A 129,731-nucleotide genomic window follows, 5' to 3' on the forward strand; every position below is an offset into this window, starting at 1 on the left:
CCGGGCGTTAAATCTACTGACTTCATTTTGAGGCCATTACCACCTGATTTAATGCCGATTTCAGCAAGTTAAATTGGATATTTATTCACATCCACCAGGAACTAAGTTGAGCCTACACAAATTAATTTCATATAGGATCATAATGGCTGGAAGAAAGAAGAAGCGTTCATCAAATTAATCTGCATGGACTGGATTTGAACTCAGCCGCAGAGTGACAGGACAGCGTGCTTCTCCTTTGAGAATGCATTTTATAGTGTTGTACTTTCACCTTACTTTATTATAAAAATTCACAAAGATAAGCAAACTATATCAATGAAAATGTTGTAATACTCAAGGAATTAAAGTTCTTTTCATTTTTTTGCGGTTTATTATACAGTGATCTTTCTGGCAATAGGGTAACAATGCTACTCGATGGAACATTCAAATCCTGGCATGGATTACGTTTCTTTAGGCAATTGTAAGTGTAAAAATCAGAGTTTCCAACCATTTCTCCAGCAATAAGGCATTCTGTTTAAAAAGTGTATATTGTATCACAGTCGCCACAGTCCTGAATGCAATATTCACAATTTTTAAAAAAATTACTGTATTAGTTAGTGGCAAAGAACCTAAATATTGTTCTGTATTTGAATTATTTCAGGCACTACTTCTTGCATTTTTCCTTTTGTTTAACAGGAACTTGAAGTCCAACCCACTAGAAGTAATAGAGAATGATGCATTTGATAAATTGCCCTCAATGCAGTACCTGTGAGTATCCAGAATTGAAATAGCTGTGAATAGCAAGAAACCTAAAACAATCTCTGTGGCTTCAGCAGAAGGATTTTCCTGGAAAATGTAATTTATATCTTTCACCCAACTCTGTGTTTACTCTAAAGCTGTAATAGAGCAGGCTTGCAAAGCCCTGCCAGATGATTTGCAATGCAAATTGTAAATGTCATGCCTCAAATCCACTTCTTTCTAAACGCAGACTGGATTTTTGGAAACTTTTTGAGGAAATTTTTATCATTATTTTGGGCACTTTGGCACAGTTACAGGACCACAGGGGAGTCCTTCAGTACCAAATATTGCCGAAATAATTTATAAAAGTAAATTGTATTAATAAAGTTAATGGGACTAAAAGTAGAAAAATCAACAGACCCAAATGGTATGCATCTCAGAATGTTAGAGGAGGTTGTGGAAAACATAGTGGAGTCACTAACCATAAATTTCTGAAAAATCTTTGGAATTGGAAGTCATGCCAAGAACTGAAGGGTGGCAAATTTACACCCCTGCTCAAGAAAGGGGAAAGGAATAAGTCAAAGTTAAAATTCAAAATTATGAAGGGTTTTGATAAGGTAAAAAGGTAAAAAAATATTTACACTGGTCAGTGAGTCAGTAATTAGAGGGCATAAATTTATCATCACCAAAAGAATGAAGGAAGAGGCTGGGAACATTTTTATTGGACTATGGAATACTGTACCAGAAATGGTGGTGTAAACAGAATCCATAATAGCTTTTAGAAAGAAAGTGGATAAATATTTGAAAATGAAAAAAATTCAAAGTGTATGGTGAAATTAGTGAACATTTAGAACAATGTTGTCCAGTAGAAATTGCTGATTAGCCACAGATGTGGCTACGGTGAAACAGTCTTAGCCACATGCACTGATTTTAGTAGAAATCGCCTTACACACAATACAGGTATATTTACTAAACAAACATCTACCATCATTCAGTGTGAAATTTTGCAGTCTTTCTCTTTCACCAAAGTTTGGAATTCTGGTATGAATTTATCAGACACAGCACATCTTAGTGCAGCTTCCAGGTTTGTTTTTCAGCAGTATCGAGCAGTACTTTGATCGCTGAGAATGTTGGCTCGCACATCGAGACGCAACAGACCCACCCCTGCTTTCCATCTAGAACGGGGTTGGATGCTGCTTGCCCTTTGCCATGATGTGCCCTGTTGGTGCTGCTCATTATTAAGAACATAAGAAATAGGAGCAGGAGTAGGCCACACGGCCCCTTGAGCTTGCTTCGCCATTTAATATGATCATGGCTGATCTTCGACCTCGACTTCACTTTCCACCTGATCTCCATATCCCTTGATTCCTTAGAGTCCAAAAATCTATCGATCTCAGTCTTGAATATACTCAACGACTGAGCATCCACAGCCCTCTGGGGGAGAGAGTTCCAAAGATTCACAAGCCTCTGAGTGAAGAAATTACTCCTCATCTCAGTCCTAAATCAGCCACCCTTATCCTGAGACTATGCCCCTCTAGTTCTAGACTGTCCAGCCAGGGGATCAGCTTCTCTACATCTACCCTATCAAGCCCTCTAAGAATTTTATACGTTTCAATGAGGGTGATTCTTCTAAACTCCAGAGAATATAGGCCATTCTTCTCAATCGCTCCTCATAGGACAACCTTCTCATCCCAGGAATCTAGTGAACCTTCATTGCACCGCCTCTAAGGCAAGTATATCTTTCCTTGGGTAAGGAGAACAAAACTGTACACAGTACTCCAGGTGTGGTCTCACCAAAGCCCTGTACAATTGTAGCAAGGGTTCCTTACACTTGTACTCCAACCCACTTGCAATAGAGGCCAACATACCATTAGCCTTCCTAATTGCCTCCTGTACCGGCATGTTAACTTTATGTTTCATGGACAAGGACACCCAAATCTCTTTGAACACCAACATTTAATAGTTTCTCACCATTTAAAAATATTCTGTTTTTCTATTCTTCCTACTAAAGTGAATAACCTCACATTTCCCCATATTATACTCCATCTGCCACCTTCTTGCCCACTCACTTAACCTGTATATATCCCTTTGCAGACTCTTTTCGTATCCTCCTCACAGTTTACTTTCCCACCTAGCTTTGTATTGTCAGCAAACTTGGATACATCACACTGGACAATTAAACAACTAACGGGTGAAGGAGGCTCTGTGAACATCCCCATCCCCATCCTCAATGATGGCAGAGTCCAGCACGTGAGTGCAAAAGACAAGGCTGAAGCGTTTGCAACCATTTTCAGCCAGAAGTGCCGAGTAGATGATCCATCTCGGCCACCTCCTGATATCCCCGCCATCATAGAAGCCAGTCTTCAGCCAATTCGATTCACTCCACGTGATATCAAGAAACTGCTGAATGCACTGGATACAACAAAGGCTGTGGGCCCTGACAACATCCCGGTTGTAGTGCTGAAGACTTGTGCTCCAGAACTAGCCGCGCTTCTAGCCAAACTGTTCCAGTACAGCTATAACACTGGCATGTACCCGACAATGTGGAAAATTACCCAGGTATGTGCTGTCAACATAAAGCAGAACAAATCCAATCCGGCCAATTACCGCCCGATCAGTCTACTCTCAATCATCAGCAAAGTGATGGACGGTGTCATCGACAGTGCTATTAGGTGGCACCAATAATCTGCTCACCGATGCCCAGTTTGGGTTCCAACAAGACCACTCAGCTCCAGACCTCATTACAGCCTTGGTCCAAACATGGACAAAAGAGCTGAATTCCAGAGTTGAGGTGAGAGTGATTGCCCTTGATTTCAAGGCAGCATTTGACCGAGTGTGGCACCAAGGAGCCCTAGTAAAATTGAAGTCAATGGGAAGCAGGGGGAAAACTCTCCAGTGGCTGGAGTCATACCTAGCACAAAGGAAGATGGTAGTGGTTGTTGGAGGCCAATCATCTCAGCCTCAGGACATTGCTGCAGGAGTTCCTCAGGGCAGTGTCCTAGGCCCAACCATCTTCAGCTGCTTCATCAATGACCTCCCCTCCATCATAAGGTCAGAAATGGGGATGTTCGCTGATGATTGCACAGTGTTCAGTTCCACTCGCAACCCCTCAAATAATGAAGCAGTCCATACCCGCATGCAGCAAGACCTGGACAACATCCATGCTTGGGCTGAAAAGTGGCAAGTAACATTCGCGCCAGACAAGTGTCAGGCAATGACCATCTCCAACAAGAGAGAGTCTAACCACCTCCCTTGACATTCAACGGCATTACCATCGCCGAATCCCCCACCATCAACATCCTGGGGGTCACCATTGACCAGAATGTTAATTGGACCAGCCACATAAATACTGTGGCTACAAGAGCAGGTCAGAGGCTGGGTATTCTGCGGCGAGTGACTCACCTCCTGACTCCCCAAAGCCTTTCCACCATCTACAAGGCACAAGTCAGGAGTGTGATGGAATATTCTCCACTTGCCTGGATGAGTGCAGCTCCAACAACACTCAAGAAGCTCAACACCATCCAGGATAAAGCAACCCACTTGATTGGTACCCCGTCCACCATCCTAAACATTCACTCCCTTCACCACCGGCGCACCGTGGCTGCAGTGTGTATCATATACAAGATGCACTGCAGCAACTCGCCAAGGTTTCTTCGACAGTACCTCCCAAACCCGCAACCTCTACCACCTAGAAGAACAAGGGCAACAGGCACATGGGAACAACACCAGCTGCACATTCCCCGCCAAGTCACACACCATCCCGACTTGGACATCATCGTCGCTGGGTCAAAATCCTGGAACTCCCTACCTAACAGCACTGTGGGAGAACCTTCACCACACGGACTGCAGTGGTTCAAGAAGGCAGCTCACCACCACCTTCTCAAGGGCAATTGGGGATGGGCAATAAATGCTGGTCTTGCCAGCAAAGCCCACATCCCATGAACAAATTAAAAAAAAAACTTGGTCCCCTCATCTAATTCATTAAAATAGATTGTAAATAGCTGAGGCCCAAGTACTGATCCTTGCGGCACCCCCTAGTTACAGCCTGCCAACCTAAAAATGACCCGTTTATTCCTACTCTCTGTTTTCTATCCGTTAACCAATCTTCTGTCCATCCTAATATATTACCCCCAACCCCATGAGCCCTTATCTTGTGTAACAACCTTTTGTCTTTTTTATTCGTTCATGGGATGTGGGTGTCGCTGGCGAGGCCAGCATTTATTGCCCATCCTTAATTGCCTTTGAGAATGTGGTGGTGAGCCGCCTTCTTGAACCGCTGCAGTCCGTGTGGTGAAGGTTCTTCCACAGTGCTGTTAGGAAGGGAGTTCCAGGATTTTGACCCAGCGACGATGAAGGAACGGCGATATATTTCCAAGTCGGGATGGTGTGTGACTTGGAGGGGAATGTGCAGGTGGTGGGGAACGTGGGACCTTATCGAATGCCTTTTGAAAATCCAAATACACTACATCCACTGGTTCCCCTTTATCTAGCCTGCTAGTTACATCCTCAAAAAACTCTAATAGATTTGTCAAATACGATTTCCCTTTCATAAAACCATGTTGACTCTGCCTAATCAATTTTATGATTTCCTAAGTGCCCTGTTAACACTTCCTTAATAATGGATTCCAGCATTTTCCCGACGACTGATGTCAGGCAAACTGGCCTTTAGTTCCCTGTTTTCTCTCTCCCTCCTTTCTTTTCATTTACTACCTTCCAATTCACTGGGACCATTCTAGAATCTAGGGAATTTTGGAAGACCACAACCAATGCATCCACTATCTCTGCAGCCACCTCCTTTAGAACCCTAGGATGTAGGCCATCAGGTCCAGAGGATTTGTCGGCTTTTAGTCCCCTTAATTTCTCCAGTACTTTTTCTTTACTAACATTAATTACTTTAAGTTCCTCATTCTCATTAGACCTTTGGTTCCCCACTATTCCTGGTATGCTTTTTGTGTCTTCTGCTGTGAAGACAGATACAAAATACTTGTTTAACTTTTCTGCCATTTCCTTATTCCCCATTAGAATTTATCCTGTATCAGCCTCTAAGGGACCCACGTTTACTTTTGCTACTCTCTTCCTTTTTACATACTTGTAGAAGCTCTTACAATCTATTTTTATATTTCTTGCTAGTTTGCTAGCTGAGCTTGCTTTCTTCTGCTGGCCTGACGCGGTTATTCCGATTGGTCGAGCTGATCATGATGATAGCTGCCGTCTCTATACAATGTTGCTGGTTTTTCTATGGTGCTGAAGTCGGATGCTTTCACCCATGTGACACACCATTTTTCGTAGCTAACCAATAAGCAATAACCAAGGAAGTAAAGCACACAACAATCGAAAAACACTCACGCTGCTCTTCTCATCATTTTACCAACAAACTCATAATGAGGTTAGAGTACACGTGCAAATGCAGTGCGAATATGAGTATTGCGATCACATGCCCAACGGCTGTGTCTGTTCATTTTTTATTTGCTAATCGAAAATGCAATTAGCCACATTTGGGTTCTTAATTAGCCACATATGGCTAGTGGCTGATGTACTGGATAACACTGACTTAGAAAGGCATGGGCTTCTTAGAGATAGTCAGCAGGAATTGCAAAGTGCTAGACATGCTTGGCCAATTTAATTGAATTTGTTGAGGAAATTTATTGTGTATAGATAATAGGAATGGGGTGGATGTTGTATATATGGATTTTTAGAAGGAGTGACTTGAGACTTATAGAAATAATATCACAGGGTAGTAGTTTGCCTCAGGGATTTGTGCTGGGGCATCTTTTGTTTTTACATTTATATAAAAGCACAAGAGAAATTTGCTGGTGATACCAAATGAGGGAACATGGCTGATTAAATTGTCAGATTGGCTTAGTTAGTAACCCTGTCATTTCTGAGTCAGAATGTTGTAGGTTCAAATCCTATTCCAGGACTTGAGCACCATAACCTAAAATGGCACTTGAGTGCAATACCGAGGGAGTGCTGCATTATCATGGGTGCTGTCTTTTGGGTAAGTCTGTCTGTCTTGGTGGACGTTAACGCTCCCATAGCGTTGTTTGTATAGAGCAAGGAGTTATCTCAGTGTTTTGGCCAATATTGATCATTCAACCAACTCGTATCAAAACAGGTTAACTGGTCATTGCTACTTATGGATTTTGATATGTGCAATTTTGCTATCACATTTACTTACATAACAGCATAGACTTCTACTATTACTACTATTACTACTACTACTACTACAACAGAACAACCAAACCACAACAACAACTTCACTTCAAAAGTAATTTGTGTGAAGTACTTTAAGATGTTTCACAAGGGATGTGATATGGTTCCATATAAATGCAAATCTCTTTCTTTCTATGGCAAATTGAGGATGATTACAGGAGATTGTAGGAGGACATAGACAAATTATCAGAATGGGCAGATAGGTGACAGAGTTCAGTGCAGAGACATGTAAAGTAGTACACTTTGGGAGAAAAAGCACTGAAATTACATATACCCAAATGGTTAGGTTCTTAAAAGTGGAGGAACACGGTGATCTAGGGTGCAAGTGCATAGATTTTTAAAGGTGGGTTTGCAGGTTAAAAAAAAGACAAATGGGGTGCTATTTTTAACAGAAAGCATTGAATGTAAAAACAAAGAAATGATCTAGAATTTATATAAGGCATTGGTTAGGCAACAGATGGAGTTTTGTGTGCTGTTCTGGGAGCCCCATTATATGAAGGACATTAAAGACATGGGAAGAGTACAGCAAAGATTCACTAGAATAATATCAAGAATAAAAGTTTACAGTCATGAAGGAAAGTTCGAAAAGTTGCTGCTTTTTTTATATTTAACTATTGAAAGATTGCTTCCACTAGGCGATGAATCAGTAACAAGGGGGCATAGACTCAGAATTGTCACTAAAATAATGAAGGAAGAGGTTAGAAGAAATTTCTCATGCAATGTTTTTAGACTACGGAATACTTTATCACGTGGCTATTGGGACAGAAAGTGTAACATAATTTAAAAGGGATTTGGATAAGTATTTGAAAAGAAAGTGTATAAACAACAACAACTTGCATTTATATAGCGCCTTTAACGTAGTAAAATGCCCCAAGGCACTACGCAGGAGTGTAATCAGACAAAAGATGTACAAGGATATGAGGAAAGGATGGGGAAGTGTAATTAGAGTTGATAGCTCTACTTGAAGAGCTAGTACCAGCATAGGCCCAGTGGACCAAATGGGCTTCTTCTGTGCTGTAATATCTATGACGTTAAAATAAAAAATAAACTGGAAGGGAGAATTTGATGGAATACAATGTGTGATTTGTATTAAAAGCAGAAAATGCCCTGCAGTATTTTCTTTTTGTGTGATTTGTGTTGTTGAGTTTGTTGGTTTTCAAGACAGTGTTGTATGAATTGTATCATATTTTGTGGGTAAAGGAACCCATAAAAAATTTACTTTCAGGATGTTGTGACAAACTCGATAACACATTGCACACCCAGCTGGAAGTTGGAAAATCATAAGTACTCTTTTCAACTCTTATTTCTGGTGAAACAGCACTGTTTCTGGAGCTCATGGTACTCAGTTTGGTAATAAAGCCAGATCCCTCTGGATTAATTTGCTGTAAAATTATATTCAAATATCTTAAAAATTCAAGGTTTACACAAGAGGTAAGTGAAAAAGAAATCTTCCTCCCATGTTCTCCTGGGGTACAGCTCTGTGGTCTGTGGCAGTCCTCTGGTATATCGTCAAAGTAGCCATTCTTCATATGTGAACCTGGGCAATAAGCACTAGCAGACTATTGACCATGGTGGATATCACAGACCAGCCTATTGCTGCCCTCAACTGATATTGACCAGTGTACACTTTCTACACTTAGGCCCCAGCTTGAGTACTGTGTACAGTTCTGGTCACCACATTACAGGAAAGATGTGATTGCACTAGAGAGGATACAGAGGAGATTTATGAGGATATTGCCAGGGCTGGAGAATTTTAGCTGTGAGAAAAGATTGGATAGGCTGGGGTTGTTTTCTTTGGAACAAAGGAGGCTGGGGGGAGATTTAATTGAGGTGTATAAAATTATGAGGGGCCTAGATAGAGTGGATAGGGAGGACCTATTTCCCTTAGCAGAGGGGTCAGTGATCGGGGGCGTAGATTTAAAGTAATTGGTAGAAGGATCAGAGGAGAGCTGAGGAGAATTTTTTTCACCCAGATGGGTGGGGATCTGGAACTCACTGCCTGAAAGGGTGGTAGAGGCAGAAATCCTCAACTCATTTAAAAAGTACCTGGATGTGCACTTGAAGTGCCATAAACTACAGGGCTATGGACCAAGTGCTAGAAAGTGAGATTGAGCTGGATAGCTCTTTCTCAGCCGGCACGGACATGATGGGCTGAATGGCCTCCTTCTGTGCTGAAACTTTCTATGATTCCATGATTCTAGAAGGAGCCATTAATTTGCGATTAAGAGGGAGAATCCCTGATTGATTCTTTCCCCTGGCTGTTTCAAGGATGCTAATCCCAACTGATGTCACCCATTATAGTCTAAACTGAAATAAAGTAACCCAGCGTAAATCAGGCCTGCAAATAAATATTTTAAAATCATATTTTCTTACCTCATTTTAATCAATTCTGCCATCTTTATCAAATCAATTGAAACTACAATGTTGCCATATAGAGTGGTGCAAATGTAGAAGTCACTACCACATGGAGTGGTTGAGGTAAATAACATAGATGCATTTAAGGGAAACTAGATAAGTACATGAGGGAGAAAGGAATAGAAGGATATGTTAATAGGGTGGGATGAAGTAAGGTGGAAGGAGGCTCATGTGCAGCATAAACACCGGCATAGACCTGTTGGACGGAATGGCCTGGTTCCGTGCTGTAAAATTCTGTGTAATTCTCTGAAACGTTCACTACCCACCACAATTAAAATGTTGTATTTTATTCCTGGATCTCATTTAATTCTGTAGCGTGTATTGTAATTTAATTATGAATTATGGGAGATAATTAAAATAATCATTAGAAAAGCTTATGGTTTACAATCTGGATAGTAGGCAGTTAAGAGGGTTCCTTATCAAAGTGTATCAAATTCTAAATGTTACTGATAAGGTGAACGATTATTACTTCAAACTACTGCAAGAAAGTAGTACCAAGAACATAAATAAAAATTGGTGAAAAACAAATTTTGAACAGATAGCAGGAAAAATCTCTACTCAAAAGCATTACATTTTTGGAATAATCCACCAAGCAAAGTAATATAGTGGAATCCTGTTGTGATCATCAATTGTAATAATCAGTTGCTTATAACGATCAAAATCTCTTTTCCAAACCACAACCCATCTGATACTATGTTATTGTAGTTGTTCATGTTAATCAGTGCTGACTAGTTCCAGTGATCAGTTTGCTAATGTTAAAAGAAATTAATTATGACATTGTTAATCTGCATGGTCTAGCCTTTGAATATATAAGAGGTGGCTAATTGACCTTAGCTGACTTTACTCAGTTTACTGTAAGTGATTCTGAGGATGAGTCAGTGACTGTACTAAAACAGAAAATTCTGGAAACACTCAGCAGGCCAGACTTAATGTTTTGGATTGGTCCCTTCACCAATGACTGCTATGCTGAGCGCTTACTAGCACTTTAAACATCTGAGCAGTGTTTCACGCAGAGAACCAGTCTTGGGTTGAGAGCAATGAATGGATCAAGCGTAAAGCACTGACCTGCATATCGGTGATAGAGTTGGCAGTACTCCCAGACTGTCCGGGAATCTCCCGGAATCAGTGATTGATCTCCCGGGCACTACTGCTGGCAACCCAGAAGAAAATGTGGAAGTAGAGTTCGTGGTTTGCGTGCATGGGATTTCTCATGTGACAGCTTCAAGTTCTGGCACCAAACCCTTCCTGCCCCCAGTGTCGTGAAGGAGAACTCACGAAAGGCTGCAGTCAGAGGTGCGGAGCGGTCAACACTGGAGAAACAGCATGGGCGGCACGAGTGAAGTGTCAAGGTTGGATCAACTCCAAAACCGGACTGGAGGTGAGATGGATTCACAAAATATGTTAAGCCATGAATAAAGGACTGGTTTAAACAAATTTTCAAAACATAATTAACACAAACTATGGGGTAGTGATTCGTGTAGGCCCATTTTTGGGCCAAGAATCGGCACGATGCCAACAGCGCGTGCCTAATCGTATGGATGGGACAAGACGGGTAAATTGGTCGAGGGCCCTCATTATAATTAAATAGGCATGCTCCCAGCGTTAGTACCGCTGTTGATTGGCAGCTCGCCTAATTGGGGCCTTCAATTTCTTAAAGGGGAGGTGCACTTTGGTTGCATCTCCTGAAGGTAGTTCAGGAGATGCAACCATAGTGTTTTTCCAACACTGCAATGGAGATTCTGGTGGAGGAGCTCGGCAGAAGGAGGGACATGCTGTTCCCACCAAGTGGCAGGAAGGTATCCTACCAAGCTGCTCGACAGCAATGGGCACAGGTGACAAGAGTGTGTCATCACCAGGAGCATCGCCCATGACCTGGCTCCAATGAAGGAAGACGTTTAATGGCCTGACCAGGATTGCTAAGGTAAGACTCCTAACTGATCTCACATCATTCTCTGCATAACCCTGCACTACTTGAAGTCCCAGCACTTACCACCCTTCTCTCCTCCATTACCAGCACTCTCCTCCATTCACTACAGCATACTTCACTCCAACTCCTTCTGCTCCTAATGTCACACTCTGCACCACCTACTCTTCTCTAGTACTGCCTTCACCTCCTCACACCCCTGCCACCCTTCACATAACAGCACCACTATTTGACTTTGACGTGCGCATCCACAAAGCATCTCACTAGGCGACCACAAACACTCTCCCTTCTTTCTTGCAGGCAAAGCTGGTGAACAATAGTAGAGAGGATGTGAGGATAGGAGGAGCCAGAGTATCGATTCAAGTCCGCTCCCCACTCGAGGAGCAAATTATAGAGATCATGAGGATGGGTCACACCAGGGGCATCACAAGTGGTGAGGATGGAGGACTTATCTTGCAGGGTTCTTGGCTATCTTTCACTCTGTTGCTTCTCACTAAAATCTCACCCTTACACACTAAGCGTGACAAAGCGCAGCTGCTTCCAGTAGTCACTCATCTGTCTCTGTTTATCCTTCACACTAAAACCTAATCCTTGTCCCTCTCTTCCCTTTCAGGGCAACAAAATGTAGAGCGTCCAGAGGATGAGGAACTGACCGAAAGCATCACAGAAGATAGCACTGCATCACTTGATCTTACTTAAGCAAGCAACAGCTCAGAGTCTGGCACTACGCATACGTTAGAGGATAGGTTAGAGGGGTCTGCACTGGAAGACTCACTGAGCGCTAGTGCGTAAGAGCATGGGCAGGTGGATGGGATGGTCCAGGAAGCTAGCTGGAGGGAGTGCTCTCATCCTACCCCTGCAGATGAAGATCTCAAGGGCACAGCCTACAGTCAAAGACTTATCCCTATACACCAGGACATTTCAAATGCATTGGGCAGCCTGCCAGAGAGCTTGCACTCAATGACGCAGAGCATGGAGAAGTCCAGCTCGCGCTTGTGTGGGGTCATCCAACAAGGCATTGAGATCATGCAGGCAAACATGGAGCGAATAGTCAGCTCAGAACACTGCAGTGGGACCCACAATGATGGAGTCTCTGGTAACAGCTCTGATATAACTTCACTGGGAGCTCTGAGTGCTGCCGTCATGGCTCTGGGGTGTAGCATCTCCTCAGCCTTTTAATTCATAAAGGAGAGCATGAATAGGAGTGTGGAGACCATCACTACACTCCTTCACTATGTTCTCTCACAGAGCAGAGGCAGTGTAGAGGCGCAGCCCCATGACTGCTATTGGCTCCATGGGAGAGGCTAATGCTGTCCTTTCTCAGGATGACAGCATGCCTGCTTCCCCCTGCTCCCCTGCCAGCCTCTGACCCAGTGCTTTTATTGGTCCCACGCAAGTAGCTGTCCCAGACTGCCCCGGCCAACGCAGAAACACAACAGTCTGCAGCCGGGCCCTTAAGGCCCAGACCTGCTTGAGGTCCCCCACCACAGCCATCTCAAGTGCCCTCAGTACCTCAGGCCTCCGACCTCTAAGGCTTCTGCAACAGGGGAAACACTTCGTAGGAGCACTAGAATAGGTCAATTAGCACAGAGGTCAGGCACTAAGGGATTGCATTAAGGTAATTTAATTTCAATATAAAGAGGAGGGAAAAGTTGCAAAATATGCAAAGTGCACAATGTGAAGTAAACAATTTTTATTTGCTTGGCTTTGCTGTTAGAATCATAGAATCATAGGAAGGTTACACCACGGAAGGAGGCCATTCAGCCCATCGAGTCCGCGCCAGCTCAATGCAAAGCAATTCAGCTAGTCCTTTCCCTGTAGTCCTGCAAATTTTTTTTCTTTTAGGTACTTATCCAGTTCCCCTTTGAAGGCCATGATTGAATCTGCCTCCACCACCCCCTCAGGCAGTGCATTCCAGATCCTAACCACTCGATGTGTAAAAAGGTTTTTCCTCATGTCAGCTTTGGTTCTTTTGCCAATGACCTTAAATCTATGTCCTCTGGTTCTTGACGCTTCCGCAAATGGGAACAGTTTCTCTCTATGTACTTTGACTAGACCCTTCATGATTTTGAATACCTCTATCAAATCTCCTTGCAACCGTCTCTGTTCCAAGGAGAACAACCCCAGCTTCTCCATTCTATCCACGTAACTGAAGTCCCTCATCCCTGGAATCATTCTAGTAAATCTCTTCTGCACCCTTTCTAAGGCCTTCGCATCTTTCCTGAAGTGCGGTGCCCAGAACTGGACATAATACTCCAGTTGTGGCCGAACCAGTGTTTTATAAAGGTTCATCATGACTTCCATACTTTTGTACTCTATGCCTCTATTTATAAAGCCCAGGATCCTGTATACTTTTTTAACCACTTTCTCAACCTGCCCTGCCACCTTCAACGAATTGTGCACATATACCCCCAGATCTCTCTGTTCCTGTACTCCTTTTAGAGTTGTGCTCTCTAGTTTATATTGCATCTCCTTGTTCTTACATTTTGGTAGGAAAAAGGATCATTTCGCATTTTTCCGCATTAAATTTCATCTGCCACCTGTCCGCCCATGCCACCAGCCTGCCTATATCCTCTTGAAGTCTATCACTATCCTCCTCGCTGTTTACTACCCTTCCAAGTTTTGTGTCATCTGCAAATTTTGAAATTGTGCTATGTACACCCAAGTCCAAATCATTAATATATATCAAGAAAAGTACTGACCCCTGGGGAACACCACTGTACACCTTCAGTCCGAAAAACAACTGTTCACCACTACTCTCTGTTTCCTGTCACTTAGCCAATTCTGTATTCATGTTGCTACTGCCCCCATTATTCCATGGGCCGCAATCTTGATGATAAGCCTACCATGCGGCACTTTATCAAATGCCTTTTGAAAATCCATATACACCACATCAACTGCATTGCCCTCATCTACCCTGTCTGTTACCTCATCAAAAAACTCTATCAGGTCAGTTAAACACCTAACTAATTTGCCTTAAACAAATCCGTGCTGGCTTACCTTAATCAATCCACCCTCATCCAAGTGACTGTTAATTCTGTCCTGGATTATCGTTTCTAAAAGTTTCCCCACCCCTGAGATTAAACTGACACTCCTTTGGTTCCTGGATTTATCCTTACAACCTTTTGTTGGTCTTTATATTTGTAGTTATGTAGGAGGAAGACCATTGAGGTACTAGTGTTGGAGGCCATTTAGAACGTGGGTAGGAGGAGTGGGGCAATTATAGTTCTGTTGGTGTGCTGGGAGACGCTTTGCTTAGGAGAATCTCCTCCATAATTTTTGTCTCACAGCTCTGGCAGCTGACAGCACTGTAGTCTGCTTTATCATCTTCTTCTTCCTCGTTCCCTTCTTCATCTTGCTCCTGCAGTTCTTCCTCCTGTGGCAGCTGCAAGGCTTGGCCCCTCCAAATGGCAAAAGAACATAAGAAATAGGAGCAGGAGTAGGCCATATGGCCCCTCGAGCCTGTTCCACCATTCAATAAGATCATGACTGATCTTCTACCTCAACTCCACTTTCTTGCCCCATCCCCATATCCCTTGATTCCCTTAGAGTCCAAAAATCTATCGCTCTCAATCTTGAATATACTCAAAGATTGAGCAGCCACAGCCCTCTAGGATAGAGAATTCCAAAGATTCACAACCCTCTGAGTGAAGAAATTTTTCCTGCTCTTGGTCTTGAGGATATGACCCCTAGTTCTAGACTCTCCAGCCAGGGGAAACAGCCTCTCAGCATCTACCCTGTCAAGCCCTCTAAGAATTTTATACGTTTCAATGAGGTCACCTCTCATTTGTCTAAACTCCAGAGAATATAGGCCCATTTTACTCGATCTCTCCTCATAAGACAACCTTCTCATTCCAGGAATCAGTCCAGTGAACCTCCTTTGCACTCCCTTCTAAGGCAATATATCTTTCCTTAGGCATAATTGTGTAGCATACAGCACAACAAATCTGGAGACTTACTCAAGGTGATACTGCAGGACTCCACTGGATCTGTCCATGCACTGGAATCTTTGTTTGAGGACGCCTATGGTTTGCTCAATTAGAGCTCTTATATTTGTGTGGCTGTCATAATATCGGTGCTCCGCGTCTGTGCCCATGTTCCTAACAGGAGTCATGAGCCAGATGGAGAGGCGATACCCACTGACTCCAAGGAGCTAGCCTGGGACACCCGCTAATCTGGGATGAAGACAGGGTCGATAGAGGACTGGTGCAGTATGATGGCGTCATGACTACTGCCAGGATACCGAGAACAGACCTGCATTATTCACTTTCTGCGGTCACACACCAGTTGAACATTCAAGGAGTGGAACCCCTTCCTGTCGTAAAACATGGCTGGTTTGTGATGGGAGCATGTAGGACAACGTGTGTGCAGTCAATGAGACCTTGCACCTGGGGAAATCCAAGAGCTCTCCTGCCCTGATCAGCGGCCTGCATTGGGAGGTGATGTATTGCTGTCCCCTTGCAAAGAGGGCATCCGTCACCTGCTTGACGGCTGTATGGACAGAAAACTGACTGATATTGTTGATGTCGCCTGTTGCAGCCTGGAGTGAGCCTGTGATGTAGAAGTTGAGAGCCACTGTTACCTTCACAGTAATAGGCAGTGCTGTGTGTGCTCTGTTGTTTGGCTCCAATTCCTGCTGCAACAGGTGACATAGTTCAGTGACTGCCTGCCTGTTGAACCTCAGCCTCCTCTCACACTGCTTCTCTGACTTGTTAAGGTGCGACATCCTGTTGTGGAAGACCCGCGTGCTGTAATGCCTCCTTGCCCCTTGCCTCCTTCGCTGTCTTTTTTGACCCTCCACAGGTCTTTGCTGCCGTGCTTGCTGCTGTTGCCACTACTGTGGCAGCCTCAATGGTAATCCCAGCAACATTCCTATCTTTTCTGGTACTCTTGCAGCCAATGAAGTCAAACTGCAGCTACAGCCAAATGTCAGCAGTCTGACTGTGAAATTTGTATGTCCAATACAATACAAAAAACACATGCATAACTACTAGACTGCACTACTCTATTATTTTCTATTTAAAGCATGTGATAAAAATAGGAATCTTCAACAAGTTTTTGTTTAGCTTAAACAAGCTTCATTTGAAATAAGATTCAGTCGACGTGACACCTTTATATTACAATAACTACAAAGATCAACGTATAAAAATGAATCAAAGTGCTTAGGAGATAAAACTGGACAAATTCTGATTTCTTTTGCTAAATAAACTGCTATAAAATCTAGTGCATAACTCATTTCTTCTAAATTTAGTAAAATGAATTGGACTGAAACACCTTCTAGGTTTTCCAAAAGAACATGCCTAAAAATGTGGGTGTGCCTTACAAATCTTGCCTTTACAGTATTTAAGATGGTTACAAAAAAATCCAGAATACATGACAGTCTACTTGTATACGTTTCTGAAAATACTTTTTATGTGCAAATAAAGACACTCAACGACAGGGACCCAACTTTTATAAAGTAAATGCAATAACATTTGCAAATTGCAGTCAAATGTTACATGATCAAACCTCCAGGAATACGCCCAACCAGAGTTGGTAACCCTAATCAATGAGGATAGGCTGAGCAGCTGGTAAATGCTGAGCAGTGCTCCTCAGTAGTACAGGACTCACTGGGGAAGATGGGATCAGCAGTCATTTCCATTGAGTAGCAATAGTTGTTGTGTTTGACCCTGGGCAATGCTACATTACCAAATCCTGTGTGTATAAGGTCACCTCAGATCATAGGGAATGGACCTTGCTCATGGGAATGGTCCATAGTTTGAGCATGAGAGACATTGCTGATAAGAGCCTGGAAATTGTAACAGTCACATCCTGTACACATGGTTAGACTGGGGTAACTGGGAAAAATCACAAATGACAATGCAGTAAGTGTTATGATTTAGTGCTCCGTTCAGTTACATTAAACTACAGCTGGTTTAATGTAATGTACTGGAGCAGTCATTCCTGTAAAAGCCACTAGAAGCAGCCAGAATAGTGATCTCAATAGATCTGTTAATACTTAGAAAATAAGAAATATCTCGAAGTACTTCAGGTACAGTGAATTACTGATCACTGCCATTTTTGTGCACAGCAAGATTTCACAACCAGCAATGTGATGAATGACTAGTTTTTTTATGGTGTAGGTTACACTTAGAATCATGGAGAGCTTTATGATTGTGAAGGAAAGCTTATTTTTTGTGGATGACTGGTGATTTCTGCTTTTGTTTAGGATAATTATTGGCATTCGTTTCTAGTTTGCAAGATAATAGAAATTGGAGATAAACATTTTCAAAATTAGTATTCATATCTGAACTATTGTAACTATTTGTAATGCTAACACTGTACAGAAGTAACAAAAGCATATGAAGAAAAGATGCTAATTTTTTATCTTTTTCATATAATTAATCTTTTTACTGTACATTGTTTGAAAATCAAAAATCAATGTGGCATTTGTATGCTGTACTGTAGAATTGATAGGCCAGAGGTCTATACCTGTGCATGAAATCACAACCTTTGCCGCATTTTCAGGGGGTGGTACTGAATAGAGGGTAGACATTTATCTAGTTATCTGACCAACCCTCAAGCATCTTTGTGTAGCTAATTTTAAAGTGGCATTAAAGGGGGTTCAGTCTCAGATACAGAATGGAATTTATGCAGGAAATCTAAAGAAAAATATTTTTAATTTACTTGTTACTATATTCTTCTTAACAGTCATGTAATCTTTTCTGCTTAACTAATTTCATTTTTAGAGACTTACGTGGAACAAAGCTCACTGTTCAAATGATGTACCCAGCTTTTATGGCAGTTCCAAACATTGTACAGCTGTGAGTGTTTTTCCATTCTATACAAAGGTACTTTATTTACATTATTTCCCTTATTATTTGATTACTACCTTGTGTTACTTCATTACTTTTACAGTGATGTGCCTGATGCAGTGAGGTGCTGCCTTTGCTATGTTGCTCGAACTGTTGAAATTCTCTTCAATACTGTGAAGATACAGTGTTCAGATCCGTGTGCTAATGACACCTCATGTGGTAGGTCATGTCTGCATATATACATAAATTGCAACTGTAAAGTGTTTAGATGTACAAGCACCATTTGAATCGTAAAGCAATCGTGCCATCTAGTGAACATTAGTTACTACTACAGTCAGTATATCTATTTAAGCAAAGATTCCTCTAGCTGTTGCTTTTCTGATTTGTCTAAAGTCAAAAGTGAAGCTCTGTTTCCTGCTAGTTAATTGATCAGTCAACTGAAACCGACAATGAAGCCCATTTTTTTAATACATCAAATTGGTTTATTAGTTGAAGCATATGCTGAAGTCATAGTTGGTGTTTTAAATATCTTTTAAAGAGATGGTTCTTAAAAGCACACCCTTTGGAGATTACTAACGCCAAATTAAAAAAAGAAGTAATTTTGCTCCCAGCAAATAATCTGAATATAATTCTCTCATTCCATTAACTCAGGGTTCCAAAGGGTTTTGTTTGCTCTCCCATTCAGTTCCCTCTTTATGTCAATGACCTCTACTTATCATCCAACCTCATCTACCCTTCAACTTCCTTCAAATTGCACACTCTGTTGCTGTCCTCTGTTGCTCTTGCAGTGCAGGAATGAATCATTGCATTGTGGCATCTTCCATTCTCTTCAGTGGGGTAATGAAAATATTTTATTTTCTTCCAGCCTTAGTCTTTTTTTCAGTACTCTAGGCCTCACTTTCCCTTCTGCCCTCAAATGGAACTCTTGTATCTCCATTGCTAAGGCTGCCTCAAAAAGCTCAGATTCTTCTTTTGTTCCTTTTGTTCTTTTGTTGTTCTTTTCTGCGCAGGTGAAACTTCTGTGCACCCATCTGTCCTTGTCATGACTGTGTCTCAAATCCTATGGACAGGATCATATATGTATTAGAAGTGGGTACCCGTATCAGTATCAGGCTACTGGGCTGCCCACCTCGCGGAATGAATGGGATTTTGGAGCAGCACCTTGCCGCTTTGCTGGGGTGGGGGATGGGTGGTGGGGGAACACCACAGGCCAAAGATTCCAAGGCTACAAACTTACTCTTTTGCTGCACCCTCGCTGCTAAGCCCCCAATTCATGCGGCAATCCCTCTGGGATCGGTTGCTGTTCAAAAAATGGCTTTATGGGTCCTGCATGTAGCCCTGTACGGCAAGTATGCCTGCTTTCCGTCAGTTGTATAAGAGGCAGGATTACAAGACAAACCCAGAATCCTACAAGGCACACCCCCAAAAGTGATGTTGGAATGGAGGGGTTCGGTCAGAATAAATGGCTTCTATTTTTCAGCCAAACTACCATGGGGTATGAGACCAATTTAAAGAGGTAGCCTCACATTACTTCAGCTTTGCATAGCCTACTTTTGAACTTCACGGCAAAGATTTTAAAAGAACCCTGGCTTGCATTTAAGTTTCTAAGTTTAGAAAAGAATTGACTGTCCCATCAGCTTTTTTGTAATACAGTAACTCAGGGTGGTAGTTGGAGGTCAGTGAGCAGAGTCCTGGACATACCTTTTTAAATGAACTTGTGCAGAAATCACTCAGAAATCCAGTTACATTTCTTCAGATGATTGCAACTGCTGCTTAGGCTTACAGTTGAGTCTTCATGACCGAGAATATACAAGCACCAGAAACAACAATATTCTAAACCTGGTGGAGTTAACCTCAATTCAGACACTTCTAGAATTTCAGCTTTCTCCTCTGTTGTCCATGACCAAAATAGCCACTGTCACCTTGAAATCAGACTATGTAGAGTTCCCACGGCCTGTAGTAGAGTGTCAGCGATTGTTTTTGTACAGACCAAATAAAAAAATTTCCATTCCTGAGGAAAATCACCAATTTTTCCTGACGGATGTAAAATGGAATCAAAAAGAGGTGAATAATTGGGGCAAATAATAGAACCTGAATGCATTCTGCCCTTTTAGCTCTTTCCAGCCTGTGGAATAGTACAGCAGTAGTAAAGGACGCTGCCATATATGCTGTGCAAGAGTTCTAGAACATAGAAATGGGAGTAGGCCATTCAGCTCCTCAAGCTTGTTCCACCACCCAATTAGATTTTGTACCTGAACTCCATTTACCCGCCTTTGATCCATATCCATTGATACCCTTACCTAATACAAATCTGTCGATCTCAATCTTGAAAATTTAAATTGACCCAGCATCCACAGCCTTTTAGGGGAGAGCATTCCAGATGCCCACTACCCTTTGTGTGAAAAAGTGCTTCCTGATTTCCCTCCTGAATGGCCGAGTTCTAATTTTAAGATCGTGTCCCCTTGTTCTGGATTCCAGCACCTGAGGAAATAGTTTCTCTGTATCTACCCTATCGAATCCTTTTATCATTTTATACACCTCAATTAGAACAGCCCTCAATCTTCGAAACTCAAGAAAATATAACTCAAGGTTATGCACCTGGCCCCTTTAAGCCCTGGTATCATACTGATGAATCTGCGCTGCACCTCATCCAAGGCCAGTATATCCTCCTTGAGGTGCGGTGCGCAAAACTAAACGCAGTACTCCAGATGGGGTCTGACTAAGGCTCTGTACAACAGATGCATCATTTAGAAACATAAGAAATGTGAGGTGAGGTGAGAGTGACTGCCCTTGACGTCAAGGCAGCATTTGACCGAGTGTGGCACCAAGGAGCTCTAGTAAAATTGAAGTTAATGGGAATCATGGGGAAAACTCTCCAGTGGCTGGAGTCATACCTAGCATAAAGGAAGATGGTAATGGTTGTTGGAGGCCAATCATCTCAGCCCCAGGACATTGCTGCAGGAGTTCCTCAGGGCAGTGTCCTAGGCCCAACCATCTTCAGCTGCTTCATCAATGACCTTCCCTCCATCATAAGGTCAGAAATGGGGATGTTCGCTGACGATTGCACAGTGTTCAGTTCCATTCGCAACTCCTCAGATAATGAAGCAGTCCATGCCCGCATGCAGCAAAACCTGGACAACATCCAGGCTTGGGCTGATAAGTGGCAAGTAACATTCACGCCAGACAAGTGTCAGGCAATGAACATCTGCAACAAGAGGGAGTCTAACCACCTCCCCTTGACATTTAACGGCATTACCATCGCTGAATCCCCCACAATCAACATCCTGGGGGTCACCATTGACCAGAAACTTAACTGGACCAGCCACATAAATACTGTGGCTACAAGAGCAGGTCAGAGGCTGGGTATTCTGCAGCGAGTGACTCACCTCCTGACTCCCCAAAGCCTTTCCACCATCTACAAGGCACAAGTCAGGAGTGTGATGGAATACTCTCCACTTGCCTGGATGAGTGCAGCTCCAACAACACTCAAGAAGCTCGACACTATCAAGGACAAAGCTGCCCGCTTGATTGGCACCCCATCCACCACCCTAAACATTCACTCCCTTCACCACCGGTGCACCGTAGCTGCAGTCCAGCAACTCGCCAAGGCTTCTTCGACAGCACCTCCCAAACCTGCGATCTCTACCACCTGGAAGGACAAGGGCAGCAGGCACATGGGAACAACACCACCTGCACGCTCCCCTCCAAGTCACACACCATCCCGACTTGGAAATATATCACCGTTCCTTCATCGTCGCTGGAATTCCCTACCTAACAGCACTGGGAGTACCTTCACCACACAGACTGCAGCGGTTCAAGAATGCGCCTCACCACCACCCTCTCAAGGGCAATTGGGGATGGGCAATAAATGCTGGCCTTGCCAGCGACGCCCACATCCCATGAATGAATAAAAAAAGGAGCAGGAGTAGGCCATACGGCTCTTTGAGCCTGCTCCGTCATTCAATAAGATCATGGCTGATTTTAGACCTCAACTCCACTTTCCCGCCCGATCCCTATATCCCTTGATTCCCTTCGAGTCAAAAAATCTATCGATCTCGGCCTTGAGTATACTCAACGACTGAGCATCCACAGCCCTCTGGGGCAGAGAATTCCAAATATTCACGACCCTCTGAGTGAAGAAATTCCTCCTCATCTCAGTCCTAAATGTCCAACCCCTTATCCTGAGACTATGTCCCTTCGTTCTGGACTCTTTAGCCAGGGAAAACATCCTTCTCAGCATCTACCCTGTCAAGCCCTCTTCAAATCTTATATGTTTCAATGAGATCACCTCTCATTCTTCGAAAATCCAGAGAGTATAGGCCCATTCTACTCAATCTTTCTTCATAGGACAACCCTCTCATGCCAGGAATCAAACTAGTGAACCTTCATTGCACCGCCTCTAAGGCAAGTATATCCTTCCTTAGGTAAGGAGACCAAAATTGCACAACCAAAATTCCTCCCCTTTGTATTCCAGCTCCCTTGACATAAAGGTCTTTAATTGGCTCACATTCCCCCTTACCACTCTTTTGTTTTGATATATTTATGAACACTTTTACTGTTAGCTTTGATATCCCTTGCATGTTCTTTTCATACTCCCTTTTTGCACCTTGTTACTTTCTTTGTATCCCTTTGTTGTTTTTTATAGCTCTCCCAGTCTGCTAGATTTCCACTTTTCCTTGCATTTATGCTTGATACTGTCTCTTATTTCATTTGTTGACCATGGTTGCTTTATTGCTCAAGTGGAGCTTTTGCCTTTTAGGGGTAGGTACTGATTTTGTATTGTACCAGAAACTTCTTTGAATACTTCCCACTGTTTGTCTGTATGATTATCCATTAACAGCTCAGCCTAGTTTACTGTGGTCAATTTATTTCTCATCCCTTTGAAATTTGCCTTACTTAAATTTAAAACCTTGGTTTGTGAATCTTGCTTCTCCCTCTCAAACCTAATATATTATGGTCACTATTCACAAGATGTTCCCTTACAGTCAGATTGTTAATTAATTTTGGTTCGTTACTCACCATTAAATCTAGAATGGCCTTATCCTTTGTCAGTTCTAAAACATATTGTTCCAGAAAACTGCCCCGAATACATTCTAGAAACTCGTTGGTGGTTAAATTTGGGAGCACCAACTTTTGGGCGCCTTCCCCAGCCCACGTTATTCCTCCGTGCACAAATAGTGAGATTCAAGGAGCCCTGGATATTGTACCTTGAGCCTCATCATAATGAAGACGACGATGCAGGAGGAGGCAGAATAAGATAAGTGGTCCAAGTTCGCCTGTCGGGCACGGAGATCGGGAGGGCCTGGAGGTTGGGATCGTGGGGGAAGGAAGGAGACCGAGGGCGTGAAGGTCTGGTCCAGGGAGGAGGGAGGGAGATCAGGGGTGGGGATGGTGGGGGGAGGGGGTGTTGGAGGTTGGGTATCTCGGGACTGGGAGCGGTGGTGATTGGGATGCTAATTGTAGTGAGTACCTACCTTTTTTTTAATTTTGGCGATGCTTAGGGTTGGTTTTCCATGGCGCTGGCTGCCTCAGGGCAAACCAAAGTTGCAGCAGGGACCTGAAGCAGGCGTTATGCCCTTTATTTGCATATGCAAAGGGTCTAACACCTGCTTCCAGCATGGGTAAAAGACGCCTCTTGTTTGTCCTTACCCAATATGGCAGGCAGTCGTCAGTGTGCGCAGGCTTCCTGCCCGCCCGCCATTTTGGGTCCTTAGGAGGCCCGGTGATGCCTGAAAAATGGGTAATATGCTGCCAAATTTAACCCCCATCGCCTTTACTATTTGAGCTGTTCTGCTTCTCCCAGTCTATGTGAAAATTAAAATTTCATTATAACCATGTTGATTCTGCTACACGCTTCCCTTATCTCCGTATTTATTCATCGCCCCCACTACATCACTGCTGTCAGGAAGTCTGTAGACAACTCCCACCAGAATCTTGCATCCTTTACTGTTTCTTAGTTCTACCTATACTGTTTCCACTGCCTGTCATTCTATGTCATTCTTCCACATAGAGGTACAATGACTCCCTGCTGTCATTGCTCAGCAACCAGTGATGGCACTGTACTTAGATGGTCATTAGAATAAAAACACGAAAGTCAATTAATCAAAAGAACATAAATGCTGAATTACTGTCACTTTTTAGCCATGTACTTTAACTCACCAGAAACTAGGTAAGTAGAATGGACTTTTATTTCATCAAATAAACTCAATTAAAAAATAAACTGGATTAAAACTCAATTCCTATATACAGAGGGACAATGCTTTAACCCACAATTTTAGACAGTCCCCAAAACAGTATGTTTCAATATTTTGTAAACAATTTTACAACACCAAGTTATAGTCCAGCAATTTTATTTGAAATTCACAAGCTTTCGGAGGCTTCCTCCTTCCTCAGGTGAATGGTGTTGTAAAATTGTTTACAATTGTCAACCCCAGTCCATCACCGGCATCTCCACATCAATATTTTGTCACAGTATTAGTTCAAATTCCTACTACTTTGTGTCATTATAATTGTAAATACTGTAATAGTATTAATAATAACATTTAAAATGAGTAGGTTAGGCGATGCAATTTAAGGGCAGGGCATGACTTTTGCCAACACTTGGTGGTGAGGCCAAAAACTGGTATAATATGTATCGATTCTTGTGATATTTAGAGTACCAATAGGGGAGAAATTCAAGCCATGGCTGTCTGTTTTACTGGCGTAAAAATCGGCGTTACATTACTGAATTTCATGTCGTGATCTACGGTACCAGAAGTGTACTGGGCATCACATTGACACGGGCAACATTTAATCGTCCAGGCAGCCGCCTGAAAGTAGAGTGGGCCTAATGAATATATGTAAATTAGGGGCCTGCGCCTGGTTAAGGACCCTTCTGCCAAATTGAATTTTGTGAGCGCTGCATTCGTTCATTCTAAAATCCTTGGCGGCAACAGTTAGGAAAGTGGCTACACCAGCGTTATTTCTAGGGATCTTCAGCTGCAGTCAGGAAAGTCTCAGGTTAGTCATTTTAGACTGCTTGTGTACTTTTAAGCCTATTTTTGGCTGTGTTGGCTGTTCTAGCTGAGTTCAAAAATTTTGAAGAGTCATTTTTTGCAACTGCAGGACAGTCTCTACCCGTGGACTCGTGCACAAAGTTACTCTGCCAATATGGGAGTGCTGCCCGGTATGTTATTGGGGCTGGAAGACGATGAGGAGGAAGAGCAGCAAGTCAGAGTGCAGAGACCTGCAGCTGCTGGGAGAAGAGAGCAAAGCAGGGGAGGGCGCAGGAAGCCTTGTACCATGCAAGTGTACTGGAACGGAACATCTTAACTGACAGCTCTGCTTCAGCAGGGATGCTGTGACAGAACTATGTCACCTGTGGCAGCACCGACTGCAAACCTGCTCCAGGTCCCACACTTTATTGCCTGTGGCTCTAAAGGTTACTGTAGCCATGAATTTCTACGCCTCAGAGACATTATAGATTGCAACAGGTGACATTAGCAACATCGGTCAATTTGCAGTTCGTTGCTGGAACAACCAGACGGACGCGCTCCTCGCTAAACAAAACAAGCTCATCGCTTTCCGCATGAAGGCAGCAAAGCAGGTAGACAGAGCTCTGGGCTTCGCCGGGATAGCAGGCTTCCCCCTGGTGCAGAGCATAATTCACTGCACCCACATAGCCTTGCATGCTCCATATCACGAATCTGGAATATACATGAACAGGAAGAGCTTCCACTCATTTAATATTCAGCTAGCGTGTGGCAACAGGCAGCGCATCGCGCAGGCCTGTGCTTAATTTCCTGGCAGTTGTCGTGATGCCTTTATACTGCTCCAGTCCTCAATCTACCCTATCTTCCTCTCAGACTATCAGGCGATCTCAAATGCCTTCAGTGAATGATCAAAGCCAGCTGGGGAGGAAGAATTGGAGGCGCAGGAGCAGGAAGAACAGAAGCCAAGAATGCTGAGGAAGATCGATGGCCATCAATCCAGCCAGCCGCCACAGCTTTACGTAGAAAATCATTGAGGAACACTTTGGTTGAAACACCCCACCTCCCCTCCCCCCCCCCCCCCCCCCCCCCACATCAACAGTCCCTCCTACCGTCAGACACAGTCTCTCCAGATGAATATTCTCAGCTTCAACACCAACATGGGTATTGCTATCACTTCACAAGGCATGGTCAAACAAACACCAATCAGAAGAAACAGTGCACACCAAGAAACTGCTTCAAAATGGTTCATTTTACAATTGGGAACAAACTAAAGGTCACCTTTGTACAAACCCCTTGTGCCTGTCTTGTGCTTTTTTGCCTAACCTAGTGCTCCTACAAGGTGCTACCCTAGTACCTACAAATGGAAGGTGGATGGCTGCTGATCATTCACTGAAGGCATTTGAGATCGCGATGGTGTGCAACCTCGAGGAGCTCTGACCGTAGAGGGCCAGGCTGCATCTCAGCAGCAGATGGGCCAGTCTAATCCAGATGGCTGACAGGCACCAATATGTGCATTGGTTGAGAGGCTGGCGGGGGAGCAGGCGTGTTGTCATCCTGAGAGAGGCCGCGTGTCTCTCCCATGACACCACTGCCACTAGCAAAGGGCTGCACCTAAGCACTCCCACTGCTCTGCATGAGAACATAATACAGGGGTAATGTGACAGTTTTTAAACTCCTATCCATGCTTTCTGTCACGTCTTGAAAGCTGGAGGAGATGTTGGAACCCTGAGCCAGATTGGCAGCAGTCTGAGCTTGCGTCGGAGCTGTCACCAAAGACTCCATAACGGAGGACCTTGGTGCAGTGTGCATAGAGGTAATCACGTGCCCCATGATTGATTGCATTGTTTCCATGCCCTTCGCAATGACCTCCCCCTAATCAAGTTGGAGGTGAACTCCTCGATACTATCTGACATTGTCAACAGGCTCGCTGATCGACAGTCTAGTGCACTGAGAATTTGGTGGTGCACAGCCATCTGCTTCTATTGGCTTGGCCTTTGAAGTCAACATCTGTGACCTCTGCAACAAGGCTAAGATGTGGGCTCGACCTCCGGTGAGCTGGTTCCTGGGCTACCCTATCCCACAGACCTTACTCCTATGCATTCCTTCATCTTCCAGTGCAGACTCCTCTAACTGATCCTCTAAACTACATGGGGTCCCGATTTCTGAGCTGGTGCCTGCAAGGGTAAGGTTAAATGACAATGTATCTTCAGAAGGGCAGTCCTCCGAGAGCTGTCCACCTCTTCTTGTCCTGCAACTTGTCACTTTGCTTCTGGTGGGACTGGAAAGAGAAGAGAGGTTAGTAATTAGTGACAAGGGTTAGCAGAGATAGGTGAGTAGCATCTCAAAGTGACACCACTTTGTCAAGTTGAGTGTGTGAGGGAAAGAGTTCAGTGAGACGAGAAAAGGAGCATAAGATGGCCAAACATCTGCCGAACATGTCCTCCAGCCTCGCCAGTTGCAATGGTCCTGACAAGCCCTCTGTCCACTTGTCCCAATACAGTTTCTTCCAATGGGCACAGGACTAGTAGTGATGGCAGCCCTCCACCTGTCCTCATCTGCTCCCCCGGTATTGTGTGCCAGATTGTCCTGCAAGAAGTAAGGGAATGTGTTAGTATGTGGCCTTCTGAAAGGTTGTGAAGATGTGCGTGTCAGGGTAGAATAGTGTGGATGGTGTGTAATAGATGCCGCAGGTGTTAGGAAGTGAGGGACGTAATTTTGAAGACAGTAATAGCTGCAGAGTGTGCTAGTAGCAACAGAAGAAAGTGTGCTGCTGTGATTGGAGGAGAGTGATGGGAAGCAGGTAAGTGCTGAAGCTACAGGCAGTGCAAGGCTAAGCAGAGAGTAAGAGAGATGTGAGTACGGTTAACCTAAATCTCTCAATTTTGTTTCTGGTATTGTGGATCCTTTATGTACAGTATGTCCATAAATTTTCTCCTCAACAGTTTACCAATGTGTTTCTTTATTGTTAATAATGTTGAGTTAGTGGCATGCAGATTGAGACACCAAAGTGCAAGTGTAGCTTCCAACATTTTTAAAAAATCTGACTACTGTACATAGAAAAAAAGTGTCAGTGAATAAATTACAATCAAGGCATGTAAAACTGGATCAAACACACCACTAGGTTTCATTGTATTTTACAAATGTATACATCATTTGTGTACTGCATACATTAATGTAAATTCCAACTCTATATTTAGTTAGATTTAAATATATATCATGCACTTATTACCACTGACATTATACCTATTAAGAACGTACAACTGGATTAGCATGCAAATGAATCTACTTTTTTAAAGAAATAATCTTAGAAATTACTATCACAAAGCTAGAAATTTGCCATTTGCGCTAGTTTTATCAGTGCAATCTGGATGCAATCAGCTGAACCAGTGCAAAAGATCGCGGAAACTCAAGCGTACGTTATATCAAGCATAAATCAAGTTTCTGCGATCATGGTTTAAAAATCGTTGCTCCCGAAGCCGGCCCCGCCCACAAAACTGGCCACACCCCCAGCTTGGAATAACGAGGATGGTGAATTTCTGCTGATTGCGCCCGTTTGCAGCCATTTGAGGAGGGTCGTCAAATTGCACTTTTTTTTTCGCGCACAGGCACCAACAGGCAGCCATAGTCATGTGATTCCAACCTTTCTACAGTGACCAGCAATCATTTCAGCAAAGTGCAGGCCTGCAGCAAATAATTTATTTAAATTGATCCATATGCATTGGAGAAATAGTTAAATATAGTTATTATTTACATTATTATGACATTATTGTGCTAGGAGTTTCCGCTTTGACCATTTTTTTGAATTCTAATCAAGACTTTAAAATGGCGCACTTTCTTGCTATCCCGCTCGTCTTTATAATCCTGGAGGAGGAGGAAAAGAAGAAAAAGGAGGAAGAGAGAGAGCTGCAGAGGCTCGAAGCAGGCCCACTTGAGTTACAAAGAAATATCGGAGGAGCTGGCCGTGCGCCGTCTATGCTTCACCAAGGTGGCAGTCGGCCAGCTCTGCGATTTACTGAGGGAGGACCTGAGGCTTCAATCGTCAACCAGCAGGGCGATCACTGTTGAAATGAAGCTCACAACAGCTTTAAATTTCTATGGGAGTGCCTCATTCTAGGTGTCGACGGGGAACTTGTGCCGAATCAGCGAAGGGGCAGTGAAGGCCAGCATCTGGCAGGTGACAGATGCCCTGTTCTGCAGGGCGAATGACTTGATTAGATTTGATTTAACGCTCACAGAGCAACAGCAGAGGTCACTGGAGTTTTACCACATAGCTGGCAAAGGTGTTTGGAGCGATTGACGGCATTCACGTGGCATTGAATATCACCCATGAGAGCTCACAGAGCTACCTAAATAGGAAGGGATTCCATTTCCTTAATGTCCAGGTAGTTTGTGATACCTGTTTTGCGAATCCTACACGTGAATGCCATGCACGCTGGTTCAACTCGTGCGTTTATTGTAAGGAACTCTGACATAGCTCGCATATTCGGGTAAGGTGATAGGCCTGATGGTTGCTAATGGGGAACAAAGCCTAACCCATGTTGCCATGGCTGATGACACCATTTTGGGCACCGCGTACTGAGATGGAGGTGAAATTGAATGAAGCCCATATTTCCACCAGGCAGGTCATGGAGAGATCCATTGGGGTGCTGAAGAGCCATTTCAGGTGCTTGTACAGAGCATGAGATGTGGGCGTCACTGGCGAGGCCAGCATTTATTGCCCATCCCTAATTGCCCTTGAGAAGGTAGTGGTGAACTGCCTTTTTGAACCGCTGCAGTCCATGTGGTGAAGGTTCTCCCACAGTGCTGTTAGGTAGTGAGAGCCAGGATTTTGACCCAGCGATGATGAAGGAATGGCGATATATTTCCAAGTCAGGATGGTGTGTGACTTGGAGGGGAATGTGCAGGTGGTGTTGTTCCCATGTGCCTGCTGCCCTTGTCCTTCTAGGTGGTAGAGGTCGCGTGTTTGGGAGGTGCTGTCGAAGAAGCCTTGGCGAGTTGCTGCAGTGCATCCTGTGGATGGTACACACTGCAGCCACAATGCGCCGGTGGTGAAGGGAGTGAATGTTTAGGGTGGTGAATGGGGTGCCAATCAAGCGGGCAGCTTTGTCCTGGATGGTGTCGAGCTTCTTGAGTGTTGTTGGAGCTGCACTCATGCAGGCAAATGGAGAGTATTCCATCACACTCCTGACTTGTGCTTTGTAGATGGTGGAAAGGCTTTGGGGAGTCAGGAGGTGAGTCACTCGCCGCAGAATACCCAGCTTCTGACCTGCTCTTGTAGCCACAGTATTTATGTGGCTGGTCCAGTTAAGTTTCTGGTCAGTGGTGACCCCCAGGATGTTGATTGTGGGGGATTCAGCGATGGTAATGCCGTTGAATGTCAACCGGAGTTGGTTAGACTCTCTCTTGTTGGAGATGGTCATTGCCTGGCATTTGTCTGGCACGAATGTTACTTGCCACTGATGAGCCCAAGCCTGGAAGTTATCCAGTTCTTGCTGCATGCGGGCACAGACTGCTTCATTACCTGATGGGTTGCGAATGCAACTGAACACTGTGCAATCATCAGCGAACATCCCCATTTCTGACCTTATGATGGGGGGGAAGGTAATTGATAAAGCAGCTGAAGATGATTGGGCCTACGACACTGCCCTGATGAACTCCTGCAGCAATGTCCAGGGGCTGAGATGATTGGCCTCCAACAACCACTACCATCTTCCTTTGTGCTAGGTATGACTCCAGCCACTGGAGAGTTTCCCCCTGATTCCCATTGACTTCAATTTTACTAGAGCTCCTTGGTGCCACACTCGGTCAAGTACTGCAGTATTGCCCAGAGAGAGTGGCCAGGATCATTTTAGTGTGCTGCGCCTTGCATAATTTTGCTCTCGGACAAGGTCTGGACCGGGACATCCCGGGTGAGTAGCTGGTCCAGCTAAATGTCGTGTCTTGGGCACCAGAGCCGAGGGTTGCTGACCCTGCACAGGAGGCAATGGCTCGACAGGGCAGGGCAGTCAGAGCCCGGCTCATACAACATACCTTTGCATAATGAGACCCACCTCATGCTCCCCTCCCCCGTACTGAGAACAGAAGAAGACTTAGACACTGTTATTTTAAAAATCAAAAGAGATTTATTACAATCTTCAATTGTTAACTGTTAACATTAAAATATTAGAATTTTGCGGTTCAAAAATATAGCTAAATTTGTTTCTTCACATGTTACAGCATGTATGTACTAAAAATTTTAACATTTTGTAAACAGCAAGAGTGGGAATATTTATTCAGAAATGTGCGCATGGAGAAGTACAAAAGTATTCAAAATTTATTCAACTTTAAGAAAGTGCAAAAATGAAACTTCAACAATTATTCCAAAATGTTATAAACGTGCAAATAACTTTCTGTCAACTCCCCACCTTGAACGACAAGAGAAAGTGGAGGTAGTAGAGATAGGAAATAAATTCCCCGTACTCTCTCAAGGCACCTAGCTTGACCCCCCCTGCCCAGACGAGCTCTTCTACCTGTTGCCCCCCTGTGCTGTCTACCAGCCTCTGTGGATGGTGCGTCTACCTGCAGTGTGGTGAAGAAATGTCGGTCCGATGACCCATGGGCCTGTGACTCAACGACTCTTACGGCTGTCTGCCCCTGGAGTAGCGATGCTGCTAACTCTATCGCAGGATTGAGATCCTGAGCTCTTCGTGTGACCTGCCGTGTGCAGCTGGCAACGTGCCTGCTGCTGTAAGGCCTCCGATATAGGTGGAAGCATCAGCCACATGGACCCTATGAGCCAACTCACCAGTGCGGAGTTCACCAACAAGCTCAACAACTGCCATGATGGGTGGAATGATGGCAGCTGTGATGCCCCGCAAGGTCTCACAGATGGACTGTAAGCCGTCTCTTATGGTGACCTCCAGTCTGTCTCCTAAGGCCTGAACCGCAGAAGTCTGAACCACTATCGAGTTGGAGGCCCTGGCTTCAACTCGAAGGGGACCTGCCCGATGGCCTAAGGCAGCAGTCAACTGGTAAGTCATTTGCTGGATGGGCTCCTAGATTACAGCCACTGCCTGTCCAATGTTGTCGCAGATCTTTGTGGCAGATTCTGAGACCAGGCCAGCAAGATTGTTCAATATGTCCTTGATGGAGGACAGGGAACTCATCCCCCTCTGGAGCTCCATCACCAGGTGCCTCCGCAGACTCACGGCTCCGTGTCTACCTTCTGGCCAGTCTCACTGGAGAGGCAGATACATCCTCCACCTCCTCCAAGTTTTCCACCACCACAATGCTGCTGAAGTCAGTCGCCTGGGAGCTGTCGCGGCACAGAATCACATGTGTGTCCGCGCTGGTGCCAGGCTGAGGAGAGTCAATTGACTCTGTCTCTGCTTGAGGAGTTGCCTGAGGGTGGGGTTGACTGTTCACTCCCAGGAAGGAGGATTGGTGAGGAGCCCTGGCTTTCCGTTAGTCCTTCAGCATAGGGCACGAGCTGCCTTCTGAAGCCAAGGCTCTCTCCCTCCATCTCCAGCTGGGGCTGCTCCACCTCACTTTCTGACCACTCTCCACCTCCTCCTTCGAGATCATCCCTCTCTGACTCCTCCAGTGGAACCACCTTCGACCTCTTCTTGGCTGTGGGGAGAAAACCAGACGATTAGATTGTTTATATTGAGGAGAGGGAGGGAGGGGAGGGGAGTGGGTGTGGGTGGCAACCCTCTACCACTGTCATGTACGGAAGCGTTGATTGGCCATAGGGTAGGTACTCACCAGTTGTTGGACTCTCCCAATCCACCTCGGCTTGCGCCTCAGCCACGATTGTGCACCTCTCCATCAGCTGCACTGCTTTTTGCTATTGGGGGGGTCAACACCCTGAGGCTTGGGATGCCCCCACCACTCTCTTTGCCCTTTCCCGGGCATTGTGTGCATGCTTGGTGTGCAAAGACAAAAGGAAACAATCAAAATGTGTGACGAGCAATTCCAGTGAGCTACTGCTGTGCATATATCAGGCGGGGAGGGTTTAGTCCTCTCCAACAGATTGCTGGCCCGGTTGCTTCGCCTGAGTCCTACAGATTGGGAAGAAGGAATGGAAGTTAATTTCCCACCTTCCCTGACCTTGTGAGGTTATTACATTTCTTGCGGCACTGGTTCGCTGCCCTGGGGGTCAAAGTCGACCCACTCAGCGCTGCTGCCACCTCCCTCCAGCCACACCTCCTCACTGCCTCTGAGAGCTGAGCCCCAGTTGAGGCAACCAGGCTCCCTCACTGTTCCTTGATCTCATTGAGGAGGTCCTACAGGTCATCATAATCAAAATTGTAGGCCCTCTTGTGACCATCCCTCATTTTCTTTTCATCAGTCATCTGCAGAGAGCGAAAAATTACACAATACCTTCAGACTGCGTGGCACACTGTTCAGATTGAAAACACTGTCACTGTTCTTAAGACTTTGATTGCATTATTAATTTAAAATTAATTTAAATCAATTAGATGAATGCTGTTTTTAACATCAATTTGCACACTACTCAGATTGCACTCTCATTGCTAAAAACTTTGCGTTATTAGATTAATATTAATTTAAATCAGTCAATTAGATGAATGCAGTTTTTAAACTCAATTTGCACACTGCTCAGATTGCAAACACTCACTGCTCTTAAAACATTGCATTATTAAATTAAAATTCATTTAAATCAATCAAGTTTATAAGATATTAAGGGAAACAGATAGGGTGGACAGAGAGAAATTATTTCCGCTGGTTGGGGATCCTAGGAGTAGGGGGCACAGTCTAAAAATTAGAGCCAGACCTTTCAGGAGTGAGATTAGAAAACATTTCTACACACAAAGGGTGGTAGAAGTTTGGAACTCTCTTCTGCAAATGGCAATTGATACTAGCTCAATTGCTAAATTTAAATCTGAGATAGATAGCTTTTTGGCAACCAAAGGTATTAAGGGATATGGGCCAAAGGCAGGTATATGGAGTTAGATCACAGATCAGCCAAGATCTTATTAAATGGCGGAGCAGGCACGAGGGGCTGAATGGCTTACTCCTGTTTCTATGTTCCTAGATGGATACAGTTTATAAATCAATTTGTCCATTGCTCAGATTTTAAAAAAATTATGCATTGATAAATTAATTAAAACTTAAGCATTTATTAACTTATGCATTAATAAATTTAAATTCATTTAAATCAATCAGTCAGATCACTGCAGTTCCCTAAATCAATTTGCACAATGCTCAGATTGAAATCACTCACTACTGCTATGCATTAAATCAATCAAAAAATCAGAAATGCCAGGCCACATGGTATTTTTGAAGAAAGAGAGGCGTATCCTCTTACCTTTTAGTCTTCAGCCTCACTCTGAAGGAAAATTTTTTAAAGTGACTTTTATATGACTCCTTCCTAGATACTCTAGGCCCGATTGGCTCTGTTGCTAGTCACTTGTCACTTGTCCATCACACCGGTTTATGTTGCTCAATTGCGCTGATTCATGTGAAATTTTACATTCAGCGTTGTGCAAATGAGTTTGGGCGGAAACTTGAACCATAACTTCAATTCAGAAAAACAGTGCCATTTCAAACGCAATTTGCGCCCAAGTTCCCAAATGCGCCCAAAGCACAAACACTATGCCATAGTTTGCCTATTATTTCTGACTTTAGTAAGAGACAAAGGGTGAGCCAACAGACTTAATGCAATTTTGTAATATTCCTCTGTCAGCTGTTTTAATACAAGCATTAATCACTTGGAACTTGGGATGCATAGCCAGAGGGATACACCACAAATTCCAGGAGATGATAATGGGGATAATTTTCTGAGTTTGTGATGCTAGCAAAGAGTCTCGTCGCACATATTGAGAAATTGCATGCGCACTGCCCATAATTTTCTCTCCATTAATTTTAAAGGTCAGAAAATCATGGACAATATGGTGATTTTCTAATATGCATGTCTGGCAGGTGAGGCTCCTCACTGGAAGCGCAAACTCCAAAAATACCCCTGATGAGTCTGTGCAAGGCACTGGTAGGGCCACACATGAGTACAAAAGGCATTAAAGGGCAAGCAAACTGATACCTAACTTAAGGCAGTTGAATCATGAAGATAGGTTGAGGAATCTGGGGAGAGACTGTTCAAGTATTCAAAATTCTTATGGGAATAGAAAAATTAAATCCTGATAACACGCCTGTGATTGTCACAAACGTCTAGAATCAGATGGCAGGGGCTCAAGCATAGAGAAGGAGGGCGCACGCATGGTTTAGATTTAATTACTTTACACGCGAGTATTGAACTTGTGGCATGTTCTACCATGGGAGGCAATGGAGGCAAATAGTGTGGAAAAAATTAATGGAGAATTCAACACATATTTGAAGGAGTATTGAGAGGTTTTAAATTTTGGGGACCAGCCCGATAGACTGCAGTCGTTTCTGGTTCTGTATCTTTCTACGTACCAGTTATTTCTAGGCTATGGTCTTAAACTGTAACTACAAAGAATTTCACAAACTAAGAATAATGTCCGATGAATATTTCAAGTTAATATATTTCATTTTGAGGACTACTGTGCTCCTTATTTGTTTCTTAATTCAACAGTAAAATTGATTTTTATCTTCTAAATCTGGAGAAACAATCATGAATAAAGTGTTCTGAATAAAGTTACTTTTTAAAAATAGAACAGGAAATAGAGAAATGTTTGTTATTACAGATTTCACTTTTATTTGTATTACAGATGTAAGTGAAACTTTTCTGATGATCAATGGAACTGTGCTAAGATCTCAGATGTCCCTAAAGAACCATAGAATTTTGGAGTCATTCCTTAATCAAAATGTTGATATCCATGAGAACGAGGACCATGGAAACAAGTTGGCAAGATCTTCCAAATTAGGTTTGCTTCATCAAATAGAAGAAAGTGAAAGGAACATGTATGTTGGAAATCATTTAGATCCACGTATGGCTTCTTCAAAGTTAGCAAAAATGCCTCATTTAAGTAGAATGAGACAAAGGCCATCTTTTGGCAGAGATAATAGATTTAATTCACAACTTAGCAGAGCAAACCATCTTCAGTTGAACATTAATGAAAGGAAAAGTAACAGTCATGGTCCTCTGAACATATTTGGTTCTGATGTAATTCCATTACATCAGTTAAGCCATGGTCCACATGATCATTATGACCATCGGTCTCCTCTGGGCATAAGTTCTCCTAAGTTTGATAACAAGGGTAGAAATTTAAAGCCCATGAAGCACAAAGTGATAAAGAGAGTTAAGAGGAAACTTCAACCAGATAAGATAACAAATATCCATCAGGAAACGAAGGACACCACAGTTTTTACGTTCCAAGAAACAACTACAGAAAAACCAGAAGTAATATACACATTTGAATCAAATTACCCAGATGTTGTGGAACTAGATATTTCCTCTGGAAAGACTAAAATCCCTGAAGAGCTACACAATGAAACAATAATCACTGAAAGCATAGTGGAAGTCCCACAAGAGGACGTTTCTGTATATGAAATACCCGATACTCCTTCAGTAATTGAAGACATCGTTGAAGTGGGAAATAATAAGTCAGAAAATAAATTTGCTAGAAGCCTCAATGTTGACTCTCTTAAAGCTGAGCAAAAGCCACTGCTAAGGAAAGCCCTTGATCCTGGACATTTCAGTAGGACTATTGGAGAGGCTGAGATTATTAATCTTGGTGATAATGAAGCGATTAAACTTAATGTTTCAGGTGGATCTTGGCACAAACCAATAGGTCAGTTCCTGGATAATGCTGTGCAGAAAAATGTGGAGACAAGTTACAGTGAAAATCTTGCAGGACAACCCAATCCTAAGCTTACTCAACTTCAAATTGTTAAACTACTCGAAGACGCATATAAGAAATCTCCCAAAGAGGGTAATTACAGTCAACAGAAAATTGAGGACATGGTTTCTGAACTACGGACAACCAAGTTTCCAGAAATAGAGATAAAGGAAGGTAATAAAGATTTAATTCCCCCAGTACATCCCAAGAAAATAATAAAGGAATCAGTTAAAAGTTCTTCATCAAATAATTCTAAAATCAAAACAAATGTTGATGATATGTTTGAGACTAAAGTTAATGAAGAAGTACGAGCAGTAGAACCCAACAAGGATATACAAACTCTGTTTGCTCACGTAATAAGAATAATTAAGATAGATTGTCTGAAACCTAAATTAAAGGCTGCTTGTACAGACCTTCTTACCAAAATAGGACACCTAATGAAGCAGTATGAAGGAAAAGAGTATTTACCTGAACTAGGGTCTTGGAATCCTTCTCTTTTGCGTCCAGACGAAAAAGAAGAAGAGGGCAAAGGTACAGAGGTGTTCCCTCCACCAATATCGCGACCACGACAACGGCCGCGACCACACAAAGGACATGAATTGGGAAAATATGTACCGAGTTATGCTGAAATACATACAGAACAGCCAAAGGTAATTCTATTATATTTTTTCAAAAATCTTTGGTATTTATCTTGTGTGTATATATACATTTGGTCCTTTGAACTTGCACTGCTATTTGTGTTGGCCAGTGGCATCGTTATTTTTTAATTCAAATCCCCTGCCTTGTCTCCATATCCTTTAATATTCTTATTTTACATGTAAGTATATATCTCCATTTTAAACACCTCATTTGACTTTGCATCTATGGCCTTCTTGAGCAATGCATTCCACATTCTCACAAACACTTGTGTGAAAACATTTTCATATCTATATATTATTTAGAGTTTTGCATATGGTACACACTTCCTGTCCACAAACTTTATTTCCTGTTGCCATGATTTTTGAATAATTCTTTTATGTCAGTATTTCTCACAGAAACCAGCTATATCAGCATTTTATCATGGGAATTTTCAATGTTGGTACTTAACTGTCACTGTGTAGTTGTAAGCCTTCTACCACTGGTGGCACTGTGGCAGCTCCCCCATCCCCTACCCCATTGACCTCAGCCTCCAACGTGCTTCTTTGGCCACTGCCCAGTCTCTGGCGCACTCTAAACCTGACTCTTCCCATCCCCTTTGGCTATTTCAGGCACCCTGGCCAGTCCATCTCACATCTCTCACAGGTTACCAGCTTTGCTGTCTTGGCCAGCCTTCCCCACCCACCGCGTTGCTGCCTCAGTCACAACTCTTCTTGGCTCTAACTCAGTTTTTCTTGGCGGGCTTCACTATTCTTTTGGCTCCAAGCCCAAGCATAGTGTCTGCATCCCTGCAAGCTATCGCCTCAGCCCATTTCAAACAGTGTTGTTGCTCCAGCCCCATCTCTTCCCAGCATCAGTTCACTTTTTCTTTTGCAGGCCTACCGACAGCTTTCAGCCTCCACCCTGGCCCCAACTCTCCCTATATTTTTCTTCACACTGTGAACAAGCATGTGTCAGTCAGCAGATGGGGTCGAGGGCAAGGGATAGGGAGCGAGTGAAAAACGTGAGTGAACTGATGGCCAGAAGGGCACAACAAGAATGTAGCCTCCCTATATTTTTCTTTGGTTTCTGATCATCTTGTGGTAGATGGGAGGTAGGAAGTGGTAGGTAGCAGATGTGAGCTAAGGCACTGAGAGCCACCAGGGCACAGGATAGAACTCAGGAGTCAGGTGATATGAATGAAAAGAAAATAGGGGTGCGAAGAAGAAATGGATGAAGTAGGAGAGGATGGCACATGATCGCAAAAGAGGGGGACTGTAGGCATCATAGATGCATGATGAGGGACAGTGCAACAGGGCAGCCATGGCAGTACTGCAAAGCACAATGGTTCAGTGATATAATGGAAGTGTGTGAGTTTTGGAAAACAGGGTGTGTAATCGACAGATGGTAGTAGAAAAGGAATGGGTGATGGAGCAATATAGTACAAAATGGATAGCAGGGAAGTGGTGCTTCTAGTTGAAACAGTAGGGGACATAATGGGAGTACAGAGTTTGCATAAAGCAAAAGGGACAGAGTGCACAAATCTTATAAACTAGCATTTTCCCCACACCCATCTCCTTAAAATACAACTTGCATGCCTTGTTAGCTCCCTTCCCCGCCACACTACCCGCACCCTTCCACCCGAAAAGAAAGAAAAAGAGAGACAATCAGAAGACCACAGAGGTACAAGAAGAAAAGAAAAACAAAGATGAGAAAAAGAAAAAGGGAGACACTGAAGCAGAATATGAGAGGGAAACAGCAACATAAGCACGAGAGAAACCTTATCCTTTGTCTTTCTATGTGCAATGCCACAGAAGATCCACTAATATAAAAAAAAGTTGCAATTACCGTGCATCTGTCTTACTGTAGGTGTCACACTCACTTGTGTAAAACATCAACATATCGCAATAGAAAAATGTTAAAAAGTGTACAAAAATAAAAAGTACAATTATTTCCTGCTATTTTTCTGATCTTGGGGTAACCTGGAAATGTTGTGGAGATAATGAGAGGATCCAAGTAGTTGTCAATGTAGAGAAATTCCCAACAACAAAAGTTAGTTTTTAATGAAGCTGTGGAGTCTCACTCCAGCAGGTAGTGAATTGTTCCTAGAGGTTTTTTATCCGTCTTAGCAGTCTTTTTGTGCCAGGTTGCCATCCACACTCCTGTTAGTGTCGGAAGGCAATAATTTTCAGGATACAAAGCTGTTTCGACACAAAGAAATGCAAATTAGATAGATTTCTTTCCGAATATATATTTTTGGGGTACAGTAGATGAGTAATTTGAGACATGACGCCATAAGTGTAGCGTACTTAGGAGGAAAAAGGTGACCTTTGACCTATGGTTCCCCAAGCTCTCCACCACTGGGGTTTTTCTCGTGTCATTTCTGGGACTGTTGTAGACTAATTGATGGAGATTGATTGCTATGATTAGTCAACAACTCCATTATCATTGTCTCATGTGACGACCAGGATGGTAGAAGGCAAACTAGATGGACCTTGTTTTTTTTGGGTCTAGCAGTTCCTATGAAAGAAGTGCAATGGCATACCCACTGGGTGTTCCATTGTTCCTGATAATGATGGACGGGGCCACTGGCACTATTCTTCATCGGTGAAGAATGTTTGTACATTTTGCATACCTACCCGGCCATTCACTCATTAACTTCTCAAGGACCAATACAGCAATTCCCAAACACATCTGGGTTACAATGTCCTCTTCCTCTGCTTGTTCTTTTAAATGTTTTTCTTATTTTTCCTTTCTGTCTCTTTTTTCTCTCTCTCTTAATCCACTCTCTTTCTTTCCCTCTGTTTATTCCTCTTTCTGTCTCTATATAATTTGTTTCTCTCTAATTCACCCTATTTCCTTCTCCGTTGTTCGGTCTGTTTCTTTCTCCATCCTTTTCTTGCATTGTTCAAGGAGGTAAGCCATTAGGCTGCCGTTCACGAGGTCCCAGATGTGACGACATCGCTGTTCCATTATCAAATCGACATTACAGCAGCAGCGCAAATATAGTGCGATGTCAATGGTGAGCAGAAAAGTCCAATTAACATTGTTCGCCACCAAACTTGCCATTGCAGCAGTTTCTGGCCCATTGAGTGTCTTGAGTCAACAGTGGAGCTAGAAAAATAAATCTTGTTTAAGAATATTAAGTAGTATGTCAAAAATGATCTGCTTTCCTTTCTACCTGACGGGCACGTTGATGTTAATGCTTGATCATGCGCAACTTTAAAAAGTCTCTCAGAAAGCAATGCACAATAAAAAAAAAATAAAGTTCAGGGTTAAGATCAACAGATTTTAGGATACAGCCCAAAAATGCATGATGTGAGAAGAAAAAGTTGACTTTTCATTCTCAACCCCACCATTGTTACCATCTGTTGGGGAACTGAGTTTCATATTTCTACATAGGCTGTGTATTAATATTAACTCTCAATTCAAAACAGGAGAGGTGTTCCCAGCCCTAAATAACTCCAAATAATTTTCTGATCCGATTTTTAAAAGTATTCTATTTGTGTTGGGTGTTAAACTGCAGCTATTTAATTATCTGTTAACAGCTACTTAAGGAATCAATCAGCCAAGATTCCATTGTTATCAATTTCACAGACCAACAAAAAAAATCTCCCCATTTCAAAGGGGAATGAACCAAGATAAATACTAATAAAATGTAGCACTGCAGCAAGCAGGATTGGGGTGGTCAGAAACAGCTGGATGAACTGTGAGTGAGGAATAGCAATTGATCAGCTGCACAACATGAGCTGATCTGCTGTGGGATCGCTGGAATTCAAGTTGATCACACTCATTTTATATAACTTGAAGCCCGTGGGTAGCACAACAAAACTGGGTGCCATGGAGTCCATGGCATATCCTGTCAACGCCCTTGTCCTGAATATGTCTTTTAGTGAGCTGATTGATAAGCTGAACACATGCGGTATTATCAGTTATGTGGTTAACACAATCCAATCAGACAGGAAAGTCATAGTAATGAAAGCCCAGGAGCACAGTTTTATGCTCCTGGGCAAAATCTGGACACAGGCTCCAAATTTCTGGCTCCTGGCCTCATTCTCCCCATCCCCCTGCTCCTTCCTGAGTGTTCCTAACCTCCCCAATATTAGGCCCAAGCCACCTCACTCTCCCTCACTGCATTGCAGGGCTGTCCCTGCTCCTCCAGTCTCAGTGTCTGTGCTCTGTTGCCTAAAACCAAGCCCAGGCTTAACTGAGAGGCTACCAGAAGTAGTAATCGCTGCTGGCTGCGGGATCTCCTCGATGCTCTCCAAAAACAGAGCCAGGTGACCTAATGGAGACATGGAAAAAAGGTTTTACTTACCTTTTAAAGCCTCCCTCTCGTTGCTGACTGCCACTGTCAGATAATCCTATCTGATGGGGGCCATGTGCAAAGATACAATCAGCTTCTTCATACACGTCTCTAGATGGATGCCTGCTAGGTGTACCTGAAGCAAAATAAGGTGGAAGGCCTCAGTCTCATGGCTGTCTGACACTTGCACCTGCTCCAGGCACAAGCACTACCCCTCGAGAGAAGCTAGAAATCCCTGGGTAACACAAAAGAGGCAGAGTAATCAGCCTCCACCCAATTTTTCATCTACAGTGCACCTCAAACACCTTGACCTGGATCATTACCATTTGGGGAACTGAGACAGCTGCTTCAAATGGTGCCAACAGTTGCTCTCTCAGTACGAATAATTCACAATATTTGGCTGAAGAAGACAATGATAGCCATTTAGTGACCCCTATATGTAGATCAGAAAGACCTGACCCTTGGCCTCATTGTCTTGATAGTTAACAGTCACATCAGGATTCTGTACAGGGAAGATGTATGGTCAACTCCAAGAAAGCAACTGTTAGAACTTCTGTTGGATAACATGAGTTGTAAAACGAGAGCGCACGGAATTGGAGGTAGTCTTTTGATTTGGGTTGGAAATTGGTTGGGAGGTAGGAAACAGAGAGTGGGGATAAAGGATATGTACTCAGATCGGCAGGATGTGACAAATGGTTTTCCCCAGGGATCTGTTCTGGGACCTCAACTTTTCACTATATTTATTAATGATTCGGATGAAGGAATAGAGAGTTATATATCCAAGTTTGCAGACAACACTGAGTTAGGAGGCACAGTTAGTAGTGCGGATGGGAGCAGGAAGTTGCAAAGAGACATAGACAGATTTAGTAAATGGGCAAAACTATGACAGATGGGGCTCTATTTTAGCACCCGCTATCGGGTGCGTTCCTGGCGGGGGGGCTCCGAAAATCGGGGAATCCCGGAGCGGGTCGGGAGCCCGGCTCCAACCCGCCCACTTCCGGGTTCCCCACAGATGCGCCGCGTGTGCGCGCAGCCCCCACATGTGGGACTCCTGCAGGCAATTAAAGCCAGCGGGGTGCCACTTGAGAGTATTTACCTTGGTATTTCAGGTCATTAACAGACTTGATTAAGGGAATATGTCAGGAGGGGTGGGATTTTAGAAACAACTGGGACTGTTTCCCGTACTGGGGGAAACACTCCCAGTTGAAATGGACGTGTTGCAGCTATCAGCCTGTGGCAGCTGCAAAGGTCCATTTGACAGGTGGGGGGAGGGCGACCTTCACTCATTGCAGGAGGCCACTCTGTCACTTGGGACAAAGTTTGGCCTCCACCACCCTCCTACTGACAATCAAATTCACCAACTTGCACACTTACCCCGGGGTCCAGACACATGTACCTACCTTGCGAACCCCCTCAGATGTACATCTTCCGGATGGGGGCCGCCGTAGTTGCAGTCATGACCTCCTCGGAGGGCGAACAGTAAAACAGCCTCGCCGGTCAAGCCGTCCACCTCTGACACGTGGAGCTCCTCAACAGAGTGCTGTGACACATCCACCTGCACAGCAGGAGGGAGGGCAACCGTAGAGAGAGATGCGTCGCAGGGGGCACTACCCTCACCACAGGGTCCTCAGACCGAGGCTCAGCTTCCTGGACCTCTCTGAGCAGCAGTGCACACGGAGGACATCTGCAGCCTCCTTCATGCTGAGCTGCTCCCGGCTGGCCCGAGCACCATCTTCTTACCTGTCGCTGTCAAAGTCACCACTGCCCTCAACAATTTTTCCTCCGCATCCTTCCAGGGTGCCACCGGGGACATCGTCGACGTGTCTCAGTCGTCTGCACAAAAGAGCCCTGCAAATACACCTACACCCACTCTGCAGTGACACAATGGGTGGCATCAGGTGTGGGTCTTCATTGTGATCCTCAGGAAAGGGCATTATTGCACAAACCAGACAAGATTTGCAAAGATGTGGCAGTAGTGGTGCCAATATAATATGTGATGTGAGTTGCTCAGAAATTAAATATAAGTAAAAACCATGACAAACCCTCAAACATCCTTGTGCATCCCCTTCATGCTCACAACACGTTTACCTTACGCTTCCTACTGCACATATGTGATGCATGCCCTGTGGCTGCAGCACAGGTAGTGGCAGGTTGAGTGAGGCTGACTGTGAAAGAGATGCATGAGAGGGTGAGTATGAGATAGAGCCATGAGATTGTATGAGGATTGGGTTGAGTGGTAGTGGCGGGATGAGTACTGGCGAGGTGAGTAAGTGCAGGTAAGATGAGGATGAGGTTTGAGTGGGTGTGAGGGGTGATGTGACAGAGTAGTGTTGGCAGTGCAGAAGGAGATGTGGGGTGGGGGTGGGGGCAGTGATGTGGCAGACGGAGTGTAGGGGAATGAGTAAGTGTACTCACTTTGGCTGACCTACTTAGGTCATTGCAGCGCCTCCTGCACTGTATGCAGGTGGGAGATATGTTGGTGGTGCAGGTGACCTCCTGTGCCACCTCGAGCCAGGCCTTCCTGGTGGCAGAGGCAGGCCGTTTCCTCCTGCCCGCCGGGGGGAAGATCTCTGTCCTCTCCCCCTCCTCCTCACCCCATCTAATGATACCTGGAGTGAGGCATCATTAAACCTGGGAGCAGCCTTCCCCCTGGGCTGCTCCATGCTGTATTTTTTGCTATTTGTTGCAGCATCTGTCAGTGGAGGACTGCCCCTTTAAATAGAGCTCCTCCAGCTGACAGAGCTTACTGTGCACGCTCAGTCCGCCCGATGCGCAGCTCAGCAGTGGGGAACCTGGAAGACCAGGTAAGTGGATCCAATTAGGCTGCGATCGCGTGCGGGACAGACTGATTTCACTGGGCGCGTTACCCACGCGCCCAATAGCCCCCCCACCGCGAACCCGCAGCCCTGGCAATATCGAGCCCATGGAGTTTGATGTTCGCAAGCATGAGGTCCTCCACTTTGGATCTAAGAAAGTTAAATTGGAGTATTTTATAAATGGTGAGAAACTAGGAACTGTAGAGGAAGAAAGAGATTTGGGAGTCCAAGTACACAAATAATTTAAAGCTAGTAGGCAATCAAAAAGGCTGATGGAATGTTGGCCTTTATCTCAAGGGGGCTGGAATACAAAGGAGAGGAAGTAATACTTCAGTTGTACAGAGCCTGGGTCAGATCCCATCTAGAGTACTGCGTTCGGTTTTGGGCACCGCATCTCAGGAATGATGTATTGGCCTTGGAAGGGGGTGCAGCGCAGATTCATTAGAATGATGCCAGGGCTTAGAGGGTTAAATTATGAGGACAGGCTGTATAAACTTGGCTTGTATTCCCTTTGAGTATGGAAGATTGAGGGGTGATCTGATCAAAGTGTTTCGAATGATGAAAGGATTCAATAGGGTAGATACAGAGAAGCTATTTCCTTTGGTGGTGGAATCCATGGGGCACAATCTTAAAATTAGAACTAGGCCATTCAGGAATGAAATCAGGAATCACTTTTTCATACAAAGTGTAGTGGAAATCTGAAATGCTATCCCCTAAAAGGCTGTGGATGGTGGGTCAATTGAACATTTCAAGAGTGAAGTCAACAGATTTGTTTTAGGTAAGGGTATCAAGGAATAAGGATCAAAGGTGGGTATTTGGAGTTCAGGTGCAGATCAGCCGTAATCTAATTGAATGATGAAACAGGCTTGAGGGGATGAATAGCCTGTTCCCATTCCTATGAGTCCTGAAAAGATCAGCTTTTAGCAAATAATGATGGCAACATTATTAGCCTCCTGAAAAATTTCCACTTTGAAGGCCTAAAATGCCAATTTGTCTGCTAGAATCTTGACCACTAGTTGAACCCAGTAGGCTGTGGTGTATCATTGATTCTTTCTATTTGCAAGTGCTGCTAGATGAAGAACTCCCTCAGTTTTTGCGCAACAGTTTTTAGTGTGCATGACAGTAAGGGAACATTATGGAATCTCCATTTTTGAAGACTATGAAGGTATGTCTTTTTTTCCATTGAGTGATCCCTATATGAACTTAGTTCTGACTAAGCTGATGTCAGAACAGTTTGAGCCCATGGATTCCTGTGATCAATAAATTTCTCTTTTATGTGTACCTTGTATTGACATGGAGGTGGTTAAGCCATCTTATCTTATTTGGAATGTGGATAATGCAGTCTTAAGCTCCATTTTTTTTTACCTAATATTGCTTCTGAGTTTCAACTATTTCAGGAAATCCCAATGTTGAAATTGTATTCACCTCATATTTCTCTCACTGAATTAAATGTGTGCAGTGCTGTAATCTGTTATGTAGATAATATGTGGAACCTTTGGCAATTCAGACAATTATTTAACTATTTTGGAAACAAGGCTCAAGGAAGAGCCCTTAATAAACAGCCATTAGACATTTGGGTAGTGGAATGGAATCCCCCCCTCGATTAGTTCTTGGCAGACCCATGAGGTAAAATGAGTGCTCACTACTACACTGGCCATTTCTTAGGCCTACATCTGCAAGGCTTCTCTTGAGATCATCTATAGGACAATTACCTGGAAAAAATTACATGTTTTCACTTTGCAATATTACCTGAATTTGACAACTTAGGGCAATGAGCATCTGGCTCTACTGGTGTAAAGATGTAAAATTTCACGCTGTTTTTGATGTTATTTCAATGTAAAATTGAGGCTTTTTTTTTTCTTGGGCAGCAGTTTGGGGCAGAAGCTGTTTCTTCCTGTTTTCCGTACCAAAACTGATTTTCCTCTCCCCGCCCCCAAGTTTCCAAATTTAATTTGGCCCTTCCTGCAGTCTGCCTGTCGAGCCCCTAGCCAGGATATGGTAGTGAGGGTTAGTGGCACTGCCGCCCCAAAATTCCTGATTTTACAATTAGTATGCCCCCCAGGGTAAGTTAGAATGAGAGATGTAAAACTCAGCTGCTGTCAAGATCAGCTGAGACAGGCAGAAGTGAGGAGTTTTGGAGCATGAAGAATGGGGAGAGTTTGAGTAGCAATAATCATTTTTTTTTAGCATATTTTCTGATATCCTACTTAAACAGACCTAGACTTGTAAGACTACTACTGGTAGAGTGGGACCACTAAGAGATGTTGACCCACTCCACCCCCACCTCAGTCAGGGCTTCTCAGAAGCTTGCATGACATTCCCTAAGGACATACTTTTGTATTTATCATGGAGAAGGAGGAGGAGGAGGAGCAGAGGAAGAAGGAAAGGAGATTGACAGCATTTAACGAGGATGCACCCCACCACATACTACCCCCTCCCCCAAAGGCTATACAGGAAACATTAGTCCTATGAGGACCTTAATGATTAAATGTATATTAGAAGAGTGTGTTTCATCTAGAAGGCAATTTTTATTACAACTAAATCCAAAGTGAACACATGCCAACCGTATATTTTCTAACACTGAGCTTCCCCGGGTGGCTAAACATGCCTTCCTTTCTCCTATTCTAGTGCTTCTCCTAGGTGCAACCTGAGGTCCACTATCATGAGAGGTGATTGGATGCTCATGTTCTACAAAAGGCTCATGGGACTAAGGTGGCCTTCCACTCTGGCAGCTTACTCCTGCAATGGGAGCTATTGTTGCTCCATCTCTGGAACTTGTTCCTGGGCAGCCTGGTGTTGTCTCTGACATGGCACTGGTGTTCTACTCATGAGGGGAGGAGGGAGTAGACCAGAGGCTTGACTTGTGCTGCTGTCCTGAGAGACTGCAGATTCAGGCTGGTCAACTCCAGCCATTACCGTTGCACTGGGCCCTGGATCTGTGCCCCCTCTGGTCTGATAGTATCTATAACATCCTGAAAGCCCTGAAAGACAGCAGCATGCTTCCCTGCTGCCAGTGTCTGGAAACTGGCATTGTCCATTCTGTCCCCAACTGCCACCAGGACTTCTGTAGTGGGTCTGACTGATCCTTGGCCACTTCTTAGATGTGGGACTGCTGCAGATTCCAATTAATCTGTCACATGCTGCTTTGATATCTGCAATGAAGAGAAAGCATCCCTGTTGTTGCTGCACATGCTGGCTGTGAGCTCCAGAGTCACAGTTGTTAGAGCCGCACATCCTCGAAGACTGACCTCGGAGCCTGCACGTAGGTGTGCTGTTCCTCCAATATCCTTTTAAGGCGAGTACCCATGAATTCTGGGTCCCATGACTCTGAAACAGTGGGCATTCTCTTCCTTGGCCTGTGCTGGGAAGGTGGCACATTCTCACCCACTTCTCCAGCCCTCTGGTGCTCTGTAAATCACCTGGTGCCCCACATCCTCACTGACACTATTTAATTACCCTGGTAGGAAAGTATCTGAGCTAATGTGTGGTAGGGAAAAAGCACGTGACATGGGGTGAGATCAGGTGGTTTGTGGTGGAGGAACATGGGGCAGGAAGTTATTGCAGAAACTCCTTGTTCGGCTTAACCCTGACTGCTCCCTCTTCATCATCATTATCCTCACTTTTGTTCTTCTCATAATTCACAAGAAAGAAGTTCTGTCGATAGTGCTTCTCCTCATCATCATTATCATACTCCTCCTCTTCCTTATCCTCTGTCCTCCATTGCTGTGATGGGTCTGCAGAAAAGGCGGGTACAAGCTAAGAATGTGTGAACTATTTCCATGGAATTAAAGAGACAGAGAAGTGAAGGAAGCTTGTGGCTGTGTAGTGTTTCACAAGGGTGCTGCAGTGACTGCATAGGTGTTCAGTCACTAATCTGGTGCCGGGACTTTGTCCATGACCTCACCATCTCCCATAGAAAGAGCAAAGTGCCTCCCCATGAGCTCCATGGCCTTCTCATGGAGATGTGGTCTTTAAATTCAGGGATGCCCCCTACCATGCCCTGTCTCTTGTAGGCATTGTGCCCCACTGCAACAAGATTGAGTGAATTAGGTGAAGGCTGTCAATCGTGGAATATCTGCTGTATGGCATGGGACAGCTGAAGTAAGAGATATGTTGGTGTCACTCTGTTAAAACAGAGGAAGGGGTTTAAGTTGGGTATATAAGTAATTGCTGTTAGAGGAGATAGGCACCCATACAGTATGATCCCAAGTTAGTGCCTCCCTTAACCAGAGTGCATTGTTAAGGGTTGGTTGTGCAGTTTTTAATTTTAGAGGATGAAAAGTGTGGTGGTGCTCAAGGAACAAAAAGCAGAGTGGCCTGTGTCTGTGGCCTGTAAGACCTTGCCTGCCCGGTTTAGGTCATTGAACTTCTTGTGGTACTGGTCTGTAGTCCTGGGGGTTGGGGGGTTGGTGTGGAGACAGTTAGCACTTAGTGGCAATGCCACTTCCCTCCACAAGAAACATTTTTGGATTCTTCCTCCTGCGGACACCCAAAGTCTGTCTCTTTTATTTAACTGAGAAGGGTTTGCAGGTCCAACTCATTGAAGTTGTGGGCTCTTTTTTGCCTCAACTATGCTCTTGTCCCACCCCTGGCTGCCACTTTCAACTGCTCCTGTAATAAACATTCTTGAAAAGTGGCACAAAAATAATACTCATGAGACACATCCAGTCAAGCTCCCTGACAGCGAACTGAGTGAGCCCAGCACTTTGCTACTTACCTACTGCTCCCCCAGCATGTTGCTGCAATCTTCAGCCAGAACTGGCTATTTAAAGGCCGCACTCTAATGTCTGAGTGCCCCAGCACATTACCGCCGTTTTACGTGGGATTTCTGCCATTGATGTCGATAATGGATATGCAACTGAGTTGACCCAATGAAATTCAGGTGCAAACAACTCTTCAGACTATCGGCGAGTAGAATTCATGTCTTGTTGGCGTAAAATTGGCATGACACACCACATGGAATTTCCCATCAATATAAGTAGTCACTAATAAATCCAATAAGGAATTCAGGAGAAACTTCTTTACTCAGAGTGGTGAGTATATGGAATGCGCTACCACATGGAGTGGTTGAGACGATTTGCATTGATGCATTTAAAGGGAAGCTAGATAGGTACAGGAGGGAGAAAGGAATGGAAGTGTATGTTGCTAGGGTGAGATGAAGTAAAGTGGGAGGAGTCTCGTGTGGAGCATAAACACCAGCATAGACCAGTTGGACCAAATGGCCTGTTTCTGTGCTGTAAAACTCTATATAATTCTAAATGAACTGCAGGAACCATATGAAGTTCAGATACTGGACTGCAAGATGTCACAGAATAATGAAGGCAGGAGCTACTTTGAGTTACAAGAAGAACAACTTTATTTGTTTTCAAACATGACTTCATACATAGCCAGTCCATATCTGGCATTTGTTACATTTTCAATTTTGAAGGAATAAATAAAACCCCACATTGTTCTTAATTCAATAGAGAAAATGCTTTAGTTTCTTGCTTTTAAGCATCACACTATATCGAATCATTATATAAACTTGGCTTTAAACAAACCAATATTAATAGGTTTAGATAGTTTTCTCACAGGTTTAGTTGCTTTTCTCACAGAAGCATAATGAATACCAAGAAACATTTGCTGACTACAAAGGATTTTAAGGAATCAGTGGGGTGGATTTTCAACTTGTCAAAACTGGTACAGCGAATCGGCCATCCATTACAGAAACTGCCTGATTTTAATTTCTATCAATGAAAATTAAATTCAGGCAATTTCTATAACGAGCAGCCAATCTGTAACGATTGTTTTATGCCCAGGCGGCAAGTTGTAAATCTACCTCATTGACCCTGGCAAAACGCTCCTATTAAAGCAAAATTTGAAGAACACTACACAGGAAAAATTTGTCACAATTTTGCATGCCACATTATCGATCGCTCTGCGCATACAATACACAGAAAACGGACAAATTCAGTGGCTGTAATCCAGATTACACAGAAGACTGTTTTAGAATCATAGACGTTTACAACATGGAAACAGGCCCTTCGGCCCAACATGTCCATGTCGCCCAGTTTATACCACTAAGCTAGTCCCAATTGCCTGCACTTGGCCCATATCCCTCTATACCCATCTTACCCATGTAACTGTCCAAATACTTTTTAAAAGACAAAATTGTACCCGCCTCTACTACTGCCTCTGGCAGCTCGTTCCAGACACTCACCACCCTTTGAGTGAAAAAATCGCCCCTCTGGACCCTTTTGTATCTCTCCCCTCTCACCTTAAATCTATGCCCCCTCGTTATAGACTCCCCTACCTTTGGGAAAAGATTTTGACTATCGACCTTATCTATGCCCCTCATTATTTTATAGACTTCTATAAGATCACCCCTAAACCTCCTACTCTCCAGGGAAAAAAGTCTCAGTCTATCCAACCTCTCCCTATAAGTCAAACCATCAAGTCCCGGTAGCATCCTAGTAAATCTTTTCTGCACTCTTTCTAGTTTAATAATATCCTTTCTATAATAGGGTGACCAGAACTGTACACAGTATTCCAAGTGTGGCCTTACTAATGTATTGTACAACTTCAACAAGACATCCCAACTCCTGTATTCAATGTTCTGACCAATGAAACCAAGCATGCTGAATGCCTTCTTCACCACCCTATCCACCTGTGACTCCACTTTCAAGGAGCTATGAACCTGTACTCCTAGATCTCTTTGTTCTATAACTCTCCCCAACGCCCCACCATTAACGGAGTAGGTCCTGGCCCGATTCGATCTACCAAAATGCATCACCTCACATTTATCTAAATTAAACTCCATCTGCCATTCATCGGCCCACTGGCCCAATTTATCAAGATCCCGTTGCAATCCTAGATAACCTTCTTCACTGTCCACAATGCCACCAATCTTGGTGTCATCTGCAAACTTACTAACCATGCCTCCTAAATTCTCATCCAAATCATTAATATAAATAACAAATAACAGCAGACCCAGCACTGATCCCTGAGGCACACCGCTGGTCACAGGCCTCCAGTTTGAAAAACAACCCTCTACAACCACCCTCAATCCATTTTATAGAGGACATTTAAATCTGATTCTTATTAACACAAATTTGGGACCATAATACTGGGACTTGAAATGACATGATCAAACTCTCAATGTCTATCTTTCTGTATATCTATCCAACTACATGTGTTCATATTTATGTGTGTATATAAGTATATTTTTAATATATTAATTTGAAAAATATATGTCTCTAATATATTAAAAATTGTACATCTAAAATGTGTTTATCTCCATAATGCTTCAGGTGTCATACTGTGAGACATGCAAATTCATGTATAATACTTTTTTAAAAAGGTGTGAAGAAAGAAAACCAGTTATTAGAAATGTACAAGGAAATTCTTCCAGCAATTGAAAATACTTTATTGACACAAAAGTCAGAGGAGGAGAATTTCCACAGAGGTTCTCCCGATCTCCTGCTGTAACTTTGGCGGAAGATAGATGGAAACCCTAGAGAAATGGCAGAAACAACCGTTAATGCCATTTCTCTGGGGTTTCCGCTGAACTTATGGCAGGAGATCGGGAAAAACGCAGCAGAAATTCCAGGCGACAGTGTCTATAGCCTCTGACATCTTTAGTAGTCATACTTCAAAAACAGAAAGTCAGGCCCTTGCTTCCTGGAGAGTAATTAAAATCTGATTGAACTCATCCACTGTTTAATGAACAGTGATCTTAAAGCTTCAGCTAGCAACAGAATAATATAAATGCATTACCTAGTATAACATTCTTGTAACTTTTAAAACAGTGCATCATCTGACATCCCATGAGCAATGCCACTAGAGATTTACTAGTAATAATTAAAAATGCTACATGCAGATGTCACTTTTCAGAAGTCACATTTCAGACATCACACTTTGTTACAGATGCAAAACCATTTTAAATTTCTGGGTGCTTCTCACCATTAGTCTGAAACTAACCAGCACAATCCAATATTCAAACTCTTTGATCAAGCAATGATTAAGCCCTGATTGACCTAAGCTTGTGTCTACTTAACAACAGTTAGATTTTGTGGTCCTAAAGGAACATAGCTCCACCGTAGCAGAATAAATACATTTTTATCCACTACAAGGGCTTAATCTCTCCCAAAAGCCTGGGCTAGGACTTGATATTTTTGCACAGGGTTGTGATTCTCTTTACTTAATGCATATTTTGGATCAGTACTATTTAGTCAGCTGCACTGCTAAATATTTTTCTTTAGCTTCTAGCGGTTTCTGCTCAGTTCATTTTCAGAATTATTTGAAGAAAGCTAGAGAACAAATTTCGAAAGCTTTAGTCAGGTAAAGTTCATATTGATGTTATTTTTAAAATGACCAGATGGGCTTTTGTGTGAGAGAAAAAAAATAAGAGACTGTACAGAATACACACCTGTTGTAGCTTTTGTTTTGTGTTCTATAAATTTCAGAAAACATTATTAAGCTGAGAGAGACAGATAGAGGCAGATTTCAGGCAACCCTCAAGCGTTAAAGGGAGGAAAATGGAGCGTACTGCTGATTCTTTGCCCAATAAATTGCCTTGTAGGTTGTCTTCTTCCCCCGTTAGGGATGGACTTTTTGCCTTCTGTGTCCTTGCCTTACTATATACAAATAACAATGGGAGGGACATGGTTTGCTGCAGGGCCCCATTTTCCTCCCTGATTGCCCACTGGTTGCCAGGAGGACACAATGGAGATGAAATTGGTCTTCACCAGTAGTGCGAAACAGGCTCATAGCGAATCAGCTGTCCGTCTTACACCCCCCCCCCCCCCCCCCACCTGATTTTCTTTTCCACTGACTTTATGGCAGCCCGGTGCACTGGGTCAGTATGGAAACATGCAATAGCTCAGATTCTAATCTGCTTAGGCATTCCCAGTTTATATTAGGTTAATTAAGTTCCCCCATTAGTATGGCCTTTCCCCACACACTTTCCTTATTTTTTCATATAGTACCTTGTCCTTTTTGACATGATGGCCTATACCAAACCCTCAGAATTATCTTTACTTCCCTTGCATTATACATACCTCCAGCCAAACTGCCTCATTGGAAAACTTATCCTCTACCATTGGGTTAACTTCCTGTGCCTCCCAGATGTTACTGACATAGAGAGCTACTCTAGAAAGAAGAAAAAGAACTTTCATTTGTATAGCACCTATCAGGACCTCAGGATGTCCCAAAGTGCTTCATAGCCAATGAAGTACTTTTGAATTGTAGTTACTGTTGTAATTTGGGGGGACTTCTGTCTAATCTGTTCTTCCTGAACTCTCCAAACCCTTGTATGTTGTACTTATCACCATCATTGGAGTTAACCATGCTTCTCAGATTCCCAATAGGTCATTGTTCAAAATTGTTATAACAGTTTTGAGTTGAGTCAGCTTGTTGAAATGCTTCTAACATTCATTACATGACCATTTGTAGATTAAGACTGCACTTCACAGCATTTTGTTTTTTCTTTATCTTGCTGCTATTAATTTCCTTTTTTTATTTGGTCTGTTTTGTTTAACAATCTCTCCCCGCCTTACTGGCTTAAATCCTCCCCCTCTGCCCTATTTACCCTCTCTATAAGGACCAATCCAGTTTAGGTGAAGCCTGCCCAATCTGAACAGCTTTTCTCTGTCCCAGAACCTTGCTCCAATGTCCAAGGAATCTAAAATCCTCTCTTCTACAACATCTCGCTAAACACAAAATTAGTTATCTAATCCGTTTCTGCCTGACTGCTGCAGCACAAATCACCAGGAGTAGTCCAGACATTACTACACTTTGGACTAGAACTTAAGTCCTCAAACTTGTTCTGCAAGACTTACATTGTACTGTCACTGGTTCAAAGAAGAACCATGACATCTGGCTGGTTTCTTTCCCTTTCCAGAAGTGTTTCCACCCACTCCATTAAACCCTTTACTCTGTTCATTCTGAACTCTCAGTTGCGACTGCAAATCAGGCTCACCCCCTATTATGGAATTCTCCATTACCAATGCCATCTTTGGGTATGAGAGGGACCCTCCTCAACAAAATGCAGGGAGGGCTGCTTTAGAAACGGTGGAGGAGCAGGTGAGTGCAGTCTCTAAAGTTAAGAGGAAAGCCTTCCAGATGCAGAGAAAAGACCCTTAGGCTTGCCAAGGTAAGTCAGTGCTCTACTAATCTGCTTGCACTAGTCTGTAATGCCATGCCTGTAACACATACTTACACTTTGAACTTCATCAGCCTCATACTCACCTGCAATGCTTTCTTGTCTTTACACATATTTGCCTGTAACCCTTTTATTGTTGGCAGGTAAGCCTATTAAAGACTCCTTTTGCAAGGGGGCAATGACCTTTGAAGTGATTCAATTAATTTGAATTAACCTTTGACTTGCTACTCAAGGGATGCTGTTATGTCCACATATTTTGATTCATCTGTGGCTCCTTCTGCTGCTGGTCCATTTCTTCCTCATCTTCCATCTTGAGTAGAGCTGGCAGGATATAAGAACATAAGAAATAGGAGCAGGAGTAGGCCATACAGCCCCTCGAGCCTGCTTCGCCATTCAGTGAGATCATAGCTGATCTTCTACCTCAAATCAGTAAATGTATGCCCAATGAGTGAATCGGGTTGCCTTGATTAGAAAAGGTGGCTGGATGTTTTGCTGTGAGGAACTCAAGTTTACAAACAAATATCCCCAAAAGGTTGCTCCACTCCACATTTAAAAAGACACAGAAATTCCAAGATTTCTCATTAAAAAAAAATTGGCGCAAGAAGCCAACCAATTTTGAATACGAAGACAATGCGTTCACCTTCAAGAGGTTCAAGGAGCTGCTGAATTGGCTACGCAGTCCTCTACTCCATCTTGCTTTGGTGCATCAGGATGGCACTGTGCCAATAGCATAAAGTAGCACTTTCTGGAGAAGCCTACACACTCCCTCGTTATGCCCCAACACACAATTTAACAAGGTTTGTGCACGTTTCCCTAACTTGGACCCAGCACAAAAGCCAGCACTGGCACGGACCTCGTGCAGAAATGAAATAGCAGATTTTCTGCTCCCTCTGCAGTGTACCTGCGCTGGCAGTGCAAAGGACCATTATTTCCGGCCCAAAGAGTGCAGTGAGTGCTCGTTGTTCAGAATGTTTCCCATTTATTTCCACTGTCCCATTATGAACAATTAGTCTACTTTTCTGCCATCACTACAACTCCCCTTTTTATGGCAAGTTGTAATCCTGTAAGATATTATGTTCTGTAGCTAAGTGTACTACAGGTCAAGAGCTCCGGGCAAGCTATTCCTGTGCCTGTTGCCCATCCAAATTAGGGGGCAGACCTTGAACTGCAAAATTTGCCAAACCCACCGCCTGTCCTACAGGCACAAATGCACCCAAGAAATTGCAAAATTGAGCTCCTGTCTGCATTGTGCTCTTATTGGAGCTAATTATCCAAGTTTGTGCAGTGGTGAACTATACCCACCATCCACACATATGGGAAATCCCAATCATGCTGCCCTCGATTTTCCCACCGTTATGGACAGAAAATCAAAGGCAGTGCATCAACAAATTGCCCAATATGCTGAATCGGGTAGTGAGGTTTCCTGCTGGTAGTGCGAACTTGGGAGATTACCCCAGCTAGTTTAACACAATGTTAACTATCTTGTATCTTAATATCCTAGATTAACACGTTCTTTTAATTTTTCTTCTTATTTCTACATAAGCCCCAATTTCGCGAAATTGAAAAGTTTTGAGTAAGCATATGTTTGTGGTGCAAACCAACTCACAGATGGAAAACATACGCAGGCTTGCAAGCTAACTGGCTGCCAGTCAGAAAATTGAGCCAGTCCTATGCATTTACAGGGAGGGTGCTCACCCTTAAAAGAGATGTAATTTTTCAGATGCCTGAAGTCAGAGTCATGGCTGGAAGGAGTAACATGGGAGAAACTACCCCATTCAGTGATTAAGCCCTAGGAGTCCTGCTGCGGGAGATACAGCAAAGGAAGATGCCTCTTTTTGAGGCAGAGGGCCACTCTTCCGCAAAATCACACGCTGCATGGAAGGATGTGGCAGAGCAGGTCAATTGGTAGACCAGGGAGCAAATGAGAAAGAATTTTCGGGCATCCGCAAAAAGTGCTAAGGTAAGTGGACTCCTTTTCGCACACACTGCCTTTTTCCCTGGAACATGTGCCACACAAGATTTAGGGCTACTATTCCCTCAAGGATACAGGATGAGGACAATATTTTGCCTTTCCACAGCACTCTTGCATGCAATACAAAGTGCAGGGCTCATTTGCAGTGGGCCAGCATAACTTTCACTTAGTACTTGCAAGTTTTCCTGCAACTCAGTACTGCCACAAAGACCACGCTAGCCCTTTGGCAATGAGGTGGTCGCAGGATGGAGGTGTTGTGGCATAGGGCTGCTGTTTAGTGTGTTGGATAAGTTCCTCTAATACTCTTCACTGTGTTCCACTTACAGGCCAAGGCTGCGCATAACCACCGCAAGAGAACTTAGGGGACCTGCAATACCAAGACCCTCACTTCCCATGAGTTGCTGGACTTCAGTTCCTAGGAGAAACTGTGAAAAGCATTGGAGGTGCCAAGTTTGGAGGTGTAGTCCCTCACTCCCCATTTCCTTCCATCTGCTTACATTTACTAAGCTGCTGTATCACCCACCAAAGAAGGGTAATTTTAACTTTATCGGCGGGCGAAATACATGCGATAGCGAATCGGCACCCTTCCTACATCTCATCTGATTTTCTTTTCCATTGACTTCATGGAAAAGGAAATCGGACAGGATGTAAAACAGGCACTGATTTGCTATCGCCTGTTTTTCTGCTGGCATTAAAAGTTAACATTACCCCCAAGGCCTTTATTTTCTTGGGCATAATCTTGAAGGCATAATCTTGGAGGTGCGTTGTAACCGACTGTTCTTTTTTCTTTCTGTAGACTTTTCCCAAGATGAGGACCCAGGACAGAATGACACCATGCTCTCTCACTTGTGTCAAGCACTCCCCCAGCACCTGGCACCAGATCAGCTATTAGCACCACCCCAAGCAAGCATATTGTGCAGTTCCAACACATGGCCTCAGACTTAGTTTCCTAATTCTGACATCTTTGTTAGCCAAACGAACATTGCAAAGCATGAAATATATACTTTAAAAAATTAGTAAACTTTGTAACTGCTACAACATTTTTATACCCACATGCAGGCACTACTTTTAAATGGCTGTATCCCTTCAGATTTGCCTGTTGCCCCTTGTAACCAAATCCTTAAGGAGTGTCTGTCCACCCTGCCTCTGGTGAGCCCCCAACACCAGGCCTAATGTAGGCCAGGGACTCACCCACCCTACTTAAATAAAGGTGATTATGCAAAATAAGGTGAGGTTGGAAGTACTAACAGTTGGGTGCACGCTAATGACGCACTGCTCGTCCAATGCGCATTCAAAAACTCAATCAGAAAATGTACCCTCCTGGATTATAAGCGGATCTTTTCACAAAGGTAAGTACAGATGTGAGAGGCCATTCAGCCCATCTAGCTCATCCTTCCCTGGAAATCAAGGATCCGAGATCATTCCAGGTATTGATTACTCTGCATGAAGAAGTGCTTCCTGACGCTTTTTTCTGCCTCCTGCCAAGCAAGTGCATGTGTCCAAGCCCAAGAACGCCAGTATTTCCTGTCCAGAGTCACTAACATTTTCCAAGGGCACCTCTGGCACATGTGCCCCATAGGAGGGCCTAGCACCAGCAGACGGGGGGATGATTTGAGTGCAGCTACAGACCATGTAGGCTTGCAGCTGTATGTCAGGCCTTCAAATCAAGGCCTTCACTCTGCTAATGGAGATCAGTAGCTAGAAATCCCCAATTGTCTCTGAACATCCATGGGGAGCGTGGAGAAAATTAAAGTAGCACCTTATCTTACTGTCTTCTGCCTGCTTCCAGGAAAATGAGGCGGGAGGCTAGCCCCCCCCACCCCTTTCTCATTAACATATGGGCCTGCACTTGTAGTAGGTGCAGCTCCATATGCCCAAAGAAGTCCTGGAAAACTCAGGACAATGTAAGAAGGGCAGAGACCCAGTAATATGGATCTCTGGCCTTTTTCTTGACTTTTGCATCCGAGGAAATGGACATTCCCATGGTCAAAGGTAAATTTACTAGTAGAATGGAGTCAAACTAAGAAGTGTGCCATTAAACATGTTACAGAAAGTCACATGAGCTTCTAAAAAGCTGCTGCAAAAAAGATGGCCAAAATAGTTACACTGCAGATGCTTGCAAAAGATTTTAAATGCTACACGTGTATTATTGCAGTATTACATTTATCTAGTACAGGGGTATGGTAGCTTAGTTTTTATGGTATTGGACAAGCAACCCAAAGGTTAAATCTGATAATGGCAAGTTGTAAATTGAATTTTGGTAATTTGTGGGCTGGAGCAGCAAATTATGATCATGAAAATCTGCTGGGTTGCCATAAAAACCGAAGTGGTTCACTATTGTCCTTCAGTGAAGGGAACCTACCACCATTACCTAGTCTGGCCTACATGCAACTTCAGTCCTGCACTATGTGGTTGGCTCTTAATACCTTCAGGACAACTAGGGATGGGCAATAAATATTGCCTTGCCAGAGCTGCTCATGTCCCCCTCAAAAATTAAAAATTTTGTGTATCCTTACTTCCTGTCACACCTTTGGCCATTACACACATCAGCTTGTCATGAGCATAAACCGCGGGAGATTTTCCAGTTAATGTAGCCCTTGAAATTCCTCTATTTTCTGCGGGTCAAAATCATGCAGTCTGGGCCAGGGGTGAGGAATAAGGGGTAAGACCCGGATCTGCCGCGCCTCCGCCCTTTTTTGCAGCTGCCAATAATTCCACCGGAAGTGGGAACGGGCATGAGGAAATGATGGGATGATGTCACCCCCATCTAAAATTCTCACTTGCCCCATCGTAACTCTTGTCTGCATAAAGCAAGTGTTACTGGATTGAGCACCAGATCAAGTTGGAACTGATTTTATTGATACAACTTTGAGGCCAAACAACTGCCCATAACTTAGAAATTGTACCATCAACTTAGATTTTTTTTTTGCTAAGCAGCTCTTGAGGGGACCTTCAACTTCCTGACTGCAGTTTCTGGGAACAGTTTTGAAAGCATTTTTGATCCCTCATGCAACATCAACATGGGTTTCCCAATGGGGTTGACTCTTGTTACTATTTAAATGGAGGAAGAGCAGGAGAAGGAGAAATAAAGCAAAGCACATCATAGAGACCCACTTGCCGGTAACCAGCAACAATAGTTTACAGACCCTGGTACTCTTTCCAAGATGTAGATATGGATGAGGAGCTGCGTTTTACCAAAGAAGCTCGGAATGATCTGTGTCTCTGCTGGCAGCTAAACCTGCAACCCACCTCCAACAGTAGGAACATAGGAACAAGAGTAGGCCATTCAGCCCCTCAAACCTGTTCTGTCATTCAATTACATCATGGCTGATCTGTACCTCAACTCCATTTACCCGCCTTTGATCGATATCCCTTGATACCCTGACCGAATAAAAAACTCGATCTCAATCTTGAAAATTTCAATTAACCCAACATCCACTGACTTTTGGGAAGAGAATTAAATATTCCCACTACCCTTTGTGTGAAAAATGCTTCCTGATTTCACTCCTGAATGGCCAGCTCTAATTTTAAGATTGTTCACCATAGAAAAACCATCTTCAAGGTCACTGTTTCCTTCCTGAGGTGCAGTGCCCCAGAACTGAACGCAATACTCCAGATGAACTCTGACCAAGGCTCTGTACAAATGAAGCATAATTTTCTTCCTTTGTATTCTAACCCTCTTGAGATAAAGGCTTACATTCCATTAGCTTTTTTGATTACTTTTTGTATCTCTGCACTAGCTGTTAGTGATTTGTGAACCTGGACACCCAAATCTGTTTGCTCCTCTCCACAGTTTCTAGCCTGTCTTCATTAAGAAAATATTTCGATTTGTCTTTCTTGGATCCAAAATAGATTACCTCACTCTTCCCCATATTGAACTCCATCCACTACAGTTTTACTCACTCACTTAATCTGTCTATGTCTCTTTGTAACTTCCTGCTACATAATTTACTCTTCCTCCTAACTTAATGTTATCTGCAAATGTGGGTGTGCAACTCTCTATTCCTTCATCCAAGATATTCATATATAGTGAAAAGCTGAGGCCCCTGTACAGATTCCTGGAGAAATGTCGCTTGTCACATTCCGCCATTCAGAGTATATTCCCTTTGTTCCTACTTTCTGTTTCATGCCTTCCAATCAATTATCAACCCATGTCCCAAGATTACCTCCAATTCCATACGCTGTTATTTTTGCTAATAATCTCTTGTGCGGAACCTTATCGAATGCTTTCTGGAAGTCCATATGGACAACATCGATAGGCACCACCCTGTCTACCGTGTTAGGACAGCACTTACTCTCTTTGTCAGTCCATGCAACAAGGACCGAGACCCAGTAGAGTACATGTCCATCCCTTTTCCTGACCACTCTAAGTTTTCACTGCAGAATCTTTTCAGGGTGATGTAGGGAATTTCACAAACATCAGTCAGTGCATTGCTGAATTCTTCACGTGACTGATGTCTTGTCCAAAAAGTTTCTCAGTTTATCAATTTGAAAGGGTATTAGATCTTCTATCGCATTACTGGCTTCCCCAGGGTACAAGGAATAATAGTACCAATCCTTGCCCCCTCTCTTCATCCCTTAAATTACCTCAACCATAAAGGATTCCATTCTTTAAATGTGCAGCTGGTTAGTGACCAGTAACACAGAATCCGACGTGTCAGTGCTAAGTTTGCTGGAAGTTAGGGATGTGTCCTGGTGGCTTCTAGGAGACTCTTGCTTCCCTGGCACTTGACACCTGTGTATCTGCCCACCACACCTGTTGAGGAAGGGTACAAAAAGGATCATGCTACTACTCACGTCGTCATTGGAATGCTAAATTGTTGATTCTGGTGTCCGGATCTTTTCGGAGGGGGACTGCATTCTTCATCCAGCAGAGTATCTAGGATAGTAGTGATATGGTGTATTCAGCACAAATGCACCCCACTCAAAGTTCTGATGGACGTCCATGAGGAGGAAGGCAAACCAGGAATGGGGCCACATTCTGCAAAAGAGCAGCAGCAGGAGGAAGAGGCAGATGAGCAACAGTTAGCAGCTGCAAGAAAAGTCTGATGAAAAACATCTCTTATGATCAGTAAATGAAGGCAAGGACCCCAGCTGTAGCTTGTGAGTGCACCACATGTCCCAGCTGCATACAGTCCTGCATGTGATCACCATCATATCTCTCTCACAGATCGCATTCCACCATCACAACACCGTTGTTTCACGTATCATTGCATTACAGTACCTAATTCTTATGAACAACTTGCTTCCCCTTTCTGCCCCACTGTACTATCTACAAGCCTATTCTGGTGCTCCTTCTAGATGCTACCTGACAGTCAGTGGTGCCACAAGTTAGCTGCAAACTATGACCATGAGCCTCTTGAGATTGAGGTCCTCTCCACAGGGCAGCTGAGTCCTGGATGACCCTGCTGCAGGTTGCATCTCTAATGCTGCTGCCTGGGCAGCCAGGTTCTGGCTCCTTCCAGCTATGTAAGCAGGTATCTAAAGGGACAGCATGGGGGGCTCACGTGCTGTGATTATGAGAAACAGCAGCATCATGTGTGCCGACTGCCATGCTACTGGCACTGGCCCCTAAATCTGACAGCCTTTTGACCAGTGGAGACCCTGAGAGATGGCATCCCAAAGATCTTGGAAGCCACTCGCTAGCGTCCTGTGAAAGCGAGCAGTCATTACTGACTGGGTGGGAGGTGTCTCTTAGGTGGAGGTGGGGGGGGGGGGGGTGCAGATACAGATACTCCAGGAGTGGCTATTTTCTCCAAGTAGTACTACATAGATGTAAAGCCCTACGAGATGATGCCGCAAAGTACGGCGTTGGAGTCCACCGTCACCACCTGCCATCTGCCTCACATCCCCTGAGATCATGCTCGTGCCTCCATCTAGATTTAGGTAATCAGGCTCGTCACCAAAGGTTAATTTCTCCCGAGCCTCGGCTCTGCACCTTCAGACTCCACTTTCTCCTAACTGCTCCGGCTCCCTCATGCTCGGTACTTCAAGCAGTGACAAAACCTCATCTGCACTTTATCTCCCGAATGGTTTTGGGTTGGTGAGTGCAAGACAAAGAGTGAATGCCAGCATGGTTGAGAATATGGTGGTGTGGCCTGAAGCACTGGAGTCTGGCACATTTTATTCCTCCTACTGCAGATTCTTGCTGTTTTTTGTCTAAAGGAAAAGAAGAGGTTAGAATGTTTATCAGACAAACTAAGTTGTGCTGAGTTGCAATTGAAGGAAGAAGAAAAGTTTGCTTTCAAGAGTGCCTGTGCTCTGACACCATGAAATGGAGAAGCAACAGACCCACAGCTGGCATAGGCACTCCTACTTCTTCACCCCCAACAGCATCTGCCATGTGCCACCCCAGGAGTCGAAGTGTTTCTTCTTCTTGGTAGGTGAGAGGCCAAAGATCAGGAGCCATCTCAGTGGCCTGAGATTCTTGGAAGTTGTGGGCCACCTTTTCCTGCCAGAAGAAAGAAAACAGTCCAAATGACATCCGTGTTGCACGTAAGACTATGCAATGCATCCTGTCAGTCGTCTCAGAACCATAAGGAGATGACAAGAGCTGCAAGTGAACAGTGACAGGTGAGAAATGGAAGCGTCTGCATGAATGGGACATTGAGGGAAGGTCAGATTGTCGGTTGCATTTGGGAGCATGATGGGCCCAGGGATCACTGGTGAACTCTACAGCCCTTGAGCACTGTGAGGGTAAGGAGTGAGGGACTGCTACACATATTCATTGGGAAAGAGGAGGAGTTATCTTACCTTGGCTGCTCTGGTCAGGTCCTTCATGCACTGCAGAGCAGCCCTGGAAGTCAAAGAAGTGGCATTGATAGCCACTGTTATCTCCAGCAGACTTCAGAGGCCTCTTGCCACCAACCCCAAATAAAGCATCTCTCCTCCACTCCATCTCGCTCAGGCATACTTCAAGGTAAGATTCAAAAAAATTGGCTGCCCTAGTTGCCATGCTTTCAGTCCAACTGGAAAGTTCTGTTCATTAGCTGTCATTGCCCCTTTAAGTCATAGCCGGATTCATATCCTTCTGCTGCGTGACTTCTTTGCTCCCCCCCCCCCCCCCACCTTCAACTAACGAGTTTTCGTTCTCTCCTGACTTAGAGCTCCTCAATGACTTCCCTTGCCTCCCTGCATAACTCAGGCATGGCAGGTGGGATTCGCACTCCCTGGCTGGTGGGATTCGCACTCCCTGCTCACCTAACAATATACAAAAGTGCTGACCATATGTGGCAGGGTCAGTGTTGGGGCCAGTCAATGGACAGAAACTGCTCCTGAGGGATTGTTGCACTTCCTGTAGCACAACAACCCCTCAGGAATTTCAGGGCCTACCTCTAGACAGCATGAATCATGATCATTTGGAAGTGTGGCGAGAGAACTTACTATAGCCAGCAGAATGAGCCACATAAAGTTGCCTAGATTCTAAGAAAGATTTTTTACAAAAAGATCTTTTGGTCTAGATTTGGCCCTCAAGAATTTTTTTTTGTGTTAATTAGAAATGTATCTTGGGGATGAGTTAGAGAGAAGCTTTGCAGAACCTTTCCTGGGATGAGAAGTGAATTGGCCAGAGTCCATGATAGAGCAAATTTTCTGTTTGGAAGGGATGGGCTTCATGGACCAAATGGTCTTTTATGTTCTTAGGATAGCAGTACAGATGTCCTTGGGAAACTGAATCGAAAGTAAGGAAGGATGATCAGCAGCCACTTATCACTTTTATACGGCCATAAGAAAGTATGGAACAAGGAAAGATTATTTGGCACATGAAGCCTATTCTGTCACAAATTGTATAATCTGCTCTTTCTTGGACTTCACCCCATCTATGTAATCTGCTGAAAAAAACTTCAGTATCAGTACTGATCCCAAAAGGTAACCAAGCATCCATCCTTACATATCTACTATTCAACTCTTATCTTGGTGTCCTCCATAGCCCACATTATCGCTGGCTCGGGAACATGTTCAGTGTTAATTCTGTGCCCAACCACATATTTATCCAGCTTCTTTATTAATCCTCAGAGTTTCTGTATAAAATATATTTTACCGATGTCTGCTTGTGTTATAAATTCTTTGGGGTAATTTTAACCTAACTCACCCATCGGAAATCTGACGGGATCGGATGCAATGCCGGTTTTATATCCCACCTGATATTACTCTCCGTTGACTTCAGTGGAGACTAAAATTGGACAGGTTGTAAAACCAGCATTGCACCTTATCCCATCAAATTGGACAGGTTGTAAAACCAGCATTGCACCTTATCCCATCAGATTCCCGAGGGGTGAGTTAGCTTAAAATTGCCCCCAATTTTGGGTCTGGAATTTGATTGTAGTATTCATTATAAAGTCTTATATGAAGAATCTTTTTAAAACATGTTCTATTTCCTGATCCTCTCTAATCTGGCATCCCAATTTATCCCTTAAAGGTGTTATGGATATGAAATGAGTAAATTTATAATATCGGACCTTGAGTTCAGCTCTCAGTTGCAATCCTAGATTGGACCCAGAGACAACCATATCAGACCACATTATCTTGTAAACAAACACCTATTTATTTTGTCTCAATAATTTATCAAAACTTATTTACTAGGTTAGCATGAATATCATAATTATACTTAATCAGAACTCACAGTCACCAATTTCAGCTCGGGACAATATTTTCTATCAGCAACCCTCATGCTAACTGCATTGGAGAACTCCCTGGCTGATCAGGATGTAAGTTCCCTTTGATGATCCAGCTGCTAGCAGCGTTGGAGGATTCCCTGTCAAGGACAGAAAGTAAGTCCTGCTACATTCCAAAAAGTCATTATTTTTATAAGACACTCATCTCCTTAACACAATTAAATTAAACAAACACCTGCAGACTTGATTGCCTCTATGTCCCATTTGTTTATAATAACTTTTTGTCAAACGACTGCCACGATCTGTTCTTCCTTGGAAAAGCTATTTATGAGCTTGTCATCAAAGTCCAACAATGGGGCTCAGTTTAGCCCAGACATTCGTGAGTGATCTATTTTCCCTCCTTGTTAACCTTCTCGGTTTTGTCAGTGTTAATCGTTTTTTCCTCCAAGGTTGTTTCTAAACAGCTTTCCATCTTATTAGCGTTACCAATTTTGTGGATTCTTATTTGACAGTTCAAAGGTATTGCTCATATGTTTTACAACATAAGAGAAAGTTATCCCATTACAAATGCCCGAACATACAGTTCAAGCATTTGTTCTGGCAGTTCATAACTAGTTTTAAGTAATACAATTATTTTAAGCAAATACTAGGGCAGTATAAAATATAAGATACAACTATGTATCACAGCAGTCCATTATGCATTACAATAAGGGTCTGTCCAGTCCCACAGGTAGTGAAAAGTCTCAGAATGTGCTTCTCTAGACATCACTTATCTAAAGTAAAATTTCAGAATTCCCCAGAGTTGATCTTTCTGCCAGAACATTTTCAGAGTATTCAAAAACAATATCCTAATATCCAAGACAATCCCTACATCGGAACTGTGAGCTGATGTAGCTTCTGCAGACCAGGTACAATTTACCCAATCATGAACTCTACCCCATCTATAAAAAGAAAGTTCAGCTCCAAAGACAACAAAACAAAACTCCAAAGATGTTTCTAAGACCCTGTGCCAGTAGTGGGCCTTGTATGCAGGGATGACTGTAATTTTTCTCATAAGCCTGGCATTGCAAGCAACATCCACAAAGCTTGAAAAATGTCACCTTATATATCCATCCCTATGCCTCCATTATTCAAACCATGGTTGATATTTTCCATGGGTTGCATTTCCTTCCTCCTAGCAGCACAATAACCATTGTATTACACAGAGCATTAGATTATCTCTCTCTAAGGTAAATTCACTGAACACCCCCCCCCCCCGCCCATTTTCAGATAATTATCGATACAGTGTTGTAGCCATATCTCCAACCTACACTCCCTTTGAACATGGTTCCTCACCAGGAGCATGAGGTTGCAGAATTTACCCTTTTATTTATTACTATAACTTTCAAGCCCTTTCCTAACTCAATCTGATCCATTTCATTTTTTAAGGAGTTAGTCAATGCAACATTCGCTTTTTTTGTGAGTCTGTTCCATTCTTCTGCTCTGCAGCAGTGGGGATGTATTTCTAATCTTTAATCTTGCTCTTAATTTTTGTATTTATGTCTTCTGGTGCTTCACTAATAGTCCAAGTTTAACTTGCATCTCAGTTAGCTATGTCTTAGCATTTTAAAGACCTAGTCCTTTTTGGACAGTCATAGATTCAATCCCCAATCCATGCTCAGTTAGTTGATCTCAGCCAGTAGGTGCATGCAATTGACCTCATGCTACTGTGCTGGACATCTGGTAAGGACAGGATTGGGGAGAGTTATAATTCACCACATGGCCATATAGCCTGCCAACACTCTCTGTGTGCATTGGAAGAAAAGGTACCCAGAATTGTGCTCAGTAGGCCCAAGATTCCTGTCTTCATTCATTTTAGCAAAGAAAATAGACATCAACAAAAAGTGTCCATGTTTAGTGTTGCTCTCAGAACTCTTACTTCTCCAAAAAGGGATAAAATATACAAGCAAAAAGTGAGGGAAAAAAATCTGGTTTTTGCTTATTAAAGCCTTTTTAAAAGCCATTGATAAAGAACTCAAGGAACATTCTGTAGCAAAACAGTCAAATTGAAAAGTGAGTATTTTACTCCAGGTCACATGGAGTTAATGAGGGTGATTTTAACCCCCAAGAATGGGTGGGTTGGGGGCGGGTGGGAGTTGAAAATAATTGTTTTTTTGGGTCGCAACTGCAAAATTTTCGGACTTTGCATTCCCAGTGGGAAGCCTGTACTTTTACGCACCTAAGTTACACCCAGAAATAAAGACGGGTTGCGGTCGCAACCCAAAAAACAACTATTTTCAACTACCACCCGCCCCAATCCACCTGTTCTTGGAGGTTAAAATCACCCCCAATGAGTTTAACAAAGGGAAAGATTTGGTTAGGAGTTTTCTTCCAGACAACATGGGTGTTTTGGCTATTGATAGGTATATTGCAATAGAGCTGGAAGAGAGGCGAAGCACGAAGGATGTGGGTGCTGCACAACTAGCAGCAGGTACTACCTCAGATGGCAGTCTATCAGAACATAATCAGCTATATACGTATAGTGGAGGAGTAATGCAAGAGGCTGCTCAGGCCGACCAGGGAATCTATAGCTGACTTGCACGAAATAGTCATTGAACACCTAAAGGAACAGTTAACCACTTGCCATCCACTATTAGTGGCAATAAAGATCACCACCATCCTTAACTTTTATGCCACAAGGACCCTCCAGACCCCTAAGGAGTCAGCCATTTTCTTTTATTTTTGAACAACTGACACTTTAGCCCCGATTTTAACTTGGGTGGGAATTGGGGGTGCGGGCATAGACAAAATCTGTCTATATTATCAAAAATAGCTGAGTCTGTCCATGAGCTGATTTTCCATCATTTGATTGGTTCCTAAACTGAAAGCAAAAAAGAAGCACCATTTTCTCTGATTTGATTAATTTACGAATGCTTCCTTGAATCTTAACCTTCTTTAAAAACCTCACATACAGAACTGTATCTAATACCTTCTAAAAATACAAGTAAATTATTTTAACTGCTTAGTCTTCATCTGCTGAATTTGGTTATTTCATCAAAAAATTCTGAGGGTGTGTTTTCTGCTGCTGGTTCCAAGGGGTTTGGAGATAAAAGGGGCAGAAAGCTCAAAAAACAATGCTAGACATACCTGCTAGCTGATTTATCACTATTCCAAGTTTTCTGGCCTGTGGAAAAAGAATTTATTAGTACTAAGATTCTGTCATTTTAACCCAAACTGCTTAATAATGCCATTTAAGAACGCATTTGTGGTTCTTAATTCTAATTGGTGCTGCTTTGCATTCAGTGTAATAAAAATCTTCACTAGTATTTGTTGCTCTCAACCGCATTTAGAACTATTGGGTAATTTTGCAATCTCATCTCAGGAATTTGCAATTCTGTGTTAGAACTTTGGTATAAGTTTTTTTTATTGTGCCGTCTTTATGAGTTGGCATATTGAATGGGCTCTCCTGCAAAGAAGTCTGCCTCTTAGCACTTATTGTTTTTGTGCCACTCCCATATGGTTTGCATGTTCAGATAGTCACTGTTGATTGTTATCTCTTTGAATATTGGACAGTTCTTTTTTCATACATTTTGACAACATCTCAGGATGGGAGCATTCTCATGGCTATGTTTAAACAGTTATGACGTGAGACTTTCGTTGTTCTATGTTATGTCTAGTTGCATCCAATCATTGCTTAAGTGTAGCATCACACTATGGACCTATGGATGTTCTGTTTATATAATGGGTAAGTCAGTTTAATTTTTTTTGTAGTTTTGAAGCATTTGTTTACTGCACCACCACTGACAAGGTCACTCATTTCATCATTATCAGCTCTCTGTGAAGAGCTTGGAACTTATGATGATGTCACTCTAATGACATAATTAAATTAAAAAATAGATGTTCTGATTCTCAGTTGGGTAGAAAAATTGGTCTTTAGTACTGGTTTTCAATTAATTGGAGATCAAATTTTAAAGAAGTCCCAGCTCAAAAACTAATGGTATGCCCAGAGAGGGGGCATAGGAAAATAGGCTAGTTTAGATTTTAAAAAACAATGATGTTTTGCTGGTTAAATCCAAAAATCAGAAACCCTAATCACATCTGTTAAGGTGAGGGGCTGAACTATCCAATCAAATGGAAAGGAAAAGTGCTCAGTCAGTTCTGTAAGGAGATGCACCTCCTGGGTGAGGAAGAATGATAAAAGCTATACCATCAATTGGATTAGTTCCTTTATCCTTCCTACTCCTCCTCCAAACACAGAGGGTTAGCTGTGTCCACACATTGTAATTTTACCCCTTGATGTTGATACCAAAGTAGAAGACAATCACAGTCACTATTAGCTTCCACCTGCAGGTGAAATAATCACCATGCTTAATACATATGTCTCAAATGCCAACTCCCCCCTTGCTTTGTCACTGAGATAATTTTGTCAATCACTTATATTTGCTCAATACAGTAGTGGATGAAGAATTTAATTGTATTATTGTCTAAGAATTGATATCTGAGTATTACAGAGAAGTCCCTGTAATAAAATACAGGCGAAGTTGCATTATTTTGTATTATAGCTGGGAAATTTCTCAGAGCTGCTCCCGCTCTGTCGCTGTAACTTTGCCGGCAGTGTGGCGGAAAACCCATTTACGCGCGTAAACCAGTTTTGCGCCTCATCCCTGGCAAAGTTACGGAGGCGGAGAGAGATCGGCTCCGAGGAATTTCCCAGCCTATGTCTTTTCATGGTTAAAATAAAGTTCACTTAAATAATCCAGTCTGGTTGATAGACAACACCCCATCAAAATAACTGAAGTTGTGTAGGTCCGAAAGGTATTAATTTGCTAATGTTTCAATTGCAACCTTGTTTACTTGCCGGCATTATTCCAAAAATTAGTCCAGTAAAATGATTGTTCCACAGATAAGAGGACATGTCTGCATCCTTCTAAAGTGCCAGAAATATTTAATTTTATCCTGGGAATGAGTGTAATGCAGTTAGGAAAGTTACATATTTTGATGTACCTGGTTAAATTTCAAAGTGTGACAAAAATGAAGCATTTTTACCTATGATGGAATATTTATTGGTTTTTTTCTTGCTGGGCACAGTACACACAGGGTTAAAATTGGTTACTGTTAGCTATTTCCAGAGACTGCAGAGAAAAACACATCCCTGATTGGCTGATACACATACCTCAGGACATGGCAGAGTTCAAAAAGGCTTTGATATGCATGAATAAAAATTGTTGCCATTGTCCTTTGATGGGACCCATTTCAGATCATTCAGAAATCGTCCACAGGAAGTTAGGCTGCAAACCCCATGTAAACTTATTGTCAAAGTTCAGCTTCAGTTCTACCTCAAGTTCAGTTTTACTATTTGTTTTAGCACAGGTTCACATATGTTCATTATTTTTTTATATTCGAGAAGGAATAGTTATGTTCTGGATATTAATATAAATTTGCTGTTTGACTTTGCTACTGCTAATTTATCTGTTTATTGTTACGCTCTCTTCTGTCATTAATAGCCTAAGCCATGGTATGATAGAATGTTTATTATATTGCTTTCTGAAGACCAAAAGATCATAAGAGATGTAGTAAGCTGAAGACAGTAACAGAGTTTCTGTTTGATTCCTGGCTACATAATCAGATATTATGCAACTGAAATTTCACTTCGACTCGCTTACGAGAGTGGTATTTGAAACTAAGCACAAGGAAAATATCCTGAGCAAAAACCTGAAAATGCAGCAATCCCATCCGATATCATCAGACATTTCTTCAGTTCTGCTCTAGGACAGTGTCAAAGGAATAATCCATAGTAACATTGTGTTTGCCTCAGAAATTGAAAAGAAACTCAAATCCCAAAAATCCCTAGATAAAAAATGGATTCATGCAAATGTAGTATATAAAAATTGCCTAACCTCAGAGAATGACTCCTTTCAAAAATAGCTGGATTGACAAAGGAGAAAATAATAAGATTAAAGTTTACAGAACAAGTAAGGGCATGAATGATCAAATTATTTATGTGACATTTTAATTCCTGTGATGCCAATGAAAATGGCATCTGAGGAATGCAGTTAGTTGTTATTGAGTGATGTAGTTTGTTATGTTAGATTGTTCTAGAGATTCACTTGATTACTTTGGGAAGTCATGGATATTAAATAAATAATACTTATATTAATATTGAATCTCACACATCAAAACATTTCAAAGCACTTTACACAATGAATTTCCTTGAAATAAGTGCATTGACTGTTGTTATGTAGACAAATATGGCAACTATTCTATCTGAATGATATCCCACATACACCTATTAAATAATTTAAAATGGCCAATCAGTCTATTCAGATGCTATTGTTTGAGGGAAAGTTGTAGGCCAGTACACTGAGAATTCTTCAGATACAGTTACGGGATTTTTAACAGGCAGTTTGGACTTTCGTTTAATGTCTTATCCAAAGGGCAGACCATTAATAATGCACCATCCTTCAGTACTGCATTGGAATGACAGCCAATAACATGTTCACAAGCTGTGATGTGAAACTCACTTCCCATAGTTTTTATCCATCAGGAGTTTGGGTAAGCAGGGGAGACTCCATGATAGAGCAAATTCTACAGAATCTGTGGAAAGAAGCAAGGACTTGCATCTGTATAGCACCGTAACATGACTTCAGGACAGCCTAAAGCACTTTACCACCAATAAATTACTTTTGAAGTATAGTCACTGTTATATAGGTAAGTCAATTTGTGCAAAATCAGGAACTCCACGAATCAGGTTTGAGGTCAGAGACCGATTTTCTGGCCTGCTGCCTGCAAGTCCCGCTGGAGCTCCAGGGCCTCACAAAATTCATCCTTCATTTGAAAATAATGATTACTCCACCTAAAGATGAGTAATTTACTATTTGTGGCCCAGACTGATCGAAACAACCAAGTTTGGGGAGTGGAGAAAAGTTGACTTTAAACCCTGATAGTTACTATATAAAATTGTTATTACAGAAAGTGTCAATCAGTGTAAAATAGTAAAAAAAAGCATGAATGAGCATTTATACAATTAACTTTTTCAACCTGAAAAGTTTTTTTTCTTTTTATATCAATGAATCTTTAAAGGGGAAGGTAAGAAATTGCTGATAAAGCCGTTAATTTTTCTATCAACAATTGGAGACTATTAGCCAGTTTTTGAGCTATTGAAGATTATACATGTGGAGAAGAAAAGCTTCAATGCTCTGGCTGTCAATTTGGATCAAAATGGTCGCCGGAGGAACGTCAAAGGGCTGAGGAAAGCAGAACTGCATCTTACCAGAAGCTTCTGTTTTTGAGAGGAACCAACGAAGGCTCATTGATCAAAGAATGATGATTATTGCAATGCTGTAAACCCTAATTTGATTGTACCTTTGTCTACATACTAACACTCTTAAATGCTATTATTCTTTTTCTTAATGTCATGATGACTCTTTTGCAAACTAAACTTTTACATTCATATCATAACTAAGTTCTGTTTCTGTTGTAGAAGGAGGTGAGTTTATCTGCAGTGGAGTATGGGCACAAGCTTCTGCTGGCTATCGCAGTTACTGTTGTAGTGATGATTATTATTGCAGTGGTTTGTCTTATAGAGGTAGGTTTTGCTCCTTACTATTTTAGCATCCTCCCTTGTGTTTGAAAGGAAAACCTATAAAGCTGGTGCAGAGCCTCGCTCAATGGGAATGCAGATCGAAGAATCAGGCATGGAGATCAGCTACCCAATTTATGGTGCTTCCGATTTTCCAGTCATTAAAATGAATGACCAGAAAATCGGTAGCGCTGCGAATTGGGTGCACCGACCTCTGTGCTTGATCCAAGCAAGATTCTGCACGGCGAGTGGAGTCTCAGTATGCTTACCCTTAAATGGTCAAATGCTTGTCCTTGCCTACACTGAGTTGGTTGGCATTTCCAGTATCACTATTTGGAGGGATAATTTTGAGTATCTTGCATTGGTAAACAACAGCCATCTGGTAAAAATTAATAAAAACCTAGTAAGCATAAGCTAATTTAGACATGGCAACAGCTGGGATGACTGTTCTATTTTGTGTTTTTGTTTTAAGTGACAAATTGCCCACCAGAAAACAATAATCTGTTGTTCACCTCAGGTAGGTGTTAATGAGAATTTTGAGGAGTAGGATAATGAGTCTGAATTTATATCCCATTTTTTGAGACAAGCAGAAGGCAAATTCCTCACAATCCTAAAAACAAGGCATCTACAATCTCAAATAACTATAAACAACCTCAACAAGATCAAGAGCACAAGAACAGTTAAGGATAACAAAAGGCTTTATAGACCATCAGGCTCCTCCCTCTAGTACCCTAACTCACCCGACTTAGTAGCTAGCTGCATTTTGAACTCCCCTAAAATTCTTATTTCTATGCCTTGTCTGGTAGATTATTCCAAGAATAATATACACCTGTAAAAAAAATTCTAACATCTATTTTAAATTTACTTTTCACTAACTTAAGCTCAAGTCCTCAGATCCAGTAATCTTACTTAAGTAATATCTGGGTTTACCTTATCAATGCCGTTTAATATTTTATATATCTTGATATAGAACCCCATAACTTTCTTCTTTCATTTTTCTTCAAAGCTTATCCCCTTTACATATGGGATCATCCTCGTTCCTTATATTTGCAACCTTCAATGCATGTACACCCATTTTGTAGTGTAGCAAACAAAACTGAACACAGTAGTTCAGAGGGATAATTTGATAATCCTGCTCTCCCAGCTGGGAGCCACACTCAGAGTAAGCCAGAGAATCAGGGCTACAGTGTTTGAGTCTGACTTCCTGGCTGGGAGTATGAAATCACAAATTATACTCTCAGGTGTGATCTGACCAGAACATTATAAAGGCTTAGACTGATAAAAGTAAATTTTATGGGGTCCACCACAATTTCCTGGGATGTACTTCCTATGAATGACACTCCCCACTGGGAGCGCTAGATTATGAAATCACCCCTCTGATTTCTATTTGTGCACAAATAGAAAATCTAAATTGTGAGTATCATTCAGAACACGTCTGTAATTTGTTTTCACATGTTGGAGGGTAGTAAAATACAGATTTACACACCTAAGTTGAGCTGAACATAGAAATCATAAGGTACTGGATTAAAAACCCAGATGTGAGTTGAAATCCCACCATGGCAAATTATGAGGTTAAATTCAATAAATATGGTAATTTGTGGGCTGGTGCCAGGAAAACAATGACTATGAAAGCTGCTGGATTGTAGTAAAATTGCAACTGGTTCACAGATGTTCTCCAGTGAAGGGCCTACACATGACTCCAATCCCACACTACATGGTTAACTCTTAATGCCCTCTAAAGTGCCCTAGCAAGACACTCAGTTGTACAAAAAAGGCCCCCCACCACCTTCTCATGGAAACCACCTGAGAACAAATTTTTAAAAGTCGAACAGATGCTTGAATACATCTCACATGGCATAGCATCCCAAATTCAACTCGGTATCAATATCATTTATCGAGGCATATCCTGGGCCTCGATTCTATAAAGGAGAGATTTCAGCTCAGCACCAAAACTTAAAATACTTGAGTGGCACACCCTATGTAAATTCACCCTATTTGTCTCTCTTTTCCAAGGAGAACTCACAGTTATATCAATTTGAGCCAGGAGGATTGTAGTTCAGACCTTGAAAACATTATTTATTAAAACATACGCAACAGGTTTCACTTGACTCCACAAAAAGGATCCAATTAAGAAGCTATTAACATCTCAGAAAGGTTCAGCGTTATCAAATCTGACCATTATCAGCAACAAGTCATTTCTAAAGTTCAAATCACCTTGACTTTATTCAAAATAGTTACCAGCAGCTGTCAATCACCACTTTACTTGCTGCTAATAAGCCTGAAGTTTCTTGGGTCAGATTTTTCCCCCTTTTTAAATAAAGGCACTTTGTCTGTTTACACCCATTCCTGTAAAATCCAATATCGAATGATGATTGAACTGCTCTCAGCAACACTGGACGCTAACCACATTGCCTGCTACTCCCACTATACAGAAAATACTGGTCCTGCTCCAGTTCCACTAGTACACACAGATCCTGCTCCTCACTGAGCACTGCTCCTCTCCTTTGAAAATTTTGCTACCACAGAAATTGGCTCTTCCTGCTTCATAACCATTAGCAAGTGGCGATCTTATCCATTGGGCCAATTGAAAGGTACGCAAAATCTAAACAGTATCAATTGCCAACTAACTCTCCTTCTGAATCCCCATAATACCAAACAATTGCCCACTATGCTCCTTATCCTCAGGCAGGTATTGCTTATTAACCTACCAGCAGTACTGCATCTGCTGCTGACATGTTCAATTTATAATGAAAAAAGTGCACGAAATGTTATTTTTAATTTTCTGTGTTTCTTATTTTGATTTTTGATATGCCACAAGCAAAAACAGCAGAGTAGCTGGGCAAACTAAAAACTGGTTCACAAGTGAATGAAGCAACAGCAAGAGAGTGGGTAGCCATTTTGTTAGGGCCTCCTGGCTCATGAAGGTGCCCAGTGTATAAATGAAATAGTTCCATGAAACAGGTCCCATGCAAATTTGCAGCTCCAGGTTTAAGCATAAACAATATTCTGGACTAAGGGATAGAAATTCATCCATGCATTAGAGTTATTGCCTGCACAAATTGAGGGTTATTGCTCAGTAATTTCTAATGTTTGAGTTAATGCTTTCATCTCTCCTCACAATACCCCTCCCTTGCATTAGTAATTGTTACTGTAATTAATGCAGCTTCCATGTGTAAGCTGTTTTTAGTTTGTTAAATCTTGACTAAAAGACAGCTAAGGGTACCTCATGTAATAGTGCACAGTTTTTGACTTCCCAGAATTGTGTAAATATCATTCCTGATAAAGACTCGTGTTAAAATCGTGGAGAAAGTCTACAGAGTGTGGAAAGGCAAAAACAAGTCACGAAACTGTACAAAGAGGCCTTGTTCTCTCTGATCGACAGTATGGTTACAACAAGCAGTGCCATATTGATAGATGAGTAGGAGGAGGAGGAGTAACAGGAGCTGAAGAATGCAGCCACACAGATCAGAGAACACAAGAGGCTCACTCACAGTATCGGCTGGAATCCCAGACATTCAGTGTACTACAAGAGTGAGCTACCTGCATGTCACAAAGGAGCTCTGCCTGAGGAGACTGCGGCTGGATAGGTTGGCAGTCAACAACAAGCTATGCAATCTAATTCAATCAAATCTACACTGCAGTATCTGTAGCAGTGCAAACCACCCTGGTCCTCAGCCTTTACAGCATGAGATCCAGGAGGTACGTCCACGATCAGCCAGTTCTGCAATTCTGCTTACTCGTTTTTACCACATGGAAATCTACACAGGCTATATTATGGAGTAGCAGCTGGAGAGGCAAACTCACCTTTTCCACATTTATGGCTTCTCTATGATACAGGGTATCATCGACAATGGATGTAGCTCTTCGAGCACCTGCACTCAAAACTCTGCCCTACGTTTACAGGAAGGGCTTCAGCTTTTTTTTTTTTTATTCGTTCACGGGATGTGGGCGTTGCTGGCAAGGCCGGCATTTATTGCCCATCCCTAATTGCCCTCGAGAAGGTGGTGGTGAGCCGCCTTCTTGAACCGCTGCAATCCGTGTGGTGACGGTTCTCCCACAGTGCTGTTAGGAAGGGAGTTCCAGGATTTTGACCCAGCGACAATGCAGGAACGGCGATATATTTCCAAGTCGGGATGGTGTGTGACTTGGAGGGGAACGTGCAGGTGGTGTTGTTCCCATGTGCCTGCTGCTCTTGTCCTTCTAGGTGGTAGAGGTCGCGGGTTTGGGAGGTGCTGTCGAAGAAGCCTTGGCGAGTTGCTGCAGTGCATCCTGTGGATGGTGCACACTGCAGCCACAGTGCGCCGGTGGTGAAGGGAGTGAATGTTTAGGGTGGTGGATGGGGTGCCAATCAAGCGGGCTGCTTTATCTTGGATGGTGTCGAGCTTCTTGAGTGTTGTTGGAGCTGCACTCATCCAGGCAAGTGGAGAGTATTCCATCACACTCCTAACTTGTGCCTTGTAGATGGTGGAAAGGCTTTGGGGAGTCAGGAGGTGAGTCACTCGCCGCAGAATACCCAGCCTCTGACCTGCTCTCATAGCCACAGTATTTATATGGCTGGTCCAGTTAAGTTTCTGGTCAATGGTGACCCCCAGGATGTTGATGGTGGGGGATTCGGCGATGGTAATGCCGTTGAATGTCAAGGGGAGGTGGTTAGACTCTCTCTTGTTGGAGATGGTCATTGCCTGGCATTTATCTGGCGCGAATGTTACTTGCCACTTATGAGCCCAAGCCTGGATGTTGTCCAGGTCTTGCTGCATGCAGGCTCGGACTGCTTCATTATCTGAGGGGTTGCGAATGGAACTGAACACTGTGCAGTCATCAGCGAACATCCCCATTTCTGACCTTATGATGGAGGGAAGGTCATTGATGAAGCAGCTGAAGATGGTTGGGCCTAGGACACTGCCCTGAGGAACTCCTGCAGCAATGCCCTGGGGCTGAGATGATTGGCCTCCAACAACCACTACCATCTTCCTTTGTGCTAGGTATGACTCCAGCCACTGGAGAGTTTTCCCCCTGATTCCCATTGACTTCAATTTTACTAGGGCTCCTTGGTGCCACACTCGGTCAAATGCTGCCTTGATGTCAAGGGCAGTCACTCTCACCTCACCTCTGGAATTCAGCTCTTTTGTCCATGTTTGGACCAAGGCTGTAATGAGGTCTGGAGCCGAGTGGTCCTGGCGGAACCCAAACTGAGCATCGGTGAGCAGGTTATTGGTGAGTAAGTGCCGTTTGATAGCACTGTCGACGACACCTTCCATCATTTTGCTGATGATTGAGAGTAGACTGATGGGGCGGTAATTGGCCGGATTGGATTTGTCCTGCTTTTTGTGGACAGGACATACCTGGGCAATTTTCCACATTGTCGGGTAGATGCCAGTGTTGTAGCTGTACTGGAACAGCTTGGCTAGAGGCGCAGCTAGTTCTGGAGCACAAGTCTTCAGCACTACAGCTGGGATGTTGTCGGGGCCCATAGCCTTTGCTGTATCCAGTGCACTCAGCCGTTTCTTGATATCACGTGGAGTGAATCGAATTGGCCGAAGACTGGCTTCCGTGATGGTGGGGATATTGGGAGGAGGCTGAGATGGATCATCCACTCGGCACTTCTGGCTGAAGATGGTTGCAAACGCTTCAGCCTTGTCTTTTGCACTCACGTGCTGGACTCCGCCATCATTGAGAATGGGGATGTTTGCAGAGCCTCCTCCTCCCGTTAGTTGTTTAATTGTCCACCACCATTCACGACTGGATGTGGCAGGACTGCAGAGCTTTGATCTGATCCGTTGGTTGTGGAATCGCTTAGGTCTGTCTATAGCATGTTGCTTCCGCTGTTTAGCATGCATGTAGTCCTGAGTTGTAGCTTCACCAGGTTGGCACCTCATTTTTAGGTACGCCTGGTGCTGCTCCTGGCATGCTCTTCTACACTCCTCATTGAACCAGGGTTGATCCCCTGGCTTGTTGGTAATGGTAGAGTGAGGAATATGCCGGGCCATGAGGTTTACCCCTGCCACCTGCATATGCTTTGTTTGTATACCTAATACTGGTGCATGCCTTTCAGATGAGGGAATTAAAAGGCCAGATATCAGTGTACAACTGAAGTGTTCTGCTTTTACATGTCAGAAATGGGGATGTTCACTGATGATTACACAGTGTTCAGTTCCATTCGCAACCCCTCAGATAATGAAGCAGTCCATGCCCGTATGCAGCAAGACCTGGACAACATCTAGGCTTGGGCTGATAAGTGGCAAGTAACATTCACGCCAGACAAGTGCCAGGCAATGACTATCTCCAACAAGAGAGTCTAACCATCTCCCCTTGACATTCAGTGGCATTGCCATCGCCGAACCCCCCACCATCAACATCCTGGAGGTCACCATTGACCAGAAACGTAACAGGACCAGCCACATAAATACTGTGGCTGCAAGAGCAGGTCAAAGGCTGGGTAATCTGCAATGAGTGACTCACCTCCTGACTCCTCAAAGCCTTTCCACCATCTACAAGGCACAAGTCAGGAGTGTGATGGAATACTCTCCACTTGCCTGGATGAGTGCAGCTCCAACAACACTCAAGAAGCTCGACACCATCCAGGACAAAGCAGCCCGCTTGATTGGCACCCCATCCACCACCCTAAACATTCACTCCCTCCACCACCGGCGCACCGTGGCTGCAGTGTGTACCATCCACAGGATGCAATGCAGCAACTCGCCAAGGCTTCTTCGATAGCACCTCCCAAACCTGCGACCTCTACCACCTAGAAGGACAAGGGCAGCAGGCACATGGGAACAACACCACCTGCACATTCCCCTCCAAGTCACACACCATCACGACTTGCAAATATATTGCCGTTCCTTCATCATTACTGGGTCAAAATCCTGGAACTCCCTACCTAACAGCACTGTTGGAGAACCTTCATCACACGGACTGCAGCAGTTCAAGAAGGCGGCTCACCAACACCTTCTCAAGGGCAATTAGGTATGGGCAATAAATGATGGCCTTGCCAGCGACACCCATGTCTGATGAATGAATTAAAAAAAATTGTGTGTACAGTGTAAGTATGATCAACATATGATGTGCTATGGTACTGTCCCCTAGTGCTTCATGTACTGCTGTGCTGTTCTTTAAATCATGGCCTTCTAAGTGAACCTATAATTGAAGGTTATGCTGAATGGCTTGTGAGATGGCCTTGCCATTGTGATTGCCTATTTACCTCCTTGTGCTAATAGTCCAGAGGCCTTTCATCTGTGCCAAGACTGCCCTACAATGCACTTATTGTGAAGACCTGGAAGCTTTTGGAGTGTTTCTTGTCACTTATGCAGAGACCAGTATCGATTTCAGAGCCAATCACCTGTTCCTGTGCTACTCCACACATAATCCTGCTGGAGGATAAGTCCTCACATAGGCCACTGATCGAATTGAGCACAGATCTTTGAGCTGAAATATAGTCCCTGAATCCTGATCAGGGTTGTCTGGTTTCTGTCTCCAAGCACATTGAAGCTGGCCATTATCACATGTATGCCTCAACAACATCAATGGGAGCATTTATCAGGGATGCTTCTACTGTGTCTTTTATTTGCGCTACTCAGATCTCCATATCAATTGTCAAGTGGTCAGTGGCCTTCACCTAGAAGGACCAGGGCAGCAGACACATGGGAACAACACCACCTGCACGTTCCCCTCCAAGTCACACACCATCCCGACTTGGAAATATATCGCCGTTCCTTCATCATCGCTGGGTCAAAATCCTGGAACTCCCTTCCTAACAGCACTGTGGGAGAACCTTCACCACACGGACTGCAGCGGTTCAAGGAGGCGGCTCACCACCACCTTCTCATGGGCAATTAGGGATAGGCAATAAATGCTGGCCTCGCCAGCGACGCCCACATCCCATGAACGAAAAAAAAAGAGTGCTGTGCAGACCACGTTGCTTATGACTGCAGAAACTTGGATAGTGAACTACCTAATTTATCTACATCAGCTTGTAGTGCACGATTTCAGTGGCTGGCTGACATTTTCATGCTTATATAACATCCTCCATTTGAAAGCAACTCAAGCAGGCCAGTGGCCATGACGAACCTTCTCCCTAGTACCAGTCCAACCTTTTCCTACTTACCAGTGCTGCCTGCTTCACCTGTGCTCTGTATCGCATCTGCGCTCTCCCCTCAAACTCATTGCAAGCTTTGATGATCCATATTTCTGGGCTTGCGTTTGTTTCAGGTGTAAATGTTGAGCAAACTGTTCTGAACCTAATTTTGGCTGGATGAGAGGAACCAGTCTCTTCCTGTCATGTACTGGTAAGGTTGCCAACCCTCCAGGATTGTCCTGGAGTTTCCAGAAATTAAAGATTAATCTCCAGACACTGCTGCATGCAACCAGGGAGAAAACAAAATTTAGTTTTGTTCATATTCTTTGAACACTTTTGTTTACTTGTTATGAAAATATTGAAGATGGAAAAAGGCTATTTGACTGACAGTCAAGAATCATCCAGTCAGGTAACAAAGAGTCTGTTCGCTTTCCAATTGGCACGGGAAGGATGGTGTGTCGGGCAACCAATGATGGAAGCACGGGAGTGGGGACGTTGGAGGTGGAAAGCTATGTGATGAAACTTCCCGGAATGCATCCAACCAATGTTGGCAACCCTACATACTGGCCTTTCTGCATGATGGACCAGTCAGCTCCATGTGACTCACCAGTTTCTTCACGTGACATACTGACGTCTTCTTCCATGGGTTCTTCTTGTTTCATCAAGAGAACAGATGGCACGTTGTTACTTTTGCACTTAGGTCATCTGTAATGCTCTAACACTGTCAAGATTTATTGGCCTAGAAATTTGACCACGCAGGACAGCGCCCGTTCTTTGGGCGCAAAACAGTCTCCTCAGCCTCCAATATGATGGGCAGGAAGCGAGCACACATTTTCGGCCAGAAGTGCACTGCCCGCTATATTGGATATGGTGGTTGCACTGGTGCCAGAACATTCAACGGTGGGAATATGGGAATAATTTATTTAAATTAGGGTCCTGCGCTTCTCACCCCAGTGATTCACTCACCACATGCTCAACTCGGACAGCGTAGCATGGTGCTAACCAGCAGAAAGGCCCCCTTACTTACCTGAATGTGGAAGGGCAGGAATGCTGCTCTCAGACCCACATTTGAAGAACGTGGACCTCTCTGTCCACGCGTGCCCCCCACCCCCCCCCCCCCCCCCCCGTCTCAGCTAGCCACCAGTGCCTTTGACCCAGTCACCGATCGCTCCCTGACCTAAGTCCCGATTTCATTCCCAAGGTCCAATTGCACCCCCCTGCCGCCGCCCCCCCCCCCCGCCCCCATCGTTCACTCCCTCCTGGCTATCAATTGCCCACCCAGAGCCAAGAATTGCTTCCACCAGCCACGATCGCCCTCGCACCACCCCGGCTAGCGACCCTCACCTCCCCCCCCACACCTGGCTAGCCAACCCCCTCCTCCTACCCAGCCAGCGATCCCTCCCCCCAGCTAGCGAAACCACTCCCGGCCACTGGTCGTTCCCCTTCCTCACTCACCTGAGGGCCACTGCTAGTATCACAGTGGCACGATCTTCAGCGACTCTTCGCTGGGTGAGCTGCCTCTTACTCTCTGCAGCTCACCCACTTTGTGGAAATGAGATCCAAAGTCCAATATCAGGGCCAAAAATAGCACGCCCAAATTTCTAGGCCATTATATTTTGCATGGCTGCTGAATCACTGTGTGACCCTAAATGTTTGCAAACGTTTTTGGCAATAAGATATTAATATGTTCACAAAATAGCTTTGAGAAAATGGTGGTGGGGTAAAAAATCACAAGAGTGAGTTACAGTGCTGTGAGGTTTAGATAGGGAATTAAGAACAGGCCCAAAAGCAGAAGTGGAAGGCAAGTTCAGGAGTGGAATACTGTGTGGATATGGTTGTGATCAGACAGAATATTTGGTGACTAGGATCTGGCTGCATTCAGGGGCACTGAGGTCTGTGTGGGGAGTGGAGGGGAGTTACTAGGGACATAGTGCTGAGCCAAGCCCTAGCCCTATAAAGATGGTGAGCAAAGCAGTTGCCAGGCCCAAGGAACCAGAGTACACCCAGCAGTGATGTACAGGCCTGGCCTAAGAAGTGGCTGGGACTTGAACACAGGGTTGGGGGAGCAAGGAAAAGGACCAGAGCAGGTGGGCCAAAACATGGCCAAGGTTATGTCCAGGAGTAGAGCAGAGTCCCAGATCTAGAAACAAAGGAAATGTGCAGAAGTGGAGAACTGGCCGGGGAGCAGGAATGGAGGGACGATAGATGGAATCAACAAGTGAATGAGCCAAACAAGTCGAAGTAAGGTTTGGTACCTGGTTTCTCATAAACCAGTGGTACAGCTAGAAGCTGAATTGATGCATTTATCACATGACTGAATAACGCCAATAAAAAAATAAGAAAAACACTACATGCATTTGTGAGATTTTAAACTAACTTTAAAGGCAAATACTTGGTATAATATCATTCAGACTGTGAAAAATGAGAAAATATATAATACAAAAATGAACAAGTGGCATCCGAAATGTAGACAAATACACATGGGCATATTTTGCATTTTTGCACTCCTGGTGCAGAGCATTGCAGGTTGGGAGCACATATTGCAATATTGGGCACAGAGGATGTTGTGCCTATTACGCAGGCCGCCCAAGTTTCTGTTCGGTTAAATTAATCCTCCACACCCAATATTCCAATATGCAATCCTGGCATGTGATGGAATGCAAAATTGGATAATTCATTTTCAATTTTGCATTTGGATTATTGCTTTTTATATAATTTTGTTTTAAAACTCTCATGCTGTATGCTTTTCTTTTTGATCTTATGTTCTGAACATAACTGAGTTATTGTCTTTGTTCTCTTTTAACATTTTCATTTTTGATATTAGATTTGCTCTCAAAGGTCGGAATCAAAGACGCCTTTTGCTACGGGAGATGCTAGTTGTAAGAAGCAGTCCAAGAGGTAAACATTCCGTTTGCACTAAGTTATGAAATGTAATGTTCCGTCCTGACTTTCACAACCCATGTCTTTTTATGTAAAACAAACTCATAGAAATGTCAACAGTTCTGTGTGTTTTGTGCATACAGCCCTCTGAAGAAAGTTACAGATCGAATAACCAAGAAGAGCTCAGCAAAAGATTCACAACAGGTAACATTTCAGTTGAAAGAAAGGCACTGGTTATTTTTTACTTCCATTCGCTAATTTTAGTGTGGAAATAGATGTATAAAGCAGTTCTCCTTTCTTTAACTTCGCATCAATTTATTAAATAAAATTAGCAAACAGAGCAAAATATTGCCCCAGAAAGATATTATTTAAATTTTTAGTCAATGATTCACTTTTATCTAACTGAACTGAAATTATTGCATTTATCAGGCACCCCTGTTGGATGATGACGCGGAGCTTCCAAAGCCACTTTGGCTTCAAGATTTGTACCAGCCACTGGATTCAGTTCGTAAGAAATCAATGGGTCATGGGTCACATTACAAAGACTCCTCAGATGAGGAAGAAGTATTTAGCAGAGCTAATTTGAGGTAAACTAAATCTTGCAGACAGTGTGAATCTATCAACCGCTGCTGTCAAAAATGTGAATTTAATCCTGCACCACTATTTCTAATATTACGTTTAGTTTACTTTCTACTAGGGAATGGTTATAAGACTGAAATGTAATCAACCAAATAGAACAGCAGAAGTTTGTACAATACCAATTTAGCCTTATATAGTGCCTTTGGAAGAAGGGAAGAATCCAGACACCAAGCAGGAGTTGGGAGACATGGTTGATGAGGTTAAAAAGCATATTCCTTTAGGGAGTGATATTGGGGTAGATTTTCACCTTGCCACCTCAGTGTACAACTGATGCTGCGGATCAGCTGCCTCTTATAGAAACTGCCTAATTTTCATTTACATTCTTTTCAATGGATGTCATCGCCTTGATGGCAAGTTCAAAAACTACCCCATTACGATTGAAGGCTTTATCACTAATAGTTGAGCAGAGGGTGGGGAAAATACGCAGTAGAGCAGAATTGTAAAACAGAGAGTGTGAGCTAGGATAAACAACAGAGGTGATTGCTGAAGTAGTTTACCACAATGCCATGAAGCGGTTTATAAAAAAGGTCAAGAATTTCCAATGAATATGCTGGGACACAAGGAGCAAATCGAGTTCAGAGAGAACGGGGTGATGGAGGAATGAACGGCCTTTTAGATGAGTTTGTGTAGGTTAAAGGGAGGCCTTGGGAAGGCTAGCAAGGAGAGCACTGGAGAAGTTGAGACAAAAGACAATGAAGGCATGGGTGAGGGTTTCAGAAGTGGTGGGAGTGAGGTAGTAAAGGAGGAGTCATGCAATGCAAAGACTCAGTGGGGAAAATAGAGAAGATTTTAATGAGGAAGTCACCAGGAGTCATGCTTTTATCAAGGATAGCATGCCTTAAGAATATTACATCAGCAGTCTATCACAGTGCGGCCATAAGGACTGGAAAGCATAAATATCATACTGGTGCAATGTAGAGAGAGAGAGATGTTCTGAAATTGGGGCTAAGGATTGCTGTTGAAGCAGTGCCGAAAAAAATTATTCTGCAACTGACTCCTACTATATCTAATAAATATTACCCACATTTATCATCCCCCACCTGATTAGCAGGAAAGTGAGTCGTTGGATCTTGGGATATTGGTTCTGGGGATAGGGCTCTTTGTGACAGCATTACAATTTACCTATCCAGCCCATTAATCATGATTATTGCCTCCTTGGTGCAGTAGAGAACACATCTTCAGAGAGATGAGACTTAATGGGGTAGATTTTTGTCTGGGCCTGTTTCCGGGCCCAGACTCGGTGCTACACGACCAACATGCACCTGAACCAAGAGGCCCGAGGATCGATAGAAATTGATCCTCGGGCCTCATGAGCATACTTGGCGCGAGCTCCCAGCACTGGTCGTGCCTCCAGTCCCAGCCTTCACTCATTCAAAATATAATTACTACTTTTTTTTTACCAAAATGTATCATCTCACATTTGCTGACATTGCGTTTCATTTACCTTTTTTTTAACCATTCTACCATCTTTTTAGTATCCTCTTGTAATTTCCTTTGGTCCTCAGAATTATTTACTATGCCTCCTGTTTCAGCATTATCTGAAAACTGGGACACCACTCCCTCTAGCCCCATATCCAAACCATTGTTATATGCAGTGAACAGAAGCGGTACCATAACAGATACTCACCCCAGTCCTCCCAATCGCCAGCCTCCCCCCCACCCCTCCCAATTGCCAGCCTCCTCCCACCCCTCCCGATCGCAAGACTCCCCCCAGCCCTCCTGATCGCGACCCGGAGTTGATGCTTCCTTCCCGATGTCCAGGGACCATCGCCACGAGTCCTTGGGGTGGCCTCCTACTGCCAGCGCTCCCTCTCGCCCACCGGCCAGGCTATTAATTTGGCCAGCTGCCGGGCGGGAGGCGGCCGTACAATATGCTAATGAGGCCCTGCTATTAAGATTGGCCTTGCCAAGTTCTTCGGATGATTTTGGCCTACCCCATACCCTCCCCGACTCCCCGTTATTATCGGGACCATAATTTCTAGAGTCTCTGCTATTTCGTCCCCCATTTCCCTCAGGACCCTTGAATGTATCCCATCAGGTCACAGCACTTTGTCCTTCTTTAGCTTAATAAACTACTCTAATACTTTCATTTAATGTTTTTGTAATATCTCTCATCTCGCTTTTAACTAATTCAGGATTTATCTCTTCCCCAATATCCTTCTGTTTTGTAAACACTGAAGCACTTGTTAAGTATCCCCACCAATTTCTATTTATCCTCTACTCTCAGGGGTCCCAACTCTAATTTAAGAATTCTCTTTTTACTGATATATTTGTAGGATACTTTACTGTTCTTTTTAATATTTTTCAAGATTCCCTCCTAATTCCGTCTCCTCATCCCTCTCTTAACCTTTTTCCTTATTTTCTCATATTCTCTTTTATTTTTGTTATTTTTATCATACCTACAGGCTCCACATGCTCTCTTCTTCAATCCCACGTTACAACGGTGACAGCACTTCAAAAGTAATTAATTTACTGTAAAATGTTTTGGGACGTCCTGTGGTTGCGAAAGGCACTATATCAATCCAAGTTCTTTCTTTAGTTTGCTCCAAATCCCTTTATTTGTCCACGGCATCCTGAAACTTGAATTGGTCTGTTTTAATAGTATTTATTTATTGACAGATGCTGTACATGACACAATTTCATAATTTCCGTTGTTCACATTCAGGTAAAATAAAGTCCAGCCTCCATCCTAAAAAAAGTTCTTTGTTTTTTACTCTCACACACCATCATCTAAGGAATAGGGTACATTTTGCATTTTTTCATATCTGCAGTATTGGTCCTCTTGGTATGAGATTACCTAAGGAGTGATTCCATGCTCTTAGCTGGGAGCATGCTCCCTTTTATCACAGAACTACCTTTCTAGACCCATTAGCTTTGGGATGGCCTCAGAACAACCCAAAGTGCTTTACAGATGGATTACTTCCATATAGCCATTGTGCTACACAGACAAACATAGCAGCCAATTTGCATGAAGCAAAATCCCATAAAGAACAAATGATTAATGACCAGGTAAACTGTTTTTAGTGGTGTTGATCAAATGGAAAAATGTTGGCCAGGACACAAGAAGAGTTCCTTGCTCTTCTCCAAATAGTACCATGGGGTTTTACATCCACCTGAGAATGCAGACTTGATGTCTCATCCAAAATGCAGTACTTCCAAAAATGCAGCATTCCTTCAAACTGCACTGAAGTATCAACCGAGGTAGGTCACATATGTAGTGGGGCTTGAACCTACCACCCTTGGACTCCTAGGTGAGAGAGCCTAGCTGACAAGAAAAAAGAGAAAGAAGAATACGGGATAAATGGGACTGAAAAATACATGTATTTTACATTTTATTTAACATGTCAAGCCAGCATTTTGCATTGCTGTACTTAAGAAATGTTAGTACTCTATTTACTAGAACATGGTTATGCTTTTGTCGATACGGAAGTCCTTTCTTTAACTAGAGGTTTGCTTTATTGTAGTGAACCCTCTGATGCCAGGACTCCATAAGGACCCCTTTAGAAAAAGCAACACATTAGCTTCACAAGGAGCATCTTTCAAAGAGCCAAATACTTTGTTTGAGAAGAATTCTTTTTTTAATAAAATAATGTGCTAACACTTGTCAATTAATAGTTTTATAATACAAAAATAATTTGTACTTTATAAGCAAGAATTGAAACTGTTATTGTGATGTAACCACCTGCAGAAATGTCTACTATATATCACTGGTGAATAACAGTTCTTACAGTTTCAGCTTCAAAAAATAAAAGATTTAAAATAAGTATGAAATATAAAAATACTACTGTCTGATAATAAACAGTAGAATAACAAGCCATGCACAGCAGCATTCACTTTATACAGCCACAGCTTAACTTTGTCTATTATAGCCTTTAAGACAGTATATTTCATGAAAATCTCTCAAATATAACTTCACCATTATTTAATAATTTGTGTAAAAATATATGTAAATATTGACTGCAGTTAAGTGTCGCAGTGGTAAACTGCTGACCTGAAAGAGTGAGTTACAATGTACCACACCCAAAGGTTGAGGCTACTGCACACGAGGTCACGTCTACAAGTGTAGGAGTAATAGTTTGCTATGTACAGCTCAAACTGTGGTCAATGTATGTTTTGTTACATCATTAAGCTGAATTTATTTCACAAATGGAACTATTCTCATCCATTTTGTGAAGACAGTAGCCTGCTTATGCCACCAGTCATATATTCTGGTCTATTGTCCACAAACATCAGTTACTGAAGACTATTACTCAATGTCATCAATTAGGCAAAGGTGAAACTATTTTCTTCCACAAGATGACTCTATAACCAGTAACGTGTATTATTTCAATTAAAGAGTATAATAAACACAGGGTGGTCCAAATTACAGTAGTTGGCTAATTTTTTAGATTGTTGCTAAATGTTGACCCTGAAAATCCGCGGAGCTGTTCCATAGCTTAAGTGCCATGGTGGGGGGGTTACCAAATTAGATTATCACTAGCCAGCACCCGTGCTGCTATGCGCATCTGTCAGAAGGAGGAGGGGACAGGAAACGCAGTGCTGGACAGCTGCTAGTTCAGCTGCCGGCTAATTAAATTATTTTAAGGACTGATTGTTCCCCCCCTCCCTTGGAAGGGGGCTGATTCTACAGACATCCAGGCAATTATTTCCAAGGCCGGACCCTCAGGTGAGCCCCACATTCACCACTTGAGTGCCAGTGGAACAAGGTGCTTGACAGAAGGGAGGTCAGAGCTGAGGAAGTTCCTGGCATAGGAATGCCTTCCTCCCCAGCCCGCCCACCCCCCAACATCAGGGGGCATGTTTGGGGTTCCCACCTGCTTCGCTGCACTCCTGGCCAATTTACGCCAGATGTGCACCACTGGACCCTGCAGATTTTAAGGGTCTTTGTTTTATTTATACTGTACACAGTATAGTCAGACAGTCCTTAACAAGTTAATAGAAAGATGGCCTACCTTGGTAGAGTCTTTGGGGTTGAAACCATGCTATGCAATGTTAGTAATAAACTCCTCTGTTATGATTTTAACAAAGGCGTTAACCCATGGATAACGGCCCCAATATTTGCAGGGAGGGAGCAGGGGCGACTGCCAGCAGCCAGGACATATGGAGGTCCTGCCAAATTTAACGGCAGGACCTCATTTGAATTTTTTTCTCCGTTTCCCACCCGGCAGATTGAGAGGCTGGCTGGCTCTCGGGCAGGAAGGTGTGCACTAGAAGGCCGCAGCCAGGGACCAGAGAGGAGGGAGGGTGAGATCGCGGTGGGCGGCCGATCGCAGGGACGGGGTCTGGAGATCGCAGGGAGTGGTCTGGAGATCGCAGGGAGTGGTCTGGAGATCGCAGGGAGGAGTCCGGAGATCACAGGGAGAGGGTCAGCCGATCGTGGGGAGGGGATCTGGAGAGATGGTGGGGAGGTTCGGAGAGATCACGGGGAGGGGTGTTCAGCCAATCGTGGATCAGATCGCGGCAGGTTAGCTTGGGGGGCCGGGGGCAGCACTCCTGCCCCTCCTGACCCACAAGCAGTGCTGGAAAACACTTACCCGCTGGATATGGCAATTCTCATCTCCCTTCAGCTGCTGGGTTTCCCGAACCCTGGGAACCTCGGCAGGCAGCCGTTAAATCTGAATGTCTGGTAAAATCTGAGGCACGCAGCAACATTAACATATTAAAATGACTGACCCGCCTCTCGAGAGCAGGTTACTTGCCCAGCCCCCAACTCGCCCCGGTTAAACCGGAAGTAGGCACATTCGCCGCTGTTTGAGGTCGGGTTTCACATTTTTAAGAATTTAACTCCCACCCGCTCTGGGGGTTTAAAATTCTCCCCAACATGCTTGTTACAATATCAGACAAAAGAATTTAATACCAATGCAATCATGAATGATAATTGCATTCATCTTTCTTCTACAAAAGTATCCTCCCCTGACCCTGGAGGTCATGTTCTTTTGCTGTGACACCCGCCCTTTCTTTAAATGTTTTATAATATAGATACTTCCCCAAGTGACTCCCTCGTCTCGTCCAATATATATATGGCAAACTCAGTTTGGTTTTACGCTGAAAGCTAATTTTCTGTAAGCAAGTTATCAGGCCTGCAGGGCCTGAGACGACAGTTGGATGGGAGTGTGGTATTTGGCCTCTAAGCTCTCCACAACTTAGTAATCAGCCTACACAACATCTTGAAACCATGTATATACAAGATAAAAAGTTAAAATTATGGTGAAGTTTAATGTGATCAATGTAAAATGGCTAAACTCTATAGAACCTACAAGTCAGGAGTGTGATGGAATACTTTTCACTTTCTTGGATGAGTGCAACTGCAACAACACTCAAGAAGCCGGACACCATCCATTACAATGCAGTCCACTTAATCCGTACTTTATCCACTAGCCTAACGTTCAACCTCTCCATCACCAGTGTAACGTGACTGCAGTGTGAATTATCTACAGGATGCATTTCAGCAAGGCTTCTTCGGCAGCACCTCCCAAACCTGTGACCTCCATCACCTTGAAGGACAAGGGCAGCAGGTGCATCAGAACACCATCAACTTCTAGTTTCCCTCTGTCACACACCATCCTGACTTGGACATAGATCACCATTTCTTCATCGTCACTGAGTCAAAATCCTAGATCTCACTACCTAACAGCACTGTGGGAGCACCTTCACTACATGGACATCAGCGGTTCAAGAAGAAAGCTCACTACCACCTTTTCAAAGGCAACAAGGGTTGGGCAATGAATGCTGATCTTGCCAGTGATACCCACATCCCAAGAATGAATTTTAAAAATTGTCCCTATTGAAAGAATTATCGAGGTGCTTTACAGCACTGCTAATGATTAATTGTGAACTAATATTGAGAGATTCCTAAACCATCCAAAAGGTTAATTTAACATTAAAGAGTTACAGGTTTCAGAATCCATCCTCTGTACAAAGACATAATTAATTGGTAATTGATAAACTGTAGCCAAGCATGCTTCATTGCAAGTACAGAAATGAGACATATGTACCAAAGCAATGTTTATGAACAATCCATATAGGCTAAAATTTTCCACTTGTGCATTACAGTTTGACTGATGGGAAATAGCTACAGTCACAACTACATTTACTTTCCTGTGCTGGTAGATGAGAGCATCATTCAATTTTCTGATGCTGTTCAGATATTTTAACAATACTTACGGAAATTAATACAGAGAGCACAATAGAGGGAGGGGGAGAGAATGTGGAAGTCAATCAAGGACGATATTGGATCAGCCGCCCATTGACTTCCATTGACTTCAATGGGAATGAAAATCAGAAGAGATGTATAACGGGCGGCTGACCCAATATCGCCTGATTTACACTATCACCCAAAGTCAAAATTACCCCAATTGTAACTGATCTGAAGTAAATGTCTAAAAGTTCCCAGGCAGCCCAACTTAATTTTCATTATTGCTGATTTTAGATCTGCTAAGGCTGCATGTACACTGCGGCTACAGTTCTGAGGCTGATAATTGCAACTCGGGTTCCAAACAGGCAGAATCCTGTTTCCCTTTTTTTGCCTCTACTTGACTGGGCCTCCTGCCACTCTGCGGATACAGGATGGCCCTTTGTGCGTTCACCTCGTGTACCAAGGCCTCTAGTGCGTCATCTGAGAACCTTGGCGCACGCTCTCAAGTGGGTCCAGCCATTACTACAGCCACAGTGCACCTCCCCTTTAAGAGGTGTAGGCTGCCTTTAAGTAGTACTGTCCACTCTCCATATTGGGCTCCCTGCTGGTGCGTGCAGCCACTCAGCAGTGCAGGTAGCGCTGGCTGCACGCAGAAATCATGGAGATTATCAGGCAGCACGAATCTGATGTGCTACCTGCATCTCAAAGACCAGACGCGGATTAATCGCATACCATGACACCCAAGCCTAGTTTCGGGGGTTATCCAATTTAACCCCTTATGTGTTCACATCCTGCAGTGGGACTTGAACGCATAAGCTTCTGACTCAGAGGCAAGACTGCTACCAACTGAGGCAAGCTGATATTGGCTCAGTATAAATCTGTGAGCCTCAGAGATCTAGTAGTAAACAAAAATAAATTACATTGCACATCATAATGATTAACCATGCTATCAAACATATCACTTGCCTGTTCTCATGATTCTGAAATGTAAATAAAATAAATGAAATGGTCGGTGCTAAATGTTTATTACATTTTACAAATCAAAGTGACGCAGACATACAGCAGTTCTAACAGCTTCTGAAATGAGGGAATGCATTGATCAGACTAGTAATGTCCAAAACCCTAAACCTGATGAGAAACATTGAATAGCGACCTTGAACAATGAGGCTGTGCAAATCCATTGCAATATACTACACAAAATATTTTGTGCTTTAATTACAGCTTTGCTGCAGGTATTATCAGCCACGCTCCAAAGAAGTATTGTTGGAACTCTGAAGTAGAGTACTCCCACAATCAAATCAGTATGGTTAATTATTTGAACTAGACAACAGCTATTGAAGTATATTGAAATACTGAGCAAACCATGTATTAAATTCCTGACTGCATCCATCACTGAACCAACTCCCCCACCTGAGTGTCCCTGAACTCACTCAAGCCAGAATGCAGGAATGTCTGGGTGTTGTGAGGCACTAGATACTGTATACTGTACAGGCACTGTATAGTCAGCCTAACATCGGTGGTGGTGTAACTTTTAGAGACAATAATCCGGAACAAAATTAATTGCCATTTGGAAGAACATGGGTTAATGAATGAAAGCCAGCACGGATTTGTTAAAGGCAAATTGTATCTGACAAACTTTAATGAAGTAATGGAGGGGGTTGATGAGGCTAGTACGGTTAATGTTGTGTATATGGACTTTCAAAAGGCATTTGATAAAGTACCATATAATAGACTTGTTAGCAAAATTGAAGCCCATGGGATTAAAAGGGCAGTGACAGCATGGAGACGAAATTGGCTAAGGAACAGAAAGCAGAGAGTAGTGGTGAACGATTGTTTTTCAGAGTGGAGGGAAATACACCGTGGTTTCCCCCAGGGATTGGTATTAGGACCACTGCTCTTTTTGATGTATATTAATGACCTGGACTTGGTTATACAGGGCATAATTTCAAAGTATGCAGATGACACAAAACTTGGAAATATGGTAAACAGTGAGGAGGATAGTAGCAGACTTCAGGAGGACACAGACAGACTAATGACATGGGCAGACATAGGAACATAGGAACAGAAGTAGGCCATTCAGCCCCTCGAGCCTGTTCCGCCATTAAATGAGATCATGGCTAATCTGTATCCTAACTCCATTTACCCGCCTTGGCTCCATATCCCTTAATACTCTTGGCTAGCAAAAATCTATCGATCTCAGATTTAAAATGATCAATTGAGCTAGCACCTACTGCTTTTTGTGGGAGAGAGTTCCACACTTCTACCACCCTTTGCATGAAGAAGTGTTTCCTAACTTCTCTCCTGAATGGCCTGGCTCTGATTTTAAGGTTCTGTCCCCTTGTCCTAGGCTCCCCCACCAGCGGAAAAAGTTTCTCTCTTTCTACTCTATCTATTCCTTTCAAAATCCTAAAAACCTCAATCAAATCACCCCTTAACCTTGTATATTCCAGGAAATACAAGCCTAGTTTATGTAATCTCTCCTCATAATTTAACACATTATGGAGCCCTGGTAACATTCTGGTGAATCTGCACTTCACTCCTTCCAAGGCTAATATATACTTTCTAATGTGCGGTGCCCAGAACTGAACACTGCACTCCAGATGTGGTCTAACCAGGGCTTTGTACAGCTATAGCAAAACTTCCTCCCCATTATATTCCAGCCCTCTAGATATAAAGGCTAACATTCCATTAACCTTTTTGATTATTTTTTGTACCTGACCAGGCAAATGGCAGATGAAATTTAATGCAGAGAAGTGAGAAGTGATGCATTTTGATAGGAAGAATGAGGAGGGGCAGTATAAACAAAATGGTATAATTTAAAGGGGGTGCAGAAACAGAGAAACCTGGGGGTTTACGTACACAAATCTTTGAAGATGGCAGGACAAGTTGATAAGGCTGTTGAAAAAGCATATAGGATCTGTGGCTTTATAAATAGAAGCATTGAGTACAAAAGCAGGGAAGTTATACTGAACCTTTATAAATCACTGGTTAGGCTTCAGCTGGAGTGTTGTGTCCAGTTCTGGGCACCACAATTTAGGAAGGATGTCAAGGCCTTGGAGATGGTGTGGAGAAGATTTTTACTTGGATATGCACTTGAAGTGCCATAACCTACAAGGCTACGGACCAAGTGCTGGAAAGTGGGATTAGGCTGGGTGGCTCATTTTCAGCCGGTGCAGACACGATGGGTTGAATGGCCTCCTTCTGTGCCGTAAATTTTCTATGATTCTATGATTTACTAGAATGGTACTGGAAATGAGGGACTTCAGTTATGCGGAGAGACTAGAGAAGCTGGGATTGTTCTCCTTAGAGCAGAGATGGTTAAGGGAAGATTTAAGTGAGGTGTTCAAAATTATGAAGGGTTTTTATCGAGTAAATAGGGAGAAACTGTTGCCAGTGGCAGGAGGGTTGGCAACCAGAGGACACAGATTCAAGATAAAAAGAACCGTAGGGGAGATGGGGAGAATTTTTTTTAACGCAGCGAGTTGTTATGATTTGGAATGCACTGTCTGAAAGTGTGGTGAAAGCAGATTCAATAGTAACTTTCAAAAGGTAATTGGATATTTACTTGAAGGGGAGAAATTTTCAGGGCTATGTGGAAAGAGCTGGGGAGTAGGACAAATTGGATTGTTCTTTCAAACAGGCATGATGGATCGAATGGCCTCCTTTTGTGCTGTATGATTCTATGATTCTGTACAGTACTTCGGGGTTTGGATAACACACCACAGACTGATGCCAAGAAAATTCTGTTCAAATACCATTACTTGGACTTTATGCTCGGGGAGGGGGATATTTTAAATTTATTGCAACCACTGATCAAAGGCATTGGTTTTTCTGGGAGTAAATAAACACCTTTGGCAGTAAAAGTGACAAAGCAGTGCTGATTGAGAATGCCCAGCTCCCATAAGGGTCAGATACTGAACTGTTTGCTGAATTTTGATACCACAATTCAAAGATTAACTAGAGCATATGGCATCTTATACTTTTACAATTTTTATGGTATAATATACAAGTGGTAAAATGTAAGGATTTCTAAATGATTATGGAATTTATCACAGAATAAAAGCGTATCAAGCACTAGAAGTGCTTAGCAAAGTGGTCAGAAGAAAAATAAATATTTGCATTTGTATAGCATTTTCTCACTTCACGAAAATGCCTCAAAGTGTTTCAGACAATGAATGATAAGTTCAGTATATCAATATGTAATGAATCTTTGATGTAAACTTGTATTTGAGGAACTGTTTCATCGTTTTAACTTTTTATTTAGATATATTTTAATAAGCAGGATCAAAACACAAGCAAATAGTTGCAATAGTTGCAAGGAAACAACTTTACGATACACTTTAAACTTGAACAGTGATCACCCTGATGCTGCAGTTGGCGTATAAACAGAAACTGAGGCCTGCAACCTCCGAGCGAATTGTACTGGAGCTTGGGAGCGGAGATTAGGGGTTCATACCTGAACTGCAGATCCCAGACTGCAGTGTAAACATGGTCCCCTGCAGTTTAGAATCCAAAGGGCAGAGTAGAGTGAGGGCTTGGCTGGAGTTTTGCCGGAAAGTCAAGATAAAAAAATAGCAATTTAATCAAAAATCTTTGATCGATGGGTTGTCTCTCCTGGGGATAAAGGACAATTTTAATTGTTGGTAAATTTCCTGTGTGCAAGCATTGTGACATCGACATGCACATGTCATGATGCAATAAGGCAAACGGTCTTCATGGCCATTTAAATCCAGGCATCTAGTTCTGGAGGAACCAGTATAACTTGGCTCTCCAAACCTAGAATTTTTTCTCCGTCCAATTCTGACGGTGTGAATGCACTATTAGAAATTACACTGTGGATCTAGATATGCAAAGCGAGTTCATGTTTTTCTGTAACTAGAGGTCACAGATTTAAGATAATTGTCAAAAGAACCAGAGGTGAGATGAGGAGAATTTTTTACGCAGCGAGTTGTTATGATCTGGATTGTACTGCCTGAAAGGGTGCTGGAAGTGGGTTCAATAGTAACTTTCAAAAAGGAATTGAAGGGGAAAAATTTGCAGGGCTATTGGGAAAGAGCAGAGGAGTGGGAGTAATCGGATAGCTCTTTCAAAGAGCTTGCACAGGCATGATGGGCCAAATGGCCTCCTTCTGTGCTGTATCATTCTATGATTCCATCAGTCATTCTACCACCAGAGGCTCTGAATGTGTACAAAAGTGTAGTAGAGTGAGACCAATAAGAATTAAAGGCTGTCACATCAGTCAGTGAAAGCTATTCTTAATCTCCATTATAGTAGAATTAAATTATGTTCCCTATAAAAGGTACCAGGTCTACCCTATAAAAAATTTCTGGGCCATCTGGGGAACTTGGCTTCTACCACGAACCACAGTAGACGATTGGGAGTATACAAGAGGCCAATAAACAACAACAACTTGTATTGATATAGCACCTTTAATGTAAAAAAAACTCAAGGCATTTCACAGAGACGAAATCAAACAAAAAAGGATGCCGAGCCAAATAAAAGGATAATAGGAATGACCAAAAGTTTGGTCAAAGTGGTGGGTTTTAAGGAGGGTCTTAGGAGGAGAGGTAGATGGAAAGTCAGAGTCATTTGCAGGGAGGGGAATTCCTGAGTGTGGGACCAAGGTGGCTGACAGAACAACTGGCAGTAGTGGGGTGAAGGGAGGGGAAATGCATAAGAAGCCAGAGTCAAGAGGAATGGAGCTCAGAGTGGAGGGTATAGGGCTGAAGGAAGGTACAGAATTAGGGAGGGGTGAAACCAGGATGGGATTTGAACATCTGCTAGCGAATTTTAAATTGGATGTGTTGGGGGACAGGGAGCCAATATAGGTCAGCAAGGAGTGATGGGTAAGCAGGACTTTGTATGGGATAGGATATGGGCAATAGAGTTTAGCATGAAGTTTACAGAGTGTGAAGGGTGGGACGCCAGCCAGGAGAGCATTAGGCTTTTCAAATTTGAAGCTGCAGATGGGCTGAGACAGGAACAGAGGTGGGCGATGTTGCATTGGTGGAAGTAGGCGATCTTTGTGGTGGAGAGGATATGGGTCGGGAGTTCAGATCAGAGTCAAATAGGATGTTGAGGGTGCAATCAGAGTCATTCATCCTGAGACAGTGGCAAGAGTATGACATTTTTGGTGGGACCAAAGACTTTGGTCTTGCCAGTGTTTAGCTGGAGTAAATTGCAGCTCATCTAAGACTGGACGTCAAATAAGCAGTCAGACAAAACAGGCAGTGGGGGTGTTGAGAGTGGTGGTAGAAAGGTAGAGCTGGATGTCATCAGATTACAGGTGAAAGCTGACCCCATGTCTTTGGATGATGTTACCATGCGGCAGGATGTAGATGAGGAAGAGGAGGGGGCCAAATATAAATCCTTGGGGGACTCCAGAGGGAACAGTGCGGAGGCAGGAAGAGAAACCATTGCTGGAGAGGCTCTGGCTACAATTAAGTAGATAAGAGTGGAACCAAGCAAGGGCAGTCTCAATGAGCTGGACAACGAAGAAGAGGCACTAGAGAAGGATGGTTTAGTTGACCATGTAAAAGGCTGCGGAGAGGTTGATTTGGCATAATGCACAACGATCACAGTCACTGAAGATGTCATTTGTGACTGATCAAGGCCATTTCAGAGCTGTGGTAGGGGTGGAAACCTGATTGACGAGATTTAAAGATAACATTGCAGGAATGATGGACATAGATTTGGGAGGTGACAACACATACAAGGACTTTGGCGAGGAAAACAAGATTGGAGATGGGGCAATCGCTTGCATAGACAAAGGGATCAAGGATGTGTTTTCTGAGGAAGACTTGATGATGGCAATTTTGAAAGTGAGCGAGATATTACTTGAGGAGAAGGAACCATTTATAATGTCAACTTGCATGGGGGCCAGGGAGGGAAGTTCGGTGGTCAACAATTTAGTGGGAATGGGGTCAAGGGAGTAGGAGGTGGATGTCATGGACAGGATGAGGTCAGAGAAGGCATGAGAGGAAACAGGAGGGAAACTAAAGAAAAACACAGGTTCAGGACAGAGGGAGCATGAGGAGAGATATTGCTTAATGGGAAAAAGGAGGGAAAAGGAGCAGAGGCAGTTCAACGGATGGTCTCAACCTTAGTGCTGGATATAATCTAATATAATCTAAATAAATCATCTCATGAGAATGTAATTAATTGATGCCCCCTTTATAACATGGACTCTATTATTATGGAAGTGCATCTATAATATATCTCAGTTCTCAGTTCCCTTGTTGCCAAATTCATCCCATTCATACTGTGGGGTGGATTTGACAATAACAGAAAAACTGGACAGTTTAAAATTCAATCTCGTGCATGCGCAGTTATGACATTGTTCTGTTTGCAATTAAGCTGAAAAGCGTACATTATCCTTTCTGACTGCAACATTTCCCAGAACACCTGGCAGGCCATATTGGCAGCTTCACCTCGCACCATATGCCCAGGATGTACCTACATAAGACAGTCTGACTGTAGTCCAATGGGTTCTCCACCAGGATATCATCTGATTTTAATGCGTAAAATACAACAGTTTATGTGATGCATCATTGGGCACGGGGGTGGGGGGAGGGGCTAAATTGGGCTGCATAGTGCCTGTTGTGTAGGTGCTACAGGGACTCCTATGCACCAAAAATGGCATCCGAAATATATGCGCACACTTCCGGCGTTATCTGCGCAGGACGCCATCTTTGTAAAGGTGGTTGTGCACACGCACGTAACGTGCGCCAGAAGCATGTAAAGTAAGGAAATTATGAGGTAAGTCAACATGTAACGCTGATTTGAAGCAGTCGGCGACATTTTCAAACTCCCCGCTCCAGCTAACGCACTGTCCTAACCTCGCACAGCTGAACAGGAGTTAAAGGGCATGAAAGACCACCCCCCCACCCCAGCGCTATTTAAAGGGAGCATGCAGGAGTTACAGGTTAGCTGCTGGATTAGTTATTCTGGCTGCTGGTACAATTGTATGCGTTTTTGGAAGTTTCCTATACTTGGAGAAAGTTGCAATATTATATAGAGAGTGGTCTGGCTGGTCTTGTAGTACTGTTAGTGGCATTTAAAATAGTGTGCTGAACAACATTGCTTCCAGATATGGGTGGCCTGCTAGGGCTTCCTCTGGGAATTGAACATGATTGGGAACATGCTTGGAGGCCACGCAGAGCAGGACAAGCTGTGAGAAGAGGGAGGAGGAGGAGGATGACCAGTGCATCTGACGGCTGCAGTTTACGAAAGAGGTCAGTGACTGAGATTTGTCAACTGTTGCAGGCACAACTGCAACCTCAGAGCAGGGCAAGAACAGCATTGCCTGTGGCTGTCAAGATATCTGTGGTGCTTAATTGTTTTGGCTCTGGCTCCTTTCAGGCTGCTGCTGGTGATATAAGTAACATTTTGCAGTTTGCAGTGCACTGATGTAAGGGAGGTCACTGATGCTTTGCACGCACTCCAAGACAGATTCATCACATTGCCTCTTGACAGAGACAAGCAGCATGAGCGAACACGAGGGTTCACGAGTGCACAGCAGGCCCACAACAAGAGGCAAGCTGCCACATGGAACATCATCAAGCACAACATAGGCATCCTCAAGCAACTTTTCTACTGCCTGGACCGCTCTGGAGGAGCCCTGCAGTACTCAGAGGAGAGGGGGGAATCAGACACTGACGGGAGAAAGGATTCAGAGTCGGAGGGCAGAGAGGGAAACGGACCATGGCACGAATCGGGAACAAACTCTGAGTCAAGGCGGGGGATCAGATTTAAGGGGAAATTATAATCAGACACTGAGCAGAGAGGGGGAGTGACAAATTGAGGATCAGGAAGAGTCTGAGGGAAGAGGGTGAATCAGACACTCGGGGGATAACAGATCATATACTGAGGGGAGAGAGAGAAAATGAGATCCTGGGGGGTGGTGGGATCAGACTCTGAGTGAAGGGGAAATCGGATCTGAGGGGAGAATGGAAACCAGACACTGAGGATTGGGGATCATAAACTCAGGAAAGTGCGGGAATCAGACATTGAGGGAACAGGGTGTCAGTCACTTTGGGAAGACGGGGAATGAGGCCCTGAGGCGGAATCAGAATCGGAGGAAAGGGGGAGATGAGACCCTGTGGACAGAAGGAGAATCAGATACAGAAGGAGGGGGATTCAGGGCCTGAGGAGAGGGACACCCTGATATTGAGGAGGGAATCGGAGTCTGAGGGGAGCGGAAAACCAATATTGTGGGGAAAGGGAGAATCTGATGGTGAGGGAAGTGGGTGAATCAGACTCTGAGGGGAGAACAGAGGAGATACTGAGGGGAGAGAGGGAATCAGACCCTGGGGGGAGATGAACTCAGACTCTGGGTGAAGGAGTGAATCAGATCTGAGGGGAGAATGGGAACCAGGTACTGAGAAGAGGGGGAATGATAAACTGAAGTGAAGAAGTGGAATCAGAAACTGAGGGAGCTGGAAATCGGATACTGACGGTAGAGGGGGAATGTGATGTATGGGGTAAAGGGGAAATGGAGACAGTCCATCAATCTGAACAACTTTCCATTTATTGCCCCCGTGATGCGAATCCTTACAATTCTGAAGAAACAATAGCGTTTTCCAAAATCCATGGTGAAAATATTGGTACAAATCGATGGAACATTGAGCTGGAACGAGGCGCTGGTTGTGATCTTCCATCGGGGATTTTCCAGTCGCTGGTTGAGGAATCTCCAACTTTTAGATTCCTCACCTCAGAAACTCCTGCAGCCCGATTTCACTTTTCGAATCTAATGCCACATTGCCAGAATGGCAGTGAAAGCTCCCAGCATCATCCAGCCGCACACCCACAGGACTCGGCAGCTCCGGCGGTCTCTCTGGGGTCACATTTCGCCTTCCAGAGTTTCATTCAGTGACAAGAACCGTTTTCGGAACTGAACCCGATCCGGTTTCTGACCCTTCAGATAGGCGCTTTCCCCTGGCTCAATTGAACATGGATTTGGCGAGTGTTTGTAGATTTTGGATTGTGTGGGTCTTGTTTCCCGGGACCCTGAGTCTGGGCTGTGAGAGGCTGCAGTTACAGCAAGTTCTCAACATAGAGACTCTGAGCAAACTGAATGAAATGGTGAGTTTAACCATCATCCAGAGCCGGATACGAACCACACAGGGTCTGTTGTGAAAAGTTATAATAGGAGAAATAGTTTGGGGTTTTGCAACTTTATTCAATTAAAAGTCACTGATTCTCCTGTATTTCTTTCTCTGGGCTGTCTGTGACGGTGATGATCTTCTGTTTCAGGGCGGTCCCTTTCCCCGACAGTGTGTTGAAGAGAGGCCCTCACTGAAAACCAAGTCCTTGAACCTGGTGAAACTTTCAGGGGGTTTACAGGTGAGTGAACACTGGATTTTATTTTATTTTATTCAAACAGGTGGTTTATGGAAACTATGAGTAAGATCACCAACATTATCAGAACTTTAATCAGGAAATTTACATCCAGTGTTGGCCGCCCATTGATGTGAAAGTTGCAGGAGAACTATTCACTCGCTCTATCTCATTCTCTCTAATTATCTCACTGTCTCGAACTATTTCAGTCCCTCTAACTAGCTCACTCCCTCTAAGTCTAAACCTAGCCGCGCTTCTGGCCGAGCTGTTCCAGTACAGCAACAACACTGGCATCTACCCGACAATGTGGAAAATTGCCCAGGTTTGTCCTATCCACGAAAAGCAGGACAAATCCAATCCAGCCAATTACTGCCCCATCAATCTACTCTCAATCATCAGCAAAGTGATGGAAAGTGTCGTTGATAGTGCTATCAAGAGGCACTTACTCACCAATAACCTGCTCACCGATGCGCAGTTTGGGTTCCACCAGGACCACTCGGCTCCAGACCGATTTACAGCCTTGGTCCAGACATGGACAAAAGAGCTGAATTCCAGGGGTGAGGTGAGAGTGACTGCTCTTGACATCAAGGCAACATTTGACTGAGTGTGGAAGCAAGGAGCCCTAGTAAAATTGAAGTCACTGGGAATCAGGGGGAAAACTCTCCAGTGCTGGAATCATACCTAGCACAGAGGAAGATGGTAGTGGTTGTTGGAGGCCAATCATCTCAGCCCCAGGACATTGCTGCAGGAGTTCCTCAGGGCAGTGTCCTCGGCCCAACCATCTCCTGTATAAAGCATTGGTTAGGCCACAGCTTGAGTACTGTTTACAGTTCTGGTCACCACATTACAAGAAAGATGTGTTTGCACTAGAGAAGGTACAGAGGAGATTTACGAGGATGTTGCCAGGGCTGGAGATTTTTAGCTATGAGAAAAGATTGGATAGGCTGGATTTGTTTGCTTTAGAACAAAGGAGGCTGAGGGGAGATTTAATTGAGGTATATAAAATTATGACAGGACTAGATAGAATGGATAGAGAGGACCTATTTTTCCTTAGAAGAGGGGTCAGTGACCAGAGGGCATAGATAAAATGTAGTTGGTAGAAGAATTAGAGGAGAGCTGAGGAGAATTTTTCACCCAGTGAATGGTGGGGGCCTGCAACTCACTGGCTGAACTCATTTAAAAAGCACTTGAATGTGAACTTGAAGTGCCGTAACCTACAGGGCTATGAACCAAATGCTGGAAAGTGGGATTAAGCTGGCATGGACATAATGGGCCGAATGGCCTCCTTCTGTGCTGTAACATTCTATGATTGTATGATTCAGCTGCTTCATCAATGACCTTCCCAACATCATAAGGTCAGAAGTGGGGATGTTCGCTGATGATTGCACAATGTTCAGTTCCGTTTGCAACCCCTCAGATAATGAAGCACTCCGTGCCCGCATGCTGCAAGACCTGGACAACATCCAGGCTTCGGCTGATAAGTGGCAAGTAACATTCCCGCCAGACAAGTGCCAGGCAATGACTATCTCCAGCAAGAGAGAGTCTAACCACCTCCCCATGACATTCAACATGCAGCATTAACATCACCGAATCCCCCACCATCAACAACCTGGGGGTCACCATTGACCAGAAACGTAACTGGACCAGCCACATAAATACTGCGACTGCAAGAGCAGGTCAAAGGCTGGGTATTCTGTGGTGAGTGACTCACCTCCTGACTCCCCAAAGCCTTTCCACCGTCTACAAGGTACAAGTCAGGAATGTGATGGAATACTCTCCACTTGCCTGGATGAGTGCAGCTCCAACAACACTCAAGAAGCTCGACACCATCCAGGACAAAGCAGCCCTCTTGATTGGCACCCCATCCACCACCTGAAACATTCACTCCCTTCATCACTGGTGCACCATGGCTGCATTGTGCACCATCTACAGGATGCACTGCAGCAACTTGCCAAGGCTTCTTTGACAGCACCTCCCAAACCCGTGACCTCTACCACCTAGAAGGACAAAGGCAGCAGGCACATGGGAACAGCACCACCTGCATGTTCCCCTCCAATTCACACACCATTCTGACTTGGAAATACATTGCCGTTCCTTCGTTGTCGCTGGATCAAAATCCTGGAACTCCCTACCTAACAGCACTGTGGGAGAACCTTTCATCACACGGACTGCAGCGGTTCAAGAATCATAGAATCATAGAAAGGTTACAGCATGGAAGGAGGCCATTTGGCCCATCGAGTCTGTGCCAGAATGCTCTAAGGCTCATCACCACCTTCTCAAGGGCAATTAGGGATGGGCAATAAATGCTAACCATGCTAGCGACACCTTCATCCCATGAATGAATAAAAAAAAAATCTCACTCCCTCTAATCTCCTCACTCCCTCTAACCATCTCACTCCTTCCAATAATTTCATGCACTTTAACCATCTGACTCCCTCTTTTCATCTCACTCCCTTTAACCATCTCACTCCTGAGCTGCAATGATTGGCTGTGTGGTATGCACCATCCTAGGCAGCTTAACTCATAGAATTACAGAATGGTCCAGCACAGGAAGCCATTTTGCCCATCGTGCCTGTGCCAATTCTTTGAAAGAGCAATCCAATTAGTCCCACTCTCCTCCCCTTACCTCATAGCGCTGAAAAATGTTCCCATCAATTTATCCAATTCTCTTTTGAAAGTTGTCATTGAATCTGCTTCCACCACCCTTTCAGGCAGTGCATTCCAGATCATCTATGTAAAAAAAATTCTTATCATCTCGCGTCTGGTTCATTTGCCCATTACCTTAAATCTGTGTCTTTTAGTTACCGACCCTTCTGCCTCTGGTAACAGTTTCTCTTTATTTACACTATCAAAACCCTGTGAACACATCCATTAAATCTCCCCTTAACCGTCTCTGCTCAAAGAGAACAACCCCAGCTGCTCTAGTCGCTCCACGTACCTGAAGTCCCGCATCCCTGGTACCATTCTAGTGAATCTGCACTGCACCCTCTCAAAGGTCTTGGCATCCTTCCTAAAGAGTGGTGCCCAGAATTGGACACAATATTACAGCTGGGGCCTAACCAGTGATTTATAAAGGTATAGCATATCGCCCTTGCTTTTGTAATCTATGCCTCTGTTTATAAAGCCAAGGACCCTGTAAGCTTTTTTAACAGCCTTCCCAACTTATCCTGCCACCTACAAAGATTTCCTTACATACTTCTCCAGGTATTCCTGTGCCCACACCCCCTTCAAAATTGTACCATTTAATTTATATTGCCTCTCCGCATTCTTTCTACCAAAATGCATCACTTCACACTTCTCTGTCTTAAATTTCATCTGGCATGTGTCTGCCCATTTCACCAGTCTGTCTCTATCCTCCTGAAGTCTATTACTGTGCATCTCACTGCTTACTACAATTCCAAGTTTCGTGCCATCTGCAAACTTTGAAATTATGTCCTGTATACCCAAGTTTGATTTTGTTTAGATTAGTTATGGAAAAGGAGAAGGAGGAATGTAGAGTAAAAATACTTAATTGGAGTAGGGCCAATTTCAGTGGATTGAGAATGGATCTGGCCCGGGTAAACTGGAATCAAAGATGGGCAGGCAAAACTTTAATCGAACATTGGGCAGCCTTTAAAGAGGCAATGGTTCAGGTACAGTCTAGATACATTCCCACAATGGGGAAAGGTAGAGCAACCAAAGCCAGAGTTCCCTGGATGATGAAAGAGATGGAGAGTAAGATAAAGAAGAAAAAGGGGGCATATGACAGATGTCAGGTTGATAACACAAGTGAGAACCAGACTGAATATAGAAAGTACAGAGAAGTGAAAAGGGAAATAAGAGAGGCAAAGAGAGAGTATGGGAATAGACTGCTAACATAAAAGGGAATCCAAAAGCCTTCTATAGGCATAAAAATAGTAAACGGGGAGTAAGAGGAGGGATAGAGCCGATTAGGGACCAAAAAGGGGATCTGTGGATGGAGGCAGAGGGCATGGCTGAGGTACTAAATGAGTACTTTGCATCTGTCTTTACCAAGGAAGAAGATGCTGCCAAAATCACAGTAAAAGAGGAGGTAGTTGAGATACTGGATGGGCTAAAAATTGATAAAGAGGAGGTACTAGAAAGGCTGGCTGTACTTAAAGCAGATAAGTCTCACGTTCTGGATGGGATGCATCCTAGGTTGCTGAGGGAAGTAAGGGTGGAAATTGCAGAGGTGATAGCCATAATCTTCCAATCCTCCTTAGAAATGGAGGTGGTGCCAGAGGACTGGAAAATTGTAAATGTTACACCCTTGTTCAAAAAAGTGTGCAAGAATAAACCCAACAAATACAGGCCAGTCAGTTTAACTCGGTGGTGGGGAAGCTTTTAGAAATTATATTCCAGGACATAATTAAAGTCACTTGGACAAGTGTGGATTAATAAAGGAAAGCCATCCCGGATTTGTTAAAGGTAAATTGTGTTTAACTAACTTGATTGAATCTTTTGATGAGGTATCTCCGAGGGTTGATGAGGGAAATGCAGTTGATGTTGTGTATGTGGACTTTCAAAAGGTGTTTGATAAAGTGCCACATAATAGGCTTGTCAGCAAAATTGAAGCCCTTGGAAAAAAAGGGGCAGTGGCAGCATGGCTACGAAATTGGCAAAGTGACAGGAAACAGAGCAGTGGTGAACAGTTGTTTTTCGTACTGCAGGAACGTATACGGTGGTGTTCCCCAGTGCTTGGTACTTGGACCACTGCTTTTTTGATATATATTAATGACTAGGACTTGGGTGTACAGGGCACAATTTCAAAATTTGCATATAACATAAAACTTGGAAGTGTAGTAAACAGTGAAGAGGATAGTAATAGACTTCAAGAGGACATAAACAAGCTGGTGGAATGGGCGGACACGTGGCAGATAAAATTTAACTTGGAGAAGTGCAAATTGACACACTTTGGCAGGAAGAATGAGGAGAGGCAATATAAACTAAATTGTACAATTCTAAAGAGGGTGCAGGAACTGAAAGACCTGGGGTCTATGTGCACAAATCTTTGAAGGTGGTAGGACAGGTTGAGAAAGCGGTTAAAAAAGCATACGGGATCCTGGGCTTTATAAATAGAGGCACAGAGTACAAAAGCAAGGAAGTTATGTTGAACCTTTATAAAACACTGGTTCAGCCACAGATGGAGTATTGTGTCCAATTCTGGGCACCGCACTTTAGGAAGGATGTGAAAGCCTTAGAGAGGGTGCAGAAAAGATTTACTAGAACGGTTCCAGGGATGAGGGACTTCAGTTACATGGATAGTCCGGAGAAGCTGCGGTTGTTCTCTTTACAGCAGAGATTATTATGATGAGATTTGATAGAAGTGTTCAAAATCATGAAGGGTTTAGATAAAGTAAATAAAGAGAAACTTAGCAGTGGCGGAGGGGTTGATAACCAGAGCACACAGATTTAACATGATTGGCATAAGAACCAAAAGCAACATGAGGAAAAACTTCTTTATGCAGTGAGTAGTTATGATCTGGAATGCGCTGCCTGAAATGGTGGTGGAAGCAGATTCGATCATGGCTTTCAAAAAGGAATTGGATAAATACTTAAACGGAACAAATTTGCAGGGCTACAGGCAAAGAGCAGGGGAATGGGACTAACTGGATTACCCTTACAAAGAGCCGGCATGGGCTCGATGGGCCAAATGGCCTCCTTCTGGGGCGCTGTAACCATTCAAAGATTCTATGAAGCCCAGGAAATTAATAAAAATCAAAAAGAGCAGTGGTCCTAATACTGACCCCTGGGGGACACCACTGTATACTTCCATTCAATCTGAAAAACAACCATTCAACATTACTCTCTGCTTTCTGTACCTTAGCCAATTTCGCATCCACGCTGCCACTACTCCCTTAATCCCATGGGCTTCAGTGTTGCTAACAAGTCTATTATGTGATACTTTATCAAAAGCCTTTTAAAAGTCCATATACACAACATCAACTGCACTGCCTTCATCAACTCTCTCTCTTACTTCCTCAAAGAACTCAATCAAGTTAGTCAAACACGATTTGCCTTTGATAATACAATGCCGCCTGTCATTTATTAACCCATATTTTCCAAGTAACAATTAATTTAGTTTCAATTTATTGTCTCTAAAAGTTTCCCCATTACCATCGTTAGGCTGACTGGCCTGTTGTTGTCAGGTTTATCCCTCTCCCCTTTTTTTGAACAGGGGTGAAACATTTGCAATCCTCCAGTCCTCTGGCAATGCTTCCATATCTAAGGAGGATTAGAAAATTGTGGCCAGAGCCTCCGCTATCTCCAATCTTACTTCCCTCAGCAACCTAGGCTGCATCCCATCCGGACCGGATGAACACCATTCCTTTGACTACCTTTTTACTATTTGTAAGCATATATAAGACTTTTGGGTTCACTTTTATTTTATCCATTAATCTGTTCCCATATACTCTCTTTGCCCCCTCTTATTTCCTTTTTCAGTTCTCCCTTGTACTCCCTGTATTCAGCTTGGTTCTCCACTGTATTATGTGCCTGGCATTTATCATAAGCCTCCTTTTTCTGTTTAATTTTTATCTCTATATCTTTAGTCATTCAGAGAATTCTAGCTTTGGAAGCCCTTCCTTTCCCCCTCATGGGACTATGTCTACTCTCTACCCAAACTATCTCCTCTTTGAAGGCCCCTATTGATCATTTACTGTTTTACCTGCCAATCTTTGAATCCAATCCACCTGGTCCAGATCCCCTTTCAACTCACTGAAATTAGTCCTCCTGCAGTTGAGTATTTTCACATTTTATTGTTCCTTCTCCTTTTCCATAACTACTCTAATCCTAAATAGGAACAGACCCCCATCTAATGTCGTTGTGTATATTTTGCTCAGACCCAGGACAGGATCCAGATTGTCCATCAAACACTGCGTCACTTCATCAAAATCTACAGCATGAACCTGGGCTCGGTCACATGGCCCCAGGACAAGATGGAAAACTTCCGACTTCTCCTGGATCGGCAGCTCGAAGAGCTAGAGGAATGTATCAAGAAACCGGGCTCAGAGTCCAGACCGAGGAGAAATGCCGCCATTCACAAATACTTCAGGAAACTGAGAATATTTCTCAAACAGAAGGTGGGACAATTGCTATTTGACTGTGCGATTACTGACAGATAATTAATTTCACCCAATTTAAATCTGTTCATTCTCTAATGTATTTTCCTGAATATTTCTCTTTTTCAGAGATTCAGTGTTTGCGCCTGGGAAATAATCCGCGCCGAGACCAGGGCCCGTTTACAACAGATTCTTTTCATAACGGCACAAATCAGAAGAAAAAATTGAAGATTTTCAAAAGACATGTTTAATAGAGACTGGGAACAATTAATATTTAATTAAAAGACCATCTATTTATAAAAAATATTTATATTTTAACAGCCATTATATTGTATTACTGTAAACACACAATTTGCAGCTAAGTGACTGATGGAGAAACAATGAATGTCTTGATATTGTTCTAAATTTGACTATTTATTTCAATTTATTGATATTTATTTATGTGATATTTACCTGTGATGAAGTGTTAAAGGTTTCACTGGGGGAATCCTGATTCTGCCCCTTCCTTTATAGACTGGCAACTGCTACAATGAAAAGTTTCATTTCAGATTCGCTCTGTAGAGCATCTTATTCCACTGGCTGGTTTTCCAGTGTCAGCTCTCTGTACTGATCCACCCAGCGGACACTACTTTTGCTCCTCATCGCATCTGAATTTAATTTATTGTCATGATGTCTTCATACAGTAAAATGATACAGCTTTTACACAGTGTGTATAGGGAAAAATGAGAAGAGTAAACTTAAAGATTTTCCAATGACTTGTTTAATCCAGACTGAGAACGATAATAAGTTATGTTAAAGGCTCTGAATTTCTAAAATATTGTATTTTTTGTAATGAAAAGTACTATTCATTTTACAATGTTATCAGCTTAGCTCAGCGGTAACACTCTGAGTCAGAAGGTTGTTAGTTCCAGCCCCATTCCATAGGGAAACTGTTCCATTGCCATTCAGCTTTGTGAGGCTCCTTATTCCAGTTGCTGATCTTCCAGTGACAACTCTCTGCACTGGATTGCCCTGCCAATACCCAGCTCGGTCACTGGATTACAGAGTGAAGTCAGGATTTCAAAGGTTGGGCTCCAGATCGATGCCCCCTGACCTTAACCCTGACCCGCTCTGACCTTTTAGTTTCTGCTCTCCCAGCGGCCAGCACTTCAATTCGTCTCAGGGTCATCTTAATTTATTGATATTTATCATCGTGATCTCTACATCCAATGAAATGTTAAAGTTTTATACAATGTGTAATGTGAGTTCAAAAAGAAATATTAATTTATTGATATTTATTAAGAGTTGGGGAATAGACGATGTTTTTCTAAACTGGAAACTTTTTGTACTGAATGAAGACTGTGTGTAAATAAATGATTTTAATGATAACACTTTTACTGGAGTGATATTCATTTCCCATTTGTGTCTGTCAGTTTCTCATACTCACTATAAATGCTCTGGATTCTTTTACCTGTTGCCTGTTACTGTGACTCTCTCTGCTATATTTTCCTCTCTCCATCGTCTGATTGTTTCTCTCCAGTCAAAGCCTATCACCCCCATTTGAACCCATTGGATCCGATTTTTACATCTCCTAGACAGTACCACAGTTTTGCTCATCTGCTACTCAACTCCGTATTCTGTATTCTCCCTCTAAATGAGAGACGATAGAGCCTGAGGTGTTGAGCAGGAAAGGGGCAATTGAATCATAGAATCATACAGCACAAAAGAAACAATTCGGACCATTGTACCTGTGCCTGCTCTTTGAAAGAGCCATCCAATTAGTCCCACTCTGCAGCCCTCTATCCATAGCCCTGCAATTTTTTTCCCTTCAAGTATTTATCCAATTCCTTTTGAAAGTTATTATTGAATCTGCTTCCACCATTTTTTCAGACAGTGCATTCCAGATCATAACAACTCGCTGTGGAAAAAAAAATTCTCCTCATTTTGTCTCTGATTCTTTTGCCAATCACTTTAAATCTGTGGCCTATGGTTACTGACCCTTCTGCTACTGGAAACATTTTCTCCATATTTATGCAATCAAAAACCTTCTTGATTTTGACCATCTATATTAAATCTCGCCTTAACCTTCACCAATCTAAGGAGAACAACCCCATCTTCACTAGTCACTCCATGAAGTCCCACATCCCTGATACCATTTTAGTCAATTACCTCTGCACCCTCTCTAAGGCCTTGACATTGTTCCTAAAGTATGGCACTCAGATTGAACACAATACTCTAACTGGGGTCTAACCAGTGATTTATAAAGGTTCAGCATAACTTCCTTGCTTTTGTACTCTACGCCTCTGTTTATAAAACCAAGGAGACCGTGTGATTTTAACGACCTTCTCAACCTGTCCTGCTACCTTCAAATATTTGTGTACCTGAACTCCAGGTCTCTCTGTTCCTGCACCCCCTTTAAAACTGTACCATTTCGCTTATATTGCCTCTCTTCATTCTTCTTACCAAAACGCATTACTTCACACCTCTCTATGTTAAATTTCATCTGCAATATGTCTGTCAATTTCATTTGTCGCTCACCCACTCTCCCATCAACATCCCTACCTCTTTTCATTTGAACTATCTGAGCCAGTTGCCAGTTTATGCAATCAGACGGTCAAGTTCACATCGGCCAGAGACATTATAAATGTCGGCATAGCAATTTATAATGGAACAAAGTTAATACAAAAAGTGTGACACAAATGTGACATCAGGAAGTCAAGTGATGCAGAAGGAAGTGTATTAATATATTAAAGATAGATGTGCACATAAGATTCCTTGCTAATTCCCAGCATGTTGCCCCCCAGTGCTTTTCAGACGCCCTTTTAAACTTCCTGATCCACTTTTCGCCTCCCTTCTGAACCCCCTTTTAATAATTATTAAAGCATTAGCCTGTTTTATAGGATTTTTACATTTCAGTTTTACTCTAAGCTCTCCCTATAACCATTGATCCCCAGCCTTAGAAGGTCAATCAAAAATGCCAAAACTAAACGATTTGATGAAAAGGTTTTCACCAACACGGTCACAGTAAAAGAGGAGGTAGCTTTTTTTTATTCATTCAGGGGATGTGGGCATCGCTGGCGAGGCCAGCATTTATTGCCCATCCCTAATTGCCCTTGAGAAGGTGGTGATGAGCCGCCTTCTTGAACTGCTGCAGTCCATGTGGTGAAGGTTCTCCCACAGTGCTGTTAGGAAGGGAGTTCCAGAATTTTGACCCAGTGACGATGAAGGAAGGCGATATATTTCCAAGTCGGGATGGTGTGTGACTTGGTGGGGAACGTGCAGGTGGTGTTGTTCCCATGTGCCTGCTGCCCTTGTCCTTCTAGGTAGTAGAGGTCACGGGTTTGGGAGGTGCTGTCAAAGAAGCCTTGGCGAGTTGCTGCAGTGCATCCTGTAGATGGTACACACTGCAGCCACAGTGCGCCATTGGTGAAGGGAGTGAATGTTTCGGGTGGTGGATGGGGTGCCAATCAAGCGGGTTGCTTTGTCCTGGATGGTGTTGAGCTTCTTGAGTGTTGTTGGAGTATTCCATCACATTCCTGAGTTGTGCCTTGTAGATGGTGGAAAGCGTTTGGGGAGTCAGGAGGTGAGTCACTCACTGCACAATACCCAGCCTCTGACCTGCTCTTGTAGCCACAGTGTTTATGCGGCTGGTCCAGTTAAGTTTCTGGTCAATGGTGACCCCCAGGATGTTGATGGTGGGGGATTCGGCGATGGTAATGCCGTTGAATGTCAAGGGGAGGTGGTTAGACTCTCTCTTGTTGGAGATGGTCATTGCCTGGCACTTGTCTGGCGCGAATGTTACTTGCCACTTATGAGCCCAAGCCTGGATGTTGTCCAGGTCTTGCTGCATGCGGGCTCGGACTGCTTCATTATTTGAGGGGCTGCGAATGGAACTGAACACTGTGCAGTCATCAGCGAACATCCCCATTTCTGACCTTATGATGGAGGGAAGGTCATTGATGAAGCCGCTGAAGATGGTTGGGCCTAGGACACTACCCTGAGGAACTCCTGCAGCTGAGATGATTGGCCTCCAACAACCACCACCATATTCCTTTGTGCTAGGTAGACTCCAGTTGAGATAATAGTTGGGCTAAAAATTGATAAAGAGGAGGTACTAGAAAGGCTGGCTGTACATAAAGTAGATAAGTCACCCGGCCCGGTGAGATGCATCCTAGGTTGCTGAGGGAAGCGCAGATGGTAATTACAGAGCTACTGGCCATAATCTTCCAATCCTCCTTAGCTTTGGGGGTGGTGCCAGAGGACTGGAGAATTCCAAATGTTACATCCTTGTTCAAAAAAGGGTGTAAGGATAAACTCAGCAGCTACAGGACAGTCAGTTCAACCTCAATGATGGGGAAACTTTTAGAAACAATAATCCGGAACAAAGTTAATAGTCACTTGGACAAATGTGGATGAATAAAGGAAAGCCAGCGCCTTTAATTAACTTGATTGAGTTTTTTGATGAGGTAACAGAGAAGGTTGATGAGGGCAATGGGGTTGACGTTGTTTACATGGACTTTCAAAAGGCGTTTGATAAAGTGCCACATAATAGGCTTACCAGCAAAATTGAAGACTATGGAATAAAAGGGTCTGTGACAGCATAGGTATGAAACCGGCTAAGTGACAGGAAACAGAGAGTATTGGTGAACAATTGTTTTTCGGACTGGAGGAAATTTCCCAGGTGTCGTTATTAGGACCACTGATTTTTTTGATATATATTAATGACTTGGACTTGGTTGTACAGGGCACATTTTCAAAATTTGCAGATGACACAAAACTTGGAAGTGTGGGAAACAGTGAGAAGGATAGTAATAGACTTCAAGAGGACATGGGCAGGCTGATGGAATGGGTGGACACATAGCAGATGAAATTTAATGCAGAAAAGTGCAAAATGATATATTTTGGCAAGAAGGATGAGGAGAGTCAATATAAACTAAACGGTACAATTTTAAAGCGGGTGCAGGAACAGAGAGATCTGGAGATCTATGTGCACAAATCTTAAAAAGCGTGCAGGATCCTGGACCTTCTAAATAGAGGCGTAGAGTACAAAAGCAAGGAAGTTACGTTGAACCTTTATAAAACCTGGTTAAGACACAACTGGAGTATTGTGACGAATTCTGTGCAGCGCACTTTAGGAAGGAGGTGAAGGCTTCAGAGAGAGTCCAGAAAGATTTAATGGAATGGTTCCAGGGATGAGGGACTTTAGTTACTTGGATAGACTGGAAACGATGGAATTGTTTTCCTTAGAGCAGAGAAGGTTGAGAGGAGATTTGATAGAAGTGTTCAAAATCATGAAACGTTTAGATAAAGTAAATAAAGAGAAACTGTTCTCATTGGCGGAAGGGTCGAGAACCGAAGGACACAGATTTAAGGTGTTTGGCAAAAGAAACAACGGTGACATGAGGAAAAACTTTCTTATGCAGCGAGTTGTTACAATCTGGAATGTGTTGCCTGAAAGGGTGGTGGAAGCAGATTCAATCATGGCTTTCAAAAAGGAATTGGATAAATATTTGAAGGGAAAAATTTGCAGGGCAACGAGAAAAAGTGGGGGAATGGGGCTAACTGGATTGCTCTTACAAAGAACTGGCACGGGCTCGATGGGCCAAATGGACTCCTTCTGTGCTGCAACCATTCTATGATTCTATGGTTCTAAGAGTCGGTAACCAGAGGACACAGATTTAAGGTAAAAACATTTGCAGGGCTATGGGAAAAGGGCAGGAGCATGGGACTAATTGGATAGAACGATCAAAGGGCTGGCACAGGCAAGGTGGGCTGAATGGTTTCTATTGTGCTGTATGATTCTATGATTGTATGATTCTATGAATCAATTCCCCCTTTCCTTCTCAACACCTCAGGCTCGATCCTCTCTAATTTAGAGGGAGAATATGGAATATGGAGTTTAGTAGCAGAAGAATAAAACTGTGGTAGCATCTAGGAGATAGAGGGGAACCAGTGGATGTGGCATATTTGGATTTTCAAAAGGCAATCGATAAGGTTCCACATAAAAGGTTATTACGCATGATAAGGGCTCATGGGGTTGGGGGTTATATATCAGCATGGATAGGTGATTGATTAACAGACAGAAAACAAAGAGCAGGGATAAACAGGTAATTTTCAGGTTGGCTGGCTGTAACTAGTGGGGATCAGTGCTTGAGCCTCAGCTGTTTACAATGTATATTAATGACTTAGATGAAGGGACCGAGTATAATGTATCCAAGCTTCCTGACGATACAAAGCCAGGTGGAAAAGTAAGCAGTGAGCAGGACACAAAGAGTCTGCAAAGAGATACGGACAGGTTAAGTGAGTGGACAAAAAGGAAGCAGATGGAGTATAATGTGGAGAAATGTGAGGTTATTCACTTTGGTAGGAAGAATAGCAAAACAGAATAATTTTAAATGATGAGAAACCATTAAAGGTTGGTAATCAGAGAGCTTTGGGTGTCCTCGTACAAGAAACACATAAAGTTAACATGCAGGAACAGCAAGCAATTAGAAAGGTAAATGGCATGTTGGCCTTTATTGCAAGGAGTTGGAGTACAAGAGTGAGGAAGTCTTGCTACAATTGTACAAGGCTTTGGCGAGACCACACCTGGAGTACTGTGTACAGTTTTGGTCTCTTTATCTAAGGAAGAATATACTTGCCTTAAAGGAGGTGCAACGAGGTTTCACTAGATTGATTCCTGGGATGAGAGGGTTGTCCTAAGAGGAGAGATTGAGTAGAATGGGCCTATACTCTCTGGAGTTTAGAAAAATGAGAATTGATCTTATTGAAACATATAAGATTCTGTGGGGGGTTGACAGGGTAGATGCTGAGTTAGTTTCCCGTGGCTGGAGAGTCTAGAACTAGGGGGTATAGTTTCAGGATAAGGGGTCGGGCATTTAGGACTTAGATGAGGAGTAATTTTTTCACTCAGAAGGTTGTGAATCTTTGGAATTCTCTACTCCAGAGAGCTGTGGATGCTGAGATGTTGAGTATATTCAAGGCTGAGATAGATAGATTTTTGGAATCTTAGGGAATCAAGTGATATGGGGATTGGGCGGGAAAATGGAGTTGAGGTCAAAGATCTGCCATGATCTGATTGAATGGCGGAGCAGGATCGAGGGGCCGTAAGGTCTACTCCTGCTCCTATTTCTTATGTTCTTGTGGATAATTGAGTCCAATGGGTTCAAGTGGGGTTAACATGCTTTGATTGGAGAGGAACAATCAGACAGTGCAGAGAGGATAATATAGTGGAGAGGGAGACATGGTAACAGGCAGCAGGGAGGAGAATCCAGAGCATTTATAGTGAGAAACTGACAGATACAAATGGGAAATGAATATCACTCCAGTAAAAGTGTTATCATTAAAATAATTTATTTACACAAAAGTTCTAATTCAGTATAAAAAGTTTTCAGTTTAGAAAAACATTAGCTATTCCCCAACTTTTAATAAATATCAATAAATTAATATTTCTTTTTGAACTCACATTACGCATTGTATAAAACTTTAACATTTCATTGGATGAAGAAATCACAATAATAAATATCAATAAATTAAGATGACCCTGAGACGAGTTGAAGTGCTGGCCGCTGGGAGAGCAGAAACTAAAAGGTCAGAGCAGGTCAGGGATAAGGTCAGGGGGCATCGGTCCGGAGCTCAACCTTTGAAATCCTGACTTCACTCTGTAATCCAGTGACTGAGCTGGGTATTGGCAGGGCAATCCAGTGCAGAGAGTTGTCACTGGAAGATCAGCAACTGGAATAAGGAGCCTCACAAAGCTGAATGGCAATGGAACAGTTTCCCTATGGAATGGGGCTGGAACCAACAACCTTCTGACTCAGAGTGTTACCGCTGAGCTAAGCTGACAACATTGTAAAATTAACAATACTTTTCATGTACATAAAATATAATATTTTAGAAATTCAGAGCCTTTAACATAACTTATCATCATTCTCAGTCTGAATTAAACAAGTCATTGGAAAATCTTCATGTTTACTCTTCTCATTTTTCTATTACACATTGTGTAAAAACTGTACCATTTGATTGCAGTGAAACTTTAACATTTCATCACAGGTAAATATTATACCAATAAATTAAAATAAATAATCAATCAAGAGATTTCTTGTTCTCTGTCAGTCACCTAGCTGCAAATTGTGTGTTTACAGCAATACAAGAAAACATCTTTTAAAATATAAATATTATTTATAAATAGATGGTCTTTTAAATAAATATTAATTGTTCCCAGTCTCTATTAAACATGTCTTTGGAAAGTCTTCAGTTTCTTCTTCTGATTTGTGCCGTTATGAAAAGGATCTGTTGTAAACGGGCCCTGGTCTCGGCGCGGATTATTTCCCAGGCGCAGTCACTGAATCTCTGAAAAAGAGAAATATTCAGGAAAATACATTAGAGAATGAACAGATTTAAATTGGGTGAAATGAACTATCTGTCAGTAATCAAACAGTCAAATATCAATTGTCCCACCTTCTGTTTGAGAAACTTTCTCAGTTTCCTGAAGTATTTGTGAATGGTGGCGTTTCTCCTCGGCCTGGACTCTGAGCCCGGTTTCTTGACACATTCCTCCAGCTCTTCGAGCTGCCGATCCAGGAGAAGCCGGAAGTTTTCCACCTTGTCCTGGGGCCATGTGACTGAGCCCAGGTTCATGCTGTAGATCTTGATGAAGTGGCGCAGTGTCTGATGGACAATCTGGATCCTGTCCTGGGTCTGAGCAAAATATACACAACGACATTAGAGGGGACCTGTTCCTGTTTAGATTTAGAGTAGTTATGGAAGATGACAAGGAACAATGAAACGTGAAAATACTCAACTGCAGGAGGGCTAATTTCAGTGAGTTGAAAGGGGATCTGGCCCAAGTGGATTGGATTCAAAGACTGGCAGGTAAAACAGTAAATGATTGATGGGGGCCTTCAAAGAGGAGATAGTTTGGGTACAGACTAGACACATACCCATGAGGGGGAAAGGAAAGGCATCCAAAGCCAGAGGTCCCTGGATGACTAAAGATATAGAGATAACAATTAAACAGAAAAAGGAGGCTTATTATAAATGCCAGGCTCATAATAAAGTGGAGAACCAAGCTAAATACAGAGTGCAGGGGAGGACTGAAAACGGAAAAATAAAGGGGGCAAAGAGAACAAATGGGAACAGATTAACCGGTAAGATAAAAGTGAACCCAAAAGTCTTTCATAAGCATATAAATAGTAAAAGGGTAGTTAAAAGGAATGGTGGGACTGATTAGGGACCAAAAAGGAGATCTTGTGGAGGTAGAGGGCATGGCTGATGTACTAAATGAGTTCTTTGCATCTTTCTTCACAAAAGAAGAGGATGCTGCCAATATCAAAGTTAAGGAGGAAGAAGTAGCAAAATTGGATAGGATAAAAATAGATTAGAGGAGGTACTTAAAAGGTTAACAGCTTTTAAAGTAGAAAAGTCACCCGGTCTAGATGGGATGCATCCTAGTTTGCTGAGGGAAGTAAGGGTGGAGATAATGGAGGCTCAGACCACAATCTTCCAATCCTCCTTTGACATGGGAGCAATGCCAGAGGACTGGAGGATTGAAAATGTTACACCCCTGTTCAAAAAAGGGGACAGGGATAAAGATAGTGTTGGGGAAACTTTTGGAGACAATAAGCTGAGACAAAATTAATTGTCACTTGGAAAAAAATGGGTTAATAAATGACAGGCAGCATGGATTTATTAAAGGCAAACCTTGATGAATTCTTTGATGAAGTAAGAGAGAGTTGATAAAGGTCGAGCGGTTGATGTTGTGTATATGGACTTTAAAAAGGCATTTGATAAAGTAGCACATAGTCCACTTGTTAACAAAACTGAAGCTCATGGGATTAAGGGGGTAGTTGCAACGTGGATGCAGAATTCACTAAGGTACAGAAAGAAGAGAGCAGTGATGAATGATTGTTCTTCAGACTGAATGGAAGATTATAGCATTAGGACCACTGCTCTCTTTGAAATATCATGGACTTGCGTATATAGTGCATAATTTCAAAGTGTACAGATGACACGAAATTTAGAATTGTAGTAAACAGTGAGGAGGATAGGAACAGACTTCAGGAGGTAGTAGACAGACTGGTGAAATGGGCAGACACATAGCAGATGAAATTTTACACAGAAAAATGTGAAATGATGCAGTTTGGTAGGAAGAATGTGGAGGGCCGATATAAACTAAATGGTACAATTTTGAAGTGCAGTGGGAACAGAGAGGCATGGGGGTGTATGTACTCAAATCTTTGAAGGAGGTAGGACAAGTTAAGAAGGCTGTTAAAAAAGCTTACAGGATCCTTGGCTTTAAAAACAGATGCATAGAGTACAAAAGCAAGGACAATGAGCTATACCTTTATGAATCATTGTTTCAGCCCCAGCTGTAATATTGTGTCCAATTCTGGGCAGCACATTTCAGGAAGGATGCCAAGACTTTAGAGATGGTACAATAGAGATTTACTAGAATGGTACCAGGGATGCGGGACTTCAGGTATGTGGAACGACTAGGAAACGGGAATTGTTCTCTTTGAGCAGAGACGGTTAAGGGGAGATTTAATAGAGGCGTTGAAAGGATTTTGATAGAGTAAATAAGGAGAAACTGTTTCAAGTGGCAGATGGGTCGGTAACTAAAGGACACAGATTAAAGGCAATTGGCAAATGAACCAGAGGCGAGAGGGTAAGAACTTTTTTAAACAGCGAGTTGTTATGATCTGGAATGCACTGCCTGAAAGGATGGTGGAAGCTGATTCAATAACTTTCAAAAGGGAATTGGATCAATTGAGGCGGTGCATTTTTCAGGGCTATGGGGAAAGGGCAGGAGAGTGGGACTAATTGGATTGCTCTTCAAAAACCTGACACAGGCACGATGGGCAAAATGGCCTCCTTCTGTGCTGGATCATTCTATAATTCTATGATTTAACCTGCTGGAGATGATGCATACCATAGAGCCAATCATCACAGCTCAGGAGTGAGATGGTTACAGGGAGTGAGATGAATACAGGGAGTCAGATAGTTAAAGGACATGGAGTGAGATGTCTAGAGGGTGTGAGATAGTTAGAGGAAGTGAGATAGGGGGAGTGAGATAGAGTGTGTGAGTAAGATAGTTAGAGGGAATGAGATAGGTAGATAGAGTAAGATAGTTAGAGAGAGTGAGCAAGAGAGAGTGAAATATCGCAAGTGAATATTTCTGCCATTTTCACATCAATGGGCGGCCAACACTGGATTTAAATTTCCTGATTAAAGTTCTGATAAGTTTGGTGATCTTACTCATAGTTTCCATAAACCGCCTTTTTGAATAAAATAATATCCAGTGTTCACTCACCTGTAACCCCTTCGAAAGTTTCATCAGGTTCAAAGACTTGGTTTTCAGCGAGAGCCTCTCTTCAACACACACTCGGGGAAAGGGACCGCCCTGAAACAGAAAATCATCACCGTTACAGACAGCCTAGAGAGAAATACAGGAGAATCAGTGGCTTTTAATTGAATCAAGTTACAAAACCCCAAACTATTTCTCCTGATATAACTTTTCACAACAGACCCTGTGTGGTTCGGATCCGGCTCTGGGTGATGGTTAAACTCACCATTTCATTCAGTTTGCTGAGAGTCTCTGTGTTGAGAACTTGCTGTAACTGCAGCCTCTCACAGCCCAGACTCAGGGTCCCGGACAAGACCCACACAATCCAAAATCTCCAAACACTCGCCAAATCCATGTTCAATTGAGCCTGGGGAAAGCGCCGATCTGAAGGGTCAGAAACCGGATCGGGTTCAGCTCCGAAAACGGTTCTTGTCACTGAATGAAACTCTGGAAGGCGAAATGCAGCCGCTTGAGATTCCAGAGCGACCGCCGGAGCTGCCGAGTCCTGTGGGTGTGCGGCTGAATGATGCTGGGAGCTTTCACTGCCATGCTGTCGGCTTTAAGAGGAGACACTGGCAATGTGTGGCATTAGATTCGAAAAGTGAAATCGGGCTGCAGGAGTTTCTGAGGTGAGGAATCTAAAAGTTGGAGATTCCTCAACCAGCGACTGGAAAATCCCCGATGGAAGATCACAACCAGCGCCTCGTTCCAGCTCAATGTTCCATCGATTTGTACCAATATTTCACCATGGATTTTGGAAAACCCTATTGTTTCCTCAGAATTGTAAGGATTCGCATCACGGGGGCACTAAAGGGGCAGTTGTTTAGATTGATGGACTGTCTCCATTTCCCCTTTACCCCATCACATTCCCCCTCTACCGTCAGTATCCGATTTCCAGCTCCCTCAGTTTCTGATCCCCTCCTCAATATCAGGGTGTCCCTCTCCTCAGGCCCTGAATCCCATCCCTTCTGTATCTGATTCTTCCTCCCTCCACGAGTTCTTATCTCCCCCTTCCCTCCGATTCTGATTTCCCCTCAGGTCCTCATTTCCCTCTTCCCATAGTGTCTGATTCCGCATCCCCTCAATATCTGATTCCCGCACTTTCCTGAGTTTATGATTTCCCCAATCCTCAGTGTCCTGTTTCCATTCCCTCAAATCTTTTTCCCCTCCACTCAGGTCCCAAGGTCCCATTTTCACTCCGTCTCAGTATATAATCTATTCCCCTAGAGCGCGATTCTCTTCCCCTCAATATAAGTTTAACCCTCTCGTCAGTGTTTCAGTTCCCTTCTCCACTCAGTGTCTGATTATAATTCCCCCTCAAATCTGATTCCCCCCTTGGCTCAGAGTTTGATCCCAATTCGCGCCAGGGTCCGATTCCCTCTCTCCCCTCAGATTCTGATCACTTTCTCAGTCAGCGTCTGATGTCCCCCCTCCTCTATCTGTTTCTCCTTGTCCCCTCAGTGTCCAATTCCCCACTTTCACCATGGGTCCAATTAGACCTCTTGGTTTCAGGAGGCTTTTGCTGTTGGACACGATCAGGGAGTGAGAGCAAGTGTAACAGAAGAGAGTGACTCTAACAATTAAAACGACCAAATGAATACTGCCCAACCAGTGAGTATTAATTGGATAAGAAACATACAACTCCATGCTATGTCTCCTGATTTGACTTTTCACAACAAACAGACGGTTCGGATCCGGCTCTGGATGCTGTTTAAACTCACCATTTCATTCAGTTTCCTCAGAGTCTCTCTGTTGAGAACTTGCTGTAACTGCAGCCTCTCACAGCCCAGACTCAGGGTCCCGGAAAACAAAACCCACACAATCCAAAATCTCCAAACACTCGCCAAATCCATATTCAACCGACCCATGGGTAAAACGCCGATTTGAAGGATGAGAAACTGAGCGGATCGCGGTTCAGCTCCGAAAACGGTTCTGAATGAAACTCTGGAAGTCGAAATGTCGCCGCTTGTGATCCCGGAGCGGTTGCCTGAGCTGCCGAGTCCTGTGGGTGTGCGGCTGGATACTGCTGGGAGCTCTCACTGCCATGCTGTCGGCTTTAAGAGGAGAGACTGGGAATGTTTGGATTACATTCGAAAAGTGAAATCTGGCCGCAGGAGAGCAATAATTTGTGCGGTTCCTTTCTGAGGTAAGGAATCTAAAAGCTGGAGATTCGTGAACCAGCGACTGGAAAATCCCCCATCGAAGATCACAACCAGCGCTCGGTCCCAGCTCAATGTTGTCTGGATTCGAATCAAGGCAGCACTGAAGTGGTGTCGGGGGCAGAGTCTGTATTGGGGGAGTGCGGACATGTATTGGGGGCTGTATTTTATAATCCGGGTTATAGTGACACCGACAGCGGTGATCCCGGTGCCGCGGCTTTTAGTGCTGACATTCGGCTCCATGGAGAGCGATTCCCTTTTAAATCCACTCTCTCCCCGGTGTGCTCACATCGTGCTTTTACTGTTCACACTTCGCGGGCTGGACATTGCAGAGAGCCCGGCTCACAGTGCAGGGTCACGGTCTGATGCTGTCTGTCCGATTCCCCTGTCGGAGATTCTGCTCTTTCAGTAGAAAAAGTTCCTCATTTCTCGGTTGTTTTTTGGAGGTTTCTTGAGATTTTCTTCTCCAAGAATATTTAATCTGCTCGGACTCTGAATCCGAAGGAAGAACCGACTCCTTTTCTTTCATCGTTTCTTTCTTTTCTCTCTCCCGGGAAAGTGTCCGTGTCAGTTTGTCTGTGAAAATGAGCCTTGTGTCAATTTCACCGAAAGCGAAAGTGCCTCAGGGAAAGTGACGAGTCTCGTCATTTCCGAAATTGAGGAGTGTTTGTAAACAGAACGGATCACCCTGAGAGGGAGTGAGGGGGATCTGGGAAAAGGTTTGGGATATCCGGGATACCCCGGTTACTGGGGGAACATCACAAAATCACTCTCAGCTGTAACTACAAACAAAAACTTCTCCATGAGTGAATCTGGGACCGAATCTCACCAGCACCACCTGTGGACAGCGGCAGTGAGTGATTTGGGCTTGAATTAAACAATCACATTACAGCAACTTAAAGAGATACTGTTTTGGTGAAAGCCTTTCCATCAAGTCGTTTAGTTTTTGATTGACCTCCCAAGGCTGGGGATCAGTGGTTATAGGGAGAGCTAAGATTAAAACTGAAATTTTAAAATTGCGAATAATATTAGGCTAATGTTGTAATAATTATTAAAAGTTCCGAAGGGAGGCGAAAAGGGGATCAGGAAGTTTAAAAGGGAGTCTGAAAAGCACTGGTGGGCAATACACACGGAGGATGAAACGTTAATGTGGCTGAAAGATGAAAGGATTGGAGGGTGGCATGAAATAGTAAGCCCCTTTCGTCTTAACTCAGCTATAGGCCAATTTATGGAGTCCATAATCTGGGAAGAAATTTATGAATACTTGAAAAGACATGGGGTCATTAGGGGCAGTCATCATGAACAGGTTGTGTTTGGATAACTATTTAACTTTTTCAAGGAAGTCACATATATAAATAAAGGAATGTAGTCAGAGTTTTAGTTATAGATTTTCAAAATTTGTAGGATAAAATGTCACACAAGTGATTTTCATTCCCACTTTCCACTGATTCCCCTCCCCACTCATTGCCTGATGTCCCTTCCACTCATTGTCTCATTTTCCCTTGTATCGTCCCTGACTGATCCTCCAAATCCCCTCCCCACTAGGTATCTCGGAATTTCTCTTTCTACTTAATGCCTTCAATTTTAGAATGGATATGAAAGTAAGAAAGTTATGCTGAACCTTTATAAATCACTGGTTAGGCCTCAGTTGGAGAATTATGTCCAATTCTGGGCACCATACTTAAGAAGAACGTTAAGGTCTTAGAGAGGGTGCAGTGGTGATTGACTAGAATGGTATCAGGGATGAGGGACATCAGTTACATGGAGAGACTAGAGAAGCTGGGGTATTATTCTTAGAGCAGAGAAGGTTAAGAGAAGAATAATATAGATGTTCAGAATCATGAACGGTTTTTATGGAATAAATGTGGAGAAACTGTTTCCAATGGCAGACGTGCTGAAGCCTGGAGGACCCCCCTCGATTGCTATTTAAAGGGACTATGCAGGATTTACAGGTTAGTGGCTGGATTATTGCTTCTTGCTGCCGAGACATTTGTAACTGTTTTTGGAGGTCTCCTAGCCTTGAATACTAGGACCCGGGGACATAGCCTAACATTTAGAGCCTGAGTGTGCAGGAGTGACGTTAGGAAATGCTTCTACACGCAAAGGGTGGGAGATGTTTGGATCGCTCTTCTGCAGATGGCAGTTGATGCTAGCTCACTTGTGAATGTTAAAGCTGATATTGATAGATTTCTGTGAACCAAGGGTATTAAGGCATATGGGGCTAAGGCAGGTATATGGAGTTAGGTCTCAGGTCCACGATGATCTCATTGAATGGTGGAACAGGCTTGAGGGGCTAAATGCCACTCCCACTTGCTGCCTCCTGGTATGTGCCACATTCTCCTACAAGAAAGTGGGATGTCTGGGTGATGTGCCTGTCATGGTTGAATAGCTACCAGTGTGTGTGGCCTGTGAGTTGTGGGTGGGTGGCTTGCGACAGTGGTAATGTTTAAGGGTGAGAGGAAGCATCTGATTGGAAGTATTGAGTACAGATGGAAAGAGTTTGTAGATATGTGGGTGATGAGGGGTGTCGTGCGTGGTGTAGTTGGTAGGAGACGACACTTGACAGTTGGCCTCACTCACCTTGACCACTCATGTCAAAGCATTGAACTTCTTCCTGCATTGCATCCATGTTCATGATGTTTGGTGCCTGGTATTGACTTCATCCCCCACTGCCTCCCACAGCCTTTTGGATATATGTCTGGAGTGCTTCTTGCACCCCGCACCCCCCCCCCCCCGCCCCCCCCGCTTATATAGGATGTCCCTCCTTCTGTCCACCCCTTGCACCAAGGTCTCTAGTGCATCAGCAGAGAACCTTGGTGCTTGCACTCTCGCAGGCCTGGTACCAACTCAGATCGACAGATTGGTGAGGTCCGGCGTGCAGATTGGAGGATGTGGGATTTAGTAGTGCGCAACTTTTATTCAATGTTTTAACATAACTTAAATGTGTAAACATAGGGATGGGACCTGCACCTGTATTTCACGTGTGCGATCTCTGATCTCTTTTCAAACTCCATGCAGACAGCAGACTGTTATTTTCAGCAAATAACAGATACCAACTACTTTCAGAGATTTCTAAGAAACATCCTCCCTTTAAGAGATTGAGCTCGCCCCAGTGGTGGAAAATGCAAATTGCATTGATTGCAGGTCCAAGGCCCGGAATGGAACATTGATTGCAGGTGAGTCCTCTGGCCGGCGGAAACTTACGTCCTGCCTGCTCAGGGGTCATTGACCGTGGGGTAATAACGCATTGCGCTACCTGCACCCAAAAACGGCCCTTATCCAATTTTTTTTCCCCCATTATCTCTAAATAGATGAATAACTCAGTCAAAAGAAGAAGTGCTGAGCACCATGGGAGGAGCCCCAGGTATCAGTGCAAAAGCAGGAGCGGAGCAGAGTTGTGATAAGCGGTGCTGAGCACCAGGGGAGGAACCCTTTCCCATTCATGAAGAACAGAGGGAGTGACATCACAGTGACGTCACAGTGAACAGAGAGGAGGAGCTCTGAGTGACCCCGGATTAAGGGTAGGTTAATTGGAATAAGTTAACAATAAGTAAATTAATAATAAGCAAGTATCCAAAGGGAGTTTGCAAAAAGAAGCTTTCTAAATATAATGGAATGACAGTTGAGACTCATTGCCTGCAATCCCTGTGCCGTGTTGGAGTTTCAGGATGCTTCATGTATCCTTGAGGGCCACACGTGCAGGAAATGCCTCTAGTTTCTCGAGCTTAAGCTGAGGGTTTCTGAGATTGAGAGGCAGCTGGAGTCACTGCAGAGCATAAGGAAGGCTGAAGGTTTCATGGATCGTACATTGCAGCAGGTGGTCACTCTGCAGGTACAGAGAGTTCAGGATAGCAAGTGGGTGGCCGACCGAACTGACAGGAAGAGGCAGGCAGTGCAAGAATCTTCTGGGTGTGTGGCACTCTCACTGGTATTCAATTCAGCATTGAATACCAGTGAGGGTGACAACACCTGAAAGGAGTGCAGTCCTGAGCGTGGCACCATGGGGCAAAGGATTGCACAGTGGGGCAGAGTGAAGTGTAGAACTGCAGTAGTCATCGGGGATTCGATAGTCAAAGGGACAGACGGTCGTTTCTGTGATCGCCGACTTGAGTCCCACATGTTGTGTTGCCTCCCTGGTGCCAGGGTGAAGGACATCATGGAGAGGGTGCAGAATATTCTGTGGGGGGAATAGAAACAGCCAGAAGTCGTGGTCTGTGTGTGGGTTCCAACGACAAAGGAAAGAAAGGGGATGAGGTCCTGCGGTCAGAGTTTCAGGATCTAGGGAGGAAGTTAAAAAGCAGGACGTCAAAGGTAGTAATCTCTGGATTACTCCCAGTGCCATGCGCCAGTGAATACAGAAAGAGGAAGATAAGGAAAGTTTATGCATGACTAGAGATATGGTGCAAGAGGGAGGGCTTCAGATTCTTGGGGCATCAGGACCAGTTCTGGGGCAGGAGGGAACTGTTCAAGACGAATAGATTGCACCTCAGTAGACCTGGGACCAATGTCCACATGGGGTGGGTCACCAGTGCTGTGGGGGAGGGTTTAAACTAATTTTGCAAGGTGATGGTCACCAGCAAGAAGCATTAGAAAGGAGAAACAAAGTGCACAAAGCATTGTGAGAGACTGATAGCACTAGAGTAAGAAATAGTACAGTGTTAGGTGGGATCGGTCTAAGAGATAATATGAGAAGGTCTAAGATAGGTTTAGAGTGTGTGTGTGTGTGTGTGTGTGAAGGCACAAAGCCTGGTAAATAAGGTTGGTGAGCTGCAGGTGCAAATAGTCACATGGGAATATGATGTAGTGGCGATAATGGAGACCTGGCTCAAAAAAGGGCAGGATTGGGAATTAAATATTCCTGGATACATGGTGTTCAGGAAAGATTTGAAGTAAGAAAAGGAGGTGGGGTGGGGGATTGGTGGCAGTATGATTAAGGAGAATATTTGGTTAGAGATATAAACAATAGAGGTGCTATTACACTACTGGGTGTATTCTATATGCCGCCAACTAGTGGGAAGGATGAAGGATATAGAGGAGGAAATTTGCAGGGAAATTACAGAGAGGTGCAAGAACTATCGAGTAGTGATAATGGGGGACTTCAAACATCCTAATATAGTGTGGGATAGTAATAGTGTAAATGGCAACGAGGGGGAGGAATTTCTGAAGTGTGTTCTGAAGAACTTTCTTGATCAGTATATTTCCGGCCAACGAGAGAGGAGGCATTGCTGGATCTAGGGAAACCAAAGCTAGAGCTCCCTGCGTGACGGAAGAGATAGAATAAGATGAAACAGAAATAGACAGTATGACAGATGCCAGGTTGATAATACAAGAGAGAACCAGGCGGAATATAGAAAGTACAGAGGAGAAGTGAAAAAGGAAATAAGAGGGGCAAAGAGAGAGTATGAGAATAGACTAGCAGCTAACATAAAAGGGAATTCAAAATATTCTACAGGCATATAAATAGTAAACGGGTAATAAGATGAGGGATGGAGTCAATTAGGGACCAAAAATGAGATCTACACATGGAGGCAGAGGGCATGGCCACGTTGCAAATGAGATCCTTGCATTTGTCTTTACCAAGGAAGCAGATGCTGCCAAAGTCACAGTAGAAGAGGAGGTAGTTGCGATACTGGATGGGCTAAAAATTGATAAAGATGAGCTACTAGAAAGGCTGGTGAGGGTTGACGAGGGCAATGCGATTGATGTTGTGTATATGGACTTTCAAAAGGCACTTGATAAAGTGCCACATAATAGGCTTATCAGCAAAATTGAAGCCCATGGAATAAAAGGAGCAGCAGCAGCATGTATACGAAATTGTCTAAGTGACAGGACACAGAGAGCAGTGGTGAACTGTTGTTTTTTGGACTGGCGGAAGGTATACAGTGGTGTTCCCCTGGGGTCGGTATTATGTCCACTGCTTTTTTGATATATATTAATGACTTGGACTTAGGTGTACAGGGCCCAATTTCAAAATTTGCAGTTGGCACAAAACTTGGAAGTGTGGGAAACAGGAAGGAGGATAATAATAGAATTCAAAAGGACATAGACAGACTGGTGGAATGGGCGAACACATGGCAGAAGAAATTTAGTGCAGAGAAGTGCAAAGTGATACATTTTGGCAAGAAAGATGAGGAGAGGCAATATAAACTAAACGGTACAATTCTAAAAGGGGAGCAAGAATAGAGAGACCTGGAGGTATATGTGCAGAAATCTTTGAAAGTGGCAGGACAGCTTGAGAAACCGGTTTAAAAGGCAAGTGGGATCCTGAACTTTATAAATAGAGTTATTGAGTACAAAAGCAAGAAAGTTATGTTGAACATTTATAAAACACTGTTTCAGCCACAACTGGAGTATTGTGTCCAATTCTGGCCACCGCACTTTAGGAAGGATGTGAAGGCCTTAGAGAGGGTGCAGAAAGATTTACTAGAATGGTTCCAGAGAGGAGTGACTTCAGTTACCTGGATAGACTGGAGAAGCTGGAGTTGTTCCCCTTAGAGCAGATATTTGATTGAAACATTCAAAGTCATGAAGGGTTCAGATAAAGTAAATACAGAGAAACAGTTCCGATTGGCAGAAGGGTCGAGAACCAAAGGATACAGATTCAGGTGATTGGCAAAAGAACCAAAGGTGACATGAGGAAAACCATTTTTATGCAGCGAGTTTCTATGATCTGGAATGCGCTGCTGAAAAGGGTGGTGGAAGCAGATTCAATCATAGCTTTCAAAAAGGAATTGTATAAATACTTGAAGGGAAAAATTTGCAGGGCTATGGGGAAAGGATGGGGGAATGCGACTAACCGGATTGCTCTTACAAAGAGACAGCACTGGTTCGATGGGCCGAATGGCATCCTTCTGTGCTGTAACCATTCTATATGATTCTAAGAGACGGTAATCAGAGGTCCCAGATTTAAGGTAATAACATTTTCAGGGCTATGGGGAAAGGGCTGGAGCATGGGACTAATTGGATATCTCTACCAAAGGGCTGGCACAGGTATGGTGGGCTGAATGGCCTCTATTGTACTGTATGATTCTATGATTGTATGCATTATGAATCAATTCCCCCTTTCCTGCTCAACACCTCAGGCTCGATCATCTCTCATTCAGAGGGACAATCGGGAATATTGGGTTGAATAGCTGAAAAGAAAAACTGTGGTAGTATCTAGGAGATAGAGTGGAACCAGTGGATGTAATATATTTGTATTTTCAAAAGGCATTCGATAAGGTGCCACCTAAAAGGTTGTTACGCAAGATAAGGGTTCATGGGGTTGGGGGTAATATATTAGTAAGCATGGATGATTGATGAAGAGACAGAAAAC

At 43.4% G+C, this 129,731-nt stretch overlaps 4 protein-coding genes across 6 annotated transcripts; 3 read left to right on the forward strand and 1 right to left on the reverse strand.

Moving 5' to 3' along the window:
- The first annotated feature begins 398 nt into the window (after window positions 1–398).
- Window positions 399–29,096, forward strand: LOC137300074 (leucine-rich repeat-containing protein 37B-like). The gene is made up of 5 exons (XM_067969170.1): window positions 399–457; window positions 673–744; window positions 17,995–18,069; window positions 18,164–18,279; window positions 28,846–29,096. Exons 1-5 carry the CDS (start codon window positions 402–404, stop codon window positions 29,094–29,096), a joined length of 570 nt encoding a protein of 189 aa, XP_067825271.1. The 5' UTR covers window positions 399–401.
- Window positions 29,097–35,742: 6,646 nt separating this feature from the next.
- LOC137300170 (uncharacterized) lies at window positions 35,743–87,996 on the forward strand. Of its 3 annotated transcripts, XM_067969247.1 has the most exons (7): window positions 35,743–36,961; window positions 37,295–37,437; window positions 72,709–72,813; window positions 83,706–83,779; window positions 83,905–83,965; window positions 84,191–84,348; window positions 87,865–87,996. In XM_067969247.1, the coding sequence occupies exons 1-7, from the start codon at window positions 35,767–35,769 to the stop codon at window positions 87,890–87,892; spliced, it is 1,764 nt and encodes a 587-aa protein (XP_067825348.1). In that variant the 5' UTR covers window positions 35,743–35,766; the 3' UTR covers window positions 87,893–87,996. The 3 variants fall into 3 exon arrangements, with proteins under 3 accessions (XP_067825348.1, XP_067825347.1, XP_067825349.1); XM_067969246.1 differs by having other exon boundaries at window positions 35,743–37,437; XM_067969248.1 differs by lacking the exons at window positions 72,709–72,813; window positions 83,706–83,779; window positions 83,905–83,965; window positions 84,191–84,348; window positions 87,865–87,996 and adding an exon at window positions 38,300–39,305 and having other exon boundaries at window positions 35,743–37,437.
- Window positions 87,997–101,486: 13,490 nt separating this feature from the next.
- LOC137300172 (interferon alpha-21-like) lies at window positions 101,487–109,162 on the forward strand. Its single transcript, XM_067969249.1, has 4 exons — window positions 101,487–101,618; window positions 101,790–101,879; window positions 108,716–108,955; window positions 109,064–109,162. Exons 1-4 carry the CDS (start codon window positions 101,487–101,489, stop codon window positions 109,160–109,162), a joined length of 561 nt encoding a protein of 186 aa, XP_067825350.1.
- An 8,004-nt stretch (window positions 109,163–117,166) lies between these two features.
- LOC137300173 (interferon alpha-21-like) lies at window positions 117,167–120,612 on the reverse strand. Its single transcript, XM_067969250.1, has 4 exons — window positions 120,484–120,612; window positions 120,225–120,314; window positions 117,374–117,613; window positions 117,167–117,265 (listed from the first exon to the last, which is right to left on the reverse strand). The coding sequence occupies exons 1-4, from the start codon at window positions 120,610–120,612 to the stop codon at window positions 117,167–117,169; spliced, it is 558 nt and encodes a 185-aa protein (XP_067825351.1).
- Between the last annotated feature and the right edge of the window lie 9,119 nt (window positions 120,613–129,731).

Source organism: Heptranchias perlo, chromosome 30 (assembly GCF_035084215.1).
Source record: "Heptranchias perlo isolate sHepPer1 chromosome 30, sHepPer1.hap1, whole genome shotgun sequence".
In the NCBI taxonomy this organism is placed as follows: Eukaryota; Metazoa; Chordata; class Chondrichthyes; order Hexanchiformes; family Hexanchidae; genus Heptranchias; species Heptranchias perlo.

Coding starts and splice junctions, on each gene's coding strand:
- LOC137300074 (XM_067969170.1), top strand. CDS start 402: ATGCTACTCGATGGAACATTCAAATCCTGGCATGGATTACGTTTCTTT. Junction 458..672: donor TTACGTTTCTTTAGGCAATT/GTAAGTGTAAAA, acceptor TTTGTTTAACAG/GAACTTGAAGTCCAACCCAC. Junction 18,280..28,845: donor TGCTAATGACACCTCATGTG/GTAGGTCATGTC, acceptor ATTCTAATCAAG/ACTTTAAAATGGCGCACTTT.
- LOC137300170 (XM_067969246.1), top strand. CDS start 35,767: ATGTCCCTAAAGAACCATAGAATTTTGGAGTCATTCCTTAATCAAAAT. Junction 72,814..83,705: donor CAGTGGTTTGTCTTATAGAG/GTAGGTTTTGCT, acceptor TTTTGATATTAG/ATTTGCTCTCAAAGGTCGGA. Junction 83,966..84,190: donor CAGCAAAAGATTCACAACAG/GTAACATTTCAG, acceptor TGCATTTATCAG/GCACCCCTGTTGGATGATGA.
- LOC137300172 (XM_067969249.1), top strand. CDS start 101,487: ATGGATTTGGCGAGTGTTTGTAGATTTTGGATTGTGTGGGTCTTGTTT. Junction 101,880..108,715: donor AACTTTCAGGGGGTTTACAG/GTGAGTGAACAC, acceptor TATTTTGCTCAG/ACCCAGGACAGGATCCAGAT. Junction 108,956..109,063: donor GAATATTTCTCAAACAGAAG/GTGGGACAATTG, acceptor TCTCTTTTTCAG/AGATTCAGTGTTTGCGCCTG.
- LOC137300173 (XM_067969250.1), bottom strand. CDS start 120,612: ATGGATTTGGCGAGTGTTTGGAGATTTTGGATTGTGTGGGTCTTGTCC. Junction 120,315..120,483: donor TCAGCAAACTGAATGAAATG/GTGAGTTTAACC, acceptor TTTCTGTTTCAG/GGCGGTCCCTTTCCCCGAGT. Junction 117,614..120,224: donor AACTTTCGAAGGGGTTACAG/GTGAGTGAACAC, acceptor TATTTTGCTCAG/ACCCAGGACAGGATCCAGAT.